The sequence below is a fragment of the Mixophyes fleayi genome, chromosome 1 (genome assembly GCF_038048845.1).
Source record: "Mixophyes fleayi isolate aMixFle1 chromosome 1, aMixFle1.hap1, whole genome shotgun sequence".
NCBI classification, from domain to species: Eukaryota; Metazoa; Chordata; class Amphibia; order Anura; family Limnodynastidae; genus Mixophyes; species Mixophyes fleayi.
Genome location: NC_134402.1, coordinates 48,498,952 through 48,643,130, shown reverse-complemented (window position 1 = coordinate 48,643,130; position 144,179 = coordinate 48,498,952). Strand labels below are relative to the sequence as shown.

The 144,179-nt window shown below is 40.2% G+C and overlaps 1 protein-coding gene across 3 annotated transcripts; it reads left to right on the top strand.

Moving 5' to 3' along the window:
• The first annotated feature begins 50,718 nt into the window (after positions 1-50,718).
• On the top strand, positions 50,719-123,235 carry PPARGC1A (PPARG coactivator 1 alpha). Of its 3 annotated transcripts, XM_075194734.1 has the most exons (13): positions 50,720-50,907; positions 54,028-54,207; positions 83,002-83,190; positions 84,369-84,485; positions 86,634-86,835; positions 94,363-94,408; positions 94,518-94,591; positions 106,673-107,573; positions 111,382-111,477; positions 111,587-111,707; positions 113,776-113,897; positions 114,354-114,505; positions 117,643-123,235. In XM_075194734.1, exons 1-13 carry the CDS (start codon positions 50,860-50,862, stop codon positions 117,744-117,746), a joined length of 2,352 nt encoding a protein of 783 aa, XP_075050835.1. In that variant the 5' UTR covers positions 50,720-50,859; the 3' UTR covers positions 117,747-123,235. The 3 variants fall into 3 exon arrangements, with proteins under 3 accessions (XP_075050836.1, XP_075050835.1, XP_075050837.1); XM_075194735.1 differs by lacking the exon at positions 111,382-111,477 and having other exon boundaries at positions 50,719-50,907; XM_075194736.1 differs by lacking the exons at positions 50,720-50,907; positions 54,028-54,207 and having other exon boundaries at positions 83,166-83,251.
• Positions 123,236-144,179: the final 20,944 nt, after the last annotated feature.

Sequence of the window (144,179 nt, the reverse complement as noted above, 5' to 3'; positions counted from 1 at the left end):
CTGTGCTCAAGGTCCATGCTCTTTCTTTAAAACGTAACTTGCGTACAAGTTGCGTCCGTACATGAATGGGGCCCTATATCTGCAGCTATTGATAACATTACATGGTATTTATACCTACTACACCATCTCTTTTACTTTTGAACAAACTCCCTTCAACCTCCAAAGTGCATAACTGAAAATTCCTGTGCCCAGTATAACCTCACCTCCGTCAGCACCTGATTTCATCTTTAAAAATTTTTAGAACAAAAAAAAAAAATGCTGAAAACTTGTAGCTAGAGAGCTCTGCAGTTATGACTACGACAAGGGTGAAGCTGCCTTGATCGCTGATCTGCATTCCAGTGTACGTACTATTTATGGTGTGTTTATTTATTCCCATATCACATTAGCAAACCAGTGAAGGTATCAATTGTAATTAGTCACACTAATAGTTCCGTGAGACGCAGCAATGTAAGCGCTGGAAATATCATGTCTTCAGCCAACTATTTGTTGTTTAATAGCCAAGAAAGGCTGAGAGTACAAGAAAGTGTTGATTTTATGTAAAATGAATTTAAAGGACATACAATCTTTCCCTCCTAGCGAGAAGGTAACATCTGTGCGTATTTGGGCCGATTATAGATGTTTTGGTGATCTCTTTCCATATATTGTGAATCTTCCTTTCAATTCTGCTGGCGTTGGCACTAGGAATTTTATATCGTGTGCAAAAAGTTAGGATGTTGTGCTTATGGTGTAATAAACTCTGTCGCCATAAATAAAGGAACGTTTACACATCTTTAAATCCTCTCTCCTTAATAAAAAAATGGAAATGGAAATGGAGTGAGATGAGAAGGTTGTTGTGAAACAGCTGAAATGATAGGTAGGCTGTCAGGTAGGTAAAAGATGAGATTAGCTTCTGTTTTATCCTAGGACGAAAGAAGGTTACGGCTGCATATGATAAAAGGACTTTGATTTCCTTAAGTGGATTGATATTAGGACAGTTTGTTTATTGGGTGATGCTGAAAACCATCAGCTACTACTCCCACTGGTGTACAATGAAATAATATTACTTAATTTAGTGAATGGCAAAGACCGCATAGGTTACATTTATACCTCAATCCACTTACAGCAGAAACTTTCCATTCATATAAAGGGTTTAATGAAATGCATATGTTTCTGTTGTTATTAAGGTGCATCATATAATATATTAAAATGCCACAAGGGTATGCTTGGGCAAGTTTTACTAACTAGTCACCTAAAGGATAGCATCAGTATGGACATGTGAGTAACAGTGATTATTACATAGGGCATCTGTGAACATCTGTCTCCCAATGTTATGAAAGTATTGATGATGAATTTGGGTAATTTCTGCTTCATTACGATTATAATACACCACTGAAAGTATCTGTGGTTCCTTATGACAATAGCAACAGTACCATATAGATGGTCATTACTATAATAGTTGTCGTCAACCTAGTAACTTGATTGAGACACTTATTCACTAGGAGGCGACAGCTCTTCTCTAAGAGACATGGGGTGAAGGGGCAGTATAGGCGCCTCATACTATTTTATTGTGTTATCAACACTGTGTGTGAATCAAGGCCTCTGAAAAAAGAGGAAGTTCTCTCTTTCCATTGGATGTAGTCAATAGCCAATGAGAAGTGGACACTCTACAAGTAAACCACTGTTGTAGAATGTAGTCAGTAGAGTAGGCCAGACTTATAGAGAACAACGTTTGTAGAAAGGGAAGAACTTAGTATCATCATTAAAAAAAATATATGTTGTTCCAATCTAAAAAGAGATCCCCAATACTGGACCTCACAAGTCTGGATGTCCAGGCCATAAGCTTCCTAGCCTACCTCAAGCAACCACCGTGGCACAGCGATACATTTAAGGAAGCCCCCTGGCTGTAGACTACACAATATAATTCAGCAACATATTACATTTTTTAAAAAAAGAAGCATTTAAAAGACATAGTTGTTTGCGCCCATTATGTTTGCTCTGTTCCACCACCACTCATTTGCACCTCAATGCTCTCTCCTGAGTAGGTCATGGATCATTTAACTAAAAGATCAGGCACCAACGGAATGGAGTCATCTTTTGAAGCTGGTCAGGGGAGCTTCATATTATCCAGTCTCTTCTATTGCCTAAACAGAGATATTTATGTCATTAAATCACCAAATGTTGCCACTGTCCCTTTAAATCATCTGAGATTGAGAGAGTCTGAAAAAAAAGGCACAATATTAACAAAAAACAGAAACATGTTGAGGAAAGGAGTGACGGGAGTCAACGAGAGAAGACAAATGCTATAACTCGCTGACAGTTTGGAGTCTTCATGTGGGACAGAAAGAATTCAAGGACAACAGAATGATAGTGGTTAAAGAAACACAAGTGTAAGTTTATATATTAATATATGAGATAATCCATCCCTACTGTGAAATATAGTTAAAAGACCAAAAACTTCAAACACCAATGTAAGGTCACTTAATTGGGCGCTGGATCGCCATTTTCGGCCAGAACAGCCTGTGTGCATTGAGTCTACCATTGTGCAGGAGGCACCATTCTTCCTCAAGAAAGTCATTCAACCGATGTTGATGGCAGTGGAAAACGCTGTCTCAGGCGCCGTTCCAGAATATCCAATAAATATTTCATTGTGTTCTGATTTGGTGATTTGGTGACTGACGAGGCCATAACCTACGGATCAAACGTGTGCTATGATCATGAAAACATTAGGCAGCCAAAGGTGCTCTGTGGATGCGGGCATTGTCATTAAGAGAATACCTTCACTACCAGGGAAACACACTATAAAAGAACACCTCTGTACTATCTATAAATATTCATATATGTGCAAATCAACAAAAATGGTATCAATGTAATTAAAACTGGCTTAATTAAAAAAATGTTAGTATTGAGATCCAATGACGGAGTTTAGCAATACAAAGAATTGATTTATAATAATTAAAATTCCATCTTTGATATTCCCTTAAATGACATATAAAACATACATATTCACAAAATATATGTCACATAAACAAATATAAAATGGTGCACACATGCAAATAGCGATGAAGAAACAGAATGGATAAGTGCCCGAACGCCACACTACTGGAGAACACAAATATTTACTCTGATTCCGGGCGCTTTGAAAGCGCCATACCAGTCATGTGTAATGAGATAATCTAATAGGTGTGCCAAATGGCAAAATCATTACAAATATAACAATGCTTACTCTAAAAAGACATAAAGCCAATTATTTTTTTTTACCTTTATAAAAGTACATAGTTAAGGCAGTGAACATCCTGTAAGTACCTATAATAAAAAGTATTAAATATTTTCCAGACATAGTATGCCATAATGTTTATAGTGCTCTGCCTAATATAAAGCACAGTTGGGCTTAATTAGAAAGTGATTGTACTATCTATCACAAACTTACATTAGGCATCTGGATGTCAAAAGCATTACATTGAATAGGTACAATAAAATAATCTTTTTTTTTTTTTTAAAGAATAGATTTAGTTCCTATAGCTTTCATCAATTAAAAACGGGATCAAATATTCCAGGTTACGTTTTCAGACACTAATCTAATAAACTTATTCCATTGATATTTTATTGGAAGGTATACATAAAAATGTTACGTTTTTCCAAAATGTATTTTTTGGTGGAGGGTGCAGCTGGACCATAAAAAAATCCATATGTAGCACATGAAGAGTAAGTCATTGGAGTCCTAAAATAACTTAGGGAATTATCAGTAAACGCTAACCCAGCTATTATTTTGGTTAATCCTGAGAGATGTGGGCGAAACTACGACCTTCGCTTGCTATTAAATCAAATAACCTTTACTGTCACCTAAGCAACGCCAGGCGTGGTAGTACAAGACTCAACAGGAACTACCCGCGCGGATTCAACTCCCAGAGTTCCCTGCAGACACGTGACCACACTGTCGCATCACGGGAAGCAAAACTCTACCATTCCTAGGGAAATGTTTCTAACATGGTTTATACCACTGAGAATTGTCCATCTTTAACATGATACCTTTGCTCGTATATTGGAACAAGTTTTTAAAGAAATAGAAAGGCCAGAAAAGTCCCCCAAAAAAATTTCAGTCATGTGTCAAAGAATTGTTCCCTGAGTTCTGCTCTGGAAATATCACTGGGTTATTTAGCCCACCTGTCAATAGAAATGGCCCATCATCATCATTTGTGTATATAGCGCCACTAATTCTGCAGCGCTGTACAGAGAACTCATTCACATCAGTCCCTGCCCCATTGGAGCTTACAATCTAAATCCCCTAACTTACACACACAGAGAGAGATTAAGGGCAATTTAATAACAGCCAATTAACCTACCAGTATGTTTTTGGAGTGTGGGAGGAAACCGGAGCACCCGGAGGAAACCCACGCAAACACAGGGAGAACATACAAACTCCACACAGATAAGGCCATGGTCAAGAATCAAACTCATGACCCCAGTGCTGTGAGGCAGAAGTGCTAACCACTAGGCCACTGTGCTGCCCACAAAGGGGCCTAGTGGTTAGCACTTCTGCCTCAGAAGTGCTAACCACTAGGTTAGCACTTCTGAAACATAAATCAAAGCAAAAATATGTCAAACCAAAACCACATAACAAAATAACTAAATGAACAAAGTTAATGCATTCCTATCTAGTGATACTTGAAAACAACAAGTGGTTAAGTGGGATGAAATGGAAATTGTTCAGCCTGGTACTAAGAAAGAAGAGTAATTTAACCAATTTCCTGCCAGTGTGGCATCCAGCCGCAACATCATTTTCAGCCATAATTTACTCTTTATTTTTTTCCCCAAGTAGATCTAGGGAAGCAGAGGATATTTTTAGGCAGTATATTTTTGTGCTAGATCAGCTCAGCCTTCTTGCCCTTCATAGTAGATTAGTCTGTATCCGCCTTGCAATTCACATAACATCATAACTAACACCATCTCTTCAGCAATTGTGTACTGTTGAGGTGAGCTTTTGTAATAGAGGAGACATATAATAGTGGATAGGAAAATACTAATTCACAGCTCAGCGTTGTGAATGGCTTTACATACTGCAGTACAGACCTAGTTTATGATAGCTGCTTTCTCTAATTTAAAAGCGGTCTTATCACTGAGTCTCATCTAAATACAGACATTAAAAGATATCTCTGCCGTTCCTTTATCTGCAAGTTTAAAAAGTAAAGTACAATAAGAAGTGTTTTTATGTCTTTTTCCAATTAAAAAGCATTGAGATTTTTTTTCCCTTGCATTTAATCTTTAGGCGTTTTATTAAATAGATACAATCGTACGGTACTATATGTTTAATTGTTTCTTTAAAAAAAGAAGAAGGAAATAGTGTTTTCATTCAAATAATGAAAGCAATTCTCTTAGGTCTTTTTCTTTCTTCTTAGGAATAACTAAAATTATGTTGCAAAAATGCTATAAATGATCTATTGCAAAGTTTAGTATACATGCCATGCGGGGCTAAGAAGTCACACATCACTAGTTTAGACCAAATTAAGTCTAAATTTAATTAAAACCAATTACCCCACATGCACCCTATTGTAAATCACCGGCAATATATCCAACTACTCTCTGTTTGATGCCTCTATCTTCTTTCCCTCAGGCAATACCTTCCCCTCCTTTCTGTTTGGTCCCTCCGTTTCCTTTTCCACAGGCAGAAGCATGCAAATTAGCTCTGTCCTATCAGCACTGTGCTCAGATCTGTTAGTGCACGGAAAAATTAGAATGGTCTGGGCAAATTTATATGCAGAATCACAATGAAACATCATCATCCACATTTATTTATATAGCGCCACTGATTCCGCAGCGCTGTACAGAGAACTCATTCACATCAGTCCCTTCCCCATTGGAGCTTACAGTCTAAATTCCCTAACATACACACACACAGACAAACACAGACTAGGGTCAATTTTGATAGCAGCCAATTAACCTACTAGTATGTTTTTGGAGTGTGGGAGGAAACCGGAGCACCCGGAGGAAACCCACGCAAACACGGGCAGAACATACAAACTCCACACAGATAAGGCCATGGTTGGGAATTGAACTCATGATCCCAGTGCTGTGAGGCAAAAGTGCTAACCACTGAGCCACCGAGCTGTCCCAGAAGAGAAGACAGCTGTCTAGGGTACAATTATCACCCAAGTTATGGGACTCACCCTGTGGGAGGCAAAAGACAGGGTCATAAACAGACTAATTGAAACGTGTAGAGGCTTCTTGGCTTTTTGGCTAAGATCAGGTATAGAGGTCTATGTATGCAATGGTGCTTAAAAGTATCCCCTGTAGGCGGCGGGTCGAAAAAATTTGGCATGGGCAGACTGGCGGGGACCCGGGAAAGAATGGTGCCACCCTGCCATGCATACCAGGCTTCCCAACAGAGCATAGGAACTAATTGTCTATTAGCTACCACTAAATGGGATCTTTATTGCATATTAGCTAACTGGGAATGTAAATGTTACTTAGTCATGAAATTGTAAACTGTAAAAGATGTGAGGGCGATCTCTTAGATTCCTGCTATTATGGATTGAAAAATATAAAAATATACCACTTTTCACTTTCAAATACTTTGATTATGCTTATGTATATGCATCTCTATTATTAATATAGGTTCATACTAGCTATATATAACAATAAGTTTCAGTAATACCTCAAATAATGACCAATGTTTATATTTTTGTTAAATTGGGATCGCATACTCAGAAAACACCCAAATATGCTGTGATGTTACTAGTTCCTAAGGTTTTATGACTGCAATATTGGTCCAGCACACAAAATGTCTGTCATCACTGTGCTCCACAGTGATGCCACCATTTCCCAATATAGTCTCTCAAACAAAATGGCTGCCTGCCCTGTGTGGTACATCACAAAAATGATTGCATTCACTCTATGTAGGATATGAGTACACTTTAATTCCTTTCATAGAAAGAAGAGGGAAAAGCATGTTAGGACAGGAATCAAATTTCAAGTTCTGTCACTCCAGCCAGTCAAATCAGCTAAACCTTTACTATAGTTATAGATCTCTATATCAGTGTAAATATGAGAACACTTTATTAACATTTCTAGCTTCCATTTTATGTGGCAATTACTGTACACAATGTACATTCTCAAGGAAAGGTGGAGTCTGACTGTCATGTGGTTAAGTCACACACGCTATGTATTTGTAGGTATAATAGAGAGTCTGGATATACCCAGACTATACCTGCTACAAGATTAGTATCTTAGTACTTGCTTTCATTCCTAAGTATATCTCTGCTCAGAAGTCACAAGGCTCATTTTCCGTAGCCCTTACTTTCATACACTCAATAAATATTTTGTACTATGTGAAGTTATAGGCTGATAGAATTGTAAGCATGTCACACTGCTTGTTTTAAAGGGGAGTCATCCCTCATTAGCCTTCTTCTGAATGTCCTTTCCATATCAGCTCAAACAATGGTTTCCTCCAAAGCCGTTGAATGGATTTTCCCCCTTGAGGGAACATTGGGGCCATCCCATTTGTGGGTACAGCAGTAAACAGTACTCAATTATACTGAGGACCTCTAAGAGAGGCTTGGTGTAACGCTGAATCAGCTCCAAAGAAAAGGAGGAGTCTGATCATAGTTGCCAATTCCGCATATAACAAGCGGAATTGGGCTTCTTTTTTTCCCAAGTTGCGGGTTTTTTTAGGCTGCCGCTTGTTGCTTCTTTTTGGGCTTGGGCCCACTGCCCACACATGGTCTCCTCAGACTGCATATTTTTTTTTCTTCTTTGGTCTGTTTACATTTAGTGATTGGGGCAATCACATGTTTTGTTTTATGGGCAGGTGCAGCGATATTCCTCCAATAAAGTGGCATTTTTGTTTGTTGGTGGGTGGAGTCAGAGGAGGACATGGAATAAATCACAGGAAGACGGATCTGCAACAACCTGCTAAAATAAGTGCTGTGTCTGTACGATCGCTGCACTTATAGAGGTAACACTGCTATATAACACCCTCCCGTCCCATTCAGTAAGCTGCTCATGTCATATTACTGCTTTCAGAGCCCTATCTTATATTGTTATATCATGGGGCTGTGTGGTACAGACATACCAGTGTCCTTGCATACATTATACTCAGTTCACGTATGTTGTGGATTTTGCCTTTTTTTTACTTGCCGGGCGATGCTGTGGTGTAATTATGGTTAATAAGAATCTGTGTATATTTGGGGATGATTACTGAATCTGCAGCCATGTCACTTTCCCCCATTTCAAAAGGGTAATTTACTGCATTTGCTTCTTGTTTTGCCATATCAGTGTAGAAATCTGTTCTCTTGTGTTTATAAAGGTTTACTAAATGGAGATTGAGTGTAGAAATTAGTGTTCTAGAAAAGGACGGTCCCTTTTAAGTTGGGCTTCTTTTTGGGCTTTTTAGGATTGGTTTGGGCTTGTTTTGGGCTTGTTTTTCACTAAACGGTTGCTTGTTTTTCATTTCAGAGTTGGCAACCCTGAGTCTGATGTGTGAGCTCCAGCTCCTGATTGCATAGATGCAGGCTGGTTCACTCAGGAGCCAGCTATCTTATTAACCCTGTGTGTAAAGCCAATTTAGCCTATTCTTCTTTGGTGCAGTACATGTGTGAGGTAAGGCAGAGAGGGTATGTGGACCCCACTCCTAGATCAAAGTCCTCTTTAATATGCCTGTGTGATGGATCAGTGCATATTAATGGTGCCCTATAAAACTACAGAAGTTTTGCTACCATAGTCTGTCTCCTATTTTCCCCCTTTTTTTCCAACTGTGATCTTCGCTGAATTCTTTAACAAACCATGCAATGCATTTTTAACAGTTAACTAGTTCAGACTAGGTGTTTCCATTGGTATGGTATAGGAGTTACCCCAACCCCGCCCCAATATGCTCAGGCTATATTCATCTTAGTCAAGACTTTTGAATAGCACTGCATTGAAGCATTAGAATTAATAAGCATTGAAAATCTATGACTAAGGACATCACTCAACCCATATGTACTCCAAAGTATATTAAATTATTGACCACTTCCCTCACCGGTGCTACTTTCTCAGCCTCTTACATTTAGGAGTGTGGCCATTTCTGGACCCTAAAAAGAGCAACCGCAAAACTAAGGATTGTCTCTTATATAGCACTGCCACCAATAAGGCCTAGACAAATATATCTTCTCTCTTGCTTCTTTCTGACTTTATGGAATTATATATTGTCAATCTGCTCTGAATAGCCCTATGATCCCGCAGTCTCTTCTGAATAGCCCTCTGAGCCTGCAGTCTGCTCTGAATAACCCTGTGATCCCACAGTCTGCTCTGAATAGCTCTGTGATCCCACATTCTTCTCTGAATAGCCTTGTGATACTACAGTCTGCTCTGAATAGCCTGTGATCCCGCAATTTGCTCTGAATAGCTCTGTGATCTCACAGTCTTCTCTGAATCCACTTTTGAACATGAGCAGTCCATACCACTCAGATGAGTCTCCTTCTCCCCTCCCTCGCCCGCCCCCTCCTCTACCTTCCTCACCCCCTAGCCACCAACCCCATTTCTCCTTCCGCCCCACTACGGGTGAAGAAGTCCACTCTCTCATTTCATCCTCCCCCCATCTACCTGTCCCCTGGACCCCATCCCTTCCCAACTCCTTCGCTCCCTTTACCCCACCACTTGTCCCACCTCACTCACCTCTTTAATCTGTTCCTTTCCATCGGCATCTTCCCCTCCTCCTTTAAACATGCTCTTGTATTGCCCATTGTAAAGAAACCTAATCTTGACCCGACTTCTCTATCCAACTATCGCCCCATTTCTCTTCTCCCCTTTGCCTCCAAAATACTTGAGAGGCTCATCTGCAACTGCCTCTCCACCTACCTCTCTGAACACTCCCTCCTTGATCCTCTCCATTCTGGCTTCCGCCCCCTCCACTCCACTGAAACTGCCCTGGCTAAAGTTACCAACGATCTCCTCTCCGTTAAAGCGAGGGGCCACCTCTCCCTTCTCCTTCTCTTGGATCCCTCAGCGGCCTTTGACACCGTTGACACCCGCTCCTGCTCCACACCCTTCAGTCCTTTGGCCTCTCTGACTCCATCACATCCTGGTTCAATTCTTACCTTGCTGACCGTTCCTACTCTGTCACCACCTCTGGGTCTCTCTCCCCCCTTTCCACCCTTCCAGTTCGTGTCCCTCAGGGCTCTGTTCTTGGACCCTTACTGTTCTCTCTTTACACCTCTTCTCTAGGTGAACTCATCAGCTCCTTTGGTCTAAAGTACCACCTTTATGCTGATGACACCCAACTCTACTTATCATCTCCTGATCTCTCTCCCTGCCTGCTCTCTAAGGTGTCCGCCTGCCTCTCTGCCATCTACTCCTGGATGTCCTCTAGATTTCTCAAACTTAATCTTGCTAAAACTGAATTCATTGTCTTTCCTCCCGCTCAACCCCCCTCCCCTTCCGACCTTTCTATCACTGTCCACAACTCCTCTATTTCCCCTGCTCCCCAACTTCACTGGCTCGGTTTCATCCTTGACTTCTCTCTCTCCTTTGCCCCTCACAATCTCTCTCTTGCCAAATTCAGTCGCTTCCAGCTGCGCAACATCGCACGCATTCTCTCCCAAGATGCCACTAAAGCTCCTATCCACTCTCTTATTATCTCCCGCTTGGACTACTGCAACCTTCTCCTTACTGGCCTCAACCACTCTCATCTCATTCCCCTTCACTCCGTACTCAACGCAGCCGCTCGGCTCATCTTCCTTTCTCGCCGCTCCTCTACTGTCTCCCCCCTCTACCAAGCCCTTCACTGGCTCCCTTTCCCCTACAGAATCCTGTTCAAGCTCCTCACACTTACATTCAAGGCCCTCTCCAATTCCACTGCTCTCTACATCTCCAACTTCATCTCTATTCACGCTCCATCCCGCCCTCTGCGATCGGCCAATGACCGTCGCCTCTCTTCCCTCCTGGTTACCTCCTCCCACGCTCGTATCCAAGACTTTTCCCGTGCTGCCCCCCTCCACTGGAACCAGCTCCCCAGCTCTATCAGAACATCCCCCAATTTGTCCAGCTTTAAACGGGACGGGCTTTAAAAACCCACCTTTTCTCAAAAGTCTTCCAGTCTCCCACTTAACTACCCTCCTTCCAGTCTCTCACTTAACTTCCCTTCTTGTCGTTCTCCTCTCCCCCCCTCTTCCCCCCTTCCCTGTCTCAGCCTCCGTTCTCCCCCTTTCCTGCTCCCACCCTTGTGTCTCTGACCGTCTAACCCACCCCTTAGATTGTACACTCCTTCGAGCAGGGCCACCTCTCCTCCTGTTCTCCACCACTTATAACTCTGCTCTCCAGCTACTTAGCCTCCTCCTTGAGGTCCTTCTGCCCTTCGACCCCTATTTCTACTCTCTTTACTCCTCTGGGGCTCTCACCTGTAATCTGTGCCCTACCTTTTGGGCTCAGTCTACCAACATATGCAGACTGTCCCTTTCCCCCACTCCCTCTAGCTGTACTTTGAGCTTCCTGAGTTACTGTGCTTCTTGTTAAATGTACCGTGCTGTCTCACCCTGTACTGTGATCTTGTCTGTCCCTGTACGGTGGTACGGATACCTTGTGGCGCCCTATAAATAAAAATTAATTATAATAATAATAATAAATGAGGCTTCTGCTCTGTTCTTTTCAGAGCTCTTATACTAGTGAAGTCCAATTATTGTGGAAATCTTCAAGGAGGGACTCAAAGGCGTACATGGTGGGATGTGTGCATAGCTAGCAGAGGTTGTGAACCGACTTTAATTGTAATTTGGGCACCTCACTGCAGCCCTGTGGACAGTAGTTTCTAAGCACTCAGAATGAAAGACATTATAGCACCTCAGACCATGCAGTTCACTATTTAAAATGTAAATACTGCAATGACATCACTATCCGGGTGTCCTTCTTGTGTGGACAGCACCAGAGAACAGACTATTGCTCTGATAGTCCAAGAAGAAATGCTGACACCTTTGTAACTGGCACAAAACTGATAAAATGATTTAAAAGTTGCTAGTAAATGTGTAGGGATTTACAGTTTTATTGCAGTCAATAGTTTAACGTGTATTTTATTACAAGTGACTGAGCATTCACTCAGCCACTTCCAGGGGGTCAGACTGCCTTACTGACATTGCTGTAGCAGCTTAATAGGAAATATTAGCTAAAATAAAAGTTGCTCCTATATGAAATAATGTTATTTTCTATATATACTAGGGATGCACTGAAACCATATCTTAGCACTTATACAAATACTGAAACCCGTTACAAAATATCCTACCACATCTCACTGAATATTACCTCTAATTTGCATATTAAAATTGAGCAGGAGGAGCCTAAGTTCTGAAATCTTTGGTGAATCGTGTCAGTTGGCCACGCCCCTAAACTGCAACACAATTTCTAGCCTATTACTGCAGGGGCAGGGCACAATGATGTGTACATCACGTCCTAAGCCCCGGCTCCACCACTTAACTAATGAAGTGGCCAGGAACCAAGAGGTTGCCCTGCTTACCGGGAGAGTAGGCAACTATGAGTTACCTATATAACCAATAGAGATGAGCGGGCTCGGATTCCGCTAATCAGAGCCCACCCGAACAGTGCGGATCCGAACGGGATCCGAGCACTGTTCGGATATTTCCGGCGGGCAAAAAAATTAAAAGGAGGCTCTGTCGTCCAAGTCTCGCGTCGAATCTCGCGAGGGGTGGGAGGGAGGGCCCAGAACAATTCCATCTTGTACCTCTTTTTTTGGCATTATGTGCTCAAGCTACCTCGGTGCAACCTTTTGGCCTAAAAACAATATTGTGAGCTGTTCAGAATAGACTGGAAATTAGTGGAAATGATTGTTATTGAATGTTATTGAGGTTAATAATAGCGTAGGAGTGAAAAAAAAAAACACAAAACTGGTCTTTAGCACTTTTTATGTTTTTTTCAAAATAAATCCGAATCCAAAACCTTAAATCCGAACAAAAACCTTTCGTCAGGTGTTTTGCGAAACAAATCCGAACCCAAAACCTCAAGCAAATCCGAATCCAAAACACAAAACACGAGACACCAAAAGTGGCCGGTGCACATCCCTAATAACCAAGTAGGCTGCATTGTAGTCACGTTGTCCATATGTAAACCACTCATCCAATGGATGTATACATCTGCAGTTTACTTTTGCTTTATTTGTATTTATTTGTGGTCCTATCAATATAAGAGCTGAACGTGCCTAGGTATGAGTGACTGTTGTAGCAGCCAATCCTGTGGGTGTAAGTTTAGAAAGGGGCTGACTGACAGGCAAGGTTATAAATAGACTGTGAGTAGTATTCTTAGTAGTTCAAGATGAATAGGATCACGTTGTTTTCTTTCTTCACTGTGAGAGTCAGTGTGGAATCCACAGAAGTCCTAGGGACTGCTACTGCTGAAGGACAATATGAAAAGCCTAATTTACTTACTAACTTAAGTTTATTAGATCAGTCTCCCAGGTTTAAGCTGCAGAACAGTTCTCACCATGTTTTTCCCCTTCGCAGGTTGCTGTTCCTTAGTGCTAAGGAAAATACATCATGAAGTGTGCACCTTTCTCTGCATGTAACCAATTGACTGTAAGCACTAAAAACGATATCAAAAGAACTGACTTTGACATTTCTTCCTACACTTCACCATCACAAATGTGCCTTATTAAACTATGGTGGCAGGTGCAGTAGCTGTACAAATTGAGCTCCTTATACTTAGATAGTGGTGTTTGGGGGGTCTTCTTCTTCTTCTTCTTTGAATCTTTATATGTATTACACTTTGTGAAATGCGATCTAAATTTCTTTGCACACTCCTACTTATCACCCTGTTTATATAGAATCTATAATAAGAAATAAATAATAAAAAAGTTAGCCAACTACCCCAAGAGAGCAGGGTCCCCCTGCTGTAGTGGAAACAAACCTCAGGCTAGACAGGCTAGATCAGTTCCCCCTTTAACAGGGAAATCCAAGTTTGTGGCGCTTCCCTGTCATGTTGGAAACCAGCCCCGGCTTGATCAGTACATGAGCCTATTTGGCAATGGGCGGGGCAGCAATGCCAAGCCCACCCCCGACTCATCAAGCCCACTGTGTGGGGGATTGTGTGGGTCAGGCTATTAAAAAAGAACTGGACCCCTGCAGTGGCAATTGTATCACCTCGGTGGCCCCAGTTTAATGGTAAAGGATACTTAAGACCCCTAGCCATTACACTAATACATATTATAAATAAGTACATACGTTTTAAAATAAATTTAACTGAAATAATATCTCAACCAAAATCCCTTGATCATGACTTTATTATTAACAAAAATCTGTTTTTGTCTGTCATAGTCTAATGGGAAATTATTATTTCTTTCTGAAAACAAAAAAGTAACACAGGCGCTAGACTGCATGATACGTACCCCAATGCTCAATCGCTGTTTGCTGAAGTTTCATTAGCCAATAGCAAGCCACACAAAGTGTTTTCTCACTCATCAGCCAATCAGATCACAGGGAAGCACTTATGATACTCTTGGTCAACTCAAGTGACAGTCATTTAATGTTGGGGACCTTAAAGTGTACAGTCATGATTATGTTGCCTAAGGACGTTTCCCTACTTATGCAACCTAATAACTAAGGGACTGATTCATTAAGGAACTTAAATTAAGAAGTTTCTTATTTCAGTCTCCTAGACAAAACCATGTTATAATGCAAGGGGTGAAAATTAGTTTTCTGTTTTGCACATAAGTTAAATACTAACTGTTTTTTTCATGTAGCACACAAATACTTGTGCAGCCCTGTGGAACATGGTTTTGTCCAGGAGACTGAAATAAGAAACTTCTTAATTTAAGTTCCTTAATGAATCGGGCCCTTAAAATTCTATGTACTGAATGTGAAAATGATTGAAAAATATAAGATTAAGAAAATACAGAGATGTTTGCCTACTTATTGACAGAGTGGATTGTATGGCTGGCTCTCAGGTTATAGACCCCTTATGGAGTTATTTTTCTTTAATTGCCAAAATCGCCAGTGGTGTATCAAAACACTTCACAAATCAAGGTATTGTAGATAGTAGCAAAAGCTCTGAATGGTTTCTCTGGTAATCGTAAAACATAAACATGACAATTTATGGCTCCTCTCATCAGTGATTCTGTAGTACACTGCCATCGTGTTTCCATTGCGGTGTCATAAACATTACTCATTTCATCAGTGCTCTCACATGGGAATTTGTTTACATTTCAGTTTACAGAATATTAAGTCAATTTAAACCAGAGCATCATAAGTGAAACATTGAACGGTCGCACAAGTCGCTTAATTATTGGTGCATTATTGATGGTAATTACAAAGATTATGTGGATGTTTGCTGGAACAGTTAGATGCTTTATTGTGGAAATTTATAAAAATGCAATTTAGCTTGGTGCATGAAAATTGCAAAATTGGTCAACATTGGTCAAATTTATAGATGTGAAGGAGAACCTTGAAAATTCCATCGATGTTGATTCTTTTTTATTATTTTATAAGCAAGATGGCTTTTTTATGAATCTCCCAGTAAGCTGAGCATTTACATTTCTTTCACAATGATATTGCAATGAAATTATGACTTTATTTACTATGTACATATCAATGGTCTAGGTGGGCTGGTATAAGGTGGTATTGCCATGCCGCTACTTCTCCTTCTGCTTCACTTATTCCAAACCACTACTTCTAAATTTCCACTGCAACCACTAGTATATATTCAGCAATATTAACATTTCTTTAATGTTTATTAGTGGTACCATTAGGTCAACAACTATATATATATAGCCAAGCTAATAGTGGATAGTGTAGGCAATGTGTAGTGTTTGTTGGTGCAGCATGGTGGCTTAGTGGTTAGCATTTCTGTCTCATGAGCACTGGGTTCATGGATTCGAGTCCACACATGGCCATATCTGTTTGGAGTCTGTATGTTTTTCCTGTGTTTGTTGGGTGGTCCGGTGACCTCCAACCAAAGGCATACATGCTAGGTTAATTGGCTTCTGACAAAATTAACTCATATGTGTGTCTGTGTGTGTGTCCATATTATTATTATTGTCTTTAATTTATAAGGCGCCACAAAGGGTCCGCAGCGCCGTACATGACATACAGAACACAGTGAGCCATGACACAACATGGTACCGAAAGAACAAAAAATTAACAAAAATATATACACAGACACAGGTAACATGGTACTAGAAATCAAATTATTACTGGGACAATGAGTGAAAGTGATGGTAGAGATCAGCGAGAAGTAGGTCAATGCTTAAGGACATAGGGCTAGGGAAGCAGGCCAAGAGGTACAGAGGGTGATGAAAGAGTAGAAGAAGCACACAAGGAAAGAGGGCCCTGCTCCTGAGAGCTTACATCCTAAAGGAAAGGGGGGGAGACACAAATAGGGTGGTACTAACTGGGGGAGAGAGCCGGGACAAGGGAAATAGGAGGAGGACTGATAGACTTGGATAAAGAAATAAGTCTTAAGGGCACGCTTGAAGCCTTTGAGAGTAGATACTAACCTGATGGAACGTGGAAGATCGTTCCACAGCTGGGGAGCAGCCTGGACAAAGTCCTGGAGCTGGGAGTGAGACAAGGTGATCAGTGAAGTAGTGAGGCGGCGGTCACAGGCAGAGCGGAGGGGTCGACTAGGAGTGTAGGTAGAGATGAGATTGGACATGTAGGGAGGGGAGGATTGATTAAGAGCTTTAAAGGTGAGGGTGAGGAGTTTAAATTTAATTCTGTAGTCCATATGGTAGGAAATATATATTGTAAGCACGGGAGAAGTCTTGTAGGTGCAAGTGAGAGGTGGTTACCAGAGATGAGACAAGGTACAGGACAGAGGTAGAACTAAGAGGGTGGGAGGGAGAGTATTTTGATATGAGATTAGAGATGTGTGAAGGGGTATTGTTGTTGAGGGCTTTGTAGGTAAGGGTGATTAATTTGAAATGAATTCTGGAGGACACAGGGAGCAAGTGTAAGGATTTATTTATATGGGTATCGGGAATTCCAGGTAGCAGGAGGTTGAAGTAGTCAAGACGGGAGATGATGAGAGCATGGATACGAGCTTTGGTAGCATGGTGACGAAGAAAAGGGCATATTCTGGTATGTTATGTTTTTAAGGTGGAATCGACAGGACTGGGAGAGAGTCTGGGTGTGAGGAATAAAGCAGAGGGTGTGGAGTCAAGTGTGACACCAATGCAGTGGGCTTGGGAGACTGAGGAAATTGTGGAGTTATTAACAGTGAGGGAGATTTGAGGGGAGGTGGTGATTCTGGCAGCAGGGAAAATAATAAGCTCTGTTTTGGATATTTTGAGCTTTGGCTAGCGTTGAAACATACATGTGATGATAACTGAAAAACAGTTGGTTACATAAGATAGTACAGAAGGTGAGAGGTCAGCGGAAGATATATAGATTTGGGTGTTATCAGCGTAGAGGTGGTACTGGAGGCCAAATGAGAAAATTAATGCCCCAAGAGTGTACAATGAAAAAAAGGGCCAAGAACAGAGCCTTGTGGGACCCCAACAGATAGTGGGAGTGGAGGGGAGGATGTGCCAGAGGTAGAAACACTAAAGGAGCAGTTCGATAGGTAGGAAGTGAACCAGGAAAGAACTGTGTCACAAAGGACAATGGAGTGAATGGTGTGTAGGAGAAGAGGGTGATCAACAGGAGATCTTAAAGAGATGGTGAAGTTATTTATCCTTATTGTGTTATCAAGTTTTACTTGCCTCTCATGAAACAGCCTATCACAGCTGATAAATGCATCAGCTGACACTGCACTGGGCTCTTGATTATTCATCACAGACTCAGGGATTAAATAACAAGCTAACGTTTATGGTTATCTACATCCCAAGGATCTCCATTCCCTCTAAATCTCCCAAGGGATTGAAAGACTTGATAACACAATAAGGATAAATAACTTCCCCATCTCTTTAAGACCGTTGCTGTGAATTGTTCTCATACTTTGGAAGGGTTCTATCTACACAGCTTATATGATAAACAAACTGACATTGTTTCTTTATCCTATGAGTCCTATTTATCCTGCTTATATATATGGAGAAGCTGTTTGAGGATTTTTTCATCTATATCCAATAATATGATTTATCGGATGTACCTTATGCCATATATTTATATAACCTGTTTGTAATGTTATAAGCTAAATTACATTATCATTGGGAGCCCTCTTAACTTGCAATTTTTATTGATATTTTTAATAAATATTTTGTATATTTTTATTTGGTTTCAGCTCTCTACCATTCTTTGTATATATTTCTTTGTATATATTTGTCTTGCTTTGTGGATGCAGACCCTCTATTGGGTTGAGCTGCGGTCCAGATTCCTGCAGTGTTCTATTGGTCACTAGCGCCCTCTAGTTTATTTGTCCATTATTATTATAATTATCATACTAACCCTGCCTATTAACCCTTTGTATGGTGCTGTATGTATGATATTTGACCCTTTCCCTTTAGATTGCATGCTCTAGTGAGCAGGTTCCTCTTCCCTCCTGTTCTCATTACCTATAACATTTGCTCAGTACACTGCCCACCTCCTCCTTGGACTCTCTGCCCATTGACTCCACCCCTCCATTGTATTTGCACCATTTTCAGTGGCTCTAAACCAGTTACTTCCGCTCTCGCTGATGAGCACAGGTTTCAGCCTGAGATGAAGATTGTACTGTTATACCATGTTCTGTAAGACTTTCCTCTAGTCTTCAAACCTTCAAGCGTTCACTGAAAACCCACCTCTTCAGACAAGGTTATGATATTCCTCAGCCATCATCTTAATTTCCCTAGATTACCCTATTACCATCCTCTACACTGCTAACGCAAGACAACAACCTTCTGACCAACATTGCAACACACACAGCCCACTCAGTACTTTTACCTTTGCAGTCTGGCTGGTCCATTGTGCAATATGATGTAGCACATGCCCTTGTGTTTCTAACTCCCATTGTCCTATAGATTGTAAGCTTTCGAGCAGGGTTCTCTTACCTCTCTGTCTGTATGTATTACCCAGTAAGTTCTTAAAAAATAAAGAAAAAACATTTTACAATCGCCAACGTATGATATTTTGAACACAATTGTTATCTCTTTGGGTGTACTTTGTTCACACATCATCCAAGCTCAGCAGAGGTCAGAGGTGGTACATAAAGTGAAATTCCCTGCAAAGGTTCATGTTATGCTGAACACAGTAGTAGCCGGATTACCGCATTTTGGAGGCACATGCAGATTTACTGGGTGGGGGTGATTACTTGGCATAAGACATTTATTAGGCCCATGATGACAGACACCTATGGAATGGCAAACTATGCCTAGGCCTAGGGAAAGACACGTTTAGGAAAGAAAGGCTTTCTGAGGACTACACTTTCATGTTGCAAAATAAAATAAATAATATTAGTCAGATACTTAAATTTGTCTACACGGGCCTGGGATGGCCTTGCTTCCTCCACCAGGAGCTCCTCCATTGACTCTTCCTCCAGGGGCTCCTCCCTAAGACCTGGGGGTAAATGTATTAACCTCCGGATTCTTGAACTCCCGCGAGTTCGGCGTTGTCAACGCTTAAATTTAAAGCAGCGCTGCTTTGTAAAGGGAAACTTTTAGTGGCCCTCCTACCGGTCCTCCTCCTGGCCCAGCAGGAGGGCCAGGAGGAGGACTGGTAGGAGGGCGTAGGGGTCCTTTTGGAAAAAATATGACACATTAGTTTTTGAATAAATGTTATGTTCTGTCTCACACATACAGATAATGTTAGGTTGCAATGTGAAATATCAAATACCACACATGGACCATCATTGGCCAAATTAACACACCTCTACACCACTTACATATGGTCTTTTCCTGGAAGGTTTATATTAATCACATACTGATTATGAAATATTGCATTGCAGGCCTTGTACTTTGTCCATTGAAGGCTACTATAAGCCATATTATTTTGTATTGGTCCAGATATAACAGTAATCTTCTCTGAGGGGAATTTTTTTTTTTTTTTATTAATTGAGAAACTTACGCCTTCTAATATCGCTCCAGTGCCATTGTAGTTGAACAATTGTTTACTTGCTTCCATATTTACGGAACAGGCAAGCTCTTACAGCTATATATACTGTGTTTTTCTCCTTGGTACATTAGTAACGTGGAAAATGGTCGAGAATAGGGTCCATTGTCAATGTCAGGGCCCGAGCTTGATCCTGGTAAATGTACCAGCCCGTATGTTCGCAAGTGGATGAAACTTTTCAACATTCTCTTAACTGAGGGCTCTCAGGCCATGTGTACATAGGTACATCAGACCTCTTCTATAACAAATCTAAAATGGCCGATTTTCGTCTGTGAATCAATCACAATAACCAGCTGTACCCAGACAATTATGGGCGTGACAACTTCCAGCCATTCAAATATAAGCAATCTCAGGTGAAAACGCCCCTCTATGCGCTATATAACAATTGGACAGGCAATCACTCAGCCCTGCCATTTTGTGATCACAAACTTGTGAAATAGCTTCTAAATTATTGAATTATATCTGAATTATACAACTTCTTCTTATATTTTATTGATTTTTTTTCAAGGGAATAACAGAGAGAGGGAAACTGACATGGCAGATGAATCAAAATATTATATAGTCTCAAGAGGACTTAGACAATATATAGCGAACAACATATGGTATCAAGGGGAAATAAGGATGAAAAGATTTAAAATGGGAGAGTAGAGAGAGAGAGAGAGAGGGATGGAGGAGAAGTCACCAGGCAGGGAGGAGAGAGAAGGTGAGTAAAGAAGATGTAAAACTGGACATAAGATATAGAGATAGTGAAGAGCTATCGTTCGGCCTTAGAATGCCAGGGGGGCGTGACCCATAATTCTCAGTCCAAGGACCACAGGCGTTATTGAATTGGGCAGGGGTGTAACAAAGAATACTGGTGAATTATACAACTTCTTAAGACTTTTACTACCTAATAGTCAGCTATTTTTGTGTTTGGCTACATTTGCTTCAATTGGTGAGTGAACGGACACGTGTGGGACATAGTTAACCCTCATTAACCTCCCCAAGTTTACCCTTCAGACCCACTGCCATTTCCAGCCCTTCTGCCATCTGCTGCCCCTCCACCCTCTTTTGCCCATCCACCACCTGATGCAGCAAATGTTCCTGTGTAGGAAGTGGACAACACACACATACCATTTTACAACAGACAAGCATTGGTTAAAGATGTATGTAAATGATTTGAAAAGCAGAGATAATTTCAAACATTTGCACAAGTATGCAGTGCTTGCAAAATATACAAGAATGCACCTCCATCTCTGGCTGAAGAGTCCTATAATAATATAAAGTCTTCCCTATGTCGTCTACTAATGTAGTAGCATACATTTGACAAAATGGCACAACAGTAATCTCCCTCTGCTTCTATAGTGTTGTGATAAGTGGTGTCAGGGGCAAGCTGTGTGAGGGGGCAGGGGGCACATGCCCCCTCAGCCCGGATAGAAAAAAAAAACTATTCCCAAGTCTTTAATGCTTGGAGACTGGCCCCTCCTCCAGGACAAGCCACCTTACATCATTGGTCGCGGATCCTTGCGATCTGTCCCCCCTTCTTCCCCCCCTTCCCTTATGTATAGCCTATCATGCGACCTGGTGTCACATGGGACATGCACCACATGATAGGTGCCCTCCCATGTGTGAAGAGTAGCACACAGCGCGCAGGGATGGAACAAGTTAAGTAGGGGGGGTTATGTTAATATAATGTGTGAGGGGGGGAGTATGTTAGTATAATGTGTGTATGGGGGGAGAATGTTAATATATAATGTGTGTATAAGGGAGGTGTTAATGTAATATGTGTGTAAGGGGGATGTTTATATAATGTGCGTGTGAGGGGGGGGATGTTAATATAATGTCTCTATGAGATGGGAGTATGTTAATAGAATGTGTGAGGGAAGGGGGGTCTTAATACAGTGTGGGAGGTAGGCTATTTAATGGTGGAGTGCAGGTGGGGCCTAATTATTTAATGGGTGCTATTTTATTTGTGGGGTGATGGTGGGGTAATTTAACTTATTGTTGGGGCAATTTTCTTTAATAGTAAGGCCTATTAATTTAATGTGAGGTGATAAGACCTTTATTTTGATGCTGGGGTATTCATTAAATGTAAATATGAATATGAATTATTTTACGCCGGGGATGGTTGTAAGAAACGGTTATATTTATTAAACATAAATGCTATTTAATGTATTGCTGGGGCTGTTTGGAGGAAGGTAAATAGGTTTATATATGAAATCTGAGTACTATTAATTTAATGTTGGGGCTGGTTGGAGGGAAATAGGTATATTTATTAAAAGTGTTTGCTATTAAATTAAATGTAAGGGCTGGCTGGAGGGAAATAGCAAATGTGAATATTATTATTTTAATGTTGGGGCTGGAGGAAGGCCTAATTATAAAACGTGGGTACTACTGATTTAACACCGGGGCTGGCTGGAGTTCTAAATTTCATTTACCCTTTTTTTTCCAAATAGGGCATCCAAGATTCCAGGATCTAGACAAGCAGCAAATGAGCTAAAGACACCAGCGGCCACATGTCCTGAATCTGGAGGGGCAGTCCTGAGTTTGGGTGACTGTCTCGCTTAGACAGGATTTGGTCCAACTGCAAGGACAGTTGGGATGTATGTCCCGCTTCACAACGTACTGCTCGTGAAGGCAGCGCTGCGTGCACCTAACAGTAGTGCACACAGTTTTTTCTGTGCATTTGTCTATACTTTGTCTAAAAGGATAACATCATATAGGCCCCCTGTCTAAAGTGCCCCGGGCCCCCCAGAGCCTTAATCCAGCTCTGGGCCAGGGTGTCAGATTGAAATCTAGTGCTCTACTCGTCCTCCCAGTACCACCCCTCATATTATTTGTTTTAGGTTAACACTAAAACAAATAATTACCCTATCAGTATATAGGGCAAAGCAAAAACAAGCCCTTTTGTTGGCAAAAACATCAGGTTTTTAAAGCTAAAGGGCTTTTTGCATTTTGATAAATACCATTATAATCAGCCAGGTAAGTTACAAAAAAAAGAAAAAGAAAGGTTCTGTAGGGAGATGGAACATATAAATAAAATGTAATTTAAAGTGAGGTTTGTTTTTTGTTGCATTATTTATTTTCATTATTTAAAATTTATCGTTTATAATAATAAAGTATCGCTGTGTTAAGCAACCTTAAAATAGCCTATTTTTATATTGATAGATATATATTGTACCGAATACCACCATTTAAGAGTTGTCACTTATGGGCCAGTACTGCATGCTTGCTCACCGAGCTAAAGTTTGCCAGCCAGCCCCTGAGTGGTGTGAAGGTGAGTAGTCAAATTCTCCCATTAGTCAATGTCTGTGTTTGGTCATACTATAATTCGTGAGTTACACTTGACCTTGGGCCGGTGCAAACCTTACGTCTGAAGAACAACGTATTTCTTTGTCGACTTTTTGTTGAATCCCACGTATCTGCTACTGAACGTCTTTATTGTACATTGCCTACATATATACACCCTTTCTTCTCCCGATTCCGACCATGAAACCGTAGGATGTAGTAAGTGTCCTTTGCACTTGAAGATGAATTGGACATTGCTGTGTTCACTGGCATACGGTCCGGTTCTGATTTTGTGCAAAATACGTAACGTATCGGCATTTGCGTTTGGTAACGAGTCAGGCCCATAGTGCATAAAAGAATTCTAATCCACAAATCGCTTCTTTAAAAAACACAAGAAAATTGTTATCTTTTCTGATAGAGGCTAATTGACTCTCACCACACTCTCAGCATTGAGCACAACTAGTGCCAAGCCGCGCCCTCTGTGTGCATTCTGGTGAGAGTTAATTAGGAAAGATAAGCAAATCATTGCTTCTATTTGGTACATGTTTTTACTGTGTTTTTAAAGAGGCAATTTGTGGAGTAACATTCTTTTATGCATTATAAGCTGCTCTTTTCTTCTTGTTTGTTTTTATAGCTATATGATTTTTACTTCATTCTCATACACAGATTCAACACTTTAATTACCAATTATATAAAGTTAAAAAGTGGATTCATAAATATTTGTGTTGCTCTTTTTGTCCATGACCTATTTAGAATAGTTGAGAGAAAGTCAGAGATCAAGACATGGTTCTTTACCAAACTATCTGTCTAACTTGGTGACACACTAAAAGTAATCCCAAAATAAAGTCCACATTCATTATAGGTAAATGGCCTCAGTATAGCAACTGCTCATTATACTTTCCAATAATTAGTGGCCTTGAATGTAATGTACTGCAGCTTGTGGACTTATTTTTTTATAGAATCATTCTGTGTGAACCACCTAGATTTAATGTTGAATGGAATGTGCATGGCATCCTACACTGGTGTGACATTACCACCACCACTAGACCATATTGTCTGCTTCAAGGTCATACCTCCTAAACACAACCTATGGAGATAGATATTATTTTGTAATAGGAGAGAACACAGGGAGTATAAGCATTCCTTGCATGACAAACTCAAAGGGCGCTCGCTTTTCCACCACCGAATGATCAAGGTTGCATGTTATGGGTAAACTATTTATAACAGAGAATCAGTAAGACAAGGCTAAATATGGGCACACATGTGATATACATATCTTCATAGGTAAAGTATCTCTGGAAATATTTGTTGCTTTTCTCATTACTTTTCAAGATGCTATCAATGGAATCTCCAGTTGTTTTAAGCTATATTTGTGCATGCACGTTTATATTAGTGCTGCGATTATTAATTTTAAAACTTTAATAAAAGATTAGTGTGTTAAATTAGATTTCACTGTCACGGATCAATACTAGTTCTTTATATTTAAATGATATCTTTGTTATATTTGAATATAAATAATAGAGTTATGTTTAAAATTAGTTTTAATATGATGATTCTTTTGTTATTTAACATTAAACTACATGCTGTATCTCATCCTTAAAAGCAGCTGTTTAAGTGTCAGAAGGAAATGCATTGTCACTACTTTCCAATGATGGACAGTGTCATCGGAACTTATTTTGTAACTATAAGTCCTACAGTCCCCTCCACCTGCGCATATCAGGTATTTTCACTATGTATGTGCACTGGGTCTTACACTTAGGGGGGGAATTCAATTGCTGCCGATGTGCGCTTATTGTCGGCCATGACGGCACAGAATGTCTGCTCATTTGCTCAATGCATTCCTATGAGACGTGAGGGAAAAGAGATTTGAGTAAACGCTCCACTGCGATATATCCCTCGCGGACTGTTCCGTAGACACATCGTGGCAACTGAATTCCCTCTTAATGCGATGCCATGGAAAGGTGCTCAACAACAGAATCAACAGGCAAACGGGCACAGGGGTGTTAATGACACTTTGTACTGACAGTGACTACATAATCATTAATAGCAAACAAAAAAAGGTAAAGAAAATAATTGCAATAGACTAAAATGTATGAGAAATATAGAAATGTTCTCCTTTACAATATTAATAATAATAATAATAATAATAATAATAATAATAATGATATATTTTATTTCTAAGGTGCCACAATAATAACTCTTCATTAATAAGATTACTTCACTTTTATAAACACACACAAGTGTGTGTGTGTGTGTGTTAGTTTGTGTGTGTGTGTGTGTGTGTGTGTGTTAGTGTGTGTCTATGTGTGTGTGTCTATGTGTGTGTGTGTGTTAGTTTGTGTGTGTGTGTGTGTGTGTGTGTGTGTTAGTGTGTATGTGTGTGTCTATGTGTGTGTGTGTGTGTGTCTATGTGTGTGTGTGTGTTAGTTTGTGTGTGTGTGTGTGTGTTAGTGTGTATGTGTGTGTCTATGTGTGTGTGTGTGTGTATATTTGTGCGCGCTACCTTAATCACTCTTGGTTTATACACTGGAATACAGCTGAGTTTTAAATCCATTTTCCAACAAAATGAAAAATGCTAACAAAGTCCTTTTGATTTTTTTTTTTTTTTGCAAACAAATCTTCAGAATTTCTTCATAAACAAAGATTCATGAGAAATAGAAACAGCTGGAGATATACCTCCATGTCTCCCTTGGGGAGGCATTAGAATCATCTTTCTTCTATGCAGTTTTGGTTTAATAAATTGCTAAAAATACATGATGAAATCCTTTTTTTTTTTTTTTACTTGAACCTACTTATAATATCTGCTGAAAAAGTAGTTTATCGCTGCTATGTGCTTGCATCTAACAGGGATATCCTCAAAACTGAAGAACTAAATATATTTTAATTAAGCAGAGAATGCTGTAAGCAACCAGCATATTAATATACTAGTAATATATATCGAGGCTATCTTACGTTAGAGAACAATAAATTGCAAGACCAGAGTGTATATATATATATATATATAAAATTATTTTTTACTCAATTAGAGTAATACAATATGAACAGAAAATATGAAGCTAAACAAGCAAGAAATGAATGAATCTCATTAATGAGCCCATGTTTCTGTATAATGTAGTGTGAAAATGGAACATTTCAGAAAGCAGTTTGTTATTAGGTGTCATTTATTGAATTGCCTATAAGTCACTCACTAATAGTGTCTCTGGAAGACCATTATCTGTTACATTAGATATATGTAAACACATGTTCTGTTCACATCTAAAGATCATCTTTTGTCATATATCTACACCTAGACCTCATGTTTGAGTCAGAAAAAGGTGAGATAAGTAATAGCACACACATGGGAAATTCATCTTGCCTAATCTCATTATACAAGAGTCCCCAGGCAATTCATTAAACCTCCTTAATGAAGGGGTGTGACTTCTTCTTGATCCTAGCAAGGAGTCTTGGATAGAGCTTTTCAAATATGCTTACGTATATATTGTGTACTTTTGTTTTGTAAGAGAGCAGAAATACATTGATCTATGCAGAGAAGCAGAAGCAGCTGCTCTAGATATTGAATACCAGTAAGCATAGCAAAAGAAGAGATCAGAAAGTGGGAATGTACTATGTATCTAGTACAAACAACCTACTGAATATTACAAGATAGATAGATAGATAGATAGATAGGTAGAGATAGATAGATAGATAGATAGATAGATAGATAGATAGATAGATAGAGGTAGTGTTTTCAGCCGACTATTGGGTCAATCGAGCAATGAATGACCATTTGAGCCAATATCGCATTTAGTATGTATACTTAAACGATGAACGATAGTTGCTCCAAAGTACTGATCGTCAGGGTAGGACTGGCTCCCCTCTTTGTTTTCACACAGACGATACAGGAAACAGGAAACAGGAAATTGCTTTGTGCGTTCCAGTGTGGAACGCATGTCCACACGTGGACAGATAGCAAGGAACTCTTTTGCAATTCAACACCAGTCTGTCGCCCTTCCTGTTGAAGGCCATACATGAGGATTTGGTTTTTACAGTCCACAAATACTTTGGGCACATATCGCCCTTCCAAACCACATATCCTTCTTATACTGTTGAACTTCAATGATTGATGAACATTGTAGCTTTCCGCTCTATATGTTATATGTTTAGTGGTATCCTCATATCGCTATGGTGTAGTTTATTAGTGCCTCAGCTTGGGCAACTTTATTTCTTTGCAGTTATATATTGATGTTTGTTGATATTTTGCAAGTAAGACTTGATATAAACGTTCTTTTATTCTACCCAAGATAGTTAGTACACCTTATTAACCGCATTCCCTGAGACATACCTCATTCTTATGTTTATTTAGGTGAACCATAGCCACCATTCGCTGTGACTGTTCGTGGGCTCTGGAATACTACCCCCTATTTATCTGCATCTACTATACAAGCTGATCACCTTGTATACACATTCAAGCAGCTTTGACAGGATATTAGCTCTCGTCTGCGCTATCATTTTTTGTTTAACAAAAAATACTCACGTAATCACGGCGCCGGCGCCCCTCCTCCCTCCTCTCTGCCACGTTCGCACTGAATGTCAGACGTGACATCATCACGCCCGGCGTTCAGTGAGGAGCGGCGCAGAGAGGAGACGGCAAGAAGACAGAAGACAAAAAGAGAAGAAAGAAGCCGATAGAAAAGGTAAGTGAAGGAACAGAAGCAAGGGGGAGCAAAAGCAGCATGGCAGATTGTGAAGAGGGGCAAAAGCAGCATGGCAGAGTGTAAATGAAGAGGGGCCAGGAGAAGGGGGGAGCAAAAGCAGCATGGAGGGTGCAGTGTGATCATAAGGAGGCACAGCATGGTGATGAAGTAGCACAGTAAGGTGTGTGTGATGGCACAGCGGGCTTGTGGCAATGTAATGTGTGTGTGTGGTAGGTGGTGGCTAACTAATGGGTGCTATTTTGTTTGTGGGGTGATGGTGGGGAATTTTAATTTTATAGTGGGGACTATTAATTTAAGATGGAGTGGTTTGGGGGCTATTAATTGAATGTGGGGCTGAGTTTGGGGAGAATGAGGTCTATTTATTAAATGTGAATATGAATTATGTAATGGCAGTGACGGTAGTGGGAAATAGGTATATTTATTATATGTAAATGCTATTAATTTATTACTAGGGCTGTTTGGAGGGAGAGAAATAGGATTATTTATTAAATGGGAATATTATTACTTTAATGTTGGGGCTGGAGGAAGGCCTAAGTATTAATCGTGGGTCCTATTGATTTAACGCCAGGGCTGGTTGGAATTTTCAAAATGTACCTTTTTTTCCCAAATAGGGTCCCTAACATTCCAGGATCCAGACAAGCCGCAACTAAAGAATTCAGCTGCCACAGGTGGTGAAAGTGACAAGAACAGGTAGGAGAGAGCAGGACAGTCTGTCAAATGTTCTGATTCCAGTTGGACAATCCCGGTTTTTGGTGACTGTTCTGGCCAATGTAACGGGCAGGTCAAGACTGTGTACTCTTTATATACACACTGCATTCTTTATATACTACACTGTGGTACCAGCTGCCCTTCATGGGCTGACCACTCCCCCTGTAGTGTCTGGTCTCGCCTCGATTATGGCTGGCCACACACCCTCTGGTGGGCCCCTAGAATTGCTGTCCCCCGGTGGCTCTTCATGCCCCAGTCCGACACTGCTGATCATCTTTTTATTTGATTGTTCAGCAGAACTATAAATCTTGTTCCAACATCCTTCCAATCCTGCGGTGTGTACAAAATCATGACTAATTGCTCGACCAACTGCCAATAGTTCCTCAAGCTGCGACTCCCTTCTGGGCGTGTATATTTAAATTTATGATGTTGTCTCTACGTCTCCCACGTGGTGCGGTATCAAAACGTCAATCAAATGGGAATACTGTGCTTCACTTTAATTTATTTAGCATATTGCTGCTGGAAGGCCATATATGGCGTCAGTGTGTACGGAGTCACAATCTTTTGAGACAAGGTAACATCAGCTAAAAAACAGATCCTGGATGCTAAATTGTGCAAAAAACATTTAAACTGTGTGTAGTGTGTACGCATGAATCGACTGACTGATCGGAACTTCAGTCGTAGGTACAATCATTGTAGATAACACATTGGTCGGAAGAACCTGTAGTGTGTACCTAGCCTTATATATGAGAGAGATAGACATGAGAAATGGAAATAGGTAGATAGATAGATAGATAGATAGATAGATAGATTAGAGACAGATAGTTAAATGAGAGAGACAGATATGAGAAAGGGAGATAGATTGATCGATAGATAGATATGGCTGGAGATGCATATGCCACCCTACCTCCTGGCCCTGCCCGCCCCTGCTTAAAGAGCATATGAAGTTGTAGTTTTAAACTTTTTTCATTGTTTCATGAATATGACATCCCAGAGAAACTAACAGCCTCCATATATCTTGATGCACCATAACAGCAAATTAAACCTGAGCAGAGTTGTAATTCTGGGAACCAAATATCTAACATTATTATGCCCTCTTTTCCTGAAGGGTCACCTATGTTAATTTCTTTATACGCTTCCATGGTACACAAATATATATAATCTATTAGAACATTTTTTTTCCATAAAATTGAAAATATAAATATTTGGAATAGTTTTGCAGTTCTTGATATTATTTGTTACTATTTACATAGTCAGAGGTGTAACAGTATGGGGTGCATGGGATGCTGTGCTACAGGGCCCGGAGGAGAGCCCCCTCCCCCGTCGGAGGCCACTCTCCCCCCTGAGGCCCACACTCTGTTCTCCAAAGACCTCACATGCCCAGAAGAGCCCCATCCACCCTGCTCAATTGAGAGCCCAGGAGACGAGAACAGTGTAGATGGGCCCCATCCAAATTTTGCTATTGAACCCAGCGATGCACTGTGCCACCACTGTACATAGCTTATGTTGTTGGCACATTTTGGAAGGGATGTACGCCAAGTAACTCTGGAGGCCACCGAAAAATGACGATTTTAAATCGTGTCTTGAACTTTATTGCTTTGATGGTTCAAGTAAGAATAAAATATTCAAACTAATGATTTCAAGGAACAACTGAGCCTCAGATTAATTCATGGATTAGCACAGGGTAAGATCACTCTAATCATATCTAATTGCAAGCTCTGGCACAATTTTATATACCTGTCATGACAGAGCTCCTGGTTGATTCTCAATGTGATGCTATAAATTTCATGTGTCCATACATGGTGGTCTGTGTGTTATTTATAAGAGGCGTTAGAACACTAGATAAGCATGGACCATTCAAGCTTCTCGCTTTCCTCAGCATTTGAGCATAGGGCAAATTATTGCAAATATGAAACAGAGAGCAACATGGTGTCCTAAGCTCTGTGTACTCATTATTTTAACTAAAGAACTTGTTGATGGGTTTATTTAAAGTATCACACAACCTTCCGATGTCTACTTTTAGAGAATTAGCATGCAGATCGCCTCACTTCTTAAGATATTAGTATAGGAGCTCAGTACTTAATGATGTGTCCCCCAAAAATAGTTCAAATCAATTACTTAGGGACCTATTTATTAAGTAATGGGGTTTTGTCCAATTAAATATCATCTGTCATTGAAACGGTGACAGATGCCTTTTCGGATGAATTTACTAAAATATCATCCTGGGACAGTGTGTCCAATAGGAGGCTGTCCTGGCGATGATTTTACCTCCCTTAAAACTGCGGTAGTCTGTCTGTCCCCTCCAGTTACTATCGCAGAGTGCCTTTGTGCATGCGTGACCTAAGATCACACTTGTGCGAAGCCACTTTGCGATAGTAACTGGAGGTGAGAGCAGGAAGGCTGCATTAGGGGATCCGAAGAACCCACAATGCTCTTACGCCATCTGCAGACCAATGGGCTACGCTTTTTGTGGTGGTAGTCGTTATAACGACAATGCTAATAACGACACTACTAATTTAGACGAAAAAATACCTATTACGATAATGCTGACATGTTCAATGTACAGACTTACCAGGACACACACAGAACATGTCCAGCACGCTGTGAGATCAATTACGGCAGCAGAAAAACAGTGAGATTTCTGGTTTTAAAGCGGCAATGCTAGGACCCGCCGCCTCTATAACCTAATCAAAGGGTTAGGTTAGGGTTAGGGATAGGGCTAACATTAGGGTTAGGGTAAGGATTGGGGCTTGGCTTAGGGTTAGGGTTAGAATTACAGGTTGTACATAATATATACGGCAGCTCCTTGCTGTGACACAATTCCCACTAGGCGGCATTTTCTGCAGTTGGAATTGATCTCACCCATGTTCTCTGTGTGTGTTCTAGTAAGTCTATATACTCTCTATGTCAGCTTTATCGTAATAGGCCTTTGTGGTCGCAATATGTACTATCATTATTATCATTATCGAAAATTCGTACCCCAGCCCGGTTTTTGGAGCTTGTTAAATCGGTGGTAGTCACTTTAACGGTGCTGATAACACCGACAGTGACTACCACAAACAAAAATTCACAAAACCCACTTGCCCGACTTGTAATAAATGCTGACTGACCTTAACAATGACCAATGCAGTCCCCAACAGTGTGTTAATAAATGAGGAGCATCAGTAATAACGGCAGCCTGTTTTCACGTCATTTTCAATTGCGACATCTATATCACTGTTTTTAAAGCGGCAATGCCGCTTCTCATCCGAGCTGAATGTTACACTTAGCCTTAGGGTTAGGGTTAGCTAGCGTTAGGGTTAGCGCTAGGGTTAGGGTTAGGAATAAGGTTAGTGTTAGGGACTCGGCATTGCCGCTTTAAAAATAGTGATATAGAGGTCCCAATTGAAAATGATGTGAATACAGGCTGCCGTTATTACTGATGCTCGTCATTTATTAACACACTGTTGGGGACTGCATTGGTCATTGTTAAGGTCAGTCAGCATTTGTTACAAGTCGCACAAGTGACTTTCGTCAATTTTTTGTCAGCCTACTGCTTGTCGGTGAGACCAGCTCTGGAAAATCGTACCACACCCTGTTAAACAACCCCAGACTGCAGTCACCATTGAAAATTCTGGGTATTGCAGTTTCATACGAAACTTAGCCTAATGCAGCACGTCTCTATGATCTTTCCTGCATTAGGCTTTTGTTGGATAGAGGTGATACTTAAAAATGCCTAAACCATGCGGAGAAAGCAGAGTCCGCATGGTTTATGGCATATTAAATAGGCCCTTAGTATAAGCCATAATTAAACAGCCCCTCATGTGTAGGTATTGTCTCACTTATTATAGACTAGAGTTTTATTTCACTGTCAAGTGCAGATGGTCTGAGGACGTCTGGTCAGTCCTAGAGCTTCCATGCATATGTTCCTTTCACTGTTGGTCATATCCAGCTGGGCTTCATGCTGGCATGGGAATACAATTTGCAAACATTGGTTGATTTCCTAATAGCTTTAAGTTTATTATTTGTAAGAATTCTTTACTGAACATGTTATTTCAAATGTTCCATGCTGAAAATGAAAGCACAGGCCATTGATTTGAGCTGTTGTCATAAAAACACTGTCTCACGGGGCTAGTGTGTAAAGGGAATTTTCCATTCTTCTTTTTGGAGAGGTCTGTTTGTATATTGTCCATAGGGAGCCTTGCCTGAAAGTCTCCCTAGTGCTACCCATTGTTCCTTATGTATATGTATATACACATGCTAAAAAAAATAAAGTAAAAATGTAAAAAGAATAGAGTAAAAATAAAAAAAAATGTGAAATTAGGGTACAAAAATCCAAAGGGTCAATTAAAATATTACAGCGGTCATACAGATTTATTTTTCATTCCTCCACACATGCAGGGCCGGTGCTAGGGTCCATGGCGCCCTAGGCACTTTGTCAAAATCGGCGCGCCCCCCCCCCCCCCCCGGAGAGGGGGGAAGAGGCTATTGCTCACCACCGCCGCCTCGCAGCTCCGTCTGCTCCCCTCCGCTCACTGACACTGTCGCGCCGTGATGATGATGTCACGGCCCGACAGTCAGTGAGTGGAGGGGAGGAGACAGAGCAGAGAGGCAGCGGTGGTGAGCAATAGCCTCTTCCCCCCTCTCCGTGGATGTATCTAAATGCTGTGCGGCGGCCGTGGAAGGTCAGCGGTCGCCGCACAGTTTTAAAGTTTTTTTCATTTTGTGGCGCCCTCCAGAGCCCGGCGCCCTAGGCAAGTGCCTAACCTTGCCTAATGGGAGCGCCGGGCCTGCACACATGTAAATGCAATACCCATCTCTAGAAATAATGAACTTGCTTGAACACGCTCTCTTGCAACATTCACTAAATTCACTGATTTCATGCTTTGGTTTCCATCTTTCTAGCCAGGCATTTATACTATTATTCTTGATGCCCTGATACATTCTTGATGTCTTGATACAGCACAACTATATATTAATTTTACCCAGAACAACGTTATGTTGCACAATAACAGAGATATATAACTTTTACATGGCTCAAAAATAAATAAGTGAGCGTAAATGAAAAATTATGTGTACTTAGCAAAAGTTGCAAAAGGGCATATACAAAGCAGTAAATTAAAGTCTCCTGAAAGTGGAAATCTACTTTAAGAATTGATGAAGAAATAGTACTTTTAAAGACTGTAATAATTCTTTGTTTGATTTATAAGCAGCCTTCTTGCATTTGTGTCTTCTTAATCTGCCCACAGCTAAACTCATCTATGTTTCATTCAAAACTTGTTTATTGCTATACTATTAAAACACAGAAGGAACCTTATCGTTTCCCATGAAATATTCACTCAGTTCTGCATCTCTGACCATGCAAGTTTACACATTTCGCCATCACAATTTCATCTTAAGTTCATACTTGCCACCTCTCCCGAAATGTCCGGGAGACTCCCGAAATCCGGTTTCGATCTCCCAGACTCCCGGGAGAGCAGGCAAATTTCTTGCATCCCGCATTTACCTGGCCAAAATAAGGCGATTTGCAGTGAATCGTGTCATTTTGGCCCTGCATCCGCATCAAAACGACATTTCCCCTTGCGGGGGTGGGGCCAAAATGACGCAATGGACTCTGTTCCGCCCCCTTCTGCCCTCTAGTCACGCCCCCCTGTCCGGGATCTCCCAGACTTCAGTGCCTGAAAGTAGGCAAGTATTCTTAAGTGTATCCACTATTTTCATAGAGGGCATAATGACACTTCTGCAAAACTACCTGTCCCACCACAAATCTCTATTCACGCTATCTTTTGCCTCAGTGTTGATCATCTCTATTCCTCTCTCTTAGCTCACAGATATGTATTATTGTATTATTGTATGTATTGTAATAAACGGAAATATTATCTTATATTAGCCCATCTCATAACACTGTCACTGAGGCTTAGGAGTAGTTCCTCCTACACCAGCTCTTTGGTTGTACTAGTCAGACACAGTTATGTGATGTCTACTGGTAAATAGTGTAATCTAAAGTAAGAGTCAATTGAAGTAAGAGGAGAGGAGATGATAATGATTTAATTCGATGGTCCAGGATCATAAGCAGAAGGTTTAGAGATGTAGTCAGGAATAATATGTGAATAGCAGCATGCACAGGTGACATAACCCATACCTCCACATCACTGTGGGCCTGACCATGACCGGGGGGGGGGGGGGGAGGGGGGCATACTTAGAGCTTATAAATTCTATACTGCACCCAACCCATCCCTTTTCCTGAAAAACACCCTTGAATTGCTCTAGCACTGGAGGCACCCGCTTGCCACAGTGACCAAGGACATACCTCCCAACTTCCTGTGAGACAAGCCAAATGTGCCAGCCAAGACAGTGTTCTCGAATCGGGACTGTCCATCCCAAATATCATAACGGAATAATCAGGAAAAAGTAGCTATCGTGTTCTAGAACCGCTTAGGCCAGTGTTGACTAACCTGTGACACTCCAGGTGTTGTGAAACTACAGGTCCCAGCATACCTTTCCAGCAATAAGCAGCTATACATTGGCAAAGCATGCTGGGACTTGTAGTTTAACAACACCTGGAGTGTCACAGGTTAGCCAACACTGGCTTAGACTGTGTACAGTATTCAATAGATTCATTAATTTCTCTAGCATGTAAATTCATTCATCCTGTCATTCACTTCCCTCCTTTCCATTATCAGCCCTGTTTTTGTGTGTTGTATTGGCATTAAAAATGCTATTATAACGCAATAAGTTGACGCCAGTTTATACAAGGCCTTAGCAGGATACGGCTGTACATATATTCACACATGCATACATAGTTATATAAAGCTAAGCTTTTACTTATTTACTGAACAGACCAGAGCTCAAGGCTTTATCCATTCAGATTTGTATATAATATATTTAACATTTCATTGGATACAGTAGCTGATTGTGAAGCACATGTCAGGTGGTTAATACATTGTGTACATTGTAAAGCAAACAGGCACCTTATACACTGTACAATCATAGTAAAATCCAATGTTTGCATCATGTGTGATTGCAAATATTTCATCTACCAAGCCTCATACTGTGTCCCATTTTCCCAAAGTATTGCTGACTGCTTCTTTTTCCTTTCCACTGGTGTGATTTACAAAGTTCATCTTATGTCAACACTATAATGATGGAGAACACTGCCTGGGATACTGCCTCTCAACCTACTTTTACTTGTAGGCTCTTAGGTAGTCACCGGTTGTGACAGAGACAATAGAATTATATGTTTGGCTCCTTCGCTCGCTATACAATTTAAATTCAGAGAGTAGACAAATGCTGTGTTTTTCACATTTCCCAGCTTAACCCCTTTGTGCTGTTCTCTTACATAGGATTTGGTAACAATGAGTGTAGCTTGCAGTAACGTTCTAGCCTGCAAATAAAAATCCAATGATCTAATATTATTCATGTAACCGTACAATTTATTCTATTGAATCGTTTTTCTATATCTTACTGTTTATTCTCACTATTATTTAGAATGGGAAATAGGATGCATATATTGACTGACTGTATCTACGGCTGTATTCTATGTAAATACAGGGGACACTTATGAAAACTAATAGACACACAACACACGCACATAACTGCCAATAAAAGTCTGTTGTCTTACTACCACAGGTCATGGCACTGGTCTTGCGCTGTTATCCGTCTACTATATTACATAAATGTCCCCAACTGTAAATAAAAATCAGTGCTCATTAGAAATAATTCAGGCAGAATGCATCTAAAAATACGATTTACGTTCTTGCACCAAAAATTATAAAAACATTGCAACACTTCTATAAATTTTTTGCAAACACGTTTGACCACTTATCTTACACTGGCGCTTGTCTTAACAATGGCAATATCTGGCAGCCGACACAATATCACCACGTATTCAAAATGAGCACAGCGCAAGATAACCATCTGGGGCCTGATTCATTAAGGATCTTAACTTAAGAAACTTCTTATTTCAGTCTCCTGGACAAAACCATGTTACAATGCAAGGGGTGCAAATTAGTATTCTGTTTTGCACATAAGTTAAGTACTGACTGTTTTTTCATGTAGCACACAAATACTTGATAGATTATTTGTACACTGAAATTTAAAGTTGATATTTGTGTGCTACATGAAAAAACAGTCAGTATTGAACTTACCGGTATGTGCAAAACAGAATACTAATTTGCACCCCTTGCATTGTAACATGGTTTTGTCCAGAAGACTTAAATAAGAAGTTTCTTAAGTTAAGATCCTTAATGAATCAGGCCCCTGATTATTGGAATTGGTAATGAGCATTACGGTAAATCCGGTCAGAATATGACACTATCATCCTGTGTGTGTCGTTACTGTGCCTGTATGGAATTTAGAACTGTGCTGGACGATTGGTCTGAGCTCCAAAAGGTCAGGTCTGGTCCGGTTTGACCCCCCAAATGGGTCACCAAATCAGTGATCCAATGCTTGGGCCGAATGGCAGTAGCCAACTTTACAAATGATCCGGTAGTTATATGAGTGTCTATTAATGTGTTGCAATAACAGAACAATGTTCTGCTCCATCCACTCTTACCCTAAAAATATGAAAGCTGGTGTTAAGTACAATAGAGAAAAAAATAAACAAAAAATGCCATTGTAATTATGTCTCACCTAGCATTAAGCTGTTTTTACCTAATTTTACTGTCACTCCAGCCCAGCAACAGTTTTTATTAATGATCCCCATTGTTCTGTATTAGAATGCTGCGCAGATAATGTGGAACACACAGAACAAAGGCTCTATTACCCACTGACTGTACACACTGCATCGCTCCTGAGTGTTTTGCTTCCTCCTTTTATTAAGGGTAATTGAAGTTGTAGACCAAATACATCTTAATAATTACCTAATCCTTTTATAAAACCACAAACTGAAGATATTTTAGAACCAAGCCAAGTATAATGATGTGTGAATGGCTAAAGAGTGCCGAAATTAATACCCTCCTTGAAAGCTTATTTACCATGGCGTGAACAACACATATGTGCTTTAAGCCATAGCAATTGCACATATATTAGTTTTGATGAGCCAACAATCATTTTTTCGCTACAACCCAAGTGTCAGGGGCCCATTATTTTACAACCCCAAAATAAGTGGGCCCCAATAGAATGTATTGTATATCTGTCAGGATACTCCAAATCAGATTTGGGTATCTCAATAGGGTAGAATGCCTCTGGTCTAGACACACTTAGGAAACCTGTAACTTTACAGCTATGGTGGAACTACAAATCCCAGCATATCCTGCAATAGATAAAACGCATTTATGTTATGTTATTGCCTTTATCAGTGTATTCATGGAACATGAGATCAAGTCCATATTTCCATTCAGTGTTTCTCTATAGTGATTATTACACTGATGTGATGGTTTAAGGCAAGCAATATAAATGATTAATGCATTACCCTGCTAATTACCTTAATTAGCCATGTAAATGGATTTCCTGGGCAATGAATAGGTTTTGTGCAGTGATTGAAGTTGAGAACAATTCAGGGCAAGGCTTTCAGTTGAGGTTGAGATCCAGCAAATATGCAACTTTTGCGCAAATTAAGAGCATTATGTTGTGAGGTTACAATATGTCTAAAAAACATATAAACTAAACAAGTGTCTCCCCCAGGGTTACATTTATTCTGATCTCCTTATCTGGACTCTGTTGGATTAGTTTGGCCAATCCTGCTAAATAATGGATCTAATGCTGGAAATAATGCTAAGACTGTTTAAACCAATTTGGTGATTTTTTTTTTTTCAAACTCACCTAAAATTATAGCATAGCTAGCCAAATCCTCCATCAACAATGACCATTCAGGATGGAGAATGTATTTATCCAATGACTTCTTTGGCTTGTGCGGACTATCAGGTGGCCATAATCCATGGGTGATCTCAGCGTTTCACTATTGTCACAACTATATTGCGTACCTGCTATTGTTGGCGCAACTCAGAGGAAGGTGCGGAATCTAACGTGCCCCTGGTATTCACCAGGAACCCCCGCAAGGAAGTATGGACTCCGTTGCAGGGACACGCAGGTCGCGGTACTCCCACGAGTCAACAGCGAGATACAAAGAGGTGTCAGACAGTCCGGGTCGGTAACGTTCTGGTAGTACGAGGTAGACTGGGATATCCAGAAGAATGGTGAGACAAGCCGGGTCGATAACGTTAGGCAGCGCAGTACAAAAGGGGAATCCAAAAGGGGTGGTCAAACGGTCCGGGTCAAAAGGTCACAGGCAGCACAAGGATAGTCAGGAACAAATACAGGAGGCTGGTACACACAAACTTTGGAGACAGGAAGACCTGATACTCTGGCACTGGTAAAAGGGCCAGAGGAAGTTTAAACACTGGAGTGCTCCAATCAGCATCAGCGCTGCAGCGCTGTCATCCTCAGCGCCAGGAATCCACTATAGCATCCCGTTGCCTAGCAACGGGGCGCGCTGACTTGCAGAGGTCGGGGAGCCGAGAATCCGGAAGTGATGTGTCTGGTTGCTAAGCAACCAGACGCGCTGGGCGGAAGAACAGACGGCCGTCCCGGAGAGATCGTGGGACGGCGCCTGACAATTATAAAGACTGGACTGGTAGAATGTGGCCCTCTGTATATGTAGCTGCGTTGGTTAGAGATGAATACAAATATATCTTCATATGATTGGCCGGCAGGACTGCATATAGACTCACACCATTGTCTAAAACTATGGCTGCATCCAGGGGCGGACTGGCCATCTGGCACTTCTGGCAAATGCCAGAAGGGCCGATGGCTTGATGGGCCGCTCTGTCCACCCGAGCAGCAGCACCTCCTGGCAGCACTTTTTTTTCCCCCACCGGGCAGCACATACGTTACCATGCGAAGGGGGCATAAACCCCCCTATGTCAGGTCTAAGATCCTCTGAAGGGGGCAGTCGCTGACTGTGCAGTCGCTGATGGCTGGCCCCTCCTCCGGGACCAGACAGCTTCACACTCCCTGCGCTTCCAGTTTATTTTTTTTTAACTTCCGCGCGGCCGCGCGATGTGACATCATGACGTCACGCAGCCTTCCAGGAGCCGTCGGTCTGTTGAGCGCGCAGGGGTGTTGAGGTGAGTTGGTGTGTCCGGGTATAGTGACAGGTACTGGGGGGAGGGGAGGGGAGGGGAGGGGGGGAATGAGTAAAAATAACTGCACTGGAGACTGTACGGGAGAAGTGATTTAAAATGTCTGCAAGGGGGGGTGTGAGGGACAATGTCTGCAGGGGCCAGGGGTGGTGTGAGGGACAATGTCTGCAGGGGGGGTGTGAGGGACAATGTCTGCAGGGGCCAGGGGTGGTGTGAGGGACAATGTCTGCAGGGGGGGTGTGAGGGACAATGTCTGCATGGGGCAGGGGGGGTGTGAGGGACAATGTCTGCAGGGGGGGTGTGAGGGACAATGTCTGCAGGGGGGTGTGAGGGACAATGTCTGCAGGGGGTGGTGTGAGGGACAATGTCTGCAGGGGGGGTGTGAGGGACAATGTCTGCAGGGGGGTGTGAGGGACAATGTCTGCAGGGGGGGGTGTGAGGGACAATGTCTGCAGGGGGCAGGGGGTGGTGTAAGAGACAATGTCTGCAGGGGGGGTGTGAGGGACAATGTCTGCAGGGGGGGTGTGAGGGACAATGTCTGCAGGGGGCAGGGGGTGGTGTAAGAGACAATGTCTGCAGGGGGGGTGTGAGGGACAATGTCTGCAGGGGGGTGTGAGGGACAATGTCTGCAGGGGTGGTGTGAGGGACAATGTCTGCAGGGGGCAGCGGGGGTGTGAGGGACAATGTCTGCAGGGGGTGGTGTGAGGGACAATGTCTGCAGGGGGAATTGGGGGTGAAAATGTCTGCATGGAGGCAATGGCTGTAGGAGGGGAAAAATAAAAAATGGCCAATGTGTGTGGGTGGACAGTATATGACTATAATGTGTGTGGGTGGACAGTATATGACTGTAATGTGTGTGGATGTACAGTATATGACTATAATGTGTGTGGGGGTACAGTATATGACTGTAATGTATGTGTGGGGGGACAGTATATGACTGTAATGTATATGGGGGGACAGTATATGAATGTAATGTATGTGTGGGTGGACAGTATATGACTGTAATGTGTGTGGGTGGACAGTATATGACTATAATGTGTGTGGGGAGACAGTATATGACTGTGATGTATATGGGGGGACAGTATATGACTGTAATGTATGTATGGGGGGACAGTATATGACTGTAATGTATGTGTGGGGGGACAGTATATGACTGTAATGTATGTGTGGGGGGACAGTATATGACTGTAATGTATGTGTGGGGGGACAGTATATGACTGTAATGTATGTGTGGGGGGACAGTATATGACTGTAATGTATGTGTGGGGGGACAGTATATGACTGTAATGTATGTGTGGGGGACATTATATGACTGTAATGTATGTGTGGGGGACAGTATATGACTGTAATGTGTGTGGGGGTCAGTATATGACTGTAATGTGTGTGGGGGACAGTATATGACTGTAATGTGTGTGGGGGACAGTATATGACTATAATGTGTGCTATTAAGTGAATGTGGGGAAAATTAGGTATATTTATTAAATTAAATTATGAATTATTTAATGAGATGGTTGTGGGAAATGGTTATTTTTATTAAATATAAATGCTATTTAATTTCTTGCTGGGGTTGCTTGGAGGAAGGGAAAGCAGTTTATTTATTAAATGGGAATACTATTAATTTAATGTTGGGGCTGGTTGTAGGGAAATAGATCTATTTATTAAATGTATATACTTTTTAATGTCAGGGCTAGTTGGAGGGAAATAGATGTATTTATCAAATGTGAATACTATCATTTTAATGTTGCGACTGGAGTAAGGCCTAATTTTAAAACGTAGGTGTTATATTGATTTAACACCGCTGCTGGTTGGAGTTTTCTAAATTTCATGTAACCCTTTTTTTTTCCCAAATAGGACCCCCAACATTCCAGGATCCAGACAAGCAGCAACTGATCTAAAGACACCAGCAGCCACAAGTGGAGACAATGACAAGACAGGTAAGAGAGACCAGGACATTCTGCCAACTGTCCTGAATTTGGTGGGTGAATGTCCCGCTTAGTCAGGATTTGGTCTGATTACAAGGACAGTTGGGAGGTATGTACTGCTTCACATTGTACTGCTTGTGAAGGCAGAACTGTGTGCACCTAATAGTAGTGCTCACAGTATTGCCTGTGTATTTGTTGAAAATGTGTCTAATAACCATATTACATCATAGTAGCCCCCCTGTCTTAAGTGCCTAGGGCCCCCTGAGCCTAAATCCAGCTCTGGTTAGCAGGAGGGAGCGGATAGCTACTCCCAGTTCCTGGATAAGACACAGCCTGCAGAGCAAGCCGAGGAGCTCTAAGTCTCATGAGATTTATTAATCTTGTGAGACTAAGAGCTTCCCTGCTCACTCTACAGGAAGTTCCCACCCTGATGGATGTCAGCAGCATCAGAAGCATAGATAAGTGCAGTGGGCTGGGGGTGTTGTAATGTGTTTCTGGGGTGGGGGGTGGCATGATAGGGAGGGCCTCATAAATGTAATGTTTTATTATAATGTATGTATTAATGCCCCATGTTGACCATGCCCCCAACATAATGTGGGTATGCCCCCCAGCGGCACACAGTTTTGTCCTGCTCATCAACAGAGATGGGCCTGTATGCTTGAAATGCCAGGGCTGATTTTTAATCCCAGTCCGGCCCTGGCTGCATCCCAGCCACTTAAACAAGAGACCAAAAAGAAATGTTGAATGGAAATAATGGCCCCCGCTTTATTAAGCATGACACGACATAGGCACACCACTAATGAATCTTTAACTTGAGCACAAATAAAAATAATTTTATTCCAAACTTGATTCAACAAAGCCGTTGCCTACCGACCTGAAGCCCAACTGGCCAACTAACTTGCTAATGAGACAGAAGAAGGCTGATAAGTATGACCTTTCTCCAACCAAAATAAGAAACTAATACAAAGATAATGCTGTGACAATGGAGAACACTTTGACAATATTGTTATGACAACTGAAATGGGAAAACAGAGCAGGGGGACATGGGGTAAAATGAAGCTGACTGCCCCCTTGTCCGAGGGTAATTGAGGGGAGAAGTTGAAAACAGTGTTAAAAGTTCAACCAGCAACATCCACAAAAGTTCCAATAAATAAACGAAGAAATATAAACAAATAATATAAACATATCATAAGCAAATACAACCCTCTGGGCTGGATACACAGTCCTCACCTCTACTTTCCCATTCGCTGCAAGAGGGGCCTGTTTTATATTTGCTTTAAACCAGATTTTGTTTTGCACTTACTGTACTATAATATATTTCCCTATATTGTCTCTTGTGTAAACAGTGGTTCTATATATATTATACACACATACATGCTGAAACAAGCTACTAGTAGATCTTCAATAGCACTATTAAAGGTATGTTTTGCCTTTTTTTCCTGGTCCTTTAATCATCACGTTTTACAGCCGGAAAGCAGATAAACACACAGGCATTGTCTAAAATCTATGTTTGATTATGTTTCTACTTTACAACCTAACATTGTCTTTCTGGAACTACTAGGTGTTTAAAACACTTCTTTCTCATGTCCCACAAAGGGTTAAACACAGTCAATTAAGTATTTGTTGACATTAGTGATTGGCCAGGCCCTTTAATTAGGGTTAAAGAAGTGACATTGTCATAGTAAATGAATTCAAGGCAGTCAAAATAGAATACATAGAGCTTAGATAATAAAATGGTAAGGACATAACCGTGTCAACCAACCGACAAATGTCTGGTTGCTATGGGTGACAGCACATTTGTAATAAATATATAACTCACTTATAAATCTTGAATTAGCAAATATCTACTGTATGAGGCATAAGGCAACACCAGAAAGGTGAGCACAGTATATATATATATATATATATATATATATATATATATATATATATATATATATATATATATATATAAACATTAATGATTATAATAATTGTGCATTACATGAAAGTCCATATTTTATCATTTCAATTACTATAGCTTTCTCCATATGAATCTTTCATATGCCTGTTTTACATAATAATGAATGCAATGTTCGTTACATCACCCACTACATATTTCTATTAAACCATAACACTAAAAGAATTGTTCTTTACGTCACCCACAATTTGTTTTTCTACAGAAATACCCATTTTCTCTCCTTCTACGAATACTTCACTCAACAGTACTTCTATACTATATTTTTCCCCCTATGTCATCTCACCACCTATTTAAATAAGCATATTCTATACCATATGTTCTACTACCTGGAGAAGAGCAAAATTTTCATAATTATTCTGCAAAATATTCCCCTTTTTCAGCATGCAGAAGTGAAATTGTGCATATTTCGTCGGCAAAATTTGACCTTATGTGTTCCAAGTCCTACCACAATCGCACCACACAGCAGAACGAATTGGCCACCATGGTGCCAGCTCTATTTATAGACTATAAATTCTGCTACATGCCAGCTTGCAAATAAAGTGAGAAATGACTTCTATAGTAAAAAAGCGAAAACTTTACACTTTTGCGAGACGGTCATTTTTGCTGCAATTTTTCCCATTTCTAATACTGCCTTATTGTAATGCATTAATTATAATACAATAATAATATGTGTCAGACAAGCTTCACATGATATATACCATTTGCTTCTTAATTTATTTCAGTGATGTTGGATTAGGAGTTAAATATCAAACTATTCAGTCCCTTATTACACCTCCCAACTGTCCTGATTTCAGGAATTTAGGGCTCTGTCCCGCGGGTGGGAATGGTGGGAGATGGGATATAGCCAATGGGCAGCCTAGCGCTTCAGCCCTCTGGGGATTTGGCAATGCCCCCATTGTAACTTGAATAGGCCCCTATGGAGACGCAGCCTTCCCCCTATATGTTTCTGTATGGTGCTTATGCTGGACTAGAGGAGAAGGCAGAAAGGGCATATGTCAGGTACAGAGGAGCTAGTCATGTCCTAGTTTAGGTCCTATTTTGGTATTTCTGTTCAAATAATTTTTTTAAATTTTCAACTAGTATTGAATGGAGTCTCCAGGCGTTCAGATTGTTCTGCCTGATCACTGTATGCAGCATCAGAACCAAATTTGCCACTTCCACGGCAAACAATGACTTCATAGACATGTCAACGGGTGTCATTGGCCCCTCTAGATTCCCACTCTACCTGATTCAATCCAAGCAAGTCAGATAGGGACTTATATAGTGCAATATCAAAGACAAGTACCATGTCTTAGTCAGCTTTTGTGTGAGTGAATATTGGTGCACGGATTATTTTCTGCCCATAGTTTTAGTAAATAAAATATTTATCTCATAAAGTGGGAAGTGAATCTTCTTTTAGTTTATTATATTAACTGAGGCTATTAACTAAATGTGGCAGCAGTATATAATAAACTTGTCTTATAAGATGCCTAATAATGTCTCAGCCTAGTATATAGCTGTTTTGTTTGCTGTACTATTACTGTCATTTCATTTCAAAACGTTGGAGAGAAGTTATGGTGCTTTTCTTGGTACTAAAGTCCCTATTTATTTAAGGGCAATGAGGCCTATTGCTGAAACAAATGGGGGTTTTCACTAGTGATTGGGCTTGGTATTGCATCTCCCCTTTGATAAAAGAAATTACGTCTGGCGATATATATACCTGATATATATACCTGCTAGGCAATAGGCAAACCGAGGGGGGGGGGGGTTCCTAGTGCCTGGAAACCCCCTCCAAGCCTGGGGCACTGTATAATTGAGGTGGCTGGACCCTGCCCCCACTTCACACGGCTCTGCTTGAAAAGGGAGAGCTCTGTGCACCTAACAGTAGTGCACGCAGTATTGCCCATGTATATTATGGGGATAGGAAGAGTTGAAAAGCAGACAAGCACTGTCTAATATTATAGCCACGCCCCCATGCATGCTGGTCACGCCCACTGGCGGCGTGGTGTGGAAACCCCCCTTTACCAATCCTGCATTTGCCCCTGTACCTGTTCTGGTAACATTGTGCATAGATGACACAGACACAGAACAGTGGAGACTGGCCTGGTAAAGCTGTAAGCTACTACTCAGCTGCCTCTGAAATATTTTTTATGATAAATGCAGATGATAAGTGATTTCTTTTTTTCTTCAATAAGGGGTGATAAAAAAAAAATGATACCTATTGCTGCAAGATTAATAAATATGCCCTTAAGTCACTAAAGATAAACAAACTTTGAAACTAACATTACCGTGCAAGGGTCAATTTGGTTTTTTTGGTGGCAGCAGCAGAGTGAAAACTACCTAATACTTCAAAGTTTTGTATTGAGTTTTACAGTTAAATACATTTTTAGGGTCATGGATCAGCTGTTAAGTTCAACACTCCGCGACAAAGTACAATGTCGGAGCTCAATAGACAAAAAATACTTAAATACAAAATCAAAATATAAAAACACAAAGAACTTATGATGGGCAACAAAAAATAAATAATTTCACACTTCTCCCTGCCAGGTGTCAGCTGTGAGCATAGAGGCTGTTTTAAGGGCACCAGTGTGAGAGGGCCCCGCCGCAATTTCAATCCACCCCCTACTTCTCCAAAAACTTCCCGTCTGATGGTCAAATATATATTATCATATACAGTTTTTTTTAGAATCAGAACCATTTTTTCTGCTCTCTCCATTTAAATTCACTTGACCACAAAAAGTCAGTTAATCATTCATTCATTAGGCAGGGAGGTTGGAAAAAAAAATTAAAACTGGTCACGGAACGAGAGTATTGCGGTGTAAAGGCATTATTATAAGCGGCATGAATGTAACTTTTACTAAACAATGCTCTCTGCAAAGTCAATAAACTGAACACAATTAAAAAGAGAACATTGATTGTAGTAGAATATGTTACCTAGCACAGATCCACTGATAATATTTAACCTTTCCCATGCATGAGGGGAATGCAAAATTCAATAACATGCAGAGGTCTGCAGTCTTCCCAGCATCCTCTGGGTTAATAATAGAAATTGACTGCACTCCGATCAGTCAGGCAACTACATTATTTCACAGTTCAGTGTACTAAGGGTAGACCGAGTGACCTTTGCCCTATCTCTCAATAATTTACTGTGGTTTTATCATTAAATCAGAATCTTACTGCAAAGGAAATTAGTTTATTTTCACAGGGAGAGTAAAGTAACACTCTTAATGTAATCACTTGGAGAAGGTCCCCTTTACTGCTGTTCTAATTGCAGTCTCCTAATTGAAGAGTGTTTTGATGTTTTTAAAGATAAATAGGTTTAAAACATTTGCAGGGCAGTTGTGTGTCCAGAGTGATTTGGATATAAAATAAATAGTAAGGTGTGGCGCTGTTTATTTACAGTACCCATAGCCTCAATCAGAATCCCACTCACAATGTAAATGTACTCTCTACTCTGTAGACATAACAAAACTTTAGGACTGTGAACAAATTATTGCTTTGTGCATAGTTCTGGGACAGAAAGTAGTTTATATTTTAAACACCTAGCAGAAATACCTCTGAAATTTGCATGACCAAAAACAAAACTTATGCTTTCAGATGTTGCTACTGAAAACTTTGAAGGACTGGTTTAGACTTGGCGACTTACAGCAAGAGACGCTCCTTCATCTTGCACTAAACAGAAAGCAGAACACAGTGGGGCTTATTTAATAAAATGGTGCTATCTGTACAAATGTACTGTAATCCATAACAACCAGGCAAGACGCTTGCTTTCATTTTCTAAACTGCAGTGAAGAAATTACACATTTTGCTCAGAGACCAGGAATAGCACCTGTTGTGTTAATTGTTCACCTCCTGCGCACCCATGTGTTACTGGTTTTAAAGGGAGCAGAGCTAGAGGGAGCCAGTCACAGCGTTACATAACAACAGAGGTACAGAGTATTTCAGGAGATTACGGTGATGATCCTGGGTCTTCCAGGAGTCAGTGACCTGAGCACTCATGTGACTGTCTAGCTAAGAGGCCCCAGGCCTGTGTGAGTGTCACAGCAAACGTTAACCCCTGCCCAGCCACCAATCCTCACTATCCACCCAATGTGACACAGTTCAGCTAACTCTTGTGTGTAAGTAGTTTGAAGTTGGGAGAGGTTAGGCCAACGAGTAGCCAATCAGTGCTTTTAAACATTGACAACAGCAGAGTATTGACGTGAAGCCTCTGTTAATGTGCTGCCAGCTTGTTAAATAACCCCGGCGAGGTACCGCTGGACTTCCGAATGCCTTTTCCGGGGTCTGTAATACTGCAAATAGATTTGTATCGCTTATTTATAAGTGAATTTCTTAACTTTGAATTGTTTCCCCTTGTGAGAAAGCTCATCTGAGTGCCCAAACTCACTGCGTATATCGCTCTGCACAAATATCCCAGTTGGTAGTCTAGTTGCAAAGATGAAGCTGAATATGAAACAGATATAGGGGCACATTTATCAACACTCGCAAAATATGAAAAATAGTTTTCAATCCTTATCGCATTGATAAGGATTGAACTATGGACTCTATTTATTAAAAAAGCAACACAGGAACAGCAGTTCCGAAAAACTGCTGTTCCTGTGAAGTGGAAAACATACTTACCACTGCCTCTTCGTTCCCGAAGCAGCATGCGATGAACGGGGATCCTCTTCGGACTCCAGCTGCGCATGCGCCAAGTGAAACCCTCGGGCATGCGCACAAATATCTCTGCTCTCTCACAAATATCTCATGATCCCTCCCTGTCACTCACCGCTCTCTCTCTGCAACTATAATTGCAGAGAGCGAGCGGTGAGTGACAGGGAGGGATCATGTGATCCCTCCACACATGCGCTGTTCAGCTCTGCTCTTCGGAGCAGAGTTGACAGCACTGAAACTTTTCAATTATGATAGTGTACGCCAGCCGTACATTAACATGATTGAAAAGTTAATTTCATTTATTGTTAAATAGCGTCTCTGAACACTGTTATGGGTAGTGCTCAGTAAAACGATAAGAGATGCAAAGCAGCAGATATCAGCGATGCTACAATCATAAATACCAATTTAGTGTTTAATCCCTGAAAAGGGGGAAAACATTTGATAAATAGGCCCCATAGGGGCTTATATACAGTTTGTTGCATATTTAATCTAAAACGCAGACGTAAATTGCATAAAAAAAAGACACATTTTACACAGGTATGTTGAGCCGACACACCTAAGCTGATCATCATTATCAGTTCCCCAGTGGTCAAGCATCAACATGTTTCCCGTCTCCTGACAGGTGCATGGGCATCTGAAGCTTGGTCTACATATATCACATTTGCTCCAACACACCCTTACACGCCCCCAAACTCCCCCCATTCTCCTTTTCATAATCGCCAGGGGCCGCAAGCGGAAAACTCCTACATATGACCGTAGCTATGGCTTTGTGGTCATGTGCCAAAGTAAAACAGTGTATTATACGCTGAAAACACCATTTACGTCCAATTCTACACGAGCCCCAAAGTCACTTGGACCTATACTATATCTCTATAATTGTCCTTGATTCCAAGCTAATAAATGACAAGCTAATAAAACAAAACAGCTTTTAAGCACTGTTCAAAGCGCAGTGCATTATCAAGAAGCAGCAGCGCCGTGGTAAATCTGTAAAATGTAGTGTACTACCAGTCACGTCATAAATTATTTCCCATAAAGCATGAATGAAAATATATTTTTTTAGGTATTTTAAAAACCGGTGCCGAGTTCTCTCTGAAAATCACCACTGTGACAAGACTACATTTGAATTGTCCTAAAACCCCATATAATGTTGTTATGATGAAAAGGAGAGATGTATGCACATTTCATAAATGGCTTCTGAAAACCAGCTTGATATTACATTGCATCAGTTTAGCATGTAGTGCACCCTTTGGGCATTGATAAATGATCTCCTCAGTATATGCATAGATCCTCTGCACTCAATTTCATAACAGCTGCACCTGCATCTGAAGAAAAAAAAAAACCATTATCTTCTGAAGGCGTGTGAAAAAAAGATCCATATGTTTATTAGCCTGGTGGTTTGTTTTGAACTGGTAAGCAGAAAATATAATTTGCACCTTGAAGCCTTTTTAGCTTGTGTTTATTTGAAAATACATGGGCGTTTGTGGAGGGGGAAGCCCTACTTACAGGAGTTTGAGCAGAAAAGTGAGTAACTAGAGAGAATGCCTTGCAAGTTACTCCTCCTCTGTCCAGACACAGATTAATGAAATCGCCAATATAGCATCAGAACAAGATTGTTCGACATCATTTATTTATATGCAACAGAAACAAATGCAAATTGATGTGTCAAGTTTGCATCACATGTATTGCATCTTATATGTGAATATCTGTCTCATATCTGAATGAGACATTGTGTGTTTGTTTAAAACAGTGTTTTGTAAATGAAGCAATAGCTTCTTGTCTGGTATAGCCTCGATATTTACAGTAAACACCTCTCACATGTTGCTGTTCAAGTTTTATTTCCTATGTGGTACTTAGAGCCATGTGTTTGGAAAGAAAAAAAATGTATTTAAGCAAAATAAAATAAGATTTTAAAGATTGCAGTCATTATAAGACACGATCCTGTGACGGAGAGAGAGGGTAGGGGGGGGGGGGGGGGGGGTTGAGGAATAGTATTCCAATCTGATTATAATTGTGTGGTTTTAGAATGAGTCGCTTGGGTTATCATCATGCTGTATGTAGAAGCCGGAGCTGCTACAATATCACTGATTGTGGTCCACTCAGCCATTTGCACAGAAGCCACTGGCCATGCTTCTATCTTATGACTAGTGACGTTCAGTTTCCTAAGAGGTTCTGCAGCAGCTGAGCTATACAAAAGCAAAAGACCAGTGCACTTAGTGCAGAATGACCTATGCCTACAGTGAGCTTGATTATATATGGCCAGATTCTCCAGACTAAGCTGTCAGGCGTCTTCCATAGGGGTTCATCTGTCAGACCCACATAGCAATGCGGCAAGGCACTGCCAGCGTGCTCTCCGGGGGCACCGAAGAGGTTAATTGCGGTTGGGAAGATTCATTTCACAGGAGCTGGGTCTGCCTCGCGTGACGTCACACAGCTTCCAGCAGCAGCGGCAGCAGCAGTAGCAGCAGCAGCAGCAGGGCTGGGAGAGTGACAGACCAGCCTACTTTAATAGCTTTGTCATGTGACTGGGAACAGTAGTAAGACAGGTGCCTTCAGTTCAGTCTCAGTAAGGGGCTAGTTGCCTGTATGAGTGCTAGCTCTGTGTGTGTGCCTGTGGATTGTAGTTGCAAAGGTTTACTGCCGTCATTCAGGGACTGAATGGCGTGGGACATGTGCAACCAGGACTCTGTATGGAGTGACATAGAGGTGAGCATGCAAATAAACATGTTAAATTCCATATCTTTTTCCTACATGCTTAATTTTTTTTTTTTTTTTTTAATTCTTTCTTTTTGTGCATTTTTTTTTCATTTTTAATATACTTTTGGCAAAAAAAAAAAAAAAAATGTGGAGCTTGAGAAAGAAGTCTAAACGTTATCTGGAGTGCTTTTTTGCACAAGGCTATTTTAAGGCTCTTTACTTGTATGATGCTAGAGTCAAAGATTAGCTGCTGTCATCGGTGTCTCTTGCAGTTGGAAACTATTTGCATGTGCCTTTGGCTCTCTCTCTCTCTCTCCAGTCACATGCAATATGTATGCTCAAAGATATTGATATGAATCAGTGTCTGAAGTCTTTCCAGTGGCCTGCTTGGAAACATGCCATGGCTATTTATATAACAATTAACTTAAAATAATCTCCGTTATTACTGCTTGCATACTTGGGTTCTGCCTGCTTTAGCATCTCTTATGCTGAAATATGCTCGCATTAACGTATTGCTACAGTTGTGCATAATTGTCAGCATGCTACTTTACATCTGTTCTTATTGTTTTATGCAAACATTAGAATATTGATGATTATTATAACTGCAATCACTACCGTTATTACAACGTTAGCAGCTACCTACAGACCCATCTATCACTCGCCAGTTTATTTCTCTGTGTAATAATAACACAATGCTATTATAATGAATCCTAAAGAATGTTGTGTGTATAGAACGGGACTGTGCAAGATGCTGCTGCGTGTGTAAAAATAGGTGGCCATACATCAATTCTACAGCTTCTGCTGGCTGCAATTCATATAGGGGGGAAAAAAAGGCAGGCAGTTCTCTACTAGTCCCTGGAGTATGATGTATAAGACAGAATTCTGCATGTTTGCATTCTTCAAATTGAAACGATATTAGGAAGCTTAAGCCACATGTAAGTGTTATATATGTAGTGAATAAATAGAAAGTTTATTTAAAAAAAAAATAGAAAGTGTACATAAAACAGTACTATCTATCTATCTATCTATCTATCTATCTATCTATCTATCTATCTATCCATCTACTATGTAGCTGTCTACAAATATATATATATATATATATATATATATATATATATATATATATTTATATGTGTGTGTGTGTTTATGTAAACAATAATGTATTTAGATTGGAAGTGGATTTAAATATTTATATACATATATGCACAATTGCACATACAGCATAATTGTCTCAAATTAAACATTTATTTACATTTTAGCCTTTTGGGTGGGTGGGTGTGTGGTATTACAAGACCATAGGCAAATGCATGCAAATCTTATTTAATATAGATCATTTGCAAATGCAATATTTCAAGTCAATGAGTGTCTGACTGCAAAGTCCTAATTGTTTTTGAGTAGCCAGTGTGCTGTGGCTTGTTGTTTAGCTGATAGCGTGAGTCTCAGCTGCTATATCCTCATTTTTCCATCATGCATTAGCCCTGATGCTGCCTAGGAGCTGATTGAGGAGCAGCTAGCATGGAAATACTGAAGATTTATTTTTGTAAACCAATGATTGCAAGTAACATATCAACAGTTATTGATCTTTATGATCACCAAGGTTAGGGCTGGAATATCCTGCCACCAGTCTTGTATGTATAAATGAATTAACTCTTGGTACAGCCTGAGTCATAATTTGCTGCTGGGCTCATACATTCTCTATGCACTCTGATTCTTTACATGAAGCTAATTTGTGGAGCTTGGTAAACTGAAAAAAAAAAAAGCTGATTAAAAGAGAAAAAAAAAAAAGCACACTTGCTGGGAAATGCAATCTGTCTGCTGTTCCCAGAACAGGACAGACCGATGCTCATATTAATAAAGGCCCACGTAGCTCAAGTCCCAGATGTTTCACATTTTAATGAGGACAATGTGCGAAGAGATTGCAAAGATTGATAGAGGCATTTTCATAGGACACATTGCAACAAGTTTATCATCCTTTGCTATCTCTCTGCATTCTACTAGTTTACGGACGCAGTTTATAAATGCAAAAGAAGTCTTATGTTCCATTAACCCTCTTTGATAAAGGAGAAGACTTGGGTCTCAAGATGACAGGCAGATAGTAATGTCCACCAATGACACCTGACACTTAACCTTCTGCTGTATTTCCTAACACCTGACCCCACCAGTGGCCAATTTATGCTTTATAAAAATCTAATGGTGAATTAAATAGATTGATTTCATTCCTATGCAGTTGAAAGAACGTATTATCTTTGGTAATGCCTATAGATGTTCAGGCCATCCAGTGACCTTATCAGCAGTGCTTGAACGTCATTTTCTTATACAGGTCTTTGGTGATAGGATGGAGGTGTTAAAATTGATAAGTAAAAACTGATAAGCATCTGTTACAGATGTAAGACAAGTAAGTGGTGTAGAATGTGACCGGAGAGGACAGTTTTAAGTGTGAAGGCTGGAACTCAAAGAAGGGTCAGATATAAGTTAATAACAGGCCATAAATAATAGGTATGTTCTGTATTTTGTATGGTAAACATGCATTTTCAAGCATCCGTTGCAAAACTTTTTCCCCCTGCATTGTAGCCAACTTTAATAGGCAATGGTTACGGTATACAGCCACAGACAGATATAGATTAACAATATATGAGAGTAACAGTGATCTGAATCTGTTGTGGCCATAGAGCAAAGTTGATGCTTTATTTTTAAGTGTACTCTATAAAATGCATATATACACATTTGTAACATATTTAATGACTGTTTTCCGTACATAACCATCATGGTATACTATTGCTATTTACTTGCAAGAATTTTTTCTCTCCTATGAAAATGTTTCATTGGCCAATAACTTCTTGACAAGAATTAAAATATAACAGTAAGAGTCTAACTGCTGACCCGTGCTTGTGCCTTTATGGAATGTGGCAATCAGCCATATCCTGGAGAGACAGTTTGATGGGCACAGGTATGGTTTAAAGATTGCTTAACCTGGACGGCTTCCAAAACTTTTTAAGCGTAGTGTAACCTTGATGCTCACGGAGTAAAAATAGTTGATCACATGATACCAAAGCTGATCGCATGTCAATTGTTAACGTTGGTGGTGTTGCTAAAGATTTTCACGTGATGGTTTCCATTTGTTTCCTGCAGTGCGCTGCTCTAGTTGGTGAAGATCAGCCTCTATGCCCAGATCTCCCGGAGCTGGACCTTTCTGAACTTGATGTGAATGATTTGGACGCCGATAGCTTTCTGGGTGGATTAAAGTGGTACAGTGACCAATCAGAAAACATTTCCAGTCAATACAGCAACGAGTCATCAAACATATTTGAGGTATGCTATTTGCCTGCACCCCTCAGGCTGTTTGTTGCTTAAAACCTTGTTTATCAGGATAACAAATGACGTCTTGGACCTAGACCAAACTTTCTTTGTTTTTTTTTTTAACATTGGAACCTGAGGATCAATTGATGTCCTTTCCATAATGTATTCTTGGAGTGTTTGGAAATTGATATAAGTGCTGCTAAACCAGACAAAACATTTGTCACAGTGGCACTTGCTGCATGAACCAGTTGGGTTTCTGGTAAAATGTCTAAGATAAGCAATACTTAATTTGTGAAACGCCCCTAATATTTCATTAGCGATTGGGGATAAGATCCGTCTGTGGAGATATGAAAGGAGCACTGTTGTCCATAAGCTGGGAAGTTATAAAGAGAGCGACATTCCCTCTGGCTTTTTTATGTTATGTAGGCCTGGTAAGACTAAGGAAATTAAATGTAGGATTCTAAAAAATATGCAGACCATTTGGATGAAAGACAAACCCCGGCCAATGAAAACGGTAGTGAAGTAACTGTTAAAATTCTTGTAAAAGGTTTCACAGCAACTCCAGAAAAAGGCACAAATGTAAACACTAAGCACTTCCACACTTTATATTGTCCCAATGCCCCATGGGTAGCGGGATTCCTGCATGAATCATTGATCAGAGCAAGACCTCGGCATATATAAATTTATCAAATACGACTTATTCCTCTAATCCTCCTTACACTGGATTAGTGGGCAGTATATTTAGGGGCACTATGAAAAATAATCAGCAGTACCACTGCTAGGATGAACAGAATAAATAGTTTAGCATGTTTGGATACTTCTATGATAGTATTTGTAGAGTATTTCCTAAAGTGAATGTGGCATCTACATATAGTGGAAGCAGCCATTTTGTGTGCTGAAACAACATTTAACCCATTGTTTCATTAAGAACCAATGACTGTTCCTCATGCTTTCGTGAAGTTCCAAATTCCTATTGAATCGATAGGCTGAATCTTGGTTCAGCTCACAAAATGGCTGCCTCCATAGTGGGCAGGCGACAGGTACTATTTAATGTATCGCTAGCAAAAACAGTGTCAACCTATAGTGTGGTAGAGAAAGTCACCAAATACTGTATCCGGAGCTATATAGAGCGATGCCAGAAATTGCCTTATTGATTTACGCCTCCAGTTCGCAAGATGAGGGGAAGGAGATCCTCTTAAGAGACAGTGACAAATAAGGACTACTTTCATGCCTAAAGTGGAATGCCTTTAAAAGACAGCTGCATCAATTGTTGCCCTTGAACTTAGCCAGTGCTTCTTTTGTCAGTGTAACATTACACTGGCATGAAAAAAACAAGAACACGAGGAGAGAGACCCAGCCACGTGCCATATTATCTTACAGCAGTTAGTTGATGGAAAAGCCTTAATTGAATGGAGATGGTGTCTTTTTTTAACCGTTTGCCACTGGGTGTGCGACAAAGTATTTCAGATCCACAAATCTGTCGCAAATAGGAGCACGGCGAGACGTGTAATGCTGAAACAGTGTCTGTGGTGTTAGATGCACATGTGTGGGTTTTGCTGGTGAGGAAGGTTGTATGGCCCAGTAAGATGGTGGCAGACTAAGCTGGCGTAGTTCGTTTGACAGAATTGCGGAAACATACGGATTTATTTCGATCTGCCCAAACACGTGAAAAACCAAATTGGACAAATCTGACCATTTGGTGGACGGGACAAAGAATGGGACCAAAGTGACAGGATATTTCTTGTTGAATAATTTTTGGTCAAACACAATCTCTTGTTTGATCTAAAAATAATCACGTTGGCATTCAGAGTAATCTTATGTTGGCATCTTAGGCAAAGGCATTACATATTAAAGAACTGGACAGAATACAAATGCCAGACAGTCATATCCTCTAAACATTTTATACTATTATCTATTTTGTAAGTAATTATTTTACAGATCTCTATAGTTGAACCTTGAAAAGTCCAGTTAGCTCCAATGTTTTGTCCATTTTTTTACTTATTATACACAATCAGAATTAATATGTGTGTAAACTCCAGTATAATATTTAAATAGTGGTCAATGATGTAATCACATAGTGATGTCATTTATTGTTCCTTATTTTAAGGGATACCACGTCCCCAAGCATTGAGTGTAACACAGAGACCCTGGGGTTCTGTGTATTGGTTTTGACCTTACTGTGGGGCACTGTGTGTTAAAATGGTCTCACTACTGTTTAGTCATTTAAATGTCCTTATAAAGTACACTAGGGGGTATATTTACTAAACTGAGGGTTTGAAAAAGTGGAGATGTTGCCTATAGCAACCAATCAGATTCTAGTTATTATTTATTTAGTACATTCTACAAGACAACAGCTAGAATCTGATTGGTTGCTATAGGCAACATCTCCAGTTTTTCAAACCCGCACTTTAGTAAATCTAGCCCTAGGTGCTGGTTATATCATAACATCTAAATAATGTGGGGATTCAGATCTAATATCCGACAAGATGAGCATTGCTTTCAGGTTTTAGTGACACTGCAAATACATTGAAATGTAGTCGCTTTCACCTTCTTCTGAAAGTTAAGCCAACATTTACAAGTCTGTTACTTAATTTTTATTATTAATTTTTTTCTATTGTTTTCTAGTGCAATGGAGGGTATAAAGAACAGAAGCGCGGGTGGGTAAGGGGTTAAAGTTTCATGTTACATAATATATAAGTTTCGTCTTTTGTGTTGTTTCATTTTAATCTTTAATTTAAGATGCAAAATGAGCCTGCTGTTTAGCCTCACGTCAATTGTTTTTCCTGCCCATAAACCGTTCATTCAGCTTTTCATTACGTTAATTCACATGCACAGACTACTACACATGACAGACTGGATTGTGTGTTCCAGCTTATATGACTCCGGTTGTAGCTAGCGGGAGGCCGGTTGCTTCCAGAGAGTAAGGAATTAAATACATTTTTGTGGCAGTGAGGGTGGTTGCCTTGGCTGACTGCATAACAAGAATAAAAAAAAAAAGTAATAAAGTCACAAGACTCAGACATACAGGTATGACAACAGACAGGTATATTGTCTCTGCAATTGCTAGTGAACCTGCTCCTTTGCAAGGACACTCAGTTTAGCAATGCACAAAGACTATCTTTGTTAGGCTCTTGGTTTAGGAAGCTTAGTAAGAACTGGCACCAACTTTTTAGAACTTTGCATCACAACATGTTTGACTTGGGCTTTTGTGCAAATTTATACGTCATGCCAGGTTGCCACAATTAACTCTGTGTAGCCAACGTCATTTCAGAATTGATGACGTTTGTTCTCCTTTCACGAGCCTAGGATCCTCATTCAGATAGTGCCCCCTTTCATCGTTTTTCTGACTCTTAACCATTTTTTTTATACTCTTAATATGTATGCCATACTAAAGTAATTATAGTATAATAATAAAATAACTACAAATACTATGCAAAAATAATACCTTCCCATGTGTATTTCCCCCCCCCCCCCCCCCTAAACTAGTCTACGGCTAGGCACTCTAGTTGGCAGCCTATGGCACGGTGTGGACTAAGGGGCTTTTATGGCAGCCATTGGTTTCTCAGAAAACCTATATAGACTTCATTATATGGCATAATGTTTTATTGAGATCCAGTTTACAATGTGTATTTATAAGACCCATAGGGCCAATCTTGTGAGAAGCATTGATTGCACCACTCATTAAAAGTGTTTAATAATCGTGGAAATAATGGTTCAGATGTTGTGGTGTTACAAATGTATTTTTTTCCCTGTAAAATAATTTTTGTGCTCTGTTTCTCTTTTAAAAAAAATGTCCAATATTCTAATATGTAGCTAGCGAGGTGGAAGTCATGTCTGTCCCCTCCTATATTGAGGCAAGTGGCTCTGCAGACTTATAGTGACTCTACCACTCTCAGAGCTGAACCTCCCTCTTTTGTGCAGATTGGTTTCATTGCTACAACAGTCTGTACTGTGCCTTTTAGCAACGTGCGGTGTAATATTAATTAATACAGTATAATGCTATTAGTATAATACAATAAATCCTAATTAAATGATTTTCCGAGTGACGTATTTGGAACTTAAGGCACTTAAAAGTTATGGAACATTATATACTCATTATTATATACCGTAGGGAGTTGTGCATTTTTATTAATGTGATTTTAATATTTATTTATTTTTTTTACTGGCGTTGAGAGGGTTAAAAACTCCCTGTGGCCAAGGAAAGATTTGGCCTTCCCCAAAAGTGCCTGTAGCATTGTTATTTTGTGAACCAGTAGGTGTCACTCGCTAATCAGTCTATCCACAGGGTGCTGAGTCAACATTACTCACAAGTATTCTCACTTAGGAATGCAATCTAAATCCCCTTGCTTTACATCCATAGCTCAGCCAGTAGAGAGACACTGAACATTTTACAGTAGCTGGGTCTCAGGCATAGAACATTTGCATAACTGAACAGTAATGCCTAGCTCATGAAATGCATAGCGTATATTAGTGGGGGAAAAAAAAACGCAAATTGTTTTACCGATGATTGAAATAGCCAAATATGATTGCAGCAGCTTCATCTCGGGTGCTCTGAACGAGGGACCAGAATGAATCAGCTGGAGTTTGTCATTCTTGGCAAAGGATAGATCTACAAAGATGAATGGCTGTCCACGAACGTCACATAGTTTACAGCAATGGCATTGATATGATATTTTGTTTTACGTAACTTTATCATTTATCAGTTTATATAGAGGTAGATTACAAGCATTCAGTAGACCTGCCAGTTTCATTACTATTGCAAGTTATTCATTGTAAGACCGATTAATGAATTACCAGATCTTGCGTAAAATGACTTGGCCTCACTTTTAAACAAGTGCCAGTGTTGTCTTTGCTGGTCTTGTGACTTGTGTTAATGGGTTTTCAGTCAAACTGAACCTCCATAGAATTTTCTCAACGAGATTTTTTTTTCTTCCATTTTTTCATTTGACTGCCATTGCCTCAGGGTAGAAGTTCAAGGAGACATAATTTAAGGGAGAAAAGTCATTGTGGATGAATTTATTATTTTGCTGGTGCCCTATAGGTTCAAAGCAGCTCCTTATAACAAACAGACTGCATATACCCATTTCCTATGCAACCAGGGACTGATTCTGTCAGATATACCAGCAAAGATATATTGCTTAGTGATAACTGGTATTTATATTATTGGTAAGTACATCACACCAACCCCTTATATGAATTATTTGTATTTAGTTTTAAATGGCCATTAAATGATATTATCATTTGTCTATTAGCTGCCTGCCATGTTCCTTGAACAGGACGTCCCTGACCCGATGAATGCTGGCGGGCCCCCCAGCCGTCCGAGGCCCCTGGGTTGTAGCCCCTTTAGCCCTATTGTTAATCCGGCTCTGATTGTAGATCTAATTGGAAATGCATAGTAGGAAGAGCGAACATGTCCATACTTTTACCACTTTAAGGCCACCCAGAGTGTCTGACCCACCATTTCTGTGGATGTGTAGAATACAAATAATTTTGCAGACAGAGAAATGCTCCCGTTCAATCTCATATAAATCACTTTGTCCAACTAAATGAAGTCTTGTCTTTGCATGGGGCAGTCCAAGGAACGTCCTGCACTCCTCCCAGCAAAAGAGGCAAAACTTTCCACCCCTGTAGAGGCCTTTCATGTGAGAAATCTGTGCACATTGCTTAATATTGCAAACAGGAGCAAGTGGTGTATTCACCGTGGGAGATGCTTGTTTTACATTTTTCTAAATGACCCTTTAGGTGTTTTGTTACATGATTGATCAAAGCAACCCTGGTAGGCTGCTGGTGTAACTACTGTACTTTCCTGCTAATAGAGAGTAGCAGTAGAACCTTTACACACGTTAGAGATTCTACGCTGCATTGTATCTGTAACATGCAGCCTCCTTTATTATATCACTGATGGCGATGATCAAGAATTGTGCAGAAACATATATACATACACTAGTGGGAGCTGTCATAAAGGGAATACTTATTTCTCTTAGGAATACAATTTATTAAAAGATAGCAGCAAAAATAAGGAAGCAAAGGAAGAAGTGTTAATGAATATGATCTTGTACAAAGCACTGGCAATCTTCTTTTGAAGTTCTTTCAAAATCTAAAAAATCTTACATATATTTCTTGTACTGTAATTTTCTAACATCCTCTGCTCCACCTACTATGCCATTGAAAATGGTGAAATGGAGTTGGGAGCCCACCCTCGTGAAGATTAGTTGTTTATACTGTATGTTGTTGTCCACATTAACAGTTTTGGAGCACTGGTCAACAGAGTGTAGGCTCTAAGAATATGGTGCCTTTGCTTAGTGTAGGCTCCAAGAACATGGTGCCTATGCTTAGTGTAGGCTCCAAGAACATGATGCCATTGCTTAGTGTAGGCTCCAAGAATATGGTGCCTATGCTTACTGTAGGCTCCAGGAACATGGTGCACGTGCATAGCATATGTGTGACCATGTACCCTCTCTGCTGCTCCTAACAACACGATTTGCCAGGAAGCAATAATCTGTTTTGTGGCACTCTGGTTGAGAAACACTGAGGTGTAAGTGTAGGGCCCCTGTGGTAATGAGTGACACTATGTGGACCCCAGTTCCATCAATTGCAGGACAAGCTGGATAGTAAATGATGTTATGCTGTGACAGTTGTTGAGGACTATGACACAAAGTCCAATTAGCTCCCGATGACACACAGGCTGTGGGTTCATTTATGATATCCTGCTTTGCTTTAGCTATTTTATTTTCTTCTGGTTTAATTTTTTCTAGCGTCTGTTGCGATTCATCACATTGGGAAATTTGCCTCACTTCTTGCAGTTTATGGAACATTCACTTAGCATTGATCTGTGCGGCACAATGAGCATTGAAAGCAATGTGAATGTAGATATTGTTATCACAGACCTGACTGAATTCCGAACATGAATAACCAAAAAGCATAAGGACGGCCATTTTATCCATCCCTAACAGATATTGGCCACGGTTGCCAGTCGTTTTGGCTGTCCAAATTGCTGCATGTCTGGTCTGCTTAACTCAATACTAGGAGACGGGTAAGCTGGTTTGGTTTGAAAGCGGAAAATAAAGTGGAAGGGAATGTATCCACCATACACACAGTGAGCTGTATATACGACTATCCTACGTTAAACGATTATTTATCTAGTGGCTTATCTACACAGTTATATACATAATACCTGAGGTACAGCACCTTCTTGGCGTCAAAGAACCTGCCAAATCAAGTGATGTTTACATACTGAAAGTCCAACAAAATGCTGCATTTTATAAGTTACCCCCTAAATCACCTTAAGTCTGCTTGGTTAAGATTATAGATTGTCTTGTGCTGTTATGTTAATGCTAGACATATCCTTTCCATTGTTGGGTTGTTAAGAGAGGTTATCTAGTTGGTCGCTTAATAACAGTGTGTTTAATGTGTAAGATAATATTATAAAACACTAAAAGCATATCTTAGCTCTACAAGAGCTAACATTGTATGCATAATGTAATATCATATCTATGCCCACGGTGAATAAACAAGATAGGGCATGGTGGCTGTTCAGGAACACATGTAAACATGGGCAGACTGCTTTGTGCCTGTGCCATGCTTCATGCTCCTACTTGTTACCATGGTACATTATGTATCTTACAACCTCTGCCACTCATACACTAATGCCGACTGTTGTCAGACTTTACAAGACTTCTGCTAAGCTGTAAAATGTGGATCCATTGGTCGGAATGTTCAGTTAACCGTAATCTAAGATCATTTAAGTATAAAGTTCAGGATTCTTTAATAATGAGAAAGATTTGGTCAATCAGGACTTTTTAAATTATGCATTGGTTCCTAGTGGATTGTTAGACTGTATTATAGTGCCTCAGTATTGTGCCTCATGCCTCTCTGGTGTCTCTGTTCCTAGTGAATTTATAGGCTGCATCATAGTGCCTCAGTATTGTGCCTCATGCCTCTGACGCCTCTGATTCCTAGTGAATTTATAGGCTGCATCATAGTGCCTCAGTATTGTGCCTCATGCCTCTGACGCCTCTGATTCCTAGTGAATTTATAGGCTGCATTATAGTGCCTCCGTATAGTGCCTCATACCTCTGTGATGTCTCTATTCATAGTGAATTAATAGGCTGCATTATAGTGCCTCAGTATTGTGCCTCATACCTCTATGATGTCTCTATTCATAGTGAATTTATAGGCTGCCTTATAGTGCCTCAGTATAGTGCCTCATACCTCTGTGATGTCTCTATTCATAGTGAATTTATAGGCTGCATTATAGTGCCTCAGTATTGTGCCTCATGCCTCTGATGTCTCTATTCATAGTGAATTTATAGGCTGCATTATAGTGCCTCAGTATTGTGCCTCATGCCTCAGTTCCTAGTGAATTATGGGTTTAATATTTGTAGTCAATGTATAATTAATATTGACTTTATTATACTTATGACTTTAATCATGCATTTGTGAAAGTTGGTATAGAGACGTCCTGCATTCCTGAACTTCATCCAAAACCATACAACCCTGACTATAAAGCAGAATATTATATCACACAAATAGCTGTTTGATTGAAATTCAAATAGTATGAAATGTTTCATGAGTCTCTGCGTTGCTGAGGACATTGTGCAATGCAGACCTGTCTCTTGTAATGACGCTTCCCAATGCCAGAAGCCATTTCAAATCACAGACTGTTCCTGTGTTACAGAAGTAGGAACGGGAAGGTGCAGAAATCAAAGTGTGATTGCTTGTACAATTTACACTGCAAATTGCTAGTCCTTCTTAGCTCTATAAAAGTGAGCTGATAAAACCCACCAAGGTCTCCTGTTTATGAGATTATTAGATTTTATAAGGCAGGTTTAGGAGACACATGGCGTTGTAATTTGTACCACAATAAATAACAAACAAAACTAATGCTGACTCAAGTTGTCAAACTTTACAAGAATAATAAACATACTTGAACTTGGATGTAAAATGTGCTTTCCTTGGTCTGAATGTATAGTTAAATTTAATGTTCTCAGCTAGGTGAGATATGAGGTTCCCAGTTGCTCAGTGATAGGCATAAAACAAGAAGATTTAGTTAATCAGGATTACTTCAATGAAGGTTAGACATTGGGACTTACTGAATTGAATAAGATGGTGTAATGTGCACAAATAATGTACTCGTAACAACCAATCAGACTCATTTTTCTTGTGTAGTTTGCAAATTACAAAACGAAAAATGATTGTCATGATTTGCAGCAGATTTGTGTGCACGTATACAACTTGTATTAAGTCCATATCTGTGGCTGAACAGCCTTTGTCGAACTATGCCAGTCTCTGGTTATTGAAGCTGGGAATTGTGTACAGATATTCAGCCATTGTCTGATTCCTCCAGTCATGTGGCTTTTTATATATAGTGATGATAACATACAATGCAGATGATAAAATATTGTAGTAACTTTATTAGACCAGAAGTTTATTATGGCAGTTAAGACAGAAGTGTCCGTGGCAGTCACATGCCGTCTACTCTCTGTAGTTCTGACACTGGTTATAGGAAAGAGTTTGCTCCAATTATGTTAGTCCAGGTGCATTCTGGGAAAGTAAGTCATGTGAGTTAAATATTTCCACTAGCAGAAGCCAGAACTGTCCAAGCACATAACGGAGTCCTAGTACATGTTTGCCCTTCATTACAACATGACTGAGTCTTGTAATAGTTGTGGGTGACTTTAATGGTAGTTCACAGTTATGTATTAGTTGGTCACATTGTGTGTGAACTTAAAAGTTGCAAAATACTTTCACTATGACTAAAGAAGCATTTCTTTTAGTTCAGTACGAATAGGTTTGTAATGCATGTACACTATTTGCTTTGTAATATTTGTATGTTCCATGTAAGTTCTTCTTGTAAGCATACTTCATACCATGCAAGTGGATTAAAGACAGCGCCGCTCAGACTGATTCACTGCTCGGCCCAGGCGCTTAGGAACAGACTAGCTTACCCACACACAACGGTTGCCATTGGGATCCTCAGATCGCTTAATAATTCAGTAGCTTGGTTGTATGTGTGTGCCCACATGTTGTCATCTATCCTATCAGCATGACTGTTGAATGACACTTTACAGATCAATTTAGGAATGCATATGGGTGGTCAAATTGCACTAAGCTATTTGTACAGATAGTGCCCTGATCTCATGTTTTTACGGACCATGGAGGCTCCTATTTTACATTTATATTTATCACAGCCTGTGTATTACTAAGCTGAGTAATACACATGAACTAACTAGGTATAACTGACATTTTTATACCTAGCAAGATTTTTCCACCGTGCTCTTTCATCTTTCAGCAGGTTGCCATGTTACTAACTGAGCAGACAAAGTGCTATTGACAGTTTTGCCAACTTGCTCTGCAGAAAATGCACTCTGTGGATTAACGATGCACACACAAAGTGCCAGTGATGTGTCAGCAGCTTAACAGACTGCATTGTCAGATTTTTGACCTGTATCATATCCCATAAGGATACCTGTACTTGAGTTAACATTTGTAAGATAACTCTATGAAGTCAGATTAACATAGACCGTGCCTTTTACCTTCATAGTGCAAGTCCTTCTAAAGATCTTTCTCCCCAAAGACTTTTATAAATAATTCCCTTCAATAGCAAATAAGTTATTAATTATGTACATTTGTTCAAATATATTGTCTTTACTAAAGGATTTACATCAAGTTTATTTAAAAGAATAGTAACTAATTTTATTAACGTATAATTTTCAATGACAGTTATCCCAGTTACATGTTCGTTCGCACTTCTCCCTCACAGCACTGGTGTCATGAGTTCGATTCCCGACCATGGCCTTATCTGTGTGGCGTTTGTATGTTCTCCCCATGTTTGCGTGGGTTTCCTCCGGGTGCTCTGGTTTCCTCCCGGTGCTCTGGTTTCCTCCCACACTCCAAAACATACTGGCAGTACTAGTGTGTGTGTGTGTGTGTGTGCGTGTGTGTGTGTGTTAGGGAATTTAGACTGTACGCTCCAATGGGGCAAGTGACAAATATTCTCTGTACAGCGCTGCGGATTTGGTGGCGCTATATAAATAAATGATGATGATTTGTTGTATTTCGGTACTGTTTCTTTAAGTGTACAGAGTAAAGCACCAAGCCTCAGATAAATGCACTCAGTTCAGGCCCTACACAGGGGAGGGGGGCTGGAAAATTGCGTTGTGTGTCTGTCCTTTCCCTGCGTCCGAGCTCTGCAATCTTTAAATGGCTCCTTCTCCTGCTAATTGTCTTAAACCAATAACTTTTGACATTGACTGCAACCTTTCTGTATGTCCTTGATCGAGTGAGCGCTGAAAGATTAGGCGGACAAAAATGTACATATTAGTATGAGAAAGAATAAGAAAATTACTTTGACAGCTCATACTGCATGATGGCTTGTGTGGCTGGGTGCCATATGCAATCACATGATCAGGACACGGCAAGCGATATTTCATTTTATCCCAGTCATGAAGACATTCCATAGCACTTGCCAACACTCCACATGCTACGGGGAAGGTTTAAAGTACTCTCTGTTTTACGTAACAGCTAACACGAGTTTGCAAATGTAAATTTGTCTCTTTTTAAAAAAATATATTTTTGCCTCTTACCTAGACCTGGGGAGGGAAAAAAAACCTGCCCAAACAAAATGAGCGGACAGGCCCCACAGTACATGATGTACTCTTCACTGTCACACCTCTAAATACAAGCTGGAGTCAGCTGCCACACAGACATTTAGAGATAACTGGTAGGAGTATTTAAAAATGTAATAGCCGTCTTTCATATAGGTCACTGTAAATCCATTCCGGTCACAGGCGCAGTGCACATCTGTTTTAGTGAGGGCTCATTTCTTAAGGTGGCATTTGGACTTCACAGGAGTAGCAGGCAGGCAGGCTGTAAATTACCACCGCTGAAGCTATTTTGCCTAACTATATGCAGTTTTATAGTCCTAATGGTAAGCCGTCATAATGCTGTCAGTGAATATAGAACACAGATCAGCTCAACGAGCATGAAATTGTGTATTGTCAACGTGCCACAAGTATCCAGCTACATTCTGGCTCCTAGCAAATTGTAATGGTAAAGTCGAGTTTTGTCTTACAAACAAAATTGTAACAAGGGTAAATAATAGCCGGACAGCAATCACGTTATCACTTTCACTTGCCATTAGAAAATATTTTTATTTGTCACCCAAGCTGGTTAGCAGCTGCATGACCTGGTAGGAAATGTTGGTATTTTTTTTTTTTTTTTTATAGATTACAACGCTGCTATGTACATTTGTGTTATAACTATGTATTCACAGGCTGAATATTGAATAAAGCAATGATGACATAACATAGAGTCTGTTGAGAGTGTCAAGGGCTAGCAAAAAGCCTTCGGGAGACCTCTCTGGTCATCATGCCTGCGTCTGAAGAGAATTTCACCAGTATAAGACAAAGTGAATGTCAGGAATAGTCAACAAACGTCCGTAATGAATGAAGACAAACCTATATGACTTTGGATTGTCAACCAAAAAGGGAATATGAATTGATCCACTCTTTGGAACCGAGCCCAACAGAAAGCCTTCTACCACCACAACCGTATAACACCATAACCGTATAACACCATAACCGTATCACACTGTACCACCCTAACTGGAGAAAATGACATGGTATATTATGGTCAGCATTGATAACACCGCTAATTACTGCGGTGACATCATATACACATACTCACCAGATCATAAGGACGCTAAACGATGTCACTGATTCATAATCCGTAAACCTAAATTGTATCCTCCCCCCAACGTATAGGTATTCAAATAATACTAGCCTATCCCTGTGCCACTTCTTCCTAAGTAATGTCATATCTCAGGGGCTTCTGAAGTAAATGGTCTCTGATACAGGGAACAAACAACAATAAATGAATAAGGATGAAAGGTAAGGTAATAGCAAATGAACAAAGATTAGGGTTAGTGTTGGATGCTGCATCTGTAATCACCGTAGCTTTTCTCTCTCCAGGACTTATCCCTCTTCACTGTGCAGCACACACTATATAGCGGTATTGTCACTAATTAGCCGATAATACTGTTTATAGCCCAGGCAACTTAAGTCAACCTAAATGAGGGCATGAAGCCAGAGTGAGACCTAGCTGATGTGCAAAGCTTAATAGCGACTGTAAACCGGAGAAAAAAAAAATAACAGTTTAATTTTTTGTTACACTTATCACAGTAACAAAAGTATGGAACAGTTGAAAAAAACTAATTTTTTTATTTTGCATGGCAATGTCTCTTTAAGAATAAGCTATCAATACGTAGAACAGACAGATTAGATGGTCCATTTGGTATTTATCTGTCATCGGCTTTCTATGTTTCTATTAGTTTCCGTGGAGAAGAGGTTGCCTCCTGTAGTGGTTCAAGTCATTAAAATCTCATGAGCCTTGGAGCCACTCAGGTCTGCCAGCACCTGTCATCAAAACACACTGGCCCCGTAGTTCTTAATTAAACTTACAGATGTGTATCTGCTTAGCTGCACTGTGCTGCAGTACTTTCCGGGGGAGGATCTATGCAGAGCCAAATTGTGTTTTCTCAGTCATCCTAATGGGCTGCTGTCACTGGCCCTTCTCATAGTGCCCTACGCATACAACTGTCCATTCTATTAGTATTTCATTTGTAATACGCAGGTGATCTAAATATATGTATAAATTCCTGTAAATAATATACGTATAAACAGTCACTTCTGATGTCATTGTTCAAAATCTGTGAGTTCTAATGTCATCACTTACTTTAGTGACACGGGTGTATTATAAGGAATAGTGCATCTCCTACTGCCCATTATTACAGATATTTCAAGTCACCTCGGATGTGGCCTATAGCCTGCAGCGTTTTTTCTTCTATATGGTCAATAAACTCCTCAATGACCTGTAATATCTATAATAGTTTAACGTAGGGGGTGTATTATCCACTATATTATTTATATATACATTATATTTACCTACGTTGGACATCCTTTAGAGTCGGACGCAAAGTCAGTTTTAGGCGCATCCAACAAAAAAACACTATCACGCATGTGCAGCAAGCACCATATCCGCCTGCATGTTGGACGCAATTAGCACTTGCGAAAGCTTGCGACTCACTACGAGATAATGGGCGGAACGCGTAATTGTGAAATCGTGACCATGTAAGTAAATCCTAGTCGCAGTGAGGCGCAGACGCAACACACATCAAAAAAGGGCTAAAACTTTGCGGCAGGAATTAGGTGGCCCAAGCAGTTAGCTGGAGGAACTGCTCGCAGCTCGGTAAGGTATTACGAGTGGGACGCAACTGAGGTTACTTGCCACTCGTAATACCCTACCAAGCTGCGGCACACTCCCACTCCTACACTTATTACAAAGACTTTGCGTCCGACTCTAAATGAGGTCTATTATGTATATGGAGATATTTATGGATATGTTAGACATTGAGGCTAATTTTCAAAAACAATTCGGCACACGGCATGTAGGACCTCCGTTTTACAAGATCAGTCCTCTTTTTTTCACCCAAAAATCTTTAAATCGCTACATTTATTTTTCTTTTTTGATAAACCTATATTAACTGGATACTTTCCTATATAGGGCCTAGAACTGTTTCTTATTTGAAACTTTAATGGAACTACAATGTGGGATCTGTTACCTCCGCAAACTGCAGGTCACTCGAGTGACCATCTTATTGTGTGTGTGTATATATATATATATATATATATATATATATAGTTTACCCAACAGATTATTTGGAGTCGCAGATATATAAGGGATTGTTGACCCTGCACAGCCAGGATACATGTATGCTCAATAAATAATGACAATTGTTGGGGTTTGCTTTTTACCAGAACTCCGGCAGCACTGAACCCTTTAAGCAGTTCCTAGGCTTTGAGCTTTCAGTCGCAGACAAAGTCACCATGTCTAAAACCAGTTGCAAAACACAAGACAATTTTAGAACAGTGCTTTGAAATCGATAAGGTTGCTGCATATGGTTTGTCTAAGGAATTTCTGGGAGGCCTAATGCATGCAAACATACATTCATGTTTAAATGGTGGTGACATTATGAGCTAGGGAGAGCTACACTCAGTGTGTGGACATTGTGTGCACTTCACACACTCCTATAAAGAAAAGGAACACACATAAGTACAGTGTTCTAAATAAGATATGGGTGCTGCAATTTCATATATAAGGACTCATACCCACGGAAATTAAAAAAAAAACAAGACTTGACAAAACCTTGTATATTGTCTTCATTTTTATTAAAGTGTTAGAAGCGAATATGGGAAACCTCCCCCGCAACATAGTGTATTATATAGTTATTTATTCTACTTTATATATGTAACGCCATCCTTTTGATATTCAATTGTACACACCAGTCCCTGTCTCATTGGGGTTTACAATTTCAATTCAACCGTTCCTACACAACTCCATTGTATTCTACACTTCTGAGTGCTGCAATCAATGAGGAATCTGCCACAAAGCGAATGAGTGTCAGTAAATGTGTGTACAGGTCCATTAGTTTACATTATTTCTTTGACTATAACTTAATAACGCAAGTTAAGCACTTAAAATGAATACATGTGTGTATGAGGCCTTAAAAATCTGAAAAACATGCAAAATAAATATCGCCTACAAAACTCACAACCACACTACATATGGTCATTACAACCACACTACATGTGGATACCACAGCCACACTACATATGGTCATTACAACCACACTACGTATGGTCACCACAACCACACTACGTGTGGTCACCACAACCACACTACCTTTGGTCACCACAACCACACTACTTATGGTCACCACAACCACACTACTTATGGTCACCACAGCCACACTACGTGTGGTCACCACAACCGCACAACGTATGGTCACCACAACCACACTACGTATGGTCACCACAACCACAGTACTTATGGTCACCACAGCCACACTACGTATGGTCACCACAACCACACTACTTATGGTCACCACAGCCACACTACGTGTGGTCACCACAACCACACTACGTGTGGTCACCACAACCACACTATGTATGGTCACCACAGCCACACTACTTATGGTCACCACAGCCACACTAGACTGCGTATGGTCACGACAACCACACTACGTATGGTCACCACAACCACACTACGTATGGTCACCACAACCACACTACGTATGGTCACCACAACCACACTATGTGTGGTCACCACAACCACACTACTTATGGTCACCACAGCCACACTACGTATGGTCACTACAACTAGACTAGACTGTGTATGGTCACCACAACCACACTGCGTATGGTCACTACAACCACACTACGTATGGTCACCACAACCACACTACACTGCGTATGGTCACTGCAACCACTCTACGTATGGTCATAACAACCACACTACCTTTGGTCACTACAACCACGCTACATATGGTCACTACAATCACACTGCATTTGGTCGCCATGGCTACAGTACCCACAGTGACATTACAAGTTAAACATTTTAGAATACTGTGACAAATTGTATCAGTCTTCCTATAATTTGTCTGTATGCAATGTATAACCAAGCTGAAACTAAAAATATCTTGGTTTATATACTATTAGTGCCGTTTGTGCCATTCTGAGATCGGCCCAGATAATTTATGAAGCAATTTGTACGTTTGGAAAAATCCTGACAATCTCCGCTCCCTTGCTATTTTAGCAGTTGGACTGCAGAGCGGTGCTTTAAGATCTTTGAAGGTGAAGTAAGGAGGCGGAGGGGGGGGGAATTATTGTAATTTTACCCCTGCTTCTCGCTGGTCTATGTTACATAACTGCACAGGCCGCATGTTTTCACTCAGCACAAGCACGGCCTCATTGCTGACCACTAAAGTGTATAGTTACGCTTCAAAGTGCTAAATACCAAATAGTCTCATTTAAAAGTGAAATCTGTTATTTACATTATTAAAAATGTTCGAAAAACTCTTATTTCACACACCTACTGTGTGGCTATGGTCTGCATTATAGCTGACCTTTTACTTTTTTACTTCAGTTATTTTTGTATTTATTTGAAAAAAAGAAAGAAAAAAGTTTGTCTGAAATAAAATGGGATGAATCAGCCCCAACAGTTACACAAAGTCTGCCAAAAAGGTGGACAAAATAATGAGAAAGTAGCAACGTGAATCAGAGCTATAAAAAGCTCAGCAATTACCAAAAAAGGAAGCATATGGCAGTTATCTGTATCGACTAGGTTGAACAAGTTTTGTAGTATTTAAGATAATTCTCTAGTGCCTGCTATTTAAAGTCTATGGGTAAGCTGCAGTAAGAACCTTTTAACAATGCATCTCTTTAACCGTGCCACACAAACTAAGCCAATAATCCGTCTGACTTCCATATTACAAGAAACAGATCCACTAATGGTTGTTAATATAGACAGAAGGGGATAGTCTCTAGCAAAGTGCAAACGTGCAAAATAACTAGGCTAGGGCCCACTTATATTCCGGGCTTCCCAGGAATGTCTGTATTTACATCACATAATTTAAAGCCCTGATCAGCCACAATTTCTAAGTGATGTAAACCCTATCAACAACCTGTTACCACCAATCAGATGTTTCATTACATTGTTTAACTCGCATTTGATTGATGAAAGCGAATTGCTGATTGGTTGTTGTGGGTTTCTGCAGTTTTGCACTTTTCCACTATGCATAATTCTGCGGGGTGCTTCACAAAATGTTAGATCAATGGGGACAGTGGTAAGCTCCGTTAATGGGGGTTAAGGCCAGACAAATTAACCCTTTCTCAAATGCAGATAGTGGTGACATAACCTTTTGCTGGCGTTTAAGTCATGGTTTTGGCTCTTCACCGTTTAATAAATAGACACATTAGTAAGAAACATTCCTAAGGGAGGTCCAAAAAGATCAATGCAGAAACTCCAATATAAAATACTAAAGGTCTGATTTCGAGTTTGGTGCAAATTTCGCCCAGGTGCAGAATTTGCTGCTGAGCAAACCATGTTTTACTGCAAGGGGGAAGTGCAAACATTTTATTGCATGTCGGGCAAATACTGATTGCTCTTGCATGTAACATACACATACTGCTCAGCTCTATTTATACACGGCCCCTTAGAGGTGCACTAGGCTCCTCCCCCTCACATCCCTAAGTGTAGGAAAAATGGCTTTCCAGATACAGATTTTACCCTAACTCTACATCATAAACATTTCTAAAAAATAGCATTTATAATGGTACCACATGTAAAATCTAAGAGCGCTCAGGGTATCTGCTGTAGTATAATGTAATAATACTCGCAATAGTATAAAAGAGAATGTAGTATTATGTAAGTATTACTGAAAAGGATTACAGACAATCACATTCATGGCTTATGGTACATGTAGTGCTATAATAATGGCATAAAGGAGATATACAGTCAGTCTCTAGAATATTATGACCATACATGTAGAATAACATCCTAAAATATTGTACAGCATTAGTCCATGAATACATTTATACCGGCTGATATCACTGGCACATTAGATATGTAATTCTCTCATTGTCTATACAATCTGGCTTTAATTCCTCATCTAACATTTTGTTCTGATCCAGCCCTATACTCTATTGTTCTTATAATCTCCAGCTTTAGCAATTCTTTGCTATATATATATATATATATAATATATATATATATATATATATATATATATATATATATATATATATATATATATATATATATTCTTTGTGTGGAAAAATCAAAATTGGCCCATTTCCCATAATTGATGGCAGGAGATGTAGTTTAGCACCAGCTTAGCTGGATATATTTCCAAGGAGATATAATTCATAGAAGTGACCCTCAGCAAGTGTTCAGGTGGAGCAGTATTTATTGAAGCATGTGGCAGGTTCATCAATGTATATGTATGTATGTATATATATATATATATATATATATATATATATATATATATATACATACAATCAGAGAGAATGTTTTTGATTGAAATGAATATGTTGTAGCTGTGTCATTTGTGACACCTACAACACGTCAAACTGCAAATATGAAGTTAAGTTTACTCCATCCGTAGATGCAACAATTGTGGAGTTGCTGCAGTCAAACTACATTTCTGTGCAATCTTTGAGACTACAGGGGTCAGCTCAGGCTGGAGTAACTAGGGTGTTACAGTGACACCTCAGGTACTTTAGTGATTGATGATTACACTGCAAATGACACAGTGTGAAAATAAGCACTACAGTGAGATATGACACTGGTTGAGGGACATTACAGTATGTTGTCCTGACAATTGTCTGAAACTTCTATGGAAAATGTTGTTAGGACACAATGGCTATTCACTACTGTTTTATATAACTGCCACGGTTCCACAAGTCAAACGTTAAGTGTGTACAATGTCACATGTCAGGTTTGGGAGGCTTAGTAAACTTTATAACACTACAAACTAGTTGTAAGTATGTGTCTATCTGCAATAAATTCCTCCATGTAAATGTGTGCCTGAAGGCTACTTGGTGACTTATAAATCAAGAAATTGTGCTCTGTAAACTGATTCCACCAAGTTTAACATTCTACAAAGTAAAATTCCATTCTGGCAGAATGTACAATTATATTTTGTAGCGCAATGTCTAAGATAAGTCTCATTGGAATTATAAGATATAGTATATTTATTATTGTGTGGGGTGTACTATACCAAAAACCACCAGAATACAAGTGTGCTTAGGTGTTATGGGCCCAAATTGTCCACCAGGTAACCTAGGCAACTGCCCATAGTTCTTGGTGTACCATAGTAGTACATATGTTTAATGGAAGGAAAATCAAGAGAAAAGTGACTTTATTTACATATAATGTATCAATACCCTAAACCAAATTCAATGTAGAGCACAGTGTATTTTCATATAAATGTGTCTGCTACTTCAATTCAGAGCCAGGTTTTGCATTAGTCATGATGGCCCTGTGCATTGGGACGGCAGGATCTGAGAGACGATGCTTCCTTGCACAACATGTTTGTCAAACGCTTTCATCTTTTATCACCAAAGAAAAATTATCTAGGAGAATAATAAAAATCAGCTGAAACTCAAATGTTACAAAGTAATCCCACATAAAACTCAAAATAGATTGGGCCAGCAAGAGCAAGGGGTGTGCAGTAGACATTGCTGAACTCTCCTAATTTCTGACGACCTCTGAGTAGCAACCAATACGATTTCAACTATCATTTTGTAGAATGTACGATTTAAATGCGAGCTAGAATCTGATTGGTTGCTATGGACAACACCTCACAGAAAAGAGGAGGTGCTGCCCATAACAACCAATCCGATTTCAGCTATCATTTTGTAGAAAGTACGATTTAAATGCTAGCTAGAATCTGATTGGTTGCTATGGACAACACCTCCACATTACCTTTTTAGAAGGATGAGTAACTCTACACCCTGGGAGTAACTGTATGAAAGTCTGGTTTTGCCAAATTGCCCAAATTTTGCCTTTAATTAAATTGTTGTTTTAAATATGGCAGCAAACTCGTAGAATATCATCGACTTAACAAAACCGGACTTTCATACTCAATTACCCCCTGGTCTTTTTTCAGACACACAGCATGTTGTGCACTGTCTGCAAATTACTTTCAGGAACCAGAGCTGTGGTATTCACAATCAGATTGTCTGGAGACCTACCAAACCACGTGTATCCCAAGTACATACACTTTGGGGAAGGGGTAAAACTTATTTAATTACTTTTTTAATTACCTGGTGGTTTTAACTAAGGAACATTATCTAAAGAGAGGATTAATTGTGCTTTGGTACAGGACCGGTACTGCTACACAATGTTCTGTACAAAACTAGCGCGGCTAGTGGATGGGACTGCCTTCAGGGTGCCAGAAATTCATCATCATCATCATCATCATCACCATTTATTTATATAGCGCCATTAATTCTGCAGGGCTGTACAGAAAACTCATACACATCAGTCCCTGCCCCATTGGCGCTTATAGTCTAAACACCCACACACACAGACACACACAGACACACAGACTAGGGTCAATATGTTAGCAGCCAATTAACCTACCAGTATGTTTTTGTGTGCATGTAGGATCCAATAATGTAAATTCTGCCCTTATAGTGGAATAAACTGGTGGACCCTGCACACCCTTTTCTGACACTCCATTATAGTCAGGGCCGGATTAAGGGAAGGGAGGCCCCCGGGCTAAGGGTATGTGAGACCCCCCCAGCCATGAGGCCCCAACCCCCCCCCCCCCCCCCCCCCATGAGCTTACCTCCTTCCGTTGTTCAATTCCCTGTAGCACTAACGCGGTGCGCAGTATTCTCCTTACTGAGGACATCTCGTGAGAATGAGGCTATGACTCATAGCCTCAGTCTCACAAGATCTCCTCAGTAAGGAGATTACTGTGTGCTGCGTAAGTCCGACAGTGACAGCAGGCAGCTAACAGCATAAAATTTGCTGTTAGCTGCCTGCCATTCTCTTTGAACAGGTGACAGTCGGAGCCCCCGACCCAATGAATGCCGGCGGGCCCCCCAGCTGCTTGGGCCCCTGGGCTGTAGCCCTTTTAGCCCTATTGTTAATCCGGCTCTGATTATAGTATTAACAATAGGAACCTGATCTGCTTCCGAGTTTGTCAGCAAGCTAAGGAGTCTCCCTCTTCTAATATAGGCAAACATTGTGTTCTCTTTGTGCATACAGTGCTAATCATAAATCTTCAGCGTGCTAGAATACTAGAGTTTTGCAGAAGTTTGGAGCCACAAATCCACTAATGCAACATTCATTAATAGTTTTACAAAGTCAAGTTCTTTTGTTTCCAAGACATCCTCCCCCTTAGTGATCTCAATCTAGTACAAATCATCCTGGCTACAGGTAATGCATTTATTTACTAATCAGCAAATTACTTTACACAGTCAGTAAATGTTAAGGTCTAAAGACTGATAAGATCATTTGCTTTCAGGTGTTTTCTCAATATTGTTCTCAGCATCAAGTATAAATTGAAAAGAGTGACCTTTTGATACTGACTCAAATAGACTGCATTTCTAGAGATTCAGTGCTTTCAATTACCATAAATTTTTCATATTGGGCCTCCAACCAAAGCATTGGGCTCCAGTGAAACAATATCTTATCGTTGGCTTGTTAATGCAGTCAGTTTGGTGATAGCTACTTCCTGGATATATTCTTTTTTTATATTCACAATCAAAGATTGGTGTCAAGGACATAAAAGATATGATTACACAAGTGCAAATCCAATTATTAATGGACTTAAAACATGTAAATAGTGCTTGTGGGCTGACCATTCCTCTAGAGATTGAAGTCCAGTTATGTAGCTTGTATGTTGCACGCTGTGATTTTCTAAATGTTCAATTAGCAGATTTATTGCGGTGACCATTATAATATGAATTTATTTACCCGTCACAGTGATTAATCCCTAAATTTTAGTACTATCAATTATGCCGTCTCCACGGCATCCATAACAACATGCAAAAATCACAAACATTTCAAAATATATATATTTAAGGACAATGTATGTCTTTAGGCGACATTAAGAATCTGTCTTTATTTTAAAAACAATATATGTTTTGTAAGTGTTCTCTTCTGAGTACTCCATGATTTATGGCTAGTAATGGCTAGTGAGGTTATTCCATATTTTCATGTTTAATTTGGGCACTACCTGCAATATTCTGTTGAAGGAGAATGGTTATACTAATTATATGCATTTTGGAATTAAATAATCCCTTGTCTATATTGATATAAAAAAAATACCCTTTGTAACTTTGTGGTGCAGCTCCAGCAGTTTAGTTTTATTGCCAACAGAGAACACGCCCTATTACCCTTCACTTAGACCCACCCACTTGTCCCTGCTTCTCGCGTCCGCCAGATCTGCTCCACCCCCAGTGTCGTTTCCCTAAAATAAGCAAAGGCTTTATTATTTGTCCACAACACACTGCCCACAGTAACTGCTTCAGAGTTCCGTTCTGAAGATTCTGCATTTGGCTCTGTAGGGTAGATTTATTAAAGAAAAATGGAGGTGCTGCCCATAGCAACCAATCAGATTCTACCTACCATTTTCTACAATGTACTAGATAAATGATAGCTAGAATCTGATTGGTTGCTATGGGCAACACCTCAACTTTTCATTTTTAGAAAGCTTAGTAAATCTAGCCCTAAGATTGCTCCCCTATTGTGGCTTTTATATTTGGAATTCATCCCCCTGGAATCCCTCACTCGCTCCTTATATAGTGCAGGATGTTGGTTGTGTTTGCAAAACACATCACAACCTCTACTACCCACAAGGAAAAAAAACCACTATGAAGTCTTAATAATGCAGGCGCTGTAATGCCATTTTATTTCACATCCTGGTCTTTCTTCATGACCTGACCCATAAATATGGACTGTCACTTATCCTAGCACCCGTGAACATGGCTTTAACGTCAGCTGCTGAGATGTACCATCTGTCTGGCAGGGAGTACCTGAGACCAAAAAATCAGAGCTCTGGTTATTCATCTCTATGTCAATAACTCCAGCTGACATCTCCAATATTTCATTTCAGTTCCTTCTGGCTATATTTTTATGGCATTGTCCCCAAGGAAAGACTTTATAGGCACCATATTTCATCATTCATCTCCAAGACTTGTATGAAGAGGCGCAGACTGTAGCTGTGTAAGTGAATGCAAATACTTGACACCATAAAGCTATTGAATGCCCATGAAAAGCTAAAGCGGATAGTTTTTTTTTCCTACATTCAGATGAAAGGATGTGAGAGGATCGGCTTCCTAATCTATTATTTAGAAAGAAAGCAATATATCTCATTCAATTCAGTATTCCCTAAAACAAATGTTCACATGTAACCCTGCACATCACTCATTTTCCTTATATATTATCTTGCCATGGAGACAAAAATATATTCAATATTTCATATGCACGGCACTTCGCCAAACAAGATAGTAAAAAAGACAATCGGGTAATATAGGAAATCTATTTTTGGCTTTTTGATATCTATGTTGTAGTCTGTTTATTTGATCAGTTATAGTATTTATTCTAGTTTTCCATATACATGTTTACTTTTTTAATATTATAAATAAGAACTTAAATCAGGGATATAATTTTACAATAAACACCTGCCTCCCCCAGACTAGCAAAATGGGACATTCCACCATTTTTTAGAGACTCATTAATAGGCAACTATCTTTGTTGTGTCAAAAGATTTTCAAAATTCTTCTGAATACACATCTGCCTACTCCGAATTCTGGGGAGTCCCCCCCAGCTCCAGGCAAAGTAGGCCACCCTACCAAATCCCGCCTGGATCCCTCCATGATGACGCCAGTCACCAAGCTGCCTGATGACGCAAGACTCGTCATTACGCCCCCTGCACTTAGACTGTACCTATACTATAGACCCTCACTATACTGCTAGTTGTAGGGTACGGGTTTAATGTAAAATTATTATTATATGTGAGTGGATCCTATTTCAATATATGAAAGAATTGAGATTTATCTTTTTTGTTTTAATCATCATATAACCGTATTTCAATGCATTTTAGCTTATATGAATCTGTGCCATCCTACTTTACAACAGACGTATAGGACACAAGTGAACAGGGAATCTTTAGTGTCTATATGAAAGAGTAAAAGAGCAAATTTATGATTTGGGCAAGTGCAATACTTAGATGAAAGCTGAACTGTATCTGTCATGCGATTTAGTCATTTTGCTCTATTGACGTTGAAGAACTGCATATATTTTAGTGCTCCTGTCCGCCGTTCTCGCAAATCACAGCTGTGGTTGCAGCAAATTATTTTTCAGATTTGTAAAATTGGTGCAAAACTGCATCACCTTCATAAGTTCATGCATGAAAAATGTCCTTATGCTCACAGCTGTTTCATCCGTGACTTAACAACCTTGAAAGAGGTTTCCAATTGCTTAATAATCCTTATGCAGCAATGACTTTCAAATAGTCCTCATTAAGCCCTGTACAGGTCAGATTGTTTATTCTGATCTTTTTAGCTTTGATCAAATAGGGCTATCCATATGCCTTGATCTGTCTGTGTTTCCCACAGGTATGGCTAGAAATCCCTGTATGTAAGTGCCAATTTATGCTGTATGTAGTACGTATACATAGTTGGTGTTAGTCTAATGATACTCTATTTCTACTAACTAATTGCTGTGTGCTCTATGATTGATTTTTAATGGAACTCTAATCCTAATATTTTATTTTCACTTGCCATTTGTTTAATGGAAATATTACTGAATGACTCTATATAATGTTCGTGTTACAAGGTCTTACCTACGTTTCATATTAATACTAGTAAGTTTGCTTGAATAACTCACTATTTAGTACAGGCGGGATGTTTTTGACGCCATTTTGGGGGTGGGGGGGTTGTGACATAATTGGGTTCTTGGGGCCTCCCTTTAATATTCATAGCAAATATTTGGGTTTACCTCATGCTGTAACTCATCATTAAGTAAATTACTTTTAGGTATTATATGAATTTAGTTTCATTGTGAGCTTATAGAAAAGTCTCTCCAAAGAGTAATTAATGAATTGTGCCCCCACTAACTTGTAAGGCATTTCAAAGCCAAGTGTGTAGGATTATCGTAAAGCACTTTAAAGTACTCTACTGTTTTTAACTGATCCGATAACAATGTATACTGTCAATTTGATGGTTTTATTATTTTATATATTTTTTTTTTTTTTTGCTATAATAATGTCATCAGTGCTAAGCAGTTAAAATCCATGTATTATGTATACATTTGTAAAGTCACTGACTACAAGGATTTATCCAATTGGTCCACTTATATTGCCATTATGCAACAACTGTCACAATAGATAGTTCTGTGAAACTTTATGACCGCCATCAGAATTTGGGGGAGATTAAATACTGCCTGGATTAGGGTTCACTTGGAATGATGTTTGCTCACACCTCCAGGAGTGTAATCAAGCCCTGTTTCCAGGAGCCATAAGCCTTGCGGGTCCCGTAATCTAATTACTGCTGCAGCATTTAGCGCGTATAAAATGACAAGTGAACCACTTCGCTTAGAATTGAATCTCCCTCTTTTGAGTCCCTCAGAGATTGTGGGTTAGCACAGGAGGATAAGGTGAATTGGAAAAAAATATTCTAGTTTGCTTTAAAAAATTGCATAATGACCTCTCAAACGCACCTGGGTCTAGTGCCTAGTGAATTACAGTATAATTGTGTATATATATATATATATATATATATATATCTTGTTATGTTGCAACAGATATCTCACAAATGGTTCCAAGCTTGCGTCATTCCCACCTTTTGATTGATTTACTGTTCTAGCACTAGATCCATCCCTCTACAGCTAATAAATTTGTTTCTATATAAATAGCAATTTGCGATAATTAGAAATAATAGCTTCGTCAAAAAATATAAAGGTTACCTTGCAGAGTCATTTCAGTAAGTAATGGGCTGCTCTGCCATGTCACTTTCTAAACAGACATGTGTTAGTCGGCAAGTGTACTTCATTTATTGTGATGTTGATTTATTTGCTGTGTAAATTGGGACACAGGCAGTAATATAATGTGACATTAATTGTTTAGCAGAGTCGTCTTTGTTACATGCCTGGCTTTCTCCTGGGCGTTTGATTGCTGAAACTTGTATAAAACTAATTGAGTCTGCTCCGCAGAAGACCTGTGCCCACGGAATGTGTCAGCCAACGCTGGGTGCCAGTCTATCTGTGACTGAGGCAGCTAATCACCCACATTACGCATTCATTGTCTCATTGCAAAATGCACAAAGGCTTCAATTGTTAAATTATAATAGATATTGTCTTTGATATTGAGATAGTTTTTGATTTATATGTAAATATTTGCTTGATTCAGCCAGTCCGTAGTCTAGTGCATGGTAAATAAATGGCCTTTGGTTTACTGATAGACCTATTGTATACGTCTAATGCAGAGGTAATGCGCTGTCTCTGGTAACAGATGCAGAAAGAGTGGGCCGTTAGGTGACAGCTCAGTCTTTTAGTGTCACACATTCTCTCTGTAAACAGCCACTCATTGCAAGATTGTGCCACAGCTGGAGAGATGGCACCGTGCCATAGCAATATAGGGCATCTGTTTGACTGCACTGCAAAGCCCCTCTCACAGCTTAATAAATTGCTTACTGATTTGTTCTGTTCTGGAAAGTTATATCTGTGTATTTCTGCTTCTATAGACCCTGTTGGTGGAATTCTAAATCCCAGCGACAGAGTTTGACCATTGCTGTTATTGTCAGTTGCGAACTGACCTATCTACACCATTAGTGTTATATTTTGCTGAACGATGCTACTGTATAAAATATGTATGCTGATTACATGGAGTTCTGCAATATCATTTGCTAACATGGTATACTGCCTGGGTAAAGGATCTCGGCAAGCAGATAACTAAACAAGGAGTAGCTTCCTGGCTACCATAACTTGGTAAGGACAATTTCAAAGCCAGCCGTGTTTGTCGATCAGGCTGTGACTATGCTCTGTTTCACAACTAAGCATAGGGGAGATTTAATTCTAAAAGAAACCCCATGCAATATGTCTCCGAAATAACCACGAGACACCTTGCGCAGATTTTTTTTCACAGAAATATCCCTCGATTTTGCTGACACCCCACAGAGGTGCAAGCAAAAATGAGCGCATATTTTTTACTGTATAAACGACAATTGAATTCCCCCATAGGAAAATATTTACACAGTATTAGAATTAACATGCCAGGTGATTAGTATATCCCTGTCTGTATGTGAATGGGTCAGTATATAATACAATCCAAACTGATTAGAGCATTATTGGGTATGTTGGCAAAATATGATCTTCGGCGGCCCACGTGTCCCGTCGTCCTCACCATGCTTGCTGGTGCCAGTTACCCCCGGCGGGTCCTGTCACTTTAGCGTATCTGACTCAGATTTGTAGAGTTGAGTTCTGGGTATTCATCGTCTCCCAATGACAAAGCCGGTTATCTCTAATTCCATCACACAGCAATCTAGTCTGTGGCAGATCAGTTCAGCTCATAAATTAGAATAAATAGCACTACACAATCCCATCATAAGGGTCCTCTAGTTATGTTAGAAGTTAAGAGGGTTATTAAATGGCAACACGGCTTATTGTATTGTTATTTAAGAAGGATCGATGATGAGATTACAGCAGCCTGGTCAACTCACCATCATTATCTAATTCAGTTTGGGTGATAGTGTATTTACACTAAATTCTTACCTGTATCATCATCATCATTTATTTATATAGCGCCACTAATTCCGCAGCGCTGTACAGAGAACTCACTCACATCAGTCCCTGCCCTATTGGAGCTTACAGTCTAAATTCCCTAATATACACAGACGGATAGACAGAGAGAGAGAGAGATTAGGGTCAATTTGTTAGCAGCCAATTAACCTACCAGTATGTGTTTGGAGTGTGGGAGGAAACCGGAGCACCCGGGGGAAACCCACGCAAACACGGGGAGAACATACAAACTTCGTACAGATAAGGTCATGGTCGGGAATTGAACTCATGACCCCAGTGCTGTGAGGCAGAAGCGCTAACCACTTAGCCATTGTATGACCGGAACTACTGTAGGTGTTGCCGTGTCCATCCACCCTACATCTCCAGACTGTATTGTAATCCAATACTTATTGCTGCAATGCCATTCACTGTCCTCTGCTGTGCTGTAGCACTGTATGCTTTCCATGACACTATACAGGAGCTGGTTAAAGCTCCATTGTAAATTCTACACCAAGGGCCTAAAATCACTAGTTAACAATAGCCAATGCCAAGCCTGTGACATCTAATTACAAATCGGTGACACGAGATGTATGTACTAGGTGTAGGATGACTCCTGGTAAAATGATGGCAGTTTATTATATTATTGACACATTCAATTATTGTTCTTTGCAGAAGATAGAGGAGGAGAGCGAAGAGAACCTGCTGGCCGTTCTCACTGAGACACTGGACAGTCTCCCCGTGGATGAGGATGGATTGCCTTCATTCGATGCGCTGACAGATGGAGATGTGACCACTGAACATGATCCCAGCCTCTCATCTGACGGCACCCCTCCAACACAGGAGGCAGAAGAGCCGTCACTAGTAAGAACCCTTCCTACTGTTTAACAGGAATTGGATGTGCTTCTGGCTACCCGCTGCATGGGTATGATGTAGTCAAAATAAGGTTTGGACTTTAATTTTAGGCATAAAGATAAAATACAGAGCTGTATTAAAATTGCACATGAAATTCTGTAATACAGGAGCGGCCATTGATCTGGAAAGTGCATAGATGCGTTTATTTATGGACCTTTTTTATTTTTAACTCCTGACATTGATTTGTAACAGTATCTTGGACCCATAATCAATATAATATGTTTCGCCACTCAAGTCAACAGTGTTCTGCTCCTGGCTTTATTGACCAGCGGAAGCTGGCTCACATGATGACGCATGTAGCCGCACCGCATCTCTCTCTGTAATGGGTCTTTGTGCCCTGGTAATAAGATGCTATATGACCAATCTCTATATTCATTTTTATGTCCCACTATATAATAATTAGCAGAGATTGACGGTGCGGTTTGCTAAAATAATAATAAGTTATTTGTAAAGAGGTGACGCCATGGTCACGCAGCCCGAGAGCTGAAGAGCCGGACCTGTATTATGTGGCCAGACACACGTGTAGTCCTATTGGTAAAGGATGCCAATGATTTGAGCTTGAGCCAACGGACAGGATAGACCCGTTTGCCCAGCTTTACAAGGGCAGGGGTGAACTTCTAAAATGATAGGTCCTTGGCCACCTTACAAGTGATTCACTTTTTAACCTTGTGAATGTTTATATGAAGCTGGATTAATCCGTCCCCATGTCAGTCATCCCTGCACAGCTAGTACACATTTATAGATCTAAGTGAACATTTATAAAATAACAAAACCTTCTTAGCTCAGTTGATTAAGCAGAAATCCCAGCGTGTCCTGTTAACCGGTACTTGGTCGGGAGATGCAGTCTAATAATAGGCTAAGGATCTGCAGGTTCCCCTCCTCGGTATAGCCCTTCACACCAGAGTTTTCTGTTTTGCAGTATAAGCAAACCCTGTAATTATCACTATGACATAACAAGCTCTTGTAATTGTGTTTATGTGGTGATGATTGCATTATTTTTCACACATAAAAGTATACTCCTGTGATTCCTCATGACTAATTTTAACTAATAGTGCACAATTTAAGACACATCATTGTAATCCTCATTGGTTTGTAACAATCCCCCCTCTCTCGTCTTTTGTTTTCAGCTTAAAAAGCTCTTACTGGCTCCAGCGAACACTCAGCTGATTTATAATGAATGCAGCGGTGCTCACAACCATGGAAGCTCTAATCAGAGGATCAGAACGAGCTCTGCGTCCATCAAGGTACAAATTTCTTCTTTTTGATCCAGCTGAAATGAAATAGAATAATAAGTAGCAGAAGCTATATGGGTGTTATATGGTGATCTATACTGTGTGTGCAGAGTTCAATTGCTTTACAAATGACAGCATGCCATTCAATAGACTGAAAACTCCTATGCTACTGTGTACAGTAAATATTGTTCCCTGTTTGGAGATAATACACAAACGGTGGCCTGATAGTTGTTTTACAGGTCTAGTTGCACTCATAACTCAGGTGGAGCACTAAAACCTGTCCTCTGTTGCTTTTCCTTCCATATACGATAGTTGCGTAATTCCCGGAGATGGATACGTTTTCTTATCAGCTATTTATGACATCTGAGAGATTGCTCCTGAAATATGTCTGCTGATTTTATTAATGATCGGCCATGCAGTGCTTTCACTGTCTGATTGGCGGATCATCATGATCATATTTCACTCCAAAATTGCCTGCTCCTAGTTTTATTTAAAATTAAGCGGCAGGGGGGGAGCCTTGATTGACAACGGGCGTCACTAGAAGTTGCTTGTTCATTTTAAGATATTAATGTCAGTGCATTTATAATTAATGATTAGATCGACCGTGATTTGCAAAGTTTTTATTAAGAACTTTTTCGAGCAACACATTACAGTAGACAAATAAATACAAAGGCAATAGTGACAGAATGATGTGTGCATTCTTTAAAGAGCACCCTTCACCCTCACAGACAGGTGACAGCCATTTTGAGCCTCTTTGATGTCACTTCCTGCCTCTGTGATTTTTCTGGTTCTTAGTGATTTGATGAGATGCATTCTCATCCTCTGTGATGTCGCTGATATTTAGTAAATATTAATGTGCATTGCCATCATACATCGCAAAGTTCCTGATTGGACAATCGGGACAGATTTAGACCATACTTGCCAACTCTCCCAGAATATCCGGGAGACTCCCGAAATCTGGGTCAGTCTCCCGCACCCCCGAGAGAGAGGGCAATTCTCCCGGTTCCCGGCCGGCTCTGGAAAGTAAATGGAGAGGCGGGGCTTATTAGCGTCATTGTGACCCCACCCCCTAGTTTTATTGGTCGAAAAAGGTGGTGACAGCTGTGGGGGCGGGGTTAATGGCGCGATTCTTCGAACCCCGCCCCCACACACCCACCGGTCCTCCCGGGACACAAGCTGCCAATGTTGGCAACTATGATTTAGACCAGGGTTTCCCAAACCCAGTCCTCAGGGCTCCCTAACAGTGCAGGTTTTCCATATCTCCTTGCTGGAGCACAGGTGTATTCATTACTGACTGACACATTGTAACAGATCCACAGGTGGTCCTAATTATGTCTCATGTGATCCAGAAAACCTGCACTGTTGGGGAGCCCTGAGGACTGGGTTTGGGAAACCCTGATTTAGACTATACATCTGTGCCACGTCCTTTTTTTTTTCTTACCAAGGCCGACGCACTGCCATTTTTGATGTTTGAAAATCAGGCCTGTCCGACACCAAAAAGTGTCGTCGGCCATCTTTCTTTTTACACTACTGCAGTACTGCTGAATGTGTCTCCTCCTTATTTGCGTGCGGGACCCACTGTTGTTAGGTAGAACATGCCAGCAGGAGATAGATTATAAATAAAAGAAAAGGAGGTAGCATATTAGGCAGTAGCATGACATTTGGGTAGTCCTTTTATATATACCATTAAATCAGAAAGCGATAATTCATGGGGCCTTTGGTGCTATTTAAATAATGTTACCTTACCATCTACATTAGATGAAAACAAAACATTTTTAAGGACACTTAGGAGTGCTATGAAACGTTACGCTGCAACATCAGGTAACAAATAAACCCTAAGTGGTTTTAATCCCACACTTTATTACAAGAAGACTGTAAAAAAACAAGACGCGTCTGTGTTTCTGAGGATAAAATTGAGGCAATGGAGAAATGAAATAAAACTTTTCATAAGTGGCATCGGGGAATTTTAAATGCAATTTTCTTTCCTTGTTCTGCAAACAATTATTCACAGATCATAGAGCCGGTACACTTATTGTGAACACTTCACAGAATTAATAAAAGACAAGAGACAAGTTGTATTTTCTTTCACTGAGGCCTCAGCTCACTAATTTTATTTTCCCTTTTTTTTTTCCTTTTCTTCTCTGTCTTTTGGTTTTGAAGAGCGAGAACTGTTGGAGTAATAAACCCAGAAACATTTGTCAACAGCAGAAGCCACAAAGGCGCCCTTGCTCAGAGCTCCTTAAGTACCTGACTGCAAATGATGACTCTTCTCAGACCAAATCAACAGAGAGCAGGATTAACAACAGACTTGACAAATGCACCAAAAAGAAGCCCTGCTTGCATCCTCAGCCACATTTTCAAGGTAGCTTGGGGAATCCTATATATGTTGCACTTCTTGGTAAATTTAATGTAGTCTTTACTCATACAAATTGGTCCTCGCTCCACTTGCTTGGGTTGGTCACATGACTGGCCTGTTCCCAGCTAGTCTCTCAGTCATGTTGTGTCCCTCTATCATTTTGTTTGCTTGTGTTTTTTTTTATTAGAGACATGTTTGTAATATATAATGTATTAAACATATATTCATATGTGTTTATCCCCTGTCTCGCACAATAGGTAGTGCCTTATTCCTTATAATATTTGAGTAGTAGTTTTTTGGCAAACAATTTTAGTATTGTTTGTGTTATGTTTTGCTATACTGTCTTTTGTTTTATTATCTTTTTTTTTCTTTTTTTAATGGTATAATAGACAGCTGTGTGTTGTGAGAGTATTCCGTGGCAGGTTGCTGCATGGGGGGGAGGGGGGGGGGGTCTGTTACCTGGTTGGGTGCAGGGAACTTTATTATATAATGTATGGCTAATGTGTGGTGATCAGTGTAATGTCTGCCTGAGGTAAGTTTAATGGAGGAAGATAGAAATGATGCAGGGTAGCTGTAATTACTGTGCATGGACAGAGATGAAACCTATTAGCTTTGTCACTCTCTGGCGTAGATGAGGGCTCTTAACTTGGCTACTAGTAGTAAAAGATATTATTATTTTAGATGACGAGTGATTGCAGGTGTTGAGAACATTAATGATATATCTTATTTTTTTTACAAGTTATTCATGAGCATCTATAATGTAATATCCAATTTTGCTTCAGTTCTCTAAATCAATTATATATCTATATTCCTTGAATTTATCAGAAGTCTGTTAAACAATAACAAGCTTTCTGACTACAGTTTTCCAGTGACAAAACCTTCCCTGTGACTACCCTGTTAGAACCAAAATATATAGGTATACCACCCAACTGTCCCGATTTTAGTCTCGACTTTACGGACATGTCTGTCCTGCGGGTGGGAATGTTGGGGGAAGGGCGGTATCTAATGGGCAGCCTAGCGCTTTTGAATGTAGTCACGCCCTCCTTGCCACGTGGCCACGCCCCCTATCCAGATGCTGGGGGCAGCCATGTTGGGAGGTATGTATAAGTGATGTGAATATACCTATTGTAACGTACATTGGTACTGGCTGGGAAACATACTGTTAGACACCCTTAGAGGTAGATTTAGCAAAAGGTGTACACTAGGGGGTAAATTTATCAAACCTTTTAAAAAAAAAAGTCTTGTCCATAGCAACCAATCAGATTGTACCTATCATTTTTTACAATGTACTATATAAATGATAGCTAGAATCTGATTGGTTTCTTTGGGCAAAACCTCCACCTTAACTTTTAAAAGGTTTGATGAATCTACCCCCTAGTGTACACTTATTCTCACAGTCTGCCCTTTTAGTCTATGACCATATTGGTTTGTCATGAAACTAGCTCTGCATCCATCCTCCTACCCTTACAGTAGTATGGACCTGTTATACACCAATCCCTAGTTAGTGCTACAGGGCAAACCCTAGAGACTCTTTCCTGTGAAATGTTTGGATCTTTGTCTGTTTAATGTATAATGGCTTACTTTTTGTACATTACTATTCCTTCTATAACTCAGAAAATATCCATTGTGGCTCCCTTTCATTTTTATTGCTAAATAGCATTTTTAATGGGTAATTTTCCACATGGTAATTCCAGAAGGGCTTTAGAATTTGTCCTCTCGTGTACGCTTGCTTGTCTATAAATCAGATCACTTTTTAGTCATACATGCAAAACAGGGCAATAAGCTATTTCCTTAAAGGAAAACGATCAGCAAAATACATTTTATATGGCATAAAATAATGAGAATTTTGCAGTTTGTTTAATTGCAAAAATATATAGTTTTTATTATGCTTCCTAATGTACCTGCTGCTATTTTGGTATTGGTTAGTTTGCTTTTATAACCTGACACTACTGCCACACATGAGGAAGTTTAGCTAAATGCTCTCCACCGATAACATAAGAAGGCGTATTAGAGAGGAACACTAAGGGTGATGTGCAAAATAGCAGTTTATTATGCGGTCTTAAAAACCTCTATCAGTTGTATGTGATTTTAAAACACAAATTGTATTGCTTATTAATCTGCATTTGCGTAAAATCGCATCTGACGTGTTGTTTTAAAAGTCGCAAATTGCATGCGGTTTACAGCAAACCGCTGCTTTACAATCTGAACATCATTCGGGGAAAAAAAAACGCATGATTTAACCCTTTCTGTGGCATCTAATTTTTTGTATCTTTGAGATACACCTTTTAGGAGTCATATTTTTGTGTCTAAAAGTATTTTTGAGTCTACTTTGTGACCTCATTTTAGTGACCAACCCTGGCACTTTTGTATAGGCATCATACCACACCTGCCAACATTTTAGTCCCTGTCAGCGGGACAGGGGGCGTGACCACATCCTGATGGAGGAGTGGCCACATTGTGAAGGGGGAGTGGGCAGGTCCCCAGAAAGCTGACTAGCTATGTAAAGCACTAGGCTGCCGATTAGAAATCTCCCTTCCCTTCCAAACATTGCAGCACCGGCAGGTAGCGCTATGCAGAGCAGCTGTGAACGGCGGATACCTCCCAACGTTCCCACCCTTGGGAAAAACATGTCTCTGGGCGGAACAGCAGGACTGACGCCACTGGCGGATCCAGGGAGGGGGGGGGCGATCGGGCCATTCGCCCCCCCTAGCAGCAGAAAGCCTACCTTTAAAATAGGTCCCAGCCGCCGATCAAAACGGGAGGGGGTGGGGCCAATTGTGAGCGGAAGGCAGGGCTAAACGCAGGTCAGCCAATCAAAGTAAAGGAGGGGCGTGATTATGCAAAATCGCCCCTCCCCTAAACATAAAGTCTAGGTCCGCCCCTGACTGATGCCGAAATCGGGACAGATGGTGGGTACGGTCATACTCACAATGCACATGATTTGACCAGTCTTACCAATGAGAGCCATGTATTAAAGAATAATGTCTTACTGTGTTTTTGTAAAACACGGCTTGATACATTGCATCATTTGTATAGATCCTAGCTCACAAAAACTGCTGTCTGCAATATGATGGCCTGATGTGCAGTTTTTGCTTAGGTAAATCGCATGGTTCAAAAAACACACAAAAAAAAGACGCATTCTGAATTGCGGTTTGGAAAGCAATTCTCAAATAAATTGCTTTCAACTGTAGATTATATTTAATTGTTCACATCTATGTACAAAAATGTACTTTGCGAGTAGAAAAATTGATTCTCTAATTTATATCTAAATGTTGCTATTAGTCCCAATTTGTTTTCACTTTTTGTTTGAAAGCAAAAAAAAGTCATCAGAGTAGTAATAAAAATCCAACTAATTCGCTCTCATGTCTTTTAATGAACAACAGCTTTAGAGTTTTATAAACTACTGAAAAGTAACACTTCTAGAAAAAGACAATACCTTGAAACGGTAATGTATAAAGCATCTTATGAATCTTTATCCTCGGGCAAATGTGCGAAAATGTCAGGAATCTCAACAAAAAAAACACAGAATATAAGACATAAGAGATTTGCATCAAATAATATATTCCTTATTGCAGTACAGAGATAAGAAAGGAATCCATATAAGCGAGTTTATTATTCAGCAGCTTCTGCCACTTGTAATCTTGCTACTGAAACAAAACCTAACTATTCTTAAAGATTAACCCTGCGCTTCCAGTGCTCGGACACGCGTCTGTATAAGACACTTAGCGCACATTATTCATGAGAGTAATGGACTCTTTGCCGGTTACATCAGGTTTATCGGAGATAGTCGTAATGTGGTACTTTTTATGCATTCGGTGATTTCATATGTAGCTTGTGTGGGACCATAATTTCTATTCATTATACTTCAGTCTGATCTTTATATTCTAAAGCTACAAAAGCGTCAAAGCCTATAGTATACTAGGTAAGACTGCATGAGAGATCAGGCTGTGATGTTACACAGTCAGTCTTGTTTAGTATACACAGAGGCAGAATTTCAGTAACAGCAAATGTTTTTTTATTGGAGTGAATATTGCAAAGGTGGTTGTAGCCGTGGTCACCAAACTTAACACCAATCGTAACTACTCTCCGTGGAGGCAGCTATTTTATGCACTGAATCAATATTCAAGACAATGCAGTCTATTAATTCACCAGGATCTAGTGACATCGCTGTGATGTCATTGCTTCCAAGCGAAGTGACAGGCGTGTGCCAGACCAAAGTTTAGTTTCTTACAGGGTGTGGAGCCAGGGGTAACTTTCATGTGGGTTACTCAGGCTGACAACTCAATGGTTATTTAGATAAACACCTATGAAGGCTATCATTGACTAACAGTTCATTAATATCTAATTAGTTGTAATGTAATCTGGCGCTTCTTAAATTAGATATTCACCCCTGAACCAGTTATTTGGCAAATGCCCAGCCATGCTGTTTCCGTACTTCGTTCCACACATTGTAATGTCAAACAAGCTGATCGCCGCGACTAATGGAGAGCCAGGGCTTAGCAGCTGCGCCACCTGTTATTTACCTACTACAGGGTGGATTTTTTTTTTGCAGAGGCGTGAAAAATTTGTGTGAAATGCTGCTGGACCAAAGACCATAGCAGAGTGCAACTGTTGGGATTTTTACGCTTACTCGGAAGATGTATAAACTCCGTTTTTCAAAGGGAGGATGTGCACTGTTAAAGATGTATAACGCACATGAGAAGTCTTAAAACCGTGAGACCAGACATAAATGGAACACAGTTAATTAATCACACTCTGATGGGGGGAATTCAATTCCCCCCAGATTAGCGCAGCGTTAATCCTACTACCATTATTACGGTAAATTTAACCCGGCTTTCCGCTCGCAGTTCAGGGAGCCAGCGTGGAAATGACCGTAATAACGGTATTTAAGCGCATTATTACTGTAATAACAGTAATAGTGCGCAGCCAGCATTACTTTTTGCTGCAACGCGGCCAATTAAATTCCCCCCTGAGAGTCAAATGAACATTTACAAATTAGTTATTACATATGATTGAAGGCCTTGGCATATAATGTGTTGCAATGTTTTTCAATTTTAACACAAAAATGTATTTATTTGCACTCTTTCTTCAGGTCCCTTCTCATCCTACAACATATAGGGGTAGATGTATTATACCTTCTAAAAAGGAAAGGTGGAGGTGTTACCTATAGCAACCAATCAGATTCTGGCTATCATTTACTAGAATGTACTAGATGAATGATAGGTAGGATCTGATTGGTTGCTATGGGCAACACCTCCACTTTTTTCTTTTTAGAAGGTTTTATTCATCGACCCCTTAATCATATCTGGCCTAATGAAAGAGCTCCTGTGGGTAGATTTACTAAGACTTCTAAAAGGAAATATTATGGTTTTGACCATAGCAACTAAGCAGAGTCTAGATGTCATTTTCTAGAATGTACTAGATAAGTGATAGCTAGAATCTGATTGGAGGTGAAGTGGAGGTGTTGCTATGGGCAACATCTCCACTTTTCCTTTCAGAAGTTTTAATAAATCTACTCCCTGGTAGAAAAAGTTGAGATGAGAGAAGTGTTATGAGGGGACATTTTATCACCTGTATGGTAATTAAATAGCATAGTAACACAAGACATTTGTTTCATAATGATAGTTCTCTCACCATCACACTGCTGCTTCCTCTCTGCCTATTCACTAAGAGATGTGGCTAGTTATTAGTCTCATCCTAAGCATACAGGACCTCATTTAGAGTCGGACGCAAAGTCCATCTAAGAAGTGTAGGAGTGGGAGTGTGCCGCAGCTTGGTAGGGTATAACGAGTGGCAAGCAAACCCAGTTGCGTCCCACTCTTAATACCCTCTTAATCTGCGAGCAGTTCCTGCAGCTAGCTAGTGCTTGCGCCACCTAATTCCTGCCGCACAGCTTAGCCCTGTTTTGACGTGTGTTGCGTCTGCGCCTCACTGCGACTAGGATGTAATTACATGGTCACACCTTCACAAATCCGGGTTCCTCCCATCCTCTCGTAGTGAGTCGCAAGCTGTCGCAAGTGTTAATTGCGTCCAAGATGCAGGCGGATTTGGTGCTTTCTGCACATGCGTGGTAGTGTTTTTTTGTTGGATGCGCCTAAAACGGGCTTTTCGTCCGACTCTAAATGAGGTCCATAGTGAGCATGCACAGTATTACAGCTTCCAACTATGTGCAAATAATTAAAATAATACTTATTGCCCACACAGCTAATATACATATATAATAAAGTCACAGTGCAATCTCGCAAAGGAAAAAAATCCAGGCAATTTTATGCACATTCTCAGCATATACCTATGTATGTATGTATGTATGTATGTATGTATGTATGTATGTATGTATGTAGAGATCCAGCAGCAAATAATGTGGAGATGTGAGTTCAGTGTCTGATCTGTCAGGAACAAGCAGTAAGACTCAGGGATTATTCATGTCCCCACCTTCCCTTAATAATTTTCTCCCCAGGTATGCAGAGTAATTCAGGGTTGCTACATACAGTAGAATTAAAATGAAAGAGTGAAAATGTTTTTTTTTTACTCCTCTTGTAGACTGGATATAGAAAACTACAATAGGTTAAATAACGGACAAATGAAAGGAATGGAACGTGACAATATATTTTTTGCAAATCCAGGAAATCTAAATCTGTATTTGAAAAATCACAAAACACATGTAGTGCAGCTGTGAATGTGTTAAAAGAAATGATTAACATGGTACAATTGATTTCCCACATGATCCATTATTGAACCAAGGACACATTGGTGCTGAAACTGCTCGGAGCACCACTGCAGCTGATTGTTTACTTCTGGAATCTAAGCTGAGAAAAGCCATACATCCCTGGGGAAAGTTTCCAGGAAGTGATTGATAGGCGACTACCAATAGAATGCAGCCTGTGATGCTGGGCTACTCTCTTATTGGCTTATTGTTATAACTCTGTAGCGTCTTATTGGCTGTGCTGGAGGCATTATTTTAGCCCTAGAATTTCTGTTTGGGTCCCAGACCGTGATTATGTTGGGTGACTGACCAAGACACAGAAATTGGTGGCTAAAGGCAAGACACAGAGCCAACTTCTAATATCTGTAATCATTTACAGTAGGGATTGCAGTATTCATTGCAAAACACACATTTTCCTATTAAACTCAGAGGGGAGTTTAATTGGCCGCGTTACTCTTGAAAGTAGCGCAGTCTGCATATTATTACTGTTACTATGGTAATAGTTCGCATTAGTACCGTTAATATATCGCTGATTTTTATCGCTGATTTTTGCTGAACTGTATTAGTGTGCAGCCCGCGTTACTTTCGAGAGTAACACGGCCAATTGAATTCCCCCAAACAATATTATAAGAGACTCACTGATTATGCTTATAGTATTTACATTAGTTTCTCCATATATTAACATCACTTTTGTATTTTACCTGTATACAGTGGCTTCTAATTTTGCATTAAACTAAGCTTTGTTTTTTTTTTCTATGGTAATTCCAAACAAACATACATGGAGTATACATTTGTAACAGTATTTATAAACGTTTTCTTTTCATTTGCAGCCAAGTCAACAAGTTTGTCACTTCCTCTGACACCCGAGTCACCAAAGTAAGTATTGAGCAGCGGCAAACTCTGTTGGCAAGGGATGGGTGTCTTCTCGTCTTGGCTACAATAGCTCCATTTCAGCTTGTTTTTATAAATATACGCTGTCTTCCAGTGATCCCAAAGGTTCCCCATTTGAGAGCAAGACTATTGAAAGAACCTTAAGTGTGGAGCTCTCTGGAACTGCAGGTAAGGGCCATTCTTTCATTATTATTACATTTCATTGTACGTGTAATGTGGTATTTAGAGGACCCTTAAGTGATCCTCAGACCCGTGTAAGAAGATTCTATCAGATGGAAATGATACTTAACGTCACAGCAGACATCTTGTATGTTAATCTGTTAATGGATATACCTATCGGACCTCTCTTAGTCTACAATTGCTGATAACATAGAGCAATAACTTGCATTCAATTGCATTACATATGTGCAACTTATAATTTAGGTGTAGTGGTCCTTTAATGATGAAACATCTGAAGTCGTTTAAGATCATTTGTAGGATAAAAATATCTTGTTTTTTGCATCTTTCATTGACAAACTGGTACATGTGTTTCTCATCAGGGGCGCACGGAAGATTTTTAAGGGGGAGGTTTCCCCCCCCCCCCAAAAAAAAGCAAGAGAGCTGCCGCGCCCGCGTATGCGCAGCAGCTCTGTTTCGGCAGCACTGTACTATACAGCAGCCGCGCCGCTGTCAAAGAAGCTTCCGTGGCGGTGCTGTATACAATACAGCACCGCCGCGGACGCTTCCTTGACAGCGCCGCGGCTGCTGTATAGTACAGTGCCGCTATGTAGGGCACTTTTTTAGCGGAGGGGAGGGGTTTCTGGAGACCCAGAAACCCCCCCTGCGTGCGCCCCTGCTCATGTTGATGTGTCCATTTGCACTAAGCTTGACTTCCTTGGCAGAATGCTTTACTTTATAATAAGTCTATTAATAACCACTGTCCTTAAGGTGGATTCACTAAGCGGTGCTAACTGATCATCCAACAAATTATAGCACAGTCTAATAGCACTCTAGCACATCATTTTGTTAATTTGAATAACCTTGTTCCAAGAAGATATATGCAATTGAACTTTCTTTGTGGAAAAAATAAAGTGTTTTTCATTTGTACTGAACACTTCCTCAGCATGATAACAGTTAAATATGAAAATTTCTAGAGACATTGAAGCAACGTTGATAGCTAATGTAAATATGTTTTTACCATATATGCATATGTATGAATACAAATAAAAAGGCCCCAGTACAATGTATGAAATATTCCTGTCATATATAGAACTGTTGTAATGTTGTAGAAGCGGGTGGATTTAGAGTAATTAGTTCCCTTCAAGTCTGAGTGCTTGGAGTTGCACAGTTTTAAAACCACTAGTTGACAAGTGTCATGCCTCTGGTTATAGAACACTTCAGTGCTTAATGGTTCGAGTGAAAGTAGCCCTCAGGCCAGCAACACTTGCTGTCACCACTACAAAAGGGTTTTGTTAGAGAAATAATAATAAAAAAAAACAAAAAACTAAATCTGTCAATCCATAAAAATAGAATATAGAACTATTTATACATTACACATACACATAGTGGAGGCAGCCATATTGGAGTCTGACTTGAGAATGCAATCTCTCAGTTCACTAGGAACCAGTGACATGATGTACCATGTGTTCAGCCCTTTTGTACGATAAAGGTCCAAATTCAGTTTGTCAAGTTATTGTAATCTAAGTCACATGAATTGAAAGCCTACATTCCCAAAATGGCAGCCTCCACTGTGTGTAGACGCTTTTTAGTTATGGCATTTTTCTCGCTTTATTGCTGATGTTTCCATTTGTATAGAGAGTACGTTATGTATCTGTGTTACATATCGGGAGACACATAAAATAATGCTATGTATGTACAACGGGATAGCTACTAGGGGGAGCTTATCTCCAGCCTGAATTGTCCCATTTTTATTTTTACCATTGTTGTCAATCACAGCGTTGGACAAAGCATTTTTCATAATCTCTCGTGTAGGTGTAATTTTTGTCTGTTAATTGCATTGCTGCATTCTTTCAGTGCAGTTTGTCAGTGAACTAAGAGGGAATAGTGGCTGATGATTTGGTTAAACGAGTGTAACAGGCTTCTGTGTGACGCAGTAACATATTTTATCTTCAGGTGGAATATGTTGTAAAAAGCATGACGTTGATCAAAGATAAAAAGGCTTGTAAGTCCTGCTTTTCCTGTGTCTCTTTTAGGGCCTTATTTGCAAATTATTGTTTTTTTGCCCATTAACTATCATCTATCACCGCAAACGATGACAGACGACCCTTCAGGGCAATTTACTATAGAAGGCATCCAATAGGAGACTTTTCTGGCGATGACTTTTTTCTAATGAAGACTCCGTGTTCTGACCCAGAGTCTTCATCGCGCATGTGCGACCTAGTGTTGCTTGCGCAGATGCCATTTGCGTAAAACAGCGTAGGAGAGAGAAGCAACGATGCCAGAGAGGGATTCAAAGATCTCTCTCCTGCCAGGCTCTCCCCATAGGATTGAATTGCGTTAGCCATCGGGTCAAGCTCCGAAAAAGCTAAGCTTTTCTCCATCCCCGTTGGATATTATGGGACTGCAATTTAATGCGGTACTTTGCCTAATGCAGGAGACCGCGTAAACCATGCAGAAAAGGCCGTTTCCGCATGGTTTAGGGTTTCAGAAATAGGCCCCATAGTCGTTTTTGTTGGACATTATAAAGATAAAATCCAATAGTGGCCATGTAGTGTTCAAATACTGAATACTTAATGATGCTAAGTACGATGGTTTCAGTTGTCTGTTGCTGCAAGGTATGATATCCATCTCTGTATGTACTTAATTTAATGTGAACATTTCTGATTTTAAAATAATCCACCACCACCCAGGGTTCAGATATACAGAGCCTTCTAGATCTGAACTTGTCTGATTTTTTATGATCTGAAGTCTTATAACATTGTTAGTATCACACTTTATATGGGGCCAGCATATTATACAGTGCAGTACGATCAAAGGATGTTAAATCGTTCACATCAGTCCCCGGAAACCACAGGAGCTCACACACTCTATAGCCAAATTATTTGGAACCCAATTACCCTGCCAGTATGTTTTTCTGCGGACACCAGACCACCCAGGGGAAACCCACATTAACATGGGGAAAACATGCAAACTCCCATGTCTGTAGCACCAATAACCACCACTATATGAGAATTTTCAACCAAAGTAACTAGGTTCAGAATATATATATATATATGTGTGTTTGTAGTTATCTATTAACACCTAATAATATGCTAAATTATAAATGAAGGGTCCTATGACAAATAAAAGCGTACCTATCACCTACTCACATGGCGGCACCCGTTTGTTGGCTGAACTAATATTCAACCTCAACTGTTCACTAGGACGGAGAAACATTGAGGCACAAAGTGTGAAGTCATTTGTGAATGGATAGGCTGCAGTCTCATGGGTAGGTGGAATCAGCTTTGCTTTAGTTTCTAACACAGATACTAACTGCACAGAGTTGAGCCCGGTCAAGTGTAAAACAATTTACACCAGGCGGAGCAAGGTAGGAGGGTCAGTGGGGCTTTACTCTACTAAACTGTGAGGGCCCCTGACAGGTGATTTTTATAGTTCTGCTAGTCCGGAGGAGGGTTGTTTAAAATATTTTTGGGTGGACTTTACCTAAACATTTAGCCAGTGGCGGGACTACCATGGGTGCAGGGAGTGTGCCCCTCTGAGGCCACCCCTCCCAGCCTCCCTCTCTGCTTTGAAAAGAGCAGGGAAGTCTTCTTCTTAGTGGTGCCCTCTTCTCATGCAGTCGGACAGCACATGCTCAGAAGAACCTTCTCTCCTCTCTTGTAACTGCCGGGAGGCTACCGTGTCATCGCACTGTTCCGTCCCTAATTTTATTTTTAATTTGGAAATTCCACCACATACTACCTTTTGGGTTCTAAATAAGGTAAAACAGTCATAGGAACCTATTGCCGCTTCTCTTGTTAATTTGAGTAAATGTTAATGATGGAAAAATAAGCATTATAAGTTACATTTTTCAGGTCAGAAAAAAAAATTGTTTCTGTCTGTGTGACAAATGGTAGCCCTAATTATAACTAACATGTACAGGTCATCAGAGTTACCAACAGTCAATAAATTAGTACATTAAATCCAACGGTGAGTAGTGAAGATACAATGTTAGTGCTGTCATGGAAGTCTGTATTAGTTACACAAAGACCTGCCCAAGCATTGTCCCAGAGTGCCCTAAAGGTATTTGTGTGAGCAAAAGGGATTATTAGCATCCACAAATATAGGTACCCCCTATTAATTTAAACTGTTGTGACTTTTTTTGTCGGTCTGTTTGTTTGAGGACTGTGGATCTTTTTCCTAACAGATGTCTTGTTTGAAAATGTGTCCCTGACAACGATTTCATAAATCTCTTTTATGTAATATATGCACTTTATATGGGAATATGCTGATACCTCTAACAAATGGCTCTGTAATGCCATTGTATCGCTGTGTAGATGGCCCTAAATCTTAGCTCTTTGCTAAAAGATTACAATAAAGTGTTTCTTTTATGGTTTTATTGAGGGAAATGTTTACATGAGGCTGGGACATTTGTTGTAGCCCACGTTGTAGTTAGCAATGTGTGCTCGATTCGATAAGCCAAAAAATGTCATTTCAATTATGAAACAAAAAAAACCCACAGAACGTGCTTTTCATGTTAGTGAATTCTTTGTGGTGTGAAGTCTTTCATTGGCATGACACTACACCATGGTTGTCTTCTTTTCGGGACCAAATGGCGAGTGCAGGGGGCTGGGCCGTGCAATTCGTGTCATCATGGCTCCGCCCCTGCTGTGTAATAACGCGATTGGCGTCATCCACTAACATTTAATACCTAATTGGTTACTATTGGAGACAGCACATCATTTCTCTTTGCACCATGTTGTTAAAAAAAAATATGTAAAATGCATGTGTACATATAAGCTGCCATTATCTCAGTGCATTTTTACTAAAATCAAAGCAATTTATGCACATAGCACCATGTCATAAAGTATGCCCAAAAGGGACAGTTATAGATTAATTACGTGGTACGTTGGAGGCATGATGTAAAAATATGTCTGCATCTCTTGATAGCTGCATTTATTAACATAACTGCAGGCCGCTGTATTACTTGTCTGGTCTATGTAAAGTGACATGACAACCATAGTCATCAGAGGAAGGGTCCCTAGTGGATCCATTATTATGAGCATGGTAGATAGCTGGCTTTACTGTACCAAGCAGAACCTCATTAACATATAATTCCTCAGAACTCTTAGCATTCACCTGTCACCTACGTATAATAGAAGCAGCCATTTTGGGGGCGCAACCAATAGTAATGTTGATTGTAGCCGCTTAATTGACTAGAAGCTAGTAACATTACTGTTGCTTTTCATGATGAAGTGTCCACACGGCCCTGGTTTCTAGTGCAATGAGAGGCTAAATGTGAATAAGGTCTACAACATGGCTGCCTGCACAGTCTGTAGAGGACTGTGCACTTTTAACAACAAGTAAACCTATCACAGGGCATTAGTGGTTCTCTGAACCTGTTTATTACTCATACTTGCCTACATTTGAGATCTCCCCTCCCCTCCTGCTGTGTCCTGGGGGCATAACCAGATGAACCCCGTCATTAGGCCCCGCCCCTCTGGTAAATTACAGACTGTTTGGCCTATTGCAGCAAGGGGGCCGGGCCAGGATGCCACGAGTCGCGTCAGTAAACCCCCCCCCACCCCATTTCACTAAGGAAGTACCAGGATGCGGGAGGTTGGCCTGCTCTCCCTGGAGTCCGGGAGAACTCCCAGAAATTCAGGAGTCTCGCAAACATTTCGGGAGAGAAGGCGACTATGTTATTACTAAACAAACTAATACACACAAATTAACTTTATAACTATATGTCATATCATTTTATGGTGAAACCTAGCACGATAATGTGTTAGAAATTATGCCGCCACTTCTCCTACTGCTTTGAGTGTAAGTCTATCAAATTCCACTTGCATTTTCCATACTGCCACCTCCACCACTATATTACATTGGAGTATACAATGTCAGTCATACCAAACATATATCATTTTCAAAACATGCAATACTTGAGTGTAATATTGTAAAAGAAAGGAAACATAGCGTACATACATTCACACAACAGCCTTGTGGTGCAGTTATTTACACACCTGCTCTGAAAGTACCGTGCATCAGGGCTTAATAAAGAAAATCTTTATGTAAATGTCAACAAGGGTTATTGTTAATTTTGTTAATTGGCTCCTTTTTCATCACGTTTTTAACATTTTTCAAGAGCAGTCACCTATGCAATTAAACATTCTGCTGATACGATATCTTATAGATTAGATAAGAAAGCCAAATAAACAGAGGTCTTTTGTGTTTTAATTCAGCATCTAATGTGAACTTATTTCCTATGCTCTATTAGATCATATGATAGAATAATTAATTCCTTTAGGTCTACAATGTAAGGGCTCATTCACACATATGCGCTGGGAAAATGCGTAAAAATTCATGAAGACTAAAATGCGCCTATTTTGTGGTTAGAAAAAGACTGTGCGCCCTCCTGGGACATAGGGACGCCTCACCTGCTTAATCCATAATTACCTACTTTCGCAAAGCTCTTTCCGGGAGAAGAGCGTGGCGGGAGGGGGCGGGGCTCGGCCAAACGCAGCATTTTGGCCCCGCCCCCACGGCAAAAAATGCCGTTTTGTCGCCGGGGTGGGGCCAAAATGACACGATTCGCCGCGTGTCGTGTCATTTAGTGGTGGCAGTAGCGGGATGCAGGAGATTTGCCAGCTCTCCTGGGAGTCCGTGAGACCGACTGAATTTCGGGAGTCTCCCGGACATTCCGGGAGAGTTGGCAAGTATGGCTTAATCTCATTTAAGTAATCTCATCCCACAAAAATCAATCTCATTTTTGCATGGGGGTGCAAAAGTATTATTCATGTGCATAATTGGTTATCCAGCAAGGAACCCTTCTGTCCCGCCCAGCTCCGTCCAAACGTTCACACACCGGCACATTCCGCCATCTTGGCCCTCAAACTCGTACACTTGAAAAATTTAGTGCATTTCTATTAATTAAATTCCTTTTGATTTATGAAGATTTGCTAGTATATAACCAGAGTAAATAATTAAATAATTCAAGTTTACGTTTTATGTCTCTTTAAGGAGTCGCTTTATTCATCAATATTATGTGTTGTAAGTTAGGCTGGGTACATACTATAGTGTTTTCAGCTGATTATCGAGCCAATCACATGATAAATGACCGTTCGGCCCGATATCACATTAGTGTGTACGCTCCAACGATGAAAGCCCACCATATCATTTCATTTGATCTTTAAACCGGTCTATAAATCTTATTCAACGATGGAACGATGTTGTTCCATTTCTGCAGTGTGTATGCACTCAGGACCGGCAGTGTCCATAGATCTGTGTGTAGAGTCACCATCTCTTCTGCCGATGGTTATTATTACAGATGAAGAGCACAGATTTGATGGTAAATGGTGTAAAATGTGTTTAGTGCTGATCGGGACTTTTTTTTTATTTTTATTTTTTTGATTGGTGGTAAAATCGTTAAGGATATTGAATCGGGAGAAATTTTGTGTAGTGTGTACCCAGCCTTAGTCATCAAACAATATTATATGGTACACCTATTGCACTCGTGTGGTCCATCTGTCTGTTCCCTTGTAGAATAGAGAAAAGAAAAGTAAAACACGACACCAGCGTATGCAGAGGACCTTGTACAACAACCTGTTACCTAGATCTCCTAGTTTACAACACCCTTTGCAGAGATGTGAAGGATAAATCTGAGCTTTTCCTGTTGATTCCAGTTGTGATATATTTTTTTCTAAGAAAGACTGAACATTCTATTATTTTTTTCTTGTTGTCTCCCCGGATATTGTTGTTTACAAATTGTAAGATGTACATCTTTAAAGATAAAAATGGCTGTCGCTGGCTATGTTTGTCCATTACTCCGTCGTCTTTGTGTCACCGGAGACCAGAGCCTATTTTATTTGCCTCAGGCAGATGCAGCCGCTCTAGTCTCTCTGACAGTCTTTGTATTAAATGATTGTGCCTCATAGCTGCCAATGTGGCAGGGTTTGCGAATCATCCCGAGAATACAACTTGTAGCCGAAGCTTATGCTGATTTATGGCTTATGCTGGTTTACACTTGTTCATCCTTATGCTGGTTCACGGCTTATACTGGTATGTCGCTTATACTGGTTATTGTGTTTTTATTAGCTTCACTTGTCTCTACAGAATGTTTCATACTTTATGCTGGTCCGCAGTTTATGCTGACTTACAGGTGTTGCTGGTTTGCTTTTTTTATTGTGCTTACTGAGCAATATTCTTGGAAAATTCATTTTTTTGGAGTGGATGTTAAGAACTGCGGCCAATTATGTGAAACAGTGGCAGACTGAAGCATTCCTGTTGCCTAGACACAGCAGAGGCGGTCATCTTGTGGGCTGGGCCAACGTTTAACCTATCATTTCGCTATCGACACCATTGCGGAATGTTGCACTTCGTGACTTATGACCCACGATATCATTTAACTGCATTATAACGATTAACGGTTCAACCCACAAAGAAGCAGCCACCAACATGTGTGAGTGAGTGGTAACTTAGTCCCATCATTTTTAAGGTTCTATACTTTAAAGGTTGATGAAAGCCAATTATTGCAGACTTACCAACTTTTGAAAGTTGTTTTCCGGGAGCCTGCCGGGGGAGGTGGGCGTGATGGGGGCGGGGCTCCAAAAATGCGTCATTTTGGCGGGGCCAGAAACTGCGATTCCGGGTGAATCGTGGCGTTTTGGAGATTGCCACACTCTCCCGGGAGTCCGTGAGACTCTCGCGAAATGCGGGAGTCTCCCGGACATTCCGGGAGAGTTGGCAAGGATGAATTATTGTCACATTTTTCCCACCCACTGCGAGTGATGTAATCAAATCACGCCCACCTCTTTTTATACACGCCCACCGCGTCTCCCGTATGAGCTCATTAAACAACATGGAGTATTCACCATGATGTGTGATATACAGATAGCACTATTTTACATACACGTCAGCAGGGAATCTCTATGGAAATGTCTGGATATTATCACTGAGCGGAATTATCTCCCTGGTTACTAAAAACGCAATGATTTTTCTTTTCATAACCTTTGATTTGCAGGCCTCCATTAATCACTATGAAACAGCGCCTCACTTTGAAAAGCAAAGTCGCTAGTAATTGTTTCCCACAAATCCTTCCTGTAATATTGAAATAAAAATGTGCGTTTTGTACCCTTCCAAAAGCCAACTCAAAAATAATGACCGGAGAGCACATAAAACTAGCTACAGATTTGAGTGCCAAAAAATTCCATAAGTGTGAGTGATATAGAGCCACTTGTTTATTATAGAACACATTTCAATGCGGTAATCATAAATACTGCTAAGGTTGTGCTCTGTTGAAATATGGCCTACATAGTGTTGATTGTTTGTGTTATGTGATTTGTCTGACACCCATTACATTCTGGGTAATGGCAGCTATTTGTTGCTGTGCACAGCAGGCTCTTTTGACAAAAGAAAATAGACAGCAATAAAAACCATAGTCAGAATTTCATTCTGAGAGGAGCTTCACTGACTATAGTTTGTGCAAGTTTGATAACAGTGTTCTGTACTGTCTTTTGTCAGCTCACAGCCTATAACAGTCACCCGTCCTTTTATAAATCTACTACAGCTCGGTAGCAGCTACAAAAAAAAAAAAAGAGTTTAGAAACAGGTATGGGGGAGGGAGGACCACAAAGGTGGAGGGTCAGATTTGGACTTTGTTTATTTGTAGCAGAATCAGCTCTTGTCCTGAAATGTAAACTGCTACCTGTGTTTGCCTTTTAGAACAGCTCCGTTTATGCAAAAAAAAACATTTATATAAGTTATACACTGAACGCTGCCACATTTCTTTGAAAAGTCTGACCTAACAGTCCCGGGTCTATCAAAAGGCCATATCGGTTCCAGTCTTAGGGTGGCAGAAGTGCAGGGGCAGTAGTCTGCCTGCTGACTGTTTCATACTTAATATATATAGATAGATAGAAGCAGCAAACGGAAAGGAGCGGTACATCCTGAATTAATTCCCTCCCCCCTTTTTTTAAAAATATTTTTTAATGAAGTTTTTCATTATAAACATCAAGATATAATTAAGCTTGTTTTAATATCAATAGCCTGGTGCGTCTGTAAACATAATTACTTAATAGTGCTAATTAGAATTTGTCTTTGTTTTTTTATTTAGAGAGAAATGAGCAGCAAGTAAATGGGGGAAAAGCATATTATTTACATCCCCTATAGCTAATGATTTAATGTTATTACTTCTCTGTCTGCATTTTAAGTACACAAATTACATAAGTTGAGGGAAATTAAACTCATTTCAGTGCCTTGTTGGATCCTCTGCTCTGCTACTTACTGAACATGTTTAACTGTTAGAATGAAGCTCTTTATTCCTGATGCAGAATGAGGTCTAGTAATTAAGCAAATTCATAGTGAAATGCAATAGTTAAAGTAGAACTAATGAAAGTATTATTTTAGACCTCCACATAGGAAGTATCCTTTCACGTAAAAGATATAGAACTATAATGTAGTAGTATAGAGCATACTTGGCGATTTTCCATTTTTTACGTCCGGCAGATCCCAGAGGAGGGGCCGTGGCTGGACGTCGGAAGGGGATGGGCCGATCGCATCATTTGCACACCCCATACCCCCCGCGTTGAATATGACATTTTGTCACATTTTGACCACTAGGAAGTGGTCAGGATGCGGGAGAATTGCCTGCTCTCCCGGGAGTGTGGGACATCTACCCCAAATTCAGGAGTCTCCCAGACATTCCGGGAGACTAAGCAAGTATAGTATAGATGTTGCTGAGGAGCTGAGGAAGGTCAGATTTTCACAACCTATCTGCCAGATGTCAAATGGTTTTTCTATTTTCACAGATGATTTCAATCGGAAGCATACTTGCCATTTCTCCCAATATGTCTGGGAGACCACCGCATTTTGCAAGAGTCTCACGGACTCCCGGGAGAGTGTGGCAATCTCCCGCATCTGGCAGAATTCTGCCCACTTCCTAGTGAAGTGGGCAGAATTAGGTCCAAAACGCAGCGATTCACCGGGAATTGCGGCGTTTGGCCCTGCCCCCTACTGTCAAATGACGCCTTTGCGTCATTACATCCCGGGGGCACAAATTTGTGGAGCCCCGCCCCCGTCACGCCCACTTTCCCCCGGCAGGCTCCCGGACCAAGTCTTCAGCAAGTTGGCAAGTATGGTCGGAAGCCATAATTCATATATCAGGATTTTAAAATCTTTGCTTGCTATTGGATAAACTGTCAGAATGTTGACATACTGATGTTGGCTCTTGTAAACATGGTTGTAGATAATGAAACAGAAATGGGGATTAACCGCTAAGGCTTAAACTGGTCTGGTAATACATTCTGTTGTTACTGATCTGAAACCTCTGCACGTGTGGAGCCAAAACATTCAATGAGTTTGATGAATTGATTGCACCAGAAGGCAAATCGTCGTGTAACAACAGTACAGAATGCATAAAATTAGACTTTTGCAGCAAGAGTTATTTAAACTAAATCCTGAAGTTTTGTTGCACCTCAAAATCGCTTGAGAGGGCTGCTTTGGTTTGCCTTATGATTAGAATGCCCCTGGTTATAATCAGTTCATTGATCCCACGCACTGAACAATCAATGACTTGTGTAGCCAAATTGGAAATATATACGGTTGTTGAGCATTTGTGTTGAACAGTCCGGTTGCGTCATGTGTAGCCATCTGTAGCCAATTACATGATGGGTTTTGTTTTTCTTGGAGGGCAATACGCAGAGAAGGTAACTACATTGCGCACATATTTTTTATATACTTTCTCGCTAGCCTCAAAATTATTTTGTACAACAGATAGCTTTGGGGAATATCATACATATTGGGTTCTTCATAATATCTAAACCACATGTGAACCATGGGCCAACAGTTGCAAGTCTGTGGTAACAAAAGAGCATAGTCATAGTCTATTTCTTGTGATGTCTGCTATGAATACAAGTATTCCATACTCTGCAGTGACTCATCGTAATCTCCGGATAACCCATTGACCAATATTTTCCCATTGACACGTTATCTTACTACTGTTATTTTTCCAAGTAAAGCGATTAATTTCCAAAATTGATGCATATATTATTGTACAGTTACTACTGGTTATACTGCCCATCACTAATAAACTCGTCCTTTTCCTTTTGGCTTTAGGACTAACTCCACCAACAACCCCACCTCACAAAGCCAACCAAGATAACCCATTCAGAACTTCTCCCAAGCCGAAGTCTTCTTGCAAGTCTGCTGTGCCACCTGCCAAGAAATCTCGCTACATTGAGTCTTCCAGTCTCCAAGTTATTAACTCAAAAAAAGGTCCTGAACAATCTGAACTGTATGCACAGCTTAGAAAGACCTCAGTGGTCATTGGACAAGAGGAGAAAAAAGCTAAACGACCTAGTTTACGACTTTTTGGAGACCATGACTACTGTCAGTTTATGAATTCAAAATCAGAGATACATATTAGCTTATCACAAGAACTACAGGCCTCAAGACAACTTGAATGTAAGGATTCTTTGCCTGGGAAAAAATTGCAAATTTGTTCATTAAAAGAGCAGAACCCAAAAGACGGGTTTGAGGTATCCATGCCAAGTTCTCAAAGCGGCAACCGAAAGCCTCTGCAAGACCAGGAAATCCGTGCGGAACTCAATAAGCACTTTGGTAATCCAACACAAGCCGTTTATGATGAAGAAAACAAAAGCAGGGACCCAGAAACTAATGATTACAGCAATGATCAGTTCTCTAGACTACCTATGTTTTTAACTTCGGGACTGGTTATGGATAGCTTGTTTGATGACAGCGAGGATGAGAATGATAAACTGTGCTATTCCTGGGATGGAATACAATCCTATTCCTTATTTGATGTATCCCCTTCTTGCTCAACCTTCAACTCTCCAAGCCGCTATTCCATGTCCCCACCAACATCCTTAATTTCACAACGGTCTCAAAGGATATGTTTTCGATCAAGGTCTAGATCTTTTTCTCAATACAGATCATCTTCCCGGTCACCATATTCACGTTCAAGGTCCAGATCTCCATCCAGCAGATCTTCATCAGGGTAGGTGAAATAAATGGAAATATGTAAACGTTTTATTGTCCCTGTATTCGCTTTCCAGGAGATAATATAGCTGAGGCTAAAACTGTTCACTGTGCAGACCTGGTTGATCAATTTGGTTATCATTGACCAAATTGTCTACTCATATTACTAAGTATAGTGACCAAAATACTTGTTCTGTTCATTTTTATCTCCCAGAATGGAGGATCTGCTAAACCATTCATCCTCATTGATAAGTAGGGCCATTGGGCAGCTGTGAAATAGGAATTATGATTGAGTTGAAGTGTGTGGCCAGTTCTGCATGGACAGTACATATTATGTATGGACAGCTACATGGAGGTAGAATCCATGAACAGGCCTAATACAAATAATTGTGATCTGTAGCAGTAGACTTGAAAACGAACACCTCAGTCAGTTAGATTTATATGTGTAAGTGGCTTCCATAGCAGGTTATAGTTCTATGTAATGTGACATATTGAATACTAGATACATTGACTATGTCAGGTTACTTCTACTAGTAGCGTTCTTACTGTTATTAAGGCTTTAGTGAACCCAATAAGCCAGACCATCTATACAGTAGTTATTATTATTATTATTATTATTATTATTATTATTATCATTTATTTGTTAGGCGCCACAAGGTTTCCGCAGCGCCGCACATAGTACAAACAGTAGTCTATACAGGGTATAACAGTACAGAACAATAAACAAAAAGTACCAATACTTCAGAAACTCCAGGCAGGCAGATGCAATAGACACGGAGCAGAAGAATGGGTAAGGAGACAGGAGGGAAGAGGGCCCTGCTCATTCGAGCTTACATCCTAAGGGAGGGTTGACAGACCAGGCATAAGAGGAGCCGGTTGAGGCAATGGGAGAGAGGGGAGAATGAGCGGAGGAGATAGGGGTTAAGTGGATGGTTGGTAGGCTTTGAGAAAGAGGTGAGTTTTGAGTACACGTTTGAAGGAGCACAGAGTGGGAGAGAGGCGGATGGAGCGAGGGAGGTCATTCCAGTGAAGGGGGGCTGCACGGGAAAAATCCTGGATTCTGGAATGGGAAGAGGTGATCAGAGTGGAGGAGAGGCGACGGTCATTGGCTGAGCGCAGGGAGCGGGCGGGAGTGTGAATGGAGGGAGCTATAAGGGGCAGTAGAGTGGGAGAGAGCCTTGTAAATGGTGGTGAGGAGTTTGAAAATAATTCTGTAGGGGAAGGGGAGCCAGTGAAGGGCAAGGCAGAGAGGGGAGGCAGAGGAGGAGCGGCGTGAGAGGTAGATGAGTCTTGCGGCCGCGTTGAGTATAGAGCGGAGGGTTTGATACAGTCTGTCATAATCTCTCATTTTCTCTATCAGTCCTGTAGCAGAGAACATTAATTATAAAACTGCAATAATTAACCCGTGTGATTAAAAAAAAGCTGTTTGTTTAAAGTCCTTTACCATAAATACGTTGTCAGTTGTTTTTTTTATAAATGGCCCATGTAGTGTTTGGACATTCTAAGAATGTGCCTGATTGGATGAATAGAATACTGGTCTACGAATTAGAATGTGCACGTTAACAGGAATTCTACATTCAGTTTGAGCCATTTGGTTCAATTAATGTCAAGCACACTATGCCCAATGTATAAAAAAGATAATGTATTAAAATAAAATCTAACGATATCAGGGCAGCCAGCCTTAGATTGTGTAACGGTCTACTGGAGCAGAATCTACGTCATGCACATTCCCTTGAAACATACATGCTGCAGGTCAGTGAACCCACCCAGCACAGCTTGCACAGAATTAACGGACATTAATTAATTAAACATCCTTATTGATCTGACTGTGAGTTTTAATTCTCTGTTGGACATGCTAGACTGTTCTCTATGGTGCAGTGCACTTTTTATTTTACATTCTGTAACACATGTTGTGCTATTTTCCTTCTGTTTGTTGTTCTTCACACAAACCTGAATAAAAACACATATAAATTCAAAGAGAGTATTTGGCTTGTGCCTTCTTAGTTTTCTTAACTAAAATGCTCTGATTCTGCACTTTGCAGTGTATTCGAAATATCTACAGTTAAATGTGGTGTGACATATTCAGTCTTGCTTAATATACAAAGGTAGCAATTGAAATTGAAAACAGTTCATTGCCATAGCATGACGTAGACATCACAAATAAACCAGATCGTTATTAATATGGTACACTACAAAGTGTGTTTTCAGGGTGAATTGTAAATATGGGTGTGTTATGTTAATCTTCTATTATTGACTTATGTTTATTACAAAAGATGCAACGGTAATGTTGTAGTGTTTGCCATAATTATTTGGTACAAAATAAGTGAATAAAATAAAAAAATGTGTTACAATTTGATGAAATTCTGGGAATAAATATGCAATGAAAAAATTGCTGCAAATTTAGGTTTATTAGGATAGTATTGGATAAGCTATAGTATATCTATGGCCCATTTATTAATTACAGGGTTTTGTCCTAATAATTAGCACCTGTCATCACAAAGATGACGAATGATTTGTGGTAATCATTTATAAAAAAAATCATCTCAGGACAGTGCATCCAATAGAAGGCTGTCCAGGCGCTGATTTCACTTACCTTAAAAGCATACTTGCCAACCTTTAAAAGGTGAATTCCGGGAGATCTTTGTCAGGGGGTGTGGTTGGAGGGCGGGATGGGGAGTGGGCGCGGTCAATTGCGTCATTTTGGCCCCACCCCGCGTCAAAAATTGCATTTGTCACAGGGGCGGGGCCAAAATTATGCAATTCACGGCGTCATTTTGACGAGTAAGTTCCAGTATTCGGATACTTGCCTGCTCTCCCAGGAGTCCGGGAGACCTACCCATATTTTGGGAGTCTCCCGGACATTCCGGGAGAGTTGGCAAGTATGCTTAAAAGTCCCGTTGTCTGTCTCTCCTCTCCGGTCACTATGGTAAAGTTGCTTTGCACATGCCTGACCTAAGGTCACACATGCTAATCATCATCAGTTATTTATATAGCGCCACTAATTCCGTAGTGCTGTACTGCTCAGAGACTTTTTGCGATAGTGATCGGAGGGGAGAGCAGTAAGATGCGGTGAGGGATCTGAAGATCCCTTTATCACAGTGCCCTCCCCATAGGATTCAGTGGCAAATGCCATCATCAGATGGTTTTAGCAATTGCAGACAAGTTGCGAAAAAGCTTTAATTTTCGTAACGTGGTAAATGAGCCATCATCGCAGTCCCCATAGAAACTGCATTCCGAGATATCTGCAGCGATCCTATTTTTTATAAATAGCAATGTTACTTAATAATGTAGATTTTCAGCTCTTAGGAACTTGGCAAATAGACCCCTCTGTTTACGAAATATAGTCTATTTTGTGGAATTTTACTTCTAAAAGAATTAAAACCATTATAGTAGAGTAGAGACCAGGTTCAGTGTGATTAGACTTTGAAAAGTCAACATTGAATCATGAGGGGCAACTAGTTCACTTTAGTGTTAATGCATTTCTGTAGTCTGTGGCTTCTCTAGAACAGCGATGGGCAACAGACGGCCCTTGGGTGGCATGCCACCCTCCGAGCCCGTTACCTGTGGCTCCAGCTCCTTCCTGTTTTATTGTCAGGATTGTTTGTTATAGCTTGTAACACTTGTATAAAATGTCTGATGATGTGTTATTACAGAAAGGTGTCTCTTTCTTTGATGACATGTATTGTATAAGGGTAATGTGAGGCCATATCTGAAGTGTATACGTTTACCTATCACTGTTCTAGAACCACTGATTGGACATATTACAGTGAATTTCATTAAATTGCCAGTGCGCTTATATCCTGATTATTTATTATTCTTATTTTAAGGTCTTGCTGCTGCTATGAGACAGATCATTGTAGACAGAACAATTCTCCAATATGCACACGATCACGATCAAGGTCACCATACAGTCGTAGACCCAGGTAGAAAACTCCACGTTGGTGGTTGTACACAATTTGTAATACCCACTTGGGAATCAGGAGGTTTTTTGCGTGACCCTCCCTAGCTTAATTTTGCATTTTCCCTTTCTAGATATGACAGTTATGAGGAATACCAACACGAGCGGCTGAGGAGGGAGGAATACCGCAAGGAGTATGAGAAACGGGAATCAGAGCGAGCAAAACAAAGGGAACGGCAAAGGCAAAAAGCAATTGTAAGCACATAAATGAACATTTTACTGATTTACATGTCTTGTCAGAATGTATCATATCATGTGTATCAATTGATTCATGGGATGTATAGGGACGCATAGAGTGTATGCATGTGTGTACATGTATAGGATCTTATCCAGAAACTCATTATAAGGAGCGTTCCGATAGCCCAGCAATGCGACGTCCTGGTGCACATGAGATTAATGTTAATATAGACACGTCCTGATTAAAAACAACAGTGTCGCTGCTGAACAGTGGTGCTACTCAGTGAGGCTGAATAATGCTTTATTCAGTGTGTTGTTGGAGGGGGGGGGGGGGGGGGTCACATACCTAACACAGGTTCAAGGCCAGGGAGGGTGAAATGTGACTGAGCAGGTGCTGAAGGACATTGCTATAAAGCATATGCATGCTATAGATTTCCACAAGTTGCTTTATTGTGATGGCTTCATAACTCATTTGGGGTCAATACAGATAAATCACTAGCTTGCTGTTTATTACAGAGTCTACTGTAGGTAGCATTGAGGTCATAACATGTCAGCCTGGGCAAATAGCAAGGATTTTATCAATGAGCGTGATGTATGGCATTATTATCTCATACACTAGAACCAGCTGGTAGTTTGAAACTTAGATAAATACTATGCCATAATGCAACTTTCCCCACTGTAGCAATACAGCAATATACAAAACATCTTTTATTGTTATTCCTAGAATTATTCTACGTTATCATTGTGTCATTATTATTTTTTATTAAGTGACCTTTAAGTCACATTTGTCCCTTAACTAAACACGAAACTAGGTTTGTGACTGCAATGTATTCATCATTATCCTCTTAAAAAAGTGATCGAAAAACCTACTTTATTGTCCCATGCTCCCAATATAAAGAAAATTCATATTTTGATCCATACTTAATTAGTCTATATGCAGATTTTTGAAATCCATCTGCTTAATGCAAAACGAACCATTCTATTTTAATATTGCTATAATTATTTGACGCTTTAGTGCGCCAAGAAACATTTTAAATGGAGTAGATTTTAATGTAAAGAGAGATGCATTGTCCAATTTTACCGGTATATCAATATATACCATATGTTTAGTCCTGCACACTACTTTGTGCTAATTAACCCCTTAAAACATTAACCAAAAGTCCACGGAATAACTGCCAAGGATACGATATTACAATAATTTAATCGTTTTAATCACATCACATGGCAGGTATCTATCATTAAAAATGACCTGTCCTTTCCTAAGACTATGGGGTATATTTACTAAACTGCGGGTTTGAAAAAGCAGAGATGTTGCCTATAGCAACCAATGAGATTCTAGCTGTCATTTATTTAGTACATTCTACAAAATGATAGCTAGAATCTGATTGGTTGCTATAGGCAACATTTCCTCTTTTTCAAACCCGCGGTTTAGTAAATATAACCCTAAATCTGTTTTGTTTTTAAAACACAAATAAAGATTTGAGTAGATGACGTTACATTAAAATATGAAAATTACTTTTATACTTGTTTCCATCCTCTCAGAGCTATGATCACAGTAGCCATCTTTTTCTTTAAATAATCTGTCTGTGGCATTGTGGAGGAGCACATAAAAAATTTGTGATAGTTTATCCTATGAAAATGTACTCGAAAATAAATGGGATTCATTTCCCTTAAAGTTAATATACTTCTTTGTGAATTTTTAATTACAGAATCATTTAATAGTCCCTGATGGCTACTTTTTCTTTTTTTTATATTAAATTGTCTACTTTTTTTTTTTTTTTGTTAAATACGCTCTCTGGCAGAGTGTAACTAACAATACCTGTTCTATAACAAATCCTGTGTCTCACAGAACAAACTCATATGCAGTCCCCTGCCTATGAGGCGGCCCCATAGCCCCAGACCCACTTTCCATTTATGCAACATCCACATCATGGATACCTTAGGAAGGTAGACAGGGCCTTCTTAAAAATGACCCTTAGGATCCATCAATGCTTTAGGGAAAAATTTAAAAATTAGTCTTCTAAATGAATCCTTTAAATGAGTGAGGTTTTACCAGTAAAGTATATTCATGTCTATTCTTGTGCAGGAGGAACACAGAGTTATTTATGTTGGTAAGATGAGAACTAACATAAGTCGTACCGAACTACGAGCCCGGTTTGAAGTGTTTGGTGAAATTGAAGAATGTGCCGTCAATCTGCGGGATGACGGGTGAGATATTGTAGCACTGTAGTGTTTGTGTAAACAGGATCGCTAACCTGTAGCTTTAGAAATTGTTCTAAATCAGCTAACTGATTCTCCAGCCACCCTCGACCTGTACCTGTTGTGGAACTAAAAATCCCAGCTTGCCCTGCCAGCCAAAGGTGCTGCGACTTGTAGTTCCACAACAACAGGAGAGACACAGGTTGCCTTCATTTGTCCTAGAGACATTGTCACACGCCACATAGAATCCAAAGTCTTTATTCTTCTTTCTTCTTGTTTAATAGTCTTGCTCGCTTGAGTAAAAAAAAAACGCATTTAGCTTCATGACAGTGCAATCATACTGATAAATGAAAGCTGAAGAGATAGCCTATGAAGCACCCTAATGCCAACTGTAGGTGTAATAAGAGAATGGACGCATGTTTATCACCGTGCTCGGTCATGTGACATCTACTTTCCTTATTACAGAGACTGTTACGGTTTCATCACCTACCGCTACACCTGTGACGCATTTGCTGCTCTTGAGAATGGATACACTCTGCGCCGGTCAAATGAACCCGACTTTGAGCTATGCTTTTGCGAACGAAAGCAGTTTTGCAAGTCCAACTATGCAGATTTAGGTATGGCTTCCACTATGCCTATGCACCTCTAGTGTACTGTTTGTGTAATTGTGTGGCAGAAATTTGGACAGCAACAGATTAGTAACGGTGACTAAACCTAGCATACACATTCTAAAACAACTAACACTTGCTGGGAGTCAAAATGAGCGGACAATGGTTCACTGGACTCTTCTGTTGCTGCTTCAAAGTAACCTTAAGGTGTCATCTAACTAACGTGAGTGTCTCCTGTTACCTCCAAAAATTACATGTATTCCCCACAACCCACAGCTGCAGGGTTAGATTGGGAATGGCCTTTAGTCAGCTGCTTGTTACATTTTTACACCAGACTTTACCACCCCTCCCTGCTGGGGGATTAAAGTGACCCAGTGTCTACCATTAGCTTGTAACATACTTATCCGCTCACAGCTGATTTATTGTCATTTGCAACTTGCATTTTATATGTTCCCTTTATCTTGTAGAGCTCTCATGTCTATGCACCTCATTTGCATACTGAAGCCACTGGCATTAGCCAGGCAATGTCAGAATGAAAGGTTTCAGGCAAAATAAGAAATGATGTATACACTTTTATATATATATATATATATATATATATATATATATATATATATGTGTGATATATTCTAATTAGAAAATGCTAATGTGTGCTCCGGTGCTCTTTAAATGTTTTACCAGGTAGAAACCACCTAGTAAAATTTGCTATGGGCAGCTGTTTACCCCTGCTCCTGCAATCCTCTGGGCATGGGGGGGGGGCTGAGCAGAAGGGCCAATCACAAGCTTTAATTAATAGATTGCAGCTTGTGATTGGCTCTCCTAATGATAATCCCTTTCACTGCCATTTAAAGTTGATTGGCTTGATTGATTTGCCTGTTCTGCATTAGGGGTACATTAGTATTTTGCAGTGTTTTATCTAGGTGGTAGTGTAGCTTTAAAATTATAAACTCTTTCTTTTTAGTGTAATGTGAGTGCATAGACATCAGCCATATTTAGTTATGCTCTTTAGACACATCGTTTACATGTGGGAAAGGTTTCCTTCAACGAGAGCTGGGCTTTGCATGCAATACAAGATTTATTTTCTCCTGTCGGTGGATAGTCGGATGCAGCATGGCACTCTGTGTCTACCTTATTTAATACCTCCTAACGTAGAGGGGCTTAGACAGAGCCTGAGAGTAAACACAGCTGTTTGAATAACAGGACTCCGGTTAATACACTTTAATCAACTCAAACAAAATAACAATGCACAAGGTGGGATGAGGGTAAATAAAGGAAATGGCAATGCAAGTATATTGTTATTTACTTAGTATTTCACGTGTTGAAATCATATATAACGCTATTCAGAGTCATGTGGTTACGTATATTTTTTTTTATTTCACTTTAATTATTTTTAGAATGGTTTCTCAGAATTCATTTTTGATTTAGAGGAGGAAATTTCTAGGTGGATAAATGCTCCTGCTCACTTAGGCCTTATCCCCACTGATGTTTATTATGCGTTAACAAAAGTACAAGCGCCCAGGAAACCGCTTATCAAACGCTTTCGATTTCGCGGTTGCTAATTGCGGTGTTACTGGCGTTCGGGAGGTCATTGGAGGTGAATGGAGCCAGCAATATTTGGAAAACCGCGACGCTTCTGAAAGAGAGTAATATCGTGAAAGGCTGTGATGTCATGCAAACAGTGGTGTCTGTTGTCAGACCCAGTTACACAGGCATGTTGCTGGTATAATTAATGCAAGTGGGTCTGAGGCCCAACAAAGCATTGAGCAACTTATTGGGATTCCATGCCGATAAAGTCACTTTGTTTTCACGTGTCCCTGGCAGTAATAATAAGTAATTGTAAACGCGATTGAACAGGGAAACTGTGACTTACAAGTTAGAGTAACAGAGTTCTGTAAAACATGTAGAGAACTAAGCACAGATCAAACCATTTTTGGTAAGAATAATGGTTCTGGTTAGATAAAGATACATAATCGGCAAATAATAATATATATTTTTATTTTTCTACTGTTTATGGCCCCATCTCTTATTCAACACGACGGCATATATTGCCTTTAATTAAATTTCCGTTTTAAATATGGCAAGTCACCGATCTGACCAAAACTCATAAATTTACCACAAAATCTTTCATCTCAAAATCTTAAATATATATTTCTTGTATTATTCATTGTTTTTTTTATTATGAATGTGGGTTTACTGAATCAAGAATCAAATTATATCTTTGTTAGTCATTGTGAGAATAGCATTCAGCAGAAAGACATCTCTTACACTGGCCCAGGGGACAACCTACCTTTGGCTAGGCCAATATGTAGCCATTACCATCAGCCCAGGGTAGTGAAGGGAGGCTCCTATCATGTGGGAAGATTGTGTTGACAATTTCACCTATATATCAAACCACAGTCTATGTCAGATTTGTTTATTGAGACCTGTGAGGTCTCCATTGCTAGAATGGAGCAAATACCAGCATCATCATAGCTCTCCCAGACATAGACAATAGAGGGGTACAGTTATCACCAATGACTGGGGGCCTGATTCATTAAGGATCTTAAATTAAGAAGTTTCTTATTTAAGTCTCCTGGACAAAACCATGTTACAATGCAAGGGGTGAAAATTAGTTTTCTGTTATGCACATAAGTTAAATACTGACTGTTTTTTCATGTAGCACACAAATACTTGATAGATTATTTGTACGCTGAAATTTAAAGTTGATATTTGTGTGCTACATGAAAAAACAATCAGTATTTAACTTATGTGCAAAACAGAATACTAATTTGCACCCCTTGCATTGTAACATGGTTTTGTCCAGGAGACTGAAATAAGAAACTTCTTAATTTAAGATCCTTAATGAATCAGGCCCTAGGTGCGTATATTGAGTTGGTGCTGCTCTAGGCATTGTGAGCTAATAGGCCCTAAATTAGTTATAGTATACCCCAAAATACAAATGTTGTTCCATCCAAATCTCTCCCTTTTTACCGGAAAAATAAGTAGTGAATAAATACTAAAGAAAAAAAAAACCAGGAAGTTTAAAGTAAATTAAATTAACGAAAAACCAACAATATTTCAATGCTGCTCCCCTAGCCACAGGCTTAAACGGTGCTCATGTTTAATACATTCCCGCTAATGGGCTTGTTTATTTTTTTCGATTCTAGATTCAAATTCAGACGACTTCGATCCTGCTTCCACCAAAAGCAAATATGACTCCATGGATTTTGACAGTTTGCTCAAAGAGGCACAAAGAAGCCTGCGCAGGTAACATGCGTCACCCACACTGGAATGATGATGGAGAATACCTCACGGACATCTCGTCCTCCAATAAGAGACTTTCGACAGTCAAACCTAGGAATTTCTCCTACTTTACACTCTCCGTTTCTTCAATGGTTTACATGAACACAGCTGCTGGAGACTAAAGAGGCCATGTGATTGTTAGACAGAGCCTTGGGAGTCCCAGGATTCCAACACTTTCACACTCGCAGTTGTATCACTGGAACAAAGGCGACACATGCTTCTCCATTGCGGATGGAAGCGCCAGCCAACTGTGACAGCTCCTCAGTTTCAGACTGCTTAATCTGGAAACGTCAAGATATCACTATTTACCATGAAGCTATTGGAGGATTTATAAGCTGCTGATGCTCAACTGCAATGCAATCTTCACTTTTGTCTGATTTCAATCATCTTCCTGATGAAAAAAAAAAACCACAAACAAAAAACAAAACAAAACATTGCAATATAGATGACGCCTTAGTAACTTTTTTTTATTGGGAATCTGGTGAAGAAATCAAGGAAATGGCATTTTTTCTAGTAACCCCCAAGTCTCTCTATGCTACATTAGTCTATGATCCCAACACCCATGCAGTTGTCTACAATGTTGTTCTTCAACATCAGAAGCTTTGTAAATGGTCAATTTTACAGCTTGTTCAGCATTACAAATATATATATATATATATATATATATATATATATATATATATATTATAATGTTCTGATGAGTGGATGTGGTGTTACACAATAAACAAGCGCTCTGAGTATAACTATCTGAATCCGTCTCCAGGTAGTTTATACCGCTGCATTGTGACATGTACTAGTCAAGTATTTACAGATGTTACCTTCTCTTCTGCCGGAGCGACGGGCGAGCCGACGCGTCGCCTCCGGCAGAGAACGGGTTCATGGAGTATTTTTATTTTGTGTACATAGAGTATGACAATGTCCTTTATTTGTTACTGCTATGCACTGTAAATGCAGCCTTCTTTTCAATACAGAACACTTTTTTCTTAAGATCAAGAATATTCAAAATGTAACTCTATAAGGTGAAAGACCTGTTGTATACTAATCTATTTAGGAGCTGACTTTATGCTTATATATATTTGATTGTAAAAACAAAAAAAAATGACCGTGTGTGAGTGTGTGTTTTTATTTTTTCGGTTGGGTGCACAATTATTGCTTTAAGCACTCTCATCCCTCCTGTTTTGGTGTGCTTCCATATAAGTGTTTAGAGAAGGATTATATTGGCCTAGAAAGGTCACAGCCGCATGGAGAACGTGTTTCATCCTCCCGTGTAAGTGTCTTCATCTGCAGTAATACATACTGAATCAATTCAAGATTTACCATATCGGAGGTCTTGTAAAAGTCCGCAGTGATTGTTGTTTTTTTTTTTCCATGGTTGTTTTTTTTTTATATACTATTATATTATTGTGCGTCAGGAATGAATGTATGATTTGATTATTTTCACACTAACCCATTGTACTTTGTTTTCCTGAAAGAAGCTGCAGGGTAACTCAGCACTGTACACTGTGTGTGGTAGGTCTTTTCGTCTAAACACTGTTTAATAAGCCAGTAACTTTTTTTTTTTTTTTTTTCGGCACTGTTGGAATTTTTGGCCTATGCCAAAACGTTGACCGTTGTGCATCCTTTCGAGATAATGATATTTCATTCCGTCGTTTACTGAAGACATATTTATCAGTTTATGCTATTGTATTTGTTACAGTAATATGCTGATTACACGACATACGGCCAGTTAAAAGGATGCTAACAGCTTCTTGTTGCTGTCATTTGCTGCAGGTGAAATGATTTTCCTGTTGCAAGATAGTGTTGACTATGCATTAGTGTGGTTTCAGCTACACTGCTGTGCCACTAATTCTTAATGACATTGTCTTGATACAGCCTACACAAGGAAGCTACGCTAAGATTGGTTTCCATATGAACGCTGAATCATTTTCATTTCTTAATGTACAGCTTTTCTGTATTGAGGATGATCTGCCTATGGGTTAGCTCCCGTACCGCAATTCAATATATTTAAACACAAGTGGAATTAATGACAAGGGACATTTTCCCATATCCATAAACTCATAGTTGACTGAATTCTACGTCATGTGTGGTGCGTGTTTAGCAATGCAAATATTTTTTCACAAATGTTAATCGGTCACAGTTTTTGCAACAATTTGTAAACTATTTTGGAGAATATTGCTACGACTATAAATTGGTTAAAGAATACATTTTTTGGAATAATTGGTGAATGTACACAAAAAAAATAACTGATTTTGCTAGTGTCCTTCTGTTCTGTAATGTAACTAGGTTCAGCGTAAGAAGGTGTTGGGAAAAGCCATTTGTATCTGGATTTTGATACTCCTGTTACTGTTGTCCTCGGCAGCATGAACTGGAGAAATTGTCTAACCCAGGGTTTCTCAAACCCAGTCCTCAGGGTTGCCCAACAGTGCAGGTTTTCCGGATCACATGTGACATAATTAGGAGCACCTGTGGATCTGTTACAATGTGTCAGTCAGTAATGAATACACCTGTGCTCCAGCAAGGAGATATGGAAAACATGCACTGTTGGGGAGCCCTGAAGACTGGGTTTGGGAAATTCTGGTCTAACCCATGTTGACTTTTGCCTCTGTTCTGCAGTAACATTTTATTCATATATTGACATCATTGGGGGTAATTTTGTAACGCACTAGTAAAGCTGTTGTATCACTCACAAACCTCAGCTCCGCAGGAAGCCTCCTTCAGCTGCTACGCATGAGTTTATGTGGCACAACTACGGAATTTGTGAAAGCGCTCAGAATTTCCCATGGGAAGCGGTGAGGGCGCGATTGCCGTGGTTTTATATATATATATATATATATATATATATAAAATGACTTGTGAGGACAGTACAACGATAGATTATTAAATCACAGAAAAGTCTGTGCACCCCTCATGCTACAGTACAAGGGGTTGAGACATGATCAACTTGATAGTTTTCTCCAAAACGCATACTGTCACCCAGCTTCTCCCCGGTGCAGACGCCGTGTTGGTTTCTGTTACCTCTTCAGAAGAAGTGATGTTATCCGCTACTTTCCACATTGTGACATTTTCTCAACCTAGTCAAAAGAGAAGCACCTGGTAGCATGTATAGCAAAGTACTGCATTAGATATTACAAACTACACAAAAAGTGGCGAAACTATCGTAGGTACAGGGAGTGAGGCCACTACGGGGCCCGGAGGTGAGGGGTTAATGTTGGTCTCCCTTTCGGTACAAGACCCCTTCTTCCCCTGGAATGTCCAGGAGACTCCCAAATTTTGAGTAGTTCTCCCAAACCGTGTCCTGTCCTCTTCCAAAGAAAGTGGGCGGACAGAGTACATCAGTGACGGGAACCACAGCCTCACAACCCCCATCGTACTTGCCATTTGACCTCCCCTCCAGGTATGCTCCCACCTGACACCACCACAATCCACCTGAGGCAGCCAATCTGCTCTCGAAAGAGCGGAAGCCTTTTCTGATCGGCACATATGTTGAAACATGCTGCTCATTAGATGGAGAGTAAAGCGGCTTCATCTGGCCCATACCCAAATTTTGCACTGTTTCACAAATGGCATTTCTAATAAAAGACACTACTATTGTTCCCTTAACATCACACATTGTCATGCATCATTCATTTTGAGTATCCTAATTACAGTTTTATATGCAGTAGATAAGGAAATATCTAGAAAAGTTTAGCTTAATGAAGACTAAATGTGACAGCTTACGTTGTCACCTTTGCAACCCAATTAAGGTCACAAAGCACAAGATGGCTAAACAATATTGCTTTCAGGGCCAGCATCAAGGAAGCAAAAAGATCCAAATTCTGGTGCATCGTGCAGAACAAGATGCACGTATTGTATTAATGACCCCCATTGTTGTTTAATAATAACATTTTATATTTGTCCTCATGGAAAGTCAGAGAAAACGATCACCGTAAGGCAGTGCAGCCTACACAATGGATACATTCATCATTTATCACCAGCATATTTTGTTCTCAAAAATTCCACTGTCTGTAATGCCGGAAGCTTTTTTTTTTTTTTTTTTCCGTTTTCTCTTTGGTTTGTTGTTTTACTTCTTAGTTTGAAGTAGATAGATAGCAATAAATGAAAATCTAAAACCATACATTTTGTTGTCACGGGTTCCCTGTTACACTATAAACAGCTTTAATCCGTGTCATGGTTGTATTTATGTAGGTTACAAAGATGCAGGTATTTTATCTTGTTTAATTATGTGATCGCCAAACTAAAGTTTACAGATTTTTTTTCTTCTCAATTTTCTGTTGTACAAAAATAATAAAATAAAAGTATATATTAAAAAAAAAAAAGCAATAAATTATTTTTAAGAAATCAATGTTTAATATATCATATTATGTGTTTAAAGATCAGATGCATTGCCTATTTTGCCTTTAAATTTATGTAATCAGATGTTTTAATACATTCTATTTTGCCCTGTATTGCTGAAATGAACTGAAAGAGTGTGTACGATTTTGTTTCTTTATAAGCAGATATAATCTTATTGTTGATTTCTGTTTTATTTTGGCAGACCTGACGATTGCTCTCTCCTACAATCACACGTTCCTCTGTGTTCAAGTGTAAAAAAAAAAAATATATACAAAAAAAAAAAATGTATTTATGGGGCATTTTAAAACATATTTTGGGATCATATGAGATTGGCTACTGAGTAATTCAAATTTGTATTTCTCGTAATGTCCATGCACTAAAAGTTCATAAACTGTAGGCACCAAACCACTGTACAGTGGCTTTAACAAACAAGAGTAAAAAGTCGTACAACAACGCTAGATTTGACGTGTAGTGACGCTGCTTCCGCTTTACAGTACTGGTAAATACTGCAGCTCTGCCCATTGTGACACAAGTCAATGTAAAATTATTTTTAAATAACTTATTCTTCAACGCTAGGTTTGAAACTTTACATTAAAGTAGCCTATTGTGCTAAACTTTTTGCCAAAGACAGTTGCACAGGGTGGAACAATTGTGCAATCAGAGGGAGAAAAGTTGGGTCGGTTGAAAAATAAAAGCACTTCACCCCTATAGATTTAGTTAATGACCGTCTGTCCTTTTTGATATCTGTAATGAGAACTTCAATCGTTGTAGCTTCACACCTAATCAATAAATGACCTAGAATAGCCATATAAGGTAATGTGATAACTCTGAATCAGTACCTGTGTGACAGACTTTATCAATACTATGAACAACTGATCGGATTGCGCTACTGTAAGATTTGTAGGTGAAAATGTACTAATGGTGGTAAAATTGTGCTTAACAGACAAACAAAGCTTTTAGTTAGCCGCCCCCCCCCTCTCTTTCCCGGGGTCGAGGTTCCACCTGCCAATTCTACATGTACTGTGGTTTTATTAATTGTATTCAAATTCCTGTGATTATTTTTTTAATGTGCAGAACACATTGGCCTCACTGAGCTAATAAAGGGAAACAAATGTTTCAAATGAACACCTGTTTTTTCTCGTTTTTTCATGCACTGGTAATACAAAAGTGTTTCACGGAAACATGCTTACTGAGTTCTTACATAGTCCTTTAAATGCAGGTCTTTAAGCTTGTAATGCACACTTTTTATTTTAATAAAGTTTTGGCTCAGTACTATTCAAGTTGTTTTAAAGAGATGAGATGAAGCAGAGTTTATTGTAAATAACCCAAAAGCTATTTATAGTTAAATTAATCAAGGAGCAGACACAAGATAGCATAGCTGAGCTGCACCCAGGGCCGGATTAAGGGAATGGAGGCCCCTGGGCTAAGGGGGCCTCCATTCGCGCATGAGGCCCCCCCCCTTGAGCCGAGCCGCCCCCAAGGCACTTACCTTCTTCTCCTGGCATTGCAGTCCTTCCCCGGCACGCTGCACACTCTTTACTGAGGAGATCTCGTGAGAGTGAGACTCACGAGATCGCCTCAGTAAGGAGACTACAGCACGCCGGGGAAGGACTGCAGTGAAATTACACAGCAGCATTGATCACGCCGTGGGCGCCCCCGACCGATCAATACTGCTGCTGAGCACTTTCAAGGGCCCCCTGGATGCCCGAGGCCCCTGGGCTGTAGCCCAGTTAGCCCTAAGGTTAATCCGGCCCTGGCTGCACCATTCACTGCAATACACTTGTCTCCATCTGTACATGGTGATACCACCACTTCCCTGAGTGCTGCTAGAGACCGTTGGCTCTCCTGAGACATGGAGTTTAATGGGTGATTGGTCTTCACCAGGAGGGAGGTGATGGACGTCTCCGTGAGGCACAGTGGCCAGGTTCTCCTTGCTAGGCAGTTGCTAAAGTTGTGTGGATCTCAACACTAAAAATGAGGTACGGACATGTGTGGAGATGGGCGGTGCTGGTGAAAGGTCAAAATGGTCAGATTTAGAGGAATGGTCAGTAATGGGTAGAAGTAAAATAAGAGCTAGCTACAACAGAAAAGATGTTAAGGTACACACAGGACCATTATAACAGCATTATAGCTCCCAGGACAAAGCTGCGCACTGGGGACTTACCTACACAGCCACTCACAGAAACAAAAATGTAAATTATCGATATAATTAAGCTTATATTTATTGGTATCTCCAACAAAATCAGTGTTTAAACATTAAAAAACATGCTGTACAGCAGAGATTAATCCACACAAATGTTTGGACAATATAACATGAGCCTTGTATTTGAAAAACAAGAAATTCAACATAAAAATGGTACTCAGTTGGTAAATTATACAGACGGAGAAGGTACAGTACGAAATTACTATGAAATATTTATTATTAAGTGTTCAACACAAACATTTCTTTGCAGAGAATTGCTTAAAAATGTACTTAAAAAAATGATGTGTGTTGATTTTGTCTTGCTTATGTACAATTAGTACGTGTGCGTTGTTTTCATCAAGGTCAAGATATGTATTCGCAACAGCAAGATCACACGTACAGATAACAGCTGATACTGAGGTGATTAGTCCACCTAAATGTTTTAATAAAGAGGGTTTGAAGGTTCTGAATAAATCTTCCGGAATAATATTCCGAAAAGTTTCCAAGCCTATGTGGCCCCTATGCTCGTGGTGCACCCGGGCAACTGCCCAGTGTGCCCATGCGTTAAGACAGCTCTGGGTGCACATACTTGTTGCGCAGGCAGTGTTCTCTGAGCTCTCAAACCTGCACGTTGGGACACAAGGGCGCAATCTCATACTGGCCACACATATGCTGGCTGAGTCACTCAGCCTGAGCGTCAGGAATAATAGCCAAATTGGGCAGATTAGACCGTTTGGCATTTGTGCAGAGCAATTATACCACATTGGAGGCAGTTGATGGAGTCGACCAATGACTGTTGTCATTCATGATAGTCTGCCGACTGGATTGATAGGCATCCAATCGAATTTAAACTATTTGGAGCCACATGTGCTGTTTTCAAGATAATTGGCTGATTTTGATGTGCGTGTGACCAACATTAGTTTCTACAGACTTGGAGCTGTCATGGTCTTCAAGTAATTCCATGGTAGTGTCAATTAACATAGCATTAACATTAACATAGCATGTTTCTCTTTGGATGTATCAGCTACTAATTAATACACTAGGCAGAGGATGTGGAAAACATGCAATGATAGCAAACTATGGGGAAGATTAGGTTAGAATTTTGAGTCAAGCAGATCTCTAAGGGAAATGCTATAGGAAGATTCTCTTGGTGAAATTCTGGTCTAGGCAGACATACAGGGGGAGGGTTGTATCAGGTGGATTTCCCATTGGACCTTCTAACAACCAAAGAAAGGCAAAATATTCAAAATAATTTATAAAAAAGCAGTGAATCTGTTTTAACTTTTACTTCCATCATTATATATTTTTTTGTATTATGAGGATCCTATAAAAAGTGACAGCTAGGTATCTAATTTGTCACATCGAGAGGAAGATCATGGAAACTGCCTCTGGTGAACTTCTTCAACTCTCCTTATTCGTCTTGATCTTTCACATAAGTCCAGTATACTTGTGTGTGTGCTCCAGGGAAAGAACAAACTAAGATGAACAGGAAACACATCCAAAAAGTGAAAAGCTTTTAAAGCTATTTCCTGATGCACTCAGAAAATATAACGCAAGAGGATAGCGCTGCATCAAATGCGCGGCATAATACGTCATCCTCCGTCTTGTATTAGAAATTCATCTGCACACATAGATTGTCAGTAGTCATAACATAGTATGTAAAAGTACAATTGACAAGGGTCCATTCTCTGCCCTCTGCCATTCTCATCATTTAAGCAATCTGGAAAGGGGGAATGAAGGTCATAAATAGTACAGCACTTCCTTAGAGGTTTGTAACATTGTTATTCAAACCTCGGAAAGATTGAATCAAAAGTTGAATACAGCCCTTGGGGGATAGGATTCTGTATTTCTATGGATAGGCACTGAGCATTCAATTTCCATTATACAGCAAAGTATTTGTTAATATTTTCTTCTCTTTGTGTATTGATTTTCCAAGAAAAAGAAGCATTAAGTTTCCCTGAGGTAGAAAAAAATGAATGCTTCATATACAGCCCTGCACTCCTTTAAAAGACTAAACCATCTGCTCCAAACCTGTTTGTATACAATAAGTAAATGGAAATATTCTTTTAACACATCCAGGGCATGGTATTAGAATGGTCCTGATCTACAATGTAAAAATGACTGAGATGAATGCAAAATCCTCTTTGGTATTGATTTGGTGAGCCTAGATTTACACCAAAGCTCATAGGTTTGAGCACCAAGACGGAAGCATTTGCAATAAAGTAGTTTGCATCAGCCGATGAGTGGAATTGAGAAGAGTGAGAGAGCACAGTGGCTTAGTGGTTAGCACTTCTGCCTCACAGCACTGGGGTCATGAGTTCAATTCCCGACCATGGCCATATCTGTGTGGAGTTTGTATGTTCTCCCCGTGTTTGCGTGGGTTTCCTCCATGTGCTCTGGTTTCCTCCCACACTCCAAAAAAACATACTGGTTGGTTAAGTGACTGCTATCAAAATTGACCCTAGTCTCTCCCTGTCTGTCTGTCTGTGAGTGTGTGTCTATATGAGGGAATTTAGAATGTAAGCTCCAATGGGGGCAGGGACTGATGTGAATGAGTTCTCTGTACAGTACTGCAGAATTAGTGGCGCTATATAAATAAATGATAATGATGATGAGAGTGTAGTACTGTAGGTGGACTGGTGTACCTAGTATTGTGGAGCAGTGCAAAAAAAGATTTAATTTTGGAGAGCGAAATTTTTAAAATGAGATTACGGGTGTACAGTAGAGACCACACATTTGGGTGTATGCCTTGCATTACAAAAACTCCTCAATACTTTTAGCGAGAACCATTTTGCACCCTCCAGTTCCACTATAAAAAAGCTTACAACACTCAGAACTGACAAATGTAAGAAAGGCAATCCTGATGCCCCCTCGCTTTCATGGTTAAACCATAAGTAACGCAAAAATGAACGGGGTGACTGTAAAATGGTAGTGGATTGGGCCGTGATATGACATTTACACTTTTGCAGATTGTGCATCATAGTTACATAGTAAGGTATAAAAAAAGACACAGGCCCATCAAGATTTATAAAGACTATTTAATAAAGACTATTTGTATTGATCCAGATGAAGGCAAAATATTCATGATCTTCACATTTTTTCACCTGCACATAAAGCTAGGTGCATCCCAAGTTTATGGAGGCATTGCCTAGGACTGTAGACGCCCACCTTCAAATGTACCGTGTGGACCATCTAGACTCAGGTGCAAAACTGAAGTGCACATCCAGTGTGATATGTAAATTATGTCTGCTGTATTCTGACAAAGATTAACAAATGCTTGGAATGAGGTGAACAGCACACTTCTCACTTGTTCTTCCCTGTCATCTATTGTAAAGCCTACAGACACCATGGGATGATGAATCACCAGTATTCAAGCAGCTGTAGGCTTTAAAACAGCGATCGGCAGTTGTCACTGTTCCAGCTATTACTGAACTACTATGCATCTCTCATGATGACAAATTCACAATTTGTGTCAGTTATTGGTGAGAGTTGATTAAACAGCAGTATCACCATAGAGCAGGGGTTAGCAACATATTTCTATCATCATCATCATCGTTTATTTATTTATATAGTGCCACTAATTCCGCAGCGCTGTACAGAGAACTCATTCACATCAGTCACTGCCCCATTGGGGCTTACAATCTAAATTCCCTAACATACACACACACAGACAGAAAGAGACTGAGGGCAATTTAATAGCAGCCAATTAACCTACGAGTATGTTTTTGTTTGCGTGTGGGAGGAAACCGGAGCACCCGGAGGAAACCCACGAAAACACGGGGAGAACATACAAACTCCACACAGATAAGGCCATGGTTGGAAATTAAGCTCATGACCCCATTGCTGTGAGGCAGAAGTGCTAACCACTTAGCCACCATGCTGCCCTATCAGTGTGCTGGGTAAAATCTACCCAAGCCCAAGTGTGCCAGACACACGTGTGTGTATATGTATGTATGTATATATATATATATATATATATATATATATATATATATATAGTTATGGCCAAAAGGTTAGAGAATGACACAAGTATTGGTTTTCACAAAGTTTGCTGCTTAAGTGTTTTAAACCTTTTTGTCAGATGTTGCTATGGTATACTGAAGTAAAATGAAAAGCATTTCATAAGTGTCAAAGGCTTTTATTTACAATTACATTAAGTTTATGCAAAGAGTCAATATTTGCAGTGTTGATTTTTCTTTTTGAAAACCTCTGCAATTCGCCCTGGCATGCTGTCAATCAACTTCTGGGCCATATACTGACTGATGGCCGCCCATTCTTGCCTAATCAATGCTTGGAGTGTTTAAGAACTTGTGGGTTTTTGTTTCCCCCCGCCTCTTGAGGATTGACCACAAGTTCCCAATGGGATTAAAGTCTGGGGAATTTCCTGGCCATGGACCCAAAATGTCAATGTTTTGATCCCCGAGACACTTAGTTATTAAATTTGCCCTATGGCAAGGTGCTTCATCATGCTGGAAAATGCATTGTTCGTCACCAAACTGTTCTTGGATGGTTGGGAGAAGTTGCTCTTGGAGAATGTTTTGGTACTATTCTTTATTCATGGCTGTTTTGTTAAGCAAAATTGTGAGTGAGCCCACTCTCTTGGCTGAGAAGCAACCTCACCCATGAATGGTCTCAGGATGCTTTACTGTTGGCATGACACAGGACTGATGGTAGCGCTCATCTTTCCTTCTCCGGACAAGCGTTTTTCCAGATGCCCCAAACAATCTGAAAGGGGATACGTCAGAGAAAATGACTTTACCCTAGTCCTCAGCAGTCCAATCCCTGTACCCTTTGCAGAATATCAGTCTGTCCCTGATGTTTTTCCTGGAGAGAAGTGTTTTTTTGCTGGCCTTCTTGACACCAGGCCATCTTCCAAAAGTCTTTGCCTCACTGTGCGTGCAGATGCACTCACACCTGCATGCTGCCATTTCTGAGCAAGCTCTGCACTGGTGGTGCCCTGATCCCATAGCTGAATCAACTTTAGGAGATGGTCCTGGCACTTGCGGGACGTTCTTGGGTGCCTTCTTCACAACTATTGAACCTCTCTCCTTGAAGTTCTTGATGATCTGATAAATGGTTGATTTAGGTGCATTCTTACTATCAGCAAGTATTCTTGCCTGTGAAGCCCTTTTTGTGCAAAGCAATGATGACTGAACGTGTTTCCTTGCACGTAACCATGCTTAACAGAGAAAGAACAATGATTTCAAGCCCCACCCTCCTTTTAAAGCTTCCAGTCTGTTATTCTAACTCAATCAGCATGACAAAGTGACTCCAGCCTTGTCCTCATCAACACTCTTACCTGTTTTAACGAGAGAATCACTGACCTGATGTCAGCTGGTCCTTTTGTGGCATGACATTCTGGAGTATATGCAAATTGTCATTATAAAAACAGGCAGCAAACTTTGTGAAAACCAGTACTTGTGTCATTCTCAAAACATTTGGCCATGACTGTACACTCAATTCATGTTATGCCACAGTAGAGTCCCCAATTTGTATTATGCCACATAGTTGTGCCCACAATTCATATCATGCCACATAGTGTGCCCGTAATTCATATCATGCCTCATAGTTATACCACCATTTCCTATGCCACATAGTTGTGCCCCAATTCATATTATGCCTCATAGTTGTGCCTACAATTCAAACATCATATGTCATATTATTGTGAATTAGATGGAGCTACTAACTGGTATTGGCGCAACTGTACAAGGAGGCGCGGAGTCTAACGCACGCTCAGTCTTCACCAGGGATCCCCGCAAGGAGGTTTGGACTTTGCTGCAAAGGGTGCGCAGGTCGCGGTTCTCCAGGACAGTTACCAGTGTAGTAGTGATGAGGGTGGTCAGGTCAATCCGGGTCTAACCAATAGGACAATGCAGTACCGAGGGAGATCCAAAAGAATGGTCAGAGTATCCGAAGTCAAACCAGGAAATCAAGCAAACCGAATCAGGATCCAGAAGAATGGTCACAGAACAAGCCGGGTCAAACAGGAGGTCAATAAGAGAAGCGCAACACATGAACGCTGGAGGCAGGAAAGACCTGATACTCTGGCACCCTAATGGTGTCAGAGTCAGGTTTAAATAGAGGTACACAGTAATTGATAGGTCGGCGGTCAGTGACGTCACAGACCACCGACGGAACGCCAGAATTGTGTCCCGTTTGCCTGGCAGTGAAGCATGCTACTGCATTTGCTCGGGCGGCGTACAGACGGACGAGGGAGGCTGCTTCTCTGCTGCAGAGCTCCCTCGGCCGGAAGTGGCAGGCAGCCGCCACCGATCTATATGATTTTACCTATATGTGTATAGTTTAAGTTCTAGCTAACATAACTGGTAGGAGTTTGATGATCTGATAATAATGTCCATTTTAAATTAAGGATTAGTGCCTTGGCTAAGTGATATGGCCAAACCCCGGGTTTGGTCCTCCAGGGTAGAAGGCATCTATAGCCAATCCTATTTTGTCTGCAAGTGTTGGTGATATTGTCTTGGCCCAGGAGCAACAAAGAGTTTATGCACCTATCAACATTTTAGGAGCTGGCCCCCAAATGAGAGGCTGTCATCTGTTTACACATTCCTCACTCCTTGACCCCAAATTTTCTGAAGCTCATAAGTTGGAGGAAATGTTACCCATGTGTCCAACTTCCCAGGTTTCTTCTGTGACTTCAGTCTTGCTGCAGTAAAGAACAGAGACTAACATCAGTAGACATTCTGCACCCTGGTTAGGTCACACAGTATCTGAAAATGTTTCAGCATTAATATTGAACAGTATATCTATCTATCTATCTATCTATCTATCTATCTATCTATCTATCTATCTATCTATATACACACACACACACACACATATATATATATATATATATATATATATATATATATATATATATATACTATCTATGTTGAGTGGACATTCTTTACATTTTCATGCTGGTAATGGACCCCTAAGAAAGGAAAGGAAAGGTTCTATGAGTACCAGTGATGCAACAAAACACACATAGGGCCTGATTTAGAGTGAGACGTATGCCCCATTGCGTAGCGTATCTTTGCAGTTTTTTTGCATTGCACATTTTCTCATCAAAAGAACATACGCACCTGAAGATATTCAGACCTGTGACTAGTGATCTTTACACTTGAAGAGGTGTGAAACGGTATGAAAGGAGTGTTCTAACATAGGCAATGTCCAGTAAGGGCGTGTTCAAGCAATTGCGAACGGATTCAGACTAGGATGATATGGCTGAAAAAGCAGTTTTATTTGCGGGCAGTCAGGGGCGGTAAGTAGTGGACGATGATGAGGATTGTGAGGACCGTACATCCTAGTGGGTTCTTTAAATTCATCTAGGCAGGTTGTTGCAACCAAAACATAGTTTATTCCATAGATGACATACAGATATACAATCAACAGACAGATGCCATACTTTGCAGGCACAGCATACACATTTTTGATTGAAAAAGTATTTTTATTTTGTATTAAGGCACAAAAAAACATTCAATATGTTACATTCAAGTGTACTGTGTTGCAGCGCAGCTTTAAGCACAATACACCGTGAGACATGATCAGACTTACTTTTTAGTACAATACAAGACATAAGGTACAAGATATGACAACCTACACTATACATCAAGTACTGCACTAACCATGCATCACTTTAACAACACAACAGATTCAAATAAGCAATGAATGTGAGGGAGGAAGTTGTTGAAAGGGGAAAGTGGGGGGGGGGGGGGGTCACAGGCCCAAGCTTTATTGAAGGACAGACATATATATATATATGGGGAGGGTGAATAAAAAGGCACAACATATCAACAAACGGTGATGAGAGAATGGGTTGGAGAGGGTAATGGAGGTGGAGTCACAGATCCAAAGCTTTGTTGAAAAACAGACACATAGGGGAACGGGAGAAGAAGGAGACAAAATCAATCATCTTCCTCTTCCTCAGGACTGTCAATGGTGTTATAGTCTCTTAGCAGGCTGTGGATCAGCCTGTGACAGTCCTGTAATGACATATTCTCCCTTTTCAAAATGAGGTGGTTCCTGTCAAGCCATATAGCTTCCTTAAAACAGTTCATAAGGTGCCAGGCCTCTTGGATTGCCCCAAGAGAGTGGGTCCCAGGAAATAATCCATAAAATACAGAATGTTATGAAAGGCAAGTCCTGGGCACACTGTGCTTATGTTCATGTTCCAAGGCATCCAACAGTGCCTGTGCAATGGGGCAGTTCCAAAAAATATGCTGTGCTGTTTCCCTTCTGGTAACGCAGAAGAGGCAGAGAACATATCTGCACAGGTTCCGGGAGTGCATGAATGTCCTGAGAGGCAGACATCCCTGGATAGCCACCCATGTCTTTATGTCTGCTAGTCAGCCTCTTAGAGGCCACATTCTCCCACACATGTTTAGCAGTTGCTGCAGCAAACCCTGAAACAGACTCCATAACATTCTTAGTTCTGATGAGCTTGTAGATAATTTTTGGCTTCCACAAGTCTAGTTTAAGGCCCTCCAAATGGTGTTCCCTTACAAATTGTCCAGCATCCAGGTAAAACCAAGGTGTAGTCCAGTTGTAAGAAAAGGAGCTGTCCCACTTGTCCCAAACATAGCACCCTCCAAAGAGGCAGGAGGAGAAGGTGAGACATGGACTTTCCCACAGAGCAAGTGTTCTTTTCGAACAGAATCCTGCAGATACAGTTACAAACAAGAAGTCTCACAGCATGGTGGGGATATCAGGTATCCCTTACCTGCCTTTGCGGGGCTTCTTGTATATAACTGCTTAATTTTGTCCATTTTGTGGCTCCAGATGAAGTCTGTCCTCGTGATGATCTTGCAGACCACAGCAAGAGGTGGCCAAGCTTGGGTCATGTACTGACAATAGGGTTGTGTACTGAAGAATGAGAAGAATCTTGTTGCGCTGAAGCAGTTCATTCACTTCAATGGTGAGGTCTCCCAGGCTTCACAAACAAATCTTTTGTCGAACTTGTCCCAGACATTCCTCCCAACACTACAGAGATGCCTCCACTCCAATAAACCAAACTCCCAGATTCTGGATGAAGTCTGACTTGATAGAGAAGGAGAATGCAGCGGAGGATGACAAATGCCACTGCCTGAAGAGCATCACCTCTGACTTTCCGCTGTTAAAGCTATGCCTTTGAAGCTCGGACGAAGTTCTTGCAGGTCTGGATTAGTGCTGTCTCCGAACGCTGGTCAGTGCAGAAGTCAGTGGCGTCATCCATGTAGAGCAAGCATTTTGCCTCTTGTCGGTCTAGACCGAGTGCGGTGACGCCTCTTATCTCTGGATTCTGTCTGATACACATCGGAAAGAGGTTGGACCAGGGCCATATGTGCGTGGCAATCTTTAATGTAATGGACATTTTCCCTCAGCAGTACAAGGCTATCTGCAATCCTGTAACCAGGAATGTTGCAAGTTTAATCTGGATGAACTATCTGCCCTTTAACCTGTAGGCTAGTACCTTGGCGAGGATCTTGTACTCCTCGTTCAGGCTCCAATTTTTAAAGTCACACCTCTTCCCCTAGCATTTGTACAGGATCATAATCCTTCCCTCCCTCAGAGTAGAAGGTATTCTGCCCTCCACCACCATCTCCTTCTATAGCTCTAGCAGGTCCAGGCCAGTGAGGTCCCACATAGCTTTACAGAGCTCCGCTGGGAGATTACCACTGCCCAGAGTCTTAACCGGCCTAACAGATCTTGCGGCAAAGAGCAGTTCCTCCAGCTCCAGGGGGAGGGAGGGCGTCCATGGCTTCTTTACCTGCAGGATCAATAGGGTTAGTGATACCTGACAGGAATGAATCAGCCACTCTGATGTCAGTAGTTTTAGGGGAGTAGACGTTGCTGTAGCAGTCTGTGTTGAATTCCACAATGCTTTTTCCCATTTCTGGAAATGCCGGTCTCATCTCTCAGCTCAGTCAGTGGCATGTGGAGACTAAGATATGAACTGGCTGGTAGCCAGAGAATATCATACAAACATAATAACTTGTGGCATTTGGCCAGAGCATTTCAAACAAATAAATTGTCTCTAATATGAGGTTTGACAGGAAGCTAATATCAAATAAAGAAGCATGGGCTTGACAGGAAGTGCAGATAAGCACACGGCAGTGACTCATCTTTCAGTGTGCTGTTGTGAGGGGGTGTGGTGAAGGTCTCCACACCCATTTGAAGCAGTGCATGCTGGGTCAGGGTTTATAAACTCCTGACCCTAGGAAAAAGAACTCTCTTTGACCATACACATACACACACCTGGAAGCTTCGGATATTCACTGGACATTATATTAAAATATAAGGTATTCCTTGCACTAACTTTTATATATTCCTGCAATTTCTGTCTGTATAACCTTATCATCTATTTACCTTATATGTATTCTGCCTTACATATATTTTGCTTGCATGTATATGTAAAGTTTTTATCTATTTCTATTAACATTCTTAATCTTTAACTCTATTTACCCTATCTGTTCCCTGAATTTAAATGCACAAATGTAGAATATTGAAATATAAAGTTAACACAACAACAGAATAGGATAACAAATAAGATTTGGTTTATTTTAAACTCACTTCTGAAGTAGCATAGTAAAATCTATATTAACATTATGTCTACTGAAACTATAATGTATTATCTATATTGTATGTAAGCATTTTATGTGCTGTATACTTGATCTCAAAGTTACCTTTGTAAAGTAAAAGATTTTGCATCCTGTGTCTGTTTGTATGTAGATAACTGAGAGCAAGGACAATGGATGGTTTGTTAATATAGATAATGTAGTATAGTTAAGTAAATGATATATTGGTATTTATATAGCGATTAACACATAATGGTGGGCTATCTGACGTGGAGGTCAATAGATGTGTAATATATAGGCGGTATAAAGCCTGTCAAACAAAGGAATCGCGTAAATTGCTCTTACGGATTTCCAGCTGAGATGAGTAAGCATAAAAACTGGGATAGATTGTTTTACAGTTGGCCTGGTACAAGGCGAATGTTTAAAAAGGTTGTGTAAAACAATGCTTTTAAAGTACATCTGAGATGTCACGGGTGCGTGTTATTCGACATGACTAAAATAGCAAAAAAGTCGCAAATTGCATTATATCCAAATAATTCATGAGATTGGTTATTAATAAGATGAAAGGCATTGTACCATTATTATGGTGGAACACACAGGATCCTATGACACAGCCAAAAGATATTTTGTAGCAAGTCATTATGTTTTATTATTTGGTCCCTTAAATGATAATTTTCTTACAAAACTGAACAATAATAGATTACAGGATGTCACTATTACATAGGTACATACCACAGATATATAAGTCAGAGTGTAATATTTATCACACTGACCTTTAGAGAGCAATGCAGATGTAAATCACCAGATCATTGTATATTGTATGTATGTTATTAATTATTTGGACACATGGAAATTTAAATTATAGATACACCTACAAAGAAGGTGGCTATATGATGTGCACAGCTTACCTTGAGCCACTAATCTCTTAGTGTTCTGTAAGGAAAGGTTGCAAGACACATAATTAGGAACACGGTGGCAGCATGGTGGCTAAGTGGTTAGCACTTCTGCCTTACAGCACTGGGGTCATGACTTCAATTCTTGTCTATGGCCTTATCTGTAAGGAGTTTGTATGTTCTCCCCGTGTTTACGTGGGTTTCCTCCAGGTGCTCTGTGTCTCTGTCACAGACAGAGACACAGACTCTGCCTGTGTGTGTGTGTGTGTGTGTGTGTGTCTGTGAGTTAGGGAATTTAGACTGTAAGCCCCAATGGGGCAGGGACTGATGTGAGTGAGTGTGGTTGGCTACCTGTCAATCAGCCATACTAACTATTTCAGCAATATTCACTTTCTTTAGTCAAGCTAATAGCTGCTTCTGTCTTTCTGGTTGCATTTGAGAATAAGAAATCAAAATGTAAATTTCACTTGTGTCACATTCCATAGACCTGTCTCACATTCCGATCACATCACCTTGACATGTCATTATCAACTCACACCTGGAACTGTTATCACCACTTATCTCACACCATCAATTCCAACACCTCGATCTTTGCTTCGTCTCTCTCCATCACCATGTCCCTTACTTCTCCTCCTCACCATTGTTGTTCTCCGTGCCTCTCATCACTTACCTTCACTAGGTTCCTGCCACAAATGGGGATTGCACTGATTATCAAGAGTGGTCCAACAAAAACACAGGCCCGAGGTGAAATTGGGCCATAGTGGGTGGGAAGGGGGGGGGGGGGGGGAGGGGATTGTTGGGATAAAAAAAACTTGCAGTGGCAAAGTATACATATAGTTAGACTGAACAGACTAGATGATATAAATTAGCATGGATTGCGTAATATCATACTGTCATATAGCTAATAACATTAACATAAACATACAGGATACATAATCATCATCATCATAATAAACATAAGCTGGGATCTGCCATCTGTAGTACTGGAAGGGATTATCAGGGTTATATATTTTCCAATAAGGAATCATTGTTGAGCAGACATGATGACTATAACCATAATGTTCCAGGGTGGAGATCTCCTTCTCGTCTGAGTTTGCTGAAAGTAGATTGGAGCCCATCCATTCTGATGTAAGTATTGAACTGACAGAGAGTTTTACAGTCTTACAATATTGTGGTCTATGACCTTCTACATGGCCGACTCGTTGAGGGATATTCACTGATGCAGAACTTGACCTGAAATGGCAAAGATGTGCATTGTGATCTCCACATGTGATCAAATGTGAGTCATCTTGTACACCAGTCATTGGATCTTTCTGACCTTAAGACTTAAGACAAGTGGTTGATTGGCTTCTCATTGGAATAGATTTAACAAACCTTCTATAAAGTAAAAATGGAGGTGTTGCCCATAGCAACCAATCAGATTCTAGCTTTAATTTTCTACAATGTACTAGTTAAATGATAATGAGAATCTGATTGGTTACTATGGGCAACACCTCCACATTTACTTTTTGGAAGGTTTGATACCCCACTCCTGCCTGCTGTTTATTTACAGTATATATTCAGCATATTACAGCACTTTGCACACTAGCATTGGCAATCATTTGGTTAAAAAACATTTTAATTTATCTTTCCAAACAGCAGCCCTGTCTTTAAAGATTATTAATGCATACGCCAACAGAATATGTTTTTTTATTTAGACCACACACTGTACCTCCATGGATGCCACTATATGGACTAATGTTAGAGCTTTTCAAGGACAGAGAAAATGATTATAAACTCATTCTTCCATTAGGCAAGCAGTCATCCTGCAAAGTTGCCAATTTGGAAAAAGCTGTTCCATTCTGAGGAAGTACTGCTGCATGTTCCTCCTGGGGAAGTGTGGAAGTAGACAATTTTCTGTTATGATTAGACTCTAACCACTGGGAATATCATGCTCAGCTTTAAGGTGTCATTGAAAGAATCAATGTACCCAGCAAACGTCCATATCTGGAAGAAGGGATAGAAAGGACATAACATGTTTTTTCTATTTACACCAGCCTTAGCCCACAGGTTGGACGATTATCAAATTTCACTTTTGTTCTTCCATTCAACAGCATTGGGAGACGACTGCAAACGCAGAATAATGTGATCTCACAGTGCTGCAGCTGCTCCTTCTGGCTTTCTGCACCTAATTTCCTGTGATTATATTTTATTACTATTATAATACTATATTTTAGCGAATTGTGCATTGCCTAGTGAGACAAAATGGGCTCCATTACAGACGAAACCAATTTGTCTTTGTTTTTACATTTGCAGTTGAGTGTAAGCAGTTTTTCCCTGTTGGCAATATCTTTCTGCAAAAGATGACGAAAAGAGGCTAGTGGTCATTTTATGTGCACCAAAAATAAATAATTCTGCATGGTCCCTTCAAGGTGAATCCCTGACCTACCATTACTGAGAAATGTCTTGGCAAGCTTAAAGTGCTCCAAGTTGTGCAGGGATGGTGAAAAATCTCCAGAGGTGCACTGTGATAAAAGTGTAACCATCACATGAATCTCCAACCACCACCTCCTCTAGTACCACCCCTTTAATAAAATAAACGTTTACATTTCTCTCCGAAAATAATGCTCCATTTAGCCTCTTTAATGGATTAAATGAATCTTGTGACTGACAGGACATCAGGGTTGTCTTTATTACATGTGACAACTTTATGGGTGTGAAACTTTTTTTATTACATTGCTCAGAGTGACAGGAAATGTGTTTATTCATCAAAGTGCAACATGGAAGAGCAAAGTGGGTCCCACTAAAAGTATAGGACAAGACCCGAAGATCACCAGCCCTGAGCTGGTGCCAAAGTCAAGTCCATTCGCTGGATAGAAATGACCACGTACCCCATCACATAGCTGAAACTTCATTAAAAATATACCCCTAGTTTATTTAGGTGCCGCAAAAGGAAAATCTCTGCCCCTACACCATACCTTGCTATAAATGTCCTCAGTCTGCCCTATTCCCCCCCACACTGCCTGTACCACCTTCTGCTCCACCATTAATGTTGTCATCTTGTTCCATAACCAACACGTCTCAGCGGACCTTTAGGCACACTTATGCAAATCAGGGTGCGCAGCGGGTGCAAAGACTATTTGCATTCACAGCAGAATTTTTGCATTTTGCAATTGAAGTTTGCTGTGTGTCGGAAAATAGATTCCCCCTAATTGACAGGTTTATCTCTTATATCTTTTGACTGATTAGCTTCTAAGAATTTACGTATATAAACATTACTATTTGATTCTTTTTAAAAATTTCATCATTTAGCAAAATAATTCACTGGAAATCAATTTGCCACTTTAATTTTCTAGCAAAGGATATGTATGGACATAAAATAATAATGTGGTCATTAAGGTATAAAATACCTTCTCCACAGCAGACATTTGGGGTCTGATGCATTAAGGCATGTAAATTCTGATGCGTGCTGTATTTTGTTTAACATCGCTCTGTGCATGGCCAGAAACAAACCATCATCATCATCATCATCATTTATTTATATAGCGACACTAATTCCGCAGCGCTGTACAGAGAACCCCACTCACATCAGTCCCTGCCCCATTGGAGCTTACAGTCTAAATTTCCTAACATACACACACAGACAGACAGACAGACAGAGACTAGGGTCAATTTTGATAGCAGCCAATTAACCTACAGTATGTTTTTGGAGTGTGGGAGGAAACCAGAGCACCCAGAGGAAACCCACGCAAACACAGGGAGAGCATACAAACTCCACACAGATAAGGCCATGGGCGGGAATCAAACTCATGACCCCAGCTCTGTGAGGCAGAAGTGCTAACCACTTAGCCACTGTGCTGCCTATACGCCAGACAACGCATACATCTTCGAGTGCAGCCTACATTTTCATGGGCAGAACGGGGAGGAGAGGAGCTTGGAGGTATGCACGCAGTCAATGCACAGTAAGGGTGTGCCAAGCTCGAGTGCACACAGCAGTGTCCGATTCAAGCTTTGTACATTTCAAAGGTACGTGTTTTTCTGTCGTATCACTTGCACTAGCTACAGGTCTGGTGTAAGCACCGGTACAAGTGATGATAGTTGTGTATATACGCTAGAACATGTATTGCAATCAGGAGTAACTGTAAAAATGCATTTTATGTACAGTAGACATTAATAACATCCTAATAAATGTATTTTATGGGGGGGAATAGAAAAAGAAAATCTTTTTTTTATTTTTATGTGTTGTCATTAATGACTCAGGGCCTGATTCATTAAGGATCTTAACTTCAAAAACTTCTTATTTCAGTCTCCTGGACAAAACCATGTTACAATGCAAGGGGTGCAAATTAGTATTCTGTTTTGCACATAAGTTAAATACTGACTGTTTTTTCATGTAGCACACAAATATCAACTTTAAATTTCAGTGTAGAAATAAGCTATCAAGTATGTGTGTGCTACATGAAAAAACAGTCAGTATTTAACTTATGTGCAAAACAAAATACTTATTTGCACCCCTTGCATTGTAACATGGTTTTGTCCAGGAGACTGAAATAAGAAGTTTCTGAAGTTAAGATCCTTAATGAATCAGGCCCTATATTATTAACAAGTGACATGAATTAAATAGTTTTTTTTCTGTGCGTTCTTTTTGGACTTTATATTTCACATGTGTACTGGTATTCTGCAGTGTGTTGCCTGTTAGAACAGAGTGGACCTAGATCTGTATTCATCAACAGTCATATCTTCAAATCTGCTCCATGTTGAATACAGACATGCGTATGCCCAATTTATGTGCGTTTTGCGTGCCTTGATAACTATGGTCCTTTGCATGTAAATATAGCTCTTATGCTTGCTGTCGAAAATGTGTTTTTTTAGGTGGGTATTGGGCTTTTTATCACTTTGCTCAATACATCAGAGGGTTAGACTATTTAACAAGAATCGTGCCAGTGCATGCAACACCGCTAAACCTGTTCTGCTGTATAGCTGATCAGGGCTTTTTGAGCAAACCAGGAGTGGTTTGGTTGGATCATAGGAGGTGCTTATTTTGTCCCAATTTTGTTTTTAGAAATGTTTGGGTAGTATGTATATGTTAACACCCCCATCCCACCAATTAAATGGTGGTTGCCTGGTATCTGGACGTTCATCAGATACTCACCCTGTTAGTGCTTCTGTATTAGCCAATTCTCCTACAGGAAAAATTGAAATCGAGCTAAACTTCCAACACCTCTTATGCCAAGAGCTCTGTTTGGACAACAGCATCATCCACTCAGCTATCATCATCATCACCATTTACTTATATAGCGCCACTGATTCCACAGCGCTGTACAGAGAACTCACTCACATCAGTCCCTGCCCCATTGGGGCTGACAGTCTAAATTCCCTAACAGACACACACACAGACTAGGGTCAATTTTGTTAGTAGCCAATTAACCTACCAGTATGTTTTTGGATTGTGGGAGGAAACCTAAGCACCCGGAGGAAACCCACGCAAACACGGGGAGAACATACAAACTCCACACAGATAAGACCATGGTCGTGAATTGAACTCATGACCCCAGTGCTGTGAGGCAGAAGTGCTAACCACTTAGCCACCGTGCTGCCTTGAAACAAGAGAACATTGAGGTGTCCAGAATTTATTTTTACAGGGTAATTGACCATTGGAGGTGATGGTAGGTTGAGTACCTGAGAAAAATTGGGTGTCCCAACACTTGACCTGTCACCTACACCTACTGTCATGTAAGCAGCCATTTTGTAAGCTCAACCAATACTCAAACTATCAATATTCTGAAGCAGGATGCAAACAGTGTTCCTAATGGTTTGTTAGGCTGAATATTGGTTTAGCCCATTAAATGGCTGCCTCAACTGTGTATCAGTCAAAGGTCTACTATATGTACTTCAATTCTCTAATATGACCTTTTATATGGGTCTGTAAAGCAGTAACCACAGTTGCCAACATTTGAAAATAGTTTCCAGGGACAACTTGCTACTGAGGCTGTTCATCCAAGAACATCATGGGCGATATTGTTTCCAAGGACCTTGGAACATTGCAGACCCCATTATGTCATCACTAAATCTGATGATGGGAAACTTTTTGCATTGTAATTTCTCTGAATAAATAGTAACTTATAAAGCAAAGGGAGTGAGAGAGACATGGTACGAAACACATTGAATGTACAAAATAATTTTTTATTGTGCGGTTGGACAATATTACAAAAATAGGGACATTTGCAGGGATAGTTCTTTAGAACCTGGGACTGGAAATTAGGGACAATTGACAACACTGCATTAACTTTAAAATCTTGCTGCATTTTGTGTCATTCAATATTTTACCAAATAAGGGCCTCATTTATAGTCAGACGCAAAGTCCATTTCAGGCGCATTGTGCACATTTCCACTGACACGCATGCGCAGTAAGCATCAGTTCCGTCTGCTTTTCAGATGCAGTGTACACTTGCGACAGCTTGTGTCTCAGTACGAGGGAAAGGGTGGAACACGGAGTTATGTAGGCGTAACCCTAGAGGGATCAAGAGGCAGGCGGAACACACGTCAAAAAAGACTAAAAAAGTGTGGAAGGAATTAGGTGGTGCAAGTAGTTAGCTAGCTGCAGGAACTGGTCGCAGCTCCGTTGGGTAATACCAGTGGGATGCAACTGGGGTTCCATGCCACTCGTAATACCCTACCAGACTGCGGCACACTCACTCTCCTGCTCTTGCATGTACGTCTTAGACTCACATTGCGTCCGACTCTAAATGAGGCCCTAAGTAGTGACACCAAAGTTTCATTGCAAATAGGTGTCCCGGTACAAAGTTGAAAATTTATAAAAATAACATTTTCCTGGGAGTTTTCCTGGGAGTGATTTAGCTTTCTCAGTGTTGATTTTTATGATATATGTGCAATTTTCCCTAGTGTTGCATGTAAAGTAACACAGATTGAAGGTGAAATAGTTCTCCCTATTTAACTCATAGCTATGCAGGGACATGAATATCTTACTTTACTTCGCCTGCGGCACTTTGACTTTCTTACTAAATCATTCTTGTTAAAATAGCACATTCAGGTGAAGGCAAGATTGGCTGTATTTAAAGTGTACCTGCACCTGTCTCTTCCACACAGTGGAGGCAGCAATTGTGTAGACAGACTCATCAGTGAATCGATACTCAGCTTATCATTTCACTAGGAACTACATAGATTGCTGAGCTGTGAGATATAACAGCCAAAAAACAAACAAAAAGAAATACAATAAACCGTAAACAGACAATTTCTTTGTAGTGAAATTGTTTGACTATAAATAAGAAGTTTGGTTGAGTCACAGAGTGTGAGATATAATTTAATAACAACTGTTGCAGAAACAGCTATTGAGAGGCATTTGCTCCACTGTTTCCACTTGATGTTTTATTCCCGGTTTTCGGGAAATTTGATCCCGATCAGGAAATTTTCGGGACATTTTAACTTATTTTAATAATTTAAGTTTAACTTAATTTTTTTTTAAAAACAAAACAAAAAAAAAACATGGCCACCACCAGGCTTCCGAGACTTTTGGTGGTGCATCGGCAGGGGAGATTTTACCAAATATACAGCATTAGAATGACATATAGAGAAGTGGTACTGTGCAGTATCCAAATGCACACCATGAAAATGATTTAAATAGAAGTGGTAATGTGCAGTGTCCACACATTCAGCGTAGCAAAACAATTCAGAATTGCATACAAAACAGAAGTTAGGCAGTAGTGCTGTATTTGGATATGAAAACTAGAATTAGAACAGTAAAATGTACACAAATGTAATAAAATGTTACATAAAAAGAATGAGGCATAAAGTAAGCTGTACGTTAATGTGAACACTACTTTAAATAAATCTGACCATCTAACAAATTGTACTACTACTCCTACAAAACTAATATTAATCTCCGCTCACACCCAGTTGAAGTAAAAACAATTAAAATTAGTGTTATAGTTACTTACCCAGTGCTGCACAGCAGACTGCAGATAATAATTGGGTTACTTTCTGTATTTTCTATGTCAGACAAACACTAGGGCACTACATACACAACTGTAGAACTAATACCCTAGAGACAAAAGTGACTGCAGCCATTTTGTTGAAATCAATGTTCATGAAAACAGAGGCAGATGCTCATGGAAATGTGTCCTAAGCTGCAGAAAATGTGTTATAGTCTGTTTAATATATAACTACTAACTGTCAGGTTCCACAGTTAGGGGGGTTTCTTGGTAACTGGAATCCCCCCTAAATGCGCTCCTGCTTATCTTTGTCATTCTCTGACACCTTTGATGGTGGCGATTTTTGGACATTTTCATCCGTGCCAGAAACTGACAAGGATAACATACATTGTTTGTACACTGTTTATTCATTTATGAAGCCCACAATGAAACAAAAAAAAATCTATTTTCACCAACCTTGCTGTGACAACACATGGTATTAATATCACCTTAAACAGTCTGCACCTCATT

What these genes read in the sequence shown, in the direction of transcription:
- PPARGC1A (XM_075194734.1), top strand. Translation starts at nt 50,860, where the DNA reads ATGGCGTGGGACATGTGCAACCAGGACTCTGTATGGAGTGACATAGAG. An exon ending in CTGTATGGAGTGACATAGAG is followed by an intron (nt 50,908 to 54,027) that starts GTGAGCATGCAA and finishes TGTTTCCTGCAG; the next exon opens with TGCGCTGCTCTAGTTGGTGA. An exon ending in CCATACAGTCGTAGACCCAG is followed by an intron (nt 111,478 to 111,586) that starts GTAGAAAACTCC and finishes TTCCCTTTCTAG; the next exon opens with ATATGACAGTTATGAGGAAT.